This window comes from Herpailurus yagouaroundi, unplaced genomic scaffold (genome assembly GCF_014898765.1).
Source record: "Herpailurus yagouaroundi ecotype Mexico unplaced genomic scaffold, PumYag 141, whole genome shotgun sequence".
Lineage (NCBI taxonomy): Eukaryota > Metazoa > Chordata > Mammalia > Carnivora > Felidae > Herpailurus > Herpailurus yagouaroundi.
This window is the reverse complement of record NW_024412396.1, coordinates 61,630,334-61,761,559: the sequence shown is the minus strand read 5'-3', so window position 1 is coordinate 61,761,559 and position 131,226 is coordinate 61,630,334. Positions and strand designations below refer to the sequence as shown.

At 39.9% G+C, this 131,226-nt stretch overlaps 1 protein-coding gene, 1 non-coding gene and 1 pseudogene across 7 annotated transcripts; 2 read left to right on the top strand and 1 right to left on the bottom strand.

Annotated features, from left to right (window-relative positions):
* Positions 1-32,950: 32,950 nt before the first annotated feature.
* LOC121032560 (U6 spliceosomal RNA) lies at positions 32,951-33,057 on the top strand. Its single transcript, XR_005791370.1, has one exon. It is a non-coding gene; the product is annotated as a U6 spliceosomal RNA (small nuclear RNA).
* Positions 33,058-42,617: 9,560 nt separating this feature from the next.
* TTC8 (tetratricopeptide repeat domain 8) lies at positions 42,618-101,206 on the bottom strand. 6 transcript variants are annotated; one of them, XM_040477964.1, is made up of 15 exons: positions 101,038-101,205; positions 90,066-90,095; positions 84,609-84,729; positions 83,195-83,258; positions 82,928-83,087; positions 82,636-82,725; positions 80,478-80,522; positions 71,769-71,854; positions 67,498-67,585; positions 65,019-65,129; positions 51,018-51,157; positions 49,541-49,715; positions 49,037-49,159; positions 45,816-45,899; positions 42,618-43,240 (listed from the first exon to the last, which is right to left on the bottom strand). In XM_040477964.1, exons 1-15 carry the CDS (start codon positions 101,149-101,151, stop codon positions 43,124-43,126), a joined length of 1,548 nt encoding a protein of 515 aa, XP_040333898.1. In that variant the 5' UTR covers positions 101,152-101,205; the 3' UTR covers positions 42,618-43,123. The 6 variants fall into 6 exon arrangements, with proteins under 6 accessions (XP_040333898.1, XP_040333902.1, XP_040333900.1 ...); XM_040477968.1 differs by lacking the exon at positions 90,066-90,095 and adding an exon at positions 100,462-100,520 and having other exon boundaries at positions 101,038-101,148; XM_040477966.1 differs by lacking the exon at positions 82,636-82,725 and having other exon boundaries at positions 101,038-101,206.
* Positions 101,150-118,282, top strand: LOC121032403 (tripartite motif-containing protein 59-like; annotated as a pseudogene).
* The last annotated feature ends 12,944 nt before the right edge of the window (positions 118,283-131,226 follow it).

Below are 131,226 nucleotides of genomic sequence, written 5' to 3'. Positions count from 1 at the left end.
TATACATATACATATACATATACATATACATATACATATACATATACTTTTATACCCACATGCACATAATTACCAGAATTTTAAAATAAGCCTAGTTTGAACAATGGAAAGGAAATCAAAATAGTGAACTGGTTATCTGAGGGTGAAGTTAGGAAATGGTTTAGTATTAGTTTCCAGGATTTCACTCACTTTTTTTTCTGTGCAAAACCTACTAGGGTTGCCACCATGCCATGGGGGCAAGAAGGAATATGTTTCACACGCAGGTGATCCACTTGAATACCTCTTGGCACTTGCACCATTTTGACAGTAAGTACAGCAAGCCCAACCTGAGAGGGGCATGGTGACCTGGGGCAAAGATCCCTCAGGGATACAAATCTGGATCACACCACTAAGTAAGCCCTCTAGATCAGTAGAGGTGCTAGGTGAGGGTGCGAGGAAATGGATGCTAAAGGAGAGAGATGATGAGTATCAGTTGTGGTTCTAAGACCAGATACAGAGCAGGGGCTCTAGCTCATCTTACAAACCTTCCTCTTCTAATTTTCCTCCTGGGAAGAGACCCACTGGACCATGGAAGGAGCTGCTTCCAGAATGCATATGAAGAGTGGATCCAAATGAATAAAGGGTGGACTGTGATGATCACCTAGATCCCCTTTCAGGAAAGCCTTGTTCCCCAGCTGCTGGGAGTGCTGTTGTGACTGCCTTCAGCTGTCATCCCTTCATGGCAGAGAACTGACAGAACCAAATTTGTGATTTGGAAAGATTTCTCTGACAGCTGTTAAAGGGAATGCTCTAGATCCATGCATATCCACATGGAGAGAGATCCAAAACAAATCTTAAATGTCAAAATCAAGATGTAGAGAAATAGACAGTGTAACTATTTGGAACACCTACCAAGCAAAACCATATACTACTTGTGGATACATATGTATGTATATCAAGATATACAAAATGAACGCATATGTGTATATCAAAATATATATAATTAACACAGTAGATATATTTGCATTCATTTTGTAAACTTTCACATACATAAATATTTTGAATTAGTTAGCTTTTGCTGTGTAACAAATAACCTCAGTATATTGGTAGATTGCAATACCGAATGCTTATTTTTATTCACATTACATAAGGACTATAGGTTGGTCAGGGCTCTGCTCAACGCTGCCCAGCTCTGCTGGACTATGGTGGGTTTATGTTCTGCCTCCAGGGAGAACAACAGGATGAGGAGGCAACAAATTATTGTGGAAAAAAAAGTGATTCAATCTACCCTACACACCAAACTTATGATGGTAATTGCCTCTGAAGGAGCAGGAAGGGGAATACAAAGAGGAGTTAGTGAATAAAGGGGATGTTGTCTAGACTGTTACATAGTTTTATAAATGACTTGATGCAATATGACAATTCTGGATGATGGAAATATAGATAATTGTTTAAATATCCTTGGTATTTAGCTTTCTATTTTTGCGGACATGATGGATTGTTAAGGGGTGAGATTAAAGGTGGAGTTGGTAGGGGGTAGTTAGGAGGTAGAATTCCAGGTAAAATGATAAAGACCCAAATTATAACCCTAAGAATAGAAATGATGTAATAGAGTTATTTAAAAGCTAGAGCTGACCAGACTTGATGATCAACTACATGTGAAAAGTAAAAGAGACATAAGTGGAGCATGCCTACAGAGATGAATCCTGAGTGACCACAGGTGTCCCAGCTCGGGTGCCATTCTCTGTGCTGGGGAACAGAGGAGGAGCAAGCAGGTCATGGTGTGGGTGGATCGAGAGCAAGTGATGCCTGTCGTTTCAAGGCTTGGTTGATAACTGAATCTTACTATTTTCCTTTTACCCTGTTTGTTTACTTATTTGTTCCCTTGCTTTCTCTCTCACTGCTGGTTTGCAAACCAGGAAGGCATACACCTAGCTTTAGCTGTTATTATCTGTAACAAGGCTCTTCGCTTAAGGATGTGAGTTCTATAGAGATAGGGTTGGTGAGATAGTGTCAGGCTGATCAGGGACTGTGTTGCTCTGAAGAAAGAAAAGTACCACAATGAAAACTCCGTGACTGATCAACACAAACACTTTGTAGACTTCTTTTTTTTTTTTTTATGAAATTTATTGTCAAATTGGTTTCCATACAACACCCAGTGCTCATCCCACAAGGTGCCCTCCTCAATACCCATCACCCACCCTCTCCTCCCTCCCACCCCCCATCAACCCTCAGTTTGCTCTCAGTTCTCAACAGTCTCTTATACTTTGGCTCTCTCCCACTCTAACCTCTTTTTTTTTTTTTCCTTCCCCTCCCCCATGGGTTCCTGTTAAGTTTCTCAGGATCCACATAAGAGTGAAACCATATGGTATCTGTCTTTCTCTGTATGGCTTATTTCACTTAGCATCACACTCTCCAGTTCCATCCACGTTGCTACAAAAGGCCATATTTCATTTTTTCTCATTGCCACGTAGTATTCCATAGTGTATATAAACCACAATTTCTTTATCCATTCATCAGTTGATGGACATTTAGGCTCTTTCCATAATTTGGCTATTGTTGAGAGTGCTGCTATGAACATTGGGGTACAAGTGCCCCTATGCATCAGTACTCCTGTGTCCCTTGGATAAATTCCTAACAGTGCTATTGCTGGGTCATAGGGTAGGTCTATTTTTAATTTTCTGAGGAACCTCCACACTGCTTTCCAGAGCGGCTGCACCAATTTGCATTCCCACCAACAGTGCAAGAGGGTTCCCGTTTCTCCACATCCTCTCCAGCATCTAGAGTCTCCTGATTTGTTCATTTTGGCCACTCTGACTGGCGTGAGGTGATACCTGAGTGTGGTTTTGATTTGTATTTCCCTGATAAGGAGCGACGCTGAACATCTTTTCATGTGCCTGTTGGCCATCCGGATGTCTTCTTTAGAGAAGTGTCTATTCATGTTTTCTGCCCATTTCTTCACTGGGTTATTTGCTTTTTGGGTGTGGAGTTTGGTGAGCTCTTTATAGATTTTGGATACTAGCCCTTTGTCTGATATGTCATTTGCAAATATCTTTTCCCATTCCGTGGGTTGCCTTTTAGTTTTGTTGGTTGTTTCCTTTGCTGTGCAGAAGCTTTTTATCTTCATAAGGTCCCAGTAATTCACTTTTGCTTTTAATTCCCTTGCCTCTGGGGATGTGTCGAGTAAGAGATTGCTACGGCTGAGGTCAGAGAGGTCTTTTCCTGCTTTCTCCTCTAAGGTTTTGATGGTTTCCTGTCTCACATTCAGGTCCTTTATCCATTTTGAGTTTATTTTTGTGAATGGTGTGAGAAAGTGGTCTAGTTTCAATCTTCTGCATGTTGCTGTCCAGTTCTCCCAGCACCATTTGTTAAAGAGACTGTCTTTTTTCCATTGGATGTTCTTTCCTGCTTTGTCAAAGATGAGTTGGCCATACGTTTGTGGGTCTAGTTCTGGGGTTTCTATTCTATTCCATTGGTCTATGTGTCTGTTTTTGTGCCAATACCATGCTGTCTTGATGATGACAGCTTTGTAGTAGAGGCTAAAGTCTGGGATTGTGATGCCTCCTGCTTTGGTCTTCTTCTTCAAAATTACTTTGGCTATTCGGGGCCTTTTGTGGTTCCATATGAATTTTAGGATTGCTTGTTCTAGTTTCGAGAAGAATGCTGCTGCAATTTTGATTGGGATTGCATTGAATGTGTAGATAGCTTTGGGTAGTATTGACATTTTGACAATATTTATTCTTCCAATCCATGAGCAGGGAATGTCTTTCCATTTCTTTAAATCTTCTTCAATTACCTTCATAAGCTTTCTATAGTTTTCAGCATACAGATCCTTTACATCTTTGGTTAGATTTATTCCTAGGTATTTTATGCTTCTTGGTGCAGTTGTGAATGGGATCAGTTTCTTTATTTGTCTTTCTGTTGCTTCATTGTTAGTGTATAAGAATGCAACTGATTTCTGTACATTGATTTTGTATCCTGCAACTTTGCTGAATTCATGTATCAGTTCTAGCAGACTTTTGGTGGAGTCTATCGGATTTTCCATGTATAATATCATGTCATCTGCAAAAAGCGAAAGCTTGATTTCATCTTTGCCAATTTTGATGCCTTTGATTTCCTTTTGTTGTCTGATTGCTGATGCTAGAACTTCCAGCACTATGTTAAACAACAGCGGTGAGAGTGGGCATCCCTATCGTGTTCCTGATCTCAGGGAAAAAGCTCTCAGTTTTTCCCCGTTGAGGATGATGTTAGCTGTGGGCTTTTCATAAATGGCTTTTATGATCTTTAAGTATGTTCCTTCTATCCCGACTTTCTCAAGGGTTTTTATTAAGAAAGGGTGCTGGATTTTGTCAAAGGCCTTTTCTGCATCGATTGACAGGATCATATGGTTTTTCTCTTTTTTTTTTGTTAATGTGATGTATCACGTTGATTGATTTGCGAATGTTGAACCAGCCCTGCATCCCAGGAATGAATCCCACTTGATCATGGTGAATAATTCTTTTTATATGCCGTTGAATTCGATTTGCTAGTATCTTATTGAGAATTTTTGCATCCATATTCATCAGGGATATTGGCCTGTAGTTCTCTTTTTTTACTGGGTCTCTGTCTGGTTTAGGAATCAAAGTAATACTGGCTTCATAGAATGAGTCTGGAAGTTTTCCTTCCCTTTCTATTTCTTGGAATAGCTTGAGAAGGATAGGTATTATCTCTGCTTTAAACGTCTGGTAGAACTCCCCTGGGAAGCCATCTGGTCCTGGACTCTTATTTGTTGGGAGATTTTTGATAACCGATTCAATTTCTTCGCTGGTGATGGGTCTGTTCAAGCTTTCTATTTCCTCCTGATTGAGTTTTGGAAGAGTGTGGGTGTTCAGGAATTTGTCCATTTCTTCCAGGTTGTCCAATTTGTTGCCATATAATTTTTCATAGTATTCCCTGATAATTGTTTGTATCTCTGAGGGATTGGTTGTAATAATTCCATTTTCATTCATGATTTTATCTATTTGGGTCATCTCCCGTTTCTTTTTGAGAAGCCTGGCTAGAGGTTTGTCAATTTTGTTTATTTTTTCAAAAAACCAACTCTTGGTTTCGTTGATCTGCTCTACAGTTTTTTTAGATTCTATATTGTTTATTTCTGCTCTGATCTTTATTATTTCTCTTCTTCTGCTGGGTTTAAGCTGCCTTTGCTGTTCTGCTTCTATTTCCTTTAGGTGTGCTGTTAGATTTTGTATTTGGGATTTTTTTTTGTTTCTTGAGATAGGCCTGGATTGCAATGTATTTTCCTCTCAGGACTGCCTTCGCTGCGTCCCAAAGCGTTTGGATTGTTGTATTTTCATTTTCGTTTGTTTCCATATATTTTTTAATTTCTTCTCTAATTGCCTGGTTGACCCACTCATTCGTTAGTAGGGTGTTCTTTAACCTCCATGCTTTTGGGGGTTTTCCAGACTTTTTTCTGTGGTTGATTTCAAGCTTCATAGCATTGTGGTCTGAAAGTATGCATGGTATGATTTCAATTCTTGTAAACTTATGAAGGGCTGTTTTGTGACCCAGTATATGATCTATCTTGGAGAATGTTCCATGTGCACTCGAGAAGAAAGTATATTCTGTTGCTTTGGGATGCAGAGTTCTAAATATATCTGTCAAGTCCATCTGATCCAATGTCTCATTCAGGGCCCTTGTTTCTTTATTGACCGTGTGTCTAGATGATCTATCCATTTCTGTAAGTGGGGTGTTAAAGTCCCCTGCAATTACCACATTCTTATCAATAAGGTTGCTTATGTTTAGGAGTAATTGTTTTATATATTTGGGCGCTCCGGTATTCGGCGCATAGACATTTATAATTGTTAGCTCTTCCTGATGGATAGACCCTGTCACTATTATATAATGTCCTTCTTCATCTCTTGTTACAGCCTTTAATTTATTTTTTTTTAATTTTTTTTAACGTTTATTTATTTTTGAGACAGAGAGAGACAGAGCATGAGCGGGGGAGGGGCAGAGAGAGAGGGAGACACAGAATCGGAAGCAGGCTCCAGGCTCTGAGCCATCAGCCCAGAGCCCGACGCGGGGCTCGAACTCACGGACCGCGAGATCGTGACCTGGCTGCAGTCGGACGCTTAACCGACTGCGCCACCCAGGCGCCCCTACAGCCTTTAATTTAAAGTCTAGTTTGTCTGATATAAGTATGGCTACTCCAGCTTTCTTTTGGCTTCCAGTAGCATGATAAATAGTTCTCCATCCCCTCACTCTCAATCTAAAGGTGTCCTCAGGTCTAAAATGAGTCTCTTGTAGACAGCAAATAGATGGGTCTTGTTTTTTTATCCATTCTGATACCCTATGTCTTTTGGTTGGCGCATTTAATCCATTTACATTCAGTGTTATTATAGAAAGATATGGGTTTAGAGTCATTGTGATGTCTGTATGTTTTATGCTTGTAGTGATGTCTCTGGTACTTTGTCTCACAGGGTCCCCCTTAGGATCTCTTGGAGGGCTGGTTTAGTGGTGACAAATTCCTTCAGTTTTTGTTTGTTTGGGAAGACCTTTATCTCACCTTCTATTCTAAATGACAGACTTGCTGGATAAAGGATTCTCGGCTGCATATTTTTTCTGTCTAGCACACTGAAAATCTCGTGCCAACTCTTTCTGGCCTGCCAAGTTTCAAAAGAGAGATCAGTCACGAGTCTTATAGGTCTCCCTTTATATGTGAGGGCACGTTTACCCCTTGCTGCTTTCAGAATTTTCTCTTTATCCTTGTATTTTGCCAGTTTCACTATGATATGTCGTGCAGAAGATCGATTCAAGTTACGTCTGAAGGGAGTTCTCTGTGCCTCTTGGATTTCAATGCCTTTTTCCTTCCCCACTTCAGGGAAGTTCTCAGCTATGATTTCTTCAAGTACCCCTTCAGCACCTTTCCCTCTCTCTTCCTCCTCTGGGATACCAATGATGCGTATATTATTTCTTTTTCGTGTATCACTTAGTTCTCTAATTTTCCCCTCATACTCCTGGATTTTTTTATCTCTCTTTTTCTCAGCTTCCTCTTTTTCCATAACTTTATCTTCTAGTTCACCTATTCTCTCCTCTGCCTCTTCAATCCGAGCCGTGGTGGTTTCCATTTTGTTATGCATTTCGTTTAAAGCGTTTTTCAGCTCCTCGTGACTGTTCCTTAGTCCCTTGATCTCTGTAGCAAGAGATTCTCTGCTGTCAGCTATACTGTTTTCAAGCCCAGCGATTAATTTTATGACTATTATTCTAAATTCACTTTCTGTTATATTATTTAAATCCTTTTTGATCAGCTCATTAGCTGTTGTTATTTCCTGGAGATTCTTCTGAGGGGAATTCTTCCGCTTCGTCATTTTGGATAGTCCCTGGCGTGGTGAGGACCTGCAGGGCACTTCCCCTGTGCTGTGGTGTATAACTGGAGTTGGTGGGCGGAGCCGCAGTCAGACCTGATGTCTGCCCCCAGCCCACCGCTGGGGCCACAGTGGGACTGGTGTGTGCCTTCTCTTCCCCTCTCCTAGGGGCGGGATTCACTGTGGGGTGGGGTGGCCTGTCTGGGCTACTTGCACACTGCCAGGCTTGTGATGCTGGGGATCTGGCGTCTTAGCTGGGGTGGGTAGGCAAGGTGCACAGGGGCAGGAGGGGCAGGCTTAGCTTGCTTCTCCTTAGGTGATCCACTTCAGGCGGGGCCCTGTGGCAGCAGGAGGGAGTCAGATCCGCTGCCGGAGGTTTGGCTCCGCAGAAGCGCAGAGTTGGGTGTTTGCGCGGAGCGAGCAAGTTCCCTGGCAGGAACTGGTTCTCTTTGGGATTTTGGCTGGGGGATGGGCGGGGAAGATGGCGCTGGCGAGCGCCTTTGTTCCCCACCAAACTGAGCTCTGTCGTCCGGGGGCTCAGCAGCTTTCCTTCCCTTTGTCCTCCAGCCTTCCCGCTTTCTGAGCAGAGCTGTTAACTTATGACCTCCCAGACGCTAAATCGCGCTTGCTGTTGGAACACAGTCCGTCAAGCCCCTCCGCTTTTTGCAAGCCAGACTTGGGGGCTCTGCTTGGCCGGCGAGCTGCCCCTCCGCCCCGGCTCCCTCCCGCCAGTCCGTGGAGCGCGCACTGCCTCGCCGCCCTTCCTACCCTCTTCCGTGGGCCTCTCGTCTGCGCTTGGCTCTGGCGACTCCGTTCTGCTAATCCTCTGGTGGTTTTCTGGGTTATTTAGGCAGGTGTAGGTGGAATCTAAGTGATCAGCAGGACGCGCGGTGAGCCCAGCGTCCTCCTACGCCTCCATCTTCCCTCCACTTCTTAATGTTGCTTGGAGGACTCATTTACCATCATTCAATACCTTTATGTATTTATTTAATATGAACCTGGAGTGTCCCTCAGAGAGGCCTCCATGAGAGCCTGCTAGACAGCAAAACAAGCCTTCTAATTCAGAGCCTCAGTCCTTGTGACCTTTTGATTTGGGGTTCATATCTGAAACCACGGTTCATTTTTCTCTGTCATTTTACCTCACCTTCAGACATTCTGGAGGGAGCACCCTCGCCCTGAATTCCTGGGACTTCCCAGAAGAAATATTTAACCAAGCCAATCGATATTTAATCTCCAAATTGTTAAAAATCTCTGCAACCCTTTCACATGATGAAATGACAAAAGAAAAACAGAGCTGCATATGCATATAAATAGATCCTGGACAGCAAAATGACCTCCTTCTCTGGTTAAAAGCCAGACTGACATTACATCTAGCCATGTCTTAATTCCTCCTCACTCCATGTACTTGAGGAAGAGACTGGAACTAATAGCTAATTCCCTACCTGCCCCTCCAATTCTATCCCATTCCACAACCCATCTCCACTATCACTTATATCTGCAGCTCATGTTTCCAGCAGCAAAGTGCTGTGATCTTACTCCATCTAAGACAGTACTGGAAGAAACAGTGGTGATGAAATTGCCTGGAACTAGACTGTTCTACTGTGTGCAATAATAGAAAAAATGCTGGGCTTGCAGACAGTCTCTCTTTCCCTTTTGTGGTTTTGAGCAAATCACATAACCTTCCAGAGGCGTAATGACTTCATGTCTAAAATGGGAAGACTCATAACCACAATGTGGATTTTTTTATGAGGATCAGGTGAAATAAAGTCTGTGGAGGTGCTACTATTGCTTTAGAGCAGAGCTTCTCTGGCGTTGAAGTGTGTACAAATGCATGTGAATGGAATACAGATTCTGATTCTGTGGGTCAGAAGTAGAGCCTGAGATTTCTGAATTTCTCACAAGCTCCCAGGTACAGGCATGCCGTTTTACTGTACTTTGCTTTATTTACTTTGCTTTGCAGATACTAATGCCAGAGCTGCTTGTCCACAGATCATAACTTGAGTTATAAGCTCTTTGCTGTGCTGTCCATTATGGTAGCCACCAGTCATGTGAGGCCACTTAGATTTAAATTATTAAAATAAAATAAAATTAAATTAAACTTAAAATCCACTTCATTGATTGCAGTTGCCACATTTCAAGTGTTCAGTAGCCACCTGGGGCTAATGGCTACTGTATGAGACAGCACATATATAGACCATTTCCATCATTATAGAAAATTCTATTGGGCTGTGCTAGGTTAGAGCACTGTAGAGATGTTAGAGAGCCACTCTACAACACTCAAACTGTGTGTACTGAGCACCATTCATGGGAGCTCTATGCCCCATGGCATATTTCCTCATACCTTGCCACATGCCTTCTGGCAGCTCCTGAATTATATCATTTTCTAACAAACCAGTAATCCAGTGAGTAAATAGGTTTTCTAAGCTCTGGGAACCGCTCTAGCAAACTAATCAAACCCAAGGAGGGGATTGTGGGAACTTCTGGTTTATAATAGCCATTCTGTCAGAAATACAGGTGACAACCTGGGCTTGCAACTAACATTTGAAGTTGGAGCATGGGACAGTCTTTGGGACTAAGCCCTGAACCTATGCAACCTGATGCTATCTCTGGATAGATAGCATCAGGATTGAGTTCAATTGTAGGACACCCAGCTTGCATCTGGAGCATTTCTTGGAGGTGTGAGGACACCCTCCCATCCCATGATGGAATTGGGTTCCGAATCACCTTATGGCCCAACTTCCCCAGCCTTACATCCAGCTATGGCTTTTACTTCTCTGGGTCCTACCACAACTTTAATAAGAGTGAGAGATGAAGTCTGCCTGCTCTTGCATTGTTGACAATGAAACACTGACAATGAAACACTGCTGGAGCCTGCTCACCGTGACTCTCAGGAGCCAACAATACACATCTCTTCTCAATTTTTCATTCAGTGAATTCACATTGGAAGGCTTGGAAGTGGCCATGGTGGGAGTATTTATACCACAGCAATTGGCATAAACTATAAATCCTCTCCCCAACCCCCAGAGAGCCAATGATTAGACATTTATTAGCGTACCATCAGGTATAGGAATTGTGGGGAGAGGATGTGGTGCTCAACATAATTTAGAATTTATTTGGAGGACTCTGTTATTTTTCAACCCAGATGCTTCTTCCCCTCTGTTTTCTCCTATGAGGCCTGAAAGTTGTTTCATTTCTCAGAGCAGAGATTCCCTGGCAATATACAGGACAAGTGGCCACTTTGGCAATTCAAAGACACCATTCCATGGCTTAAGACAGAGTGGTCCCCAGCGTAAGAGAGACATCAGAGAGACAATGAGACATGAGCTAACACCGCCCCCCCCCACACACACACACCCCACACCTATTGGCAGGCTGCACCTGACACTCACTTCCTTTGGTGTGCTTCCTTCAGGTTGGTGATCAAACCAGCTGATTTCATTTTCCTCTGTGACTATTAAATTAAGAACCAAAGATGTGCAGAAGTGATAAAGGAAAAGTGGGCTTGCTTTTTGTATGTCACAACCATCCTTAGGGGGCTGTAACCACCATGGAAACACTCTGGAAGTTATGGAACACCAAGAACTAGGTGATAGGCACTTTTGCCCAGTGCTGGGGCTGCGGTGGGAAATTAAGTCCAATGATGAGAAAAATCATTTGGAGGACTTGAAAGAAGCTCCAAGTAAGGCAGCTCCTGGGCAAGCTTCTCTTAAGCTCCTCTTTTCTCTTTCTTGGGTCAGTGATTGTTGGTAAAGCCAGCTCTGCGGGACTGCAGTGGGCAGTGCCTCATAGGAAACTCCTACCTCCATCCCTGTTGTTTTTATTCTTCCCTTTTCTGTTTCTTTCGAAGGTTGACTCTGACACTCAGTGAAGCCTCTTTTGCTTTGGATCAAAGTCCTGGAAGCAGAGGGACAGAGAGTAGGAGACTCTTCAGTGATTTATCCTGTGGTTTCAGCAGGGGCTCAGACTCACCCACTCACACCAGCACTGGATGTTAGGTTCTTCCCTACCCCCCGCCACACCCTAATGTTTCAGCAGAGGGTAGCATCCATGATGACACTTCCTTGTCTCCTTGGCCTTCAGTTCACTCTCCTGCTCCTTTATTCCATTTGGATCAACTGTGGGCTCTTTCTCTCCTAATTATAGTCTACAAAGGCCGATTTTTCAATGAGTTGGCACCTAAAATGAGCCTGTACTTTTTCACACTGCAGTTTGGTTTTTAATAGCTTGATTAAGTAAGATAGCCAACTCAGGTGAATCAGCTTGCTTGGAAGGAGGTATTTAGGGCTACAGAAGAAAAAGTCTTTATAAGTGGCCCACTTAAAGGTAGATCCAGACGTAGCATGTCAATCAGAAATTCCAAGTTGGATATACAGAGTTCAAAATATGGAGCAGATATCCCACATGTGCCCCATGTGCAGTGGGGAGGGAGTGTTAGAATCCTGTTTGTATGAGGGGGTCTCACTCTCTTGAAAAAAAAAAAAAACTCTTCTGTGAACAAGAACAACAACAAAAACCTGGATCATAAGGTTGGTCCAGTAATCTGACCCCACTGATGGATGGAGGATGACTTAAATGTTGCTATTCCCTCACTTTCACCTCATTGGCACCCCCAACCCATTGGTCCTACCTCTCTTCCACTGTTCCTTACCTCCTATTGTCACTCTACCCCTTCTAGGCTTAATTCCAACAGTGCATCATCATCACTGCCTTGCCTCTGCCATTTTCTCTTTCTCCAATGTGCTTTTCTCACAAAAGCCTGCCCCTCTACATACTCTGCACCTGCACCCAAACCACTGACTGTGGCCAGAGAGAAGCCCATGGCCACGCTGTCTGTTCTCACACTCAAGTCCACATCAGTCCCCAGTGGGGCTCTTGCTGCCAGTTAGCAGTCCCATCTTGCGTTCACCTGAATAGTAACTTCGCACTTTCTCCTTTTTCCTCAAACCTCCAGTATCTCCTTGCTTCTCCTTACTCTCAGCTGACGACCCTGAATGGGAAATAAACATTTCCCAGAAACAATGGGAGCAATTAGAAGAGAAAGTCACATGCTCCCACAAACACACCTGTCCAGATGGCGGTGCCTGGGCCCTTATGCTCTGTCTTCCCTCTGGAAGTTACTGTGGTTGGAACTGTCTACACTTCATCTAAAGCCAAACCCTTCCCTGGAATGCTTCCCCTCTCACCTGCAGTGGTCTCTCTCCTCCCTGCCAGTCAGTGTACAGACATGAAATACAAGCAAAGCAAAACAAAATGTAGAAACAAAAACCACCCCTGACCTCCTATCTCCACTCCTAATACTCTCCCTCTCTTTCTCTCCTTTACATAAAAATACCTTGAAAAGGTTATTTACTCTTGCGGGCTCTCCTACCTCTCCTTCCCGTCTTTAGTGAATCCCCTCAGGTCAGACTTTCATCACTACCTGTTTGGTGAGAGAGCTGTAAATCCAATGGTCAGTTTCAGCTCTCCGGTTACTTCAGGAGAAGACTCATTTTTATGCCGCCGAGCACCTTCACTGCTGAGACACACTTCACTAGTTTCCACTGCTCACTCTCTTGTCTCCTTCTTACTCACTGGCAACTCCTCAGCCTCTTTTGCTGCATCTACATGGTGTTCCCATCCCCAGAGTTTGGAGGGTACAGTCACCAGACATCTTCTCATCTCTATTATGTATTTCCTAGGAAATCTCAACCTGATGGCTTTAAGTACCACCTATCCACTAACGACCCCCAAAGGTTCCAACCCAACTCTTGTACCCAGCTGTCTCCTCAACAGCTCCATTTGGATGACTGATAGAAATTTTGAGCTTAATTTCCACTCCTGATTTCTCCCCTCCATCAGGTGTCTCAATTGCTGAGACTAAAAAGCCATGGAAGCGTCTGTACCTCCTTTATTTCACTCACTCTTCTACATCCAATCCACCAGCAAATCCCTGGCAGCTCCACTTCCAAAAATATATCCAGAATCTGCTCACTCCTCCCACATTCCATGGCTACCGCCCTGATCCCAGCCACCACCATCTCTCACCTGATCGTTGCCCCCATCCTGTGATTCTCTTCTTGGCCTCTGACAACAAGGATGAGACTTTAACTCAGGATGTATTGTGTCATTCCTCTTCTCAGAACCTTCAGATCACCTTCTGTCTCTCTCAGATAAATCTAAAGTCTATACCATGGCCACCAAGGCCATGCAGAGTGTGCCCTGGAACCTCCCTGTCCTCACTTCATCCCACTCTCCCCCTTCTGCCTCAGTCAGCATGCACTGCTTTAACAAAATACCACAGACTATGCAGCTAAAACAACAGACATTTATCTTCTCATAGTTTTGGAGGCTACAAGTCCAACATCAAGCTCTCAGTAGGGTTGGTTCTGCTGAGGCCTCTTTCCTTGGCTTGCAAATGGTGCCTTCCCCCTGTGTCTTCACATGGTTGTCTCTCTGTACATGCACATGTCTGTGTCCAAATGTCCTCTTCTTACAAAGACACCTCTTCTTACAAAATCCTATTGGATCAGGGTCCACCCTATGCACCTAATTTAAACTTAACTGCTTGTTTGAAGTCTTTCTCTCCAAACACAGTTACATTCTGAGGTACTGGGAGATAGGACTTCAACATGGAGTAGGGGGTAGCATAACTCAGCCCGTAAAGTCCCTGTCATTCCACTCCAGCCACACTGGCATCCAGTTGTTTCTCCAATGTGCCAAGCCTTATCTCCCAGGTTTTTTGCTCTTCCCTTTATCTGAACATCCTTCACCTTTGCTCATTCCCTTGCTCATTCTATCTTCATGACATATGGCATAACCCTTAAAATTATAGGCTCTGGAGCCAGACTGTCTGTATGTGACTTTAAGTGAGGAACTCCATCTCTCTCTATCTCTATTTTCCCATCATGAAATGGAAATAATAATGGTACTTTCTTCATATAACTGAGATAAGCATAAATTAGATCCTATATCCAAAGCACTTAGAGCAGTGTCTGGCACATAAAAGATGCTTGAAATGTATTAGCCATTGGAGTTGTGACCGTGGTTGTCTAATACAGTTAAACCTTGGTTTGTGAACATAATTCATTGCAGAAACATGCTTATAATACAAATCATTTGTATATCAAAGTGAATTTCCCCATAAGAAATAATGGAAACTCAGATGATTCATTCCACAATTAATCTGGCCCCCTTATTTCTTCTTTATTCTTTAATATTGCATAAATTGTCAATGTAAATTTCTTATAAAATCTTGCAATTTCAGCCACTTGGGTACCTCGTTCATAATTCTTGATTTCCTTCTTAACTTCCACTGTAATCATCTCTTTACCACCTTTGTTTTCAACCTGTTTCTGCATGGGGACCATTGTATACACTTGCATGGATGTTGACTACAGTACAGTATTAATAAACTCTTGTCATATACTGTATTTCATGTACCTGGAAATAAGGCATCAGAGGACAGGGTCTAAATCTGCAGGCAGCCTGAACTAGAATGAAGCAAAGCATTCCTGAGCTTATTCTTATATTGAAAAGCAAAGGACTGTCCATAGATGCTTTGATGATGTGACCAAAAATACACTATTGCCAGTTGGGGGTACCTTCCAGACTTCTGAAAAATCACTGATTTCTGCCAAACACTGCAGCCTGAGACTGAGCATCTGAGCATGGGAGATGATCACCCACAATCCCACAGCACAAGAGACAGAGAGAGAGAGAGAAGGAGAAGAACCATTGGCTCAGTTGTGATCATGTGATGTTCAGTGTCACATACTACTCATATGCAAGACATCACTCATTTATCAAAATAAAACTTGGCGCACCTGGGTGGCTCAGTTGGTTATGCGACTTTGGCTCAGGTCATGATCTCACAATTCATGAGTTCAAGCCCCGCATCGGGCTCTATGCTGACAGCTCAGACCCTGGAGCCTGCTTCGAATTCTGTGTGTCCCTCTCTCTCTGCCCCTCCCCCACTCACACTCTGTGTGTGTCTCTCTCTCAAAAATGAATAAATGTCAAAAAAAATGATCAAGATAAAATTTATTAGAAGCATTTGTTCATCTTGCACAACACTTGCAGAACAAGTTACTCGCGATCCAAGGTGTTACTGTATTCTATTTGATGAACAGATATTGTGCCTGGAGCATCCCTGAGGACTGGCTGCTGGAGGGTCACTGAGATGATTGGATGCAGACAGAAACAGCATAAATAGCAACAGCCAGTATATAGAGAGCTGTCTCAGTTGACTTTGGCTGCTATCACAAAACCTCCACAGACCAGGTGGCTTACACAGCAAACATTTCTTTCTCATAGTTCTAGAGGCTGGGAAGTCCAAGATCAAGATACTGCAGATTCAGTGTCTGATGAGAGCCCCTTCCCTGGTTTGCAGACAGCTACTCTCTTGATGTGTCCTCTTATGGCTGAAAGAGAAAGAGAGAATCTCTCTGAAGGTCAATTTTATAAGGGCATTAATCTTGCTCATGAGGGCTCCATTCTTATGATCTAATCACCTCCAAAGGCCCCACCTCCTAACACCATCATATTGGGGATCAGGGATTAGATTTCAACATATGAATTTGTTGTGGGGCGGGGGGGAGTGGAGGTGGGGACACAAACATTCAGTCCATAGTAAAAGTAGAGGTCAAATGTCACTTTATCATGGAGGTCTTCCCTAACCACTGCTAAAATCAATGTCTGTGTCTCTCTGTCTCTCTGTCTCTCTTTCCCGCCCCCCCCCCCCCCCCCCCGCTTTGGGATACATGACATTCATTACCCCTGATATATTGTAAGATTGTTTATGATCTGCCTTTATTATCAACCTCCAACCTGACTTACAAGCTCCACAAGAGCCAGAACTTTGCTCTGGTTACGACTTTACCTCCAGAGCCTAGAATGGGACTGGCAATGCCAGGTCTCAACACACATTTGTTGACCAAAGGAATGGGTGTACTGTTCTGGGCCCCAGGCTCCCATCATACTGTTCTTAGAGAAAAATCAGCAATGAACTTAAAAAACGAAGAGTACCAAAAGGTCACTTTTCAAACAAAAATGGTGACATATGGTAGTGGGGTTACATGTGGCCATAAATTTGGGGCAATGAAAACAGCCATTTCCGGATGCGCCCTTTGGGTGCAAGGCCACTTCGGCAACATCCCCAGAGTGTGCTGCTGGAGCCAGCAGCAGGTGGCAGGGCTGGGTGGTGACCTGGCCCCGTGATGACGCGCAGACTTAGCAGATGGCGATAGCAGTGCCGTGCGAGGGCAGAGCCGTGAGTCAGACAGCCTCAGTAGCCGATACTGTCGTTCTCAGCTGGCATATCGCGGTGGCACTGACACCTCCTGTAGATGGTGGCAGTGGCACCCCGGGGTGACAGGTGCAACCATAATGGCAGAACCTGAGCTTTACGGGGTGCAGACCCTGTGGTAGCAGAACCAGCGGAAAAGCCACAGCAGCAGCAGCCTCAGAATTGGCCGGCAGCACAGAACCCCCGCCGGGGCTCCAGAGAAGACCAGGTTAGCGACACGTGGTACCCAAGAACGGTGTGGCCACCGGCCCTTAGAGACCCTCAGAAGACCCACAGGAAGACCAGGAGGGTGTCTCAGTGAGAGCTGAAGCCCCCATAATTGTGGAGGGGGCAGAGCCAGAGAAATACTGTCTGGTTTGGTGAAGGGGACAAACCGAGAAAACTTGGATTAAACATTACGCTGGGCATCATTTGTGGCCCTTACCCACACTCCCGACTTGGGACGCGGTCCCCAGCCAAGCAGAAAAATTCTGTTTAGGTGCTGCTGACAAGAAGCGCTGACCAAGGTCAGAAGGGAGGGGGAAAGCAGAGACCATTCTTCTTCTGCCCGGTTATCAGCTGTTAACCAGCGAGTGCAGAGACCACGGGCCCCTGCTGTGGCCGTGGCGTGTTTGCTTCCGCATTTTCTGGGCTCTGGATCACATCGCCCTTCCCTGCTTCCTACTCCCCCAGCCCTTCCAATAATTCTGTGACCTAAGTCCCGTGTTAAATTCCTCTCGGCCTAAAGACCTAGAGCAGTTTCCAGTTGGACGAGGGTCCAACTTTGGCTCCCGTCGCGATCTCGTGGTCCGTGAGTTCAAGTCCCGTGTTGGGCTCCATGCTGACAGCTCAGAGCCTGGAGCCTCCTTCAGATTCTGTGTCTCTCTCTCTGCCCCTCCCCCGCTCATACTGTGTTTCTCTCAAAAATAAATAAACATTAAAAAAAAAAAAAAGCGTAGTTTCTGCCTTCGGACTGATAACCCTGACTGATACCAACATGTACCTTGTGTTTGTCTGATGGTTTATGGTTTAAAAATAAATCTAATTCTACAACAGTTCTGTAAGGTGGAAAAGACAGGAATTTTAGTGGCCATTTTTTATACGGGGATAGAAAAAGAGAGTAGCAGGAGCCTCCCTGCTCGCTCTTTTCTTCTCAACAGCTGAGTGAGTAATTTTGGCCAATTTGCTTCCTCTTTCTATGTCTCGGTTCCTTCACCTATAACATGAAGGCTTGAGACCACAATCATTAGCCTTCAAACAGTTTCTCCTGCAACTCTAAGAAATATATTTTACATCACTGCCCAGTACTTACTTCTGCATGCATGTAAAAAAACTAAGAGTAGAGTTTCAAGGTGTCTGTGTGGCTCAGTTGAGCTCTTGATTTCAGCTCAGGTCATGATCCCAGAAGTGTGGGATCGAGCTCCATGTTGGGCTCCACGCTGAGAGTGGAGCCTGCTTAAGATTCTCTCTCTCTCCCTCCGCCCCTCTCCCCTACTCACATTCTCTCTCTCTAAAAAAAAGACTAGTTTCATGAAATAAGACCCCTGAGAAGCACAATGTACTCTGATGTCATTCTATTTTTCTGTTAATTCTTTTAAATGCTCTTGGTAGTTATTATGGACTGAATGTGTTCCCCCCCAATTCATATGTTGAAATCCTAACCCCCAGTGTGATGGTATTTGGAGGTGGGGTTTGGGGGTGGTGATTCTATCACATGCGTGGAGCTCTCATGAACAGGGTGAGTGCTTTTATAAAAAGATCCCCGTGAGTTCTCTCACTGCCTTTGCACTGTGTGAGGACACAACAGGAAGTGAGCAGTCTGCAACCCCATAGAAGAGCCTCACCAGAACCCCACTGTGCAGGCACCCTGATCTCAGACTTGCGGCCACCAGAAATAAATGTCTGTTGTTTAAGCCACCCAGGATTGGCTAATTTGTTCTAGCAGCCCCAACAGACTTCAGCAGTGACCTACGACTTACTACCTTGATTTCACAATCCAAGTACTTGGGCAAGTAACACCAGTTTCCTGAGTCTTTGTTTCCCACCTGAAAAGTAGGGAAATAACACCTCCTTTATAGGGTTATTGGTAGAATTAAGCAAGGACTGATTCTAGCTCAGGGTGTAGCCCAAGGTTGATGCTGGCTTTTATCCTTGGAACCCGATCAGCAGAACTAATCATACCTGGTACAATGATTACATTAAAAGCGAAGAACAGGCCATGAACACAGTCCAGGGGAGAAAAAAACCTGAGCTGTTTATAACACAAGAATACAAGCTCTGCCAAGTGGTTCAAAACCTCCCCTTCAGTTGCCAGGAATTCAACGTGGAAACACTCACCATGGCTTTATACATGCTCAGGGGTCTGCAGGCAAAGAGAAACAGCTCATGCTGGAAAAGGATGTAATACCATCAAGCAGCATGCCAGCATAAGCTAAGTGAGAGAGTAGCCTCATTCTGTGCCTTATCCCACTGGGGTACTTTAACAGTCAAAATGTCTTCACAAGTTTCATGTTGCCAAATACCCACCTTCCGTCTTAAAGCAATGCTATTTCCATAGTTTTGCTCTCCAAGAGGCAATGAGCAAATTGAATTTTTATAAACCAGCTATCATGCCCCCACTGGCTTAAATTATAACTTGCAGAGGTTTTGTTTTTAATTCCTGATTCATTTTCAACCCTAACACTTAAATGAAAGTCTCCCTGCCATCTGCAGCCTGCCTGCACCAGAGGTCTCAGTTGAGAAAAATAGAAGGCATACCGGCCGTTTTCACAGAAAGGGAATTTATTAAAAGATATGAGATTGCCTACAGAAATTCTTGGAGGGCTAGAGTCAGGCTAAGAGTCAATGAACATGGGAGCCCAGGCTGCAGGGCAGCTCAGACAAGGTCATGATGCAGATACTATGACTGCCACCTCTTACCCCAGGCGCTGGATGCCAGGCTCTCCCTCCTCCTCTCCCCAGCTTATTGAAAACTTGATTCCTTCACTGCCCTATCATCTGAGAATTGCATTCTGGGGAACAGCCGTTTCCTCACTGCTTTCTTCCGAATCAAAGTGTCACATGGGTGCATCTGATTGGAGAAGACAAGGTCATGTGTCTGTACCCTAGCTGCCAAAGGAAGGTCAGCTTCTACCTTGGTTAGTGGGGGGCGGGGGGGAGGATTTATATTTTGGGACATTCTCCCCCAAATGCTGGGGGACCATCATTTACTGCACACTATCTTTACACCATCCCTGTCAGTGTAAGCAAAGATTTTTGAAGTAGAATTATTTAGAGACTCAATAAGCTTCAACAATGAAACCAGTTTTGTGCTGTGTGGAAGTTTACGTGCATAGCGATTCTGTATTCAGAACCTACCTTTGAAGGATTTTATAATTTAGTTGAAAAAACAGACAACCAGGTTATAACCCAGGTTGGTAAATCATGGCAGAGTAGACCTTTAACCATTCAGGAGGACCATATCTGGAGACTTTGGGGTGTCTAAATTTGCAAATATGGATAATATGTTTGCTGAGAATCCTGTTTGAACATGTTTCCTGTGCGTATCCTCACTGCCTTTTCAATTTTCATTTATATTCTCTCTTAATTTAGTGCCATTTAAAAAAATTTTTTTTCAACGTTTTTTATTTATTTTTGGGACAGAGAGAGACAGAGCATGAACGGGGGAGGGGCAGAGAGGGAGGGAGACACAGAATCGGAAACAGGCTCCAGGCTCCGAGCCATTCAGCCCAGAGCCCGATGCGGGGCTCGAACTCACGGACCGCGAGATCGTGACCTGGCTGAAGTCGGACGCTTAACCGACTGTGCCACCCAGGCGCCCCAATTTAGTGCCATTTTAAAACAAAGCAACAGTTTGTCTCGTTTGCTAAAAATATATGCAACAATGGCCAGAGATCCACAAAGAAAGTTGAGATGAGACTGCTTTATGGACAGCTAGTGTTCTCAGTAGTAGCATCACTTAGGACTGAGACGTCGCTTAGGATTAAGCGTTAAGCAAAATTGGGCCTAAAGAATTAGTGAAAGAAGGTCAGTGAAGGTTCATCAGAGAAAGCAAAAATCCAAAACTTCTTTGATACTTAACACATGGTCTGATCCGGCTCTTACTCTCCGGGCTCATCTCTGTTATTCTCCCCTTCACTCACTGGACGTCGGCCCCCTGGCCGCCTCTCTGTTCGTCCAATGTAACAGGTTTTCTTGCCTCGGGGCCTTAGCACTCGCTCTTCCCTCTACGTGGGATGATCTTCTTCCCTGATCTTTGCACGCTAGTTCCTTCTCTCATTCAGGTCTCAGAAAAAACAGCACTTTCTCCAAGAAAGCCTTCTCTAAACACAAGGGTAAATAGCCACCCTGCCCCCAGCTCTCCACCACACGTTATTTCTTTAAGCATGCTTACTGTTATCAGCTGTTACCTCACTCACTTGTTTCCAATGAATTGTTGGGTCTCTTCTTCTGAAACATCGGATCCATGAGCAGGAATCCTGTCTGACGAGCTCACTCCCCCCAGGAGAGTATGTGACACACATTAGGGACTCAGTAATTATGGGCTAAATGAATGGTAAATCATTTAAGGGGAAATAAGGTAAATCTTTAAGGGTAAATAAGAGTTTGTAAAGAAGAAAGATATGGGCAGGCATTCTCGTCTGGGAGAACACAAAAGCATATGTAATTGGCACTGAGGAATAAAACAGCTTTAAACTGTATGGAACAGGCCGACTGTAGGCAGGCACAGGTGCGGAAAGCCTAGTGTACCGCATGCTCCATTGGGGAACTTATTCCTGCGGGGAGTGAGGGGCAATGGAAAGATTCCAACCAAAGGTGAAACTGTACTGAGATGGGAGCATGACGTGTGCACGCGAACTTGCAGAGATGAAGACAAGGGAAGGAGAGACACTTACCACCAGGCTAAAGACCTTGTGTTGGGTCTGCCACAGAAATTTTAAGCAAGCCAGGTTGTTATTGGGTTTGGCAAACACCATGTCAGATGGGGTGGATGAATCAGGGCAGGGAGAATGCATAGGAGCTTTATGGATCTCAGGCAACATGTCACTAGGGCCTAAACAAAGATGGTAAAATTAACAATGACTAATAAGGAGCCAAGAGACATTTTAAAGAATCAATAGAACTTGGCTATTGGGGTCAAAGAAAATGGTTGGGTTCCAGTGAGAGCCCTCTTTTAGACTGCAGACTGCAGACTCTGGGTTGTATCCTCATAGGGCAAGAAGAAAGCTTTGGAGCTCTGTGGGGTCCGTTTTATAAGGGCACTAATCTGATTCATGAGGGCCCCATTCTCATGACTCATTACCTCCCAAATATCCCATGTCCTAATACTATCACACTGGGATTCAACATATGAATTTGGAAGGAACACAAGCATCCGGTCCATCACAGTGGCCTTGGCCGTCCCTTTCCTCCCCTGTCCCCTGCCTGTCCTTCGAGGTTGATTCCCCAGCCATCTTGTCATTTCTGGACTCTGTCTCACATCTTCTGACTCACTCTCCACTCCACTCGAGTTAGCCATACTTGATTTCTGTGGTTCACAACCAGGAATCCTGACCGGCTCAGCACCTAATAAACCGAAGAGACTTACAAAAGGAGATCCAAAACAAAAACAAACAAACAAAACTTGAAGATTTTAAAGCAGTGAAAACAGATAAACTTTCTTCTGCGTATACAGTAGTTTCAACTACACTTTTTTTTTTAATGTTTATTTATTTATCTTGAGAGAGAGAGAGAGAGCATGAGTGGGGAGGGGCAGGGAGAGAGGGAGAGAGAATCCCAAGCACACTGTCAGCATAGAGCCCGGCTCGGTACTCAGTCCCATGAACCATGAGATCATGACCTGAGAGGAGATTAAGAGTCGGACACTTACCCGAATGTAACTACAGTTTAAATGGCTCCCAAGCAGAAACCGCTGCATTCAGAACGAATGTTAACAAAAAGCAGCTGAAATAATCACAAGATGCCAGCCGCTTCTGCTCCAACACCCCCGATATGGTTGTGTTTGAAACCAGAGCAACAATCTCCAAGTCTTGTGTAGAATGGATACCCATATATGCCCCGAAAACAGCTGAGATTTCGTTCAAAAGTCATCAGAGGCCCTCAGAGATAGAAGCGGGGCTGTTATATAGCAGTTCAGAAGAGACAGATTGCTACAGAACACAGAAGTAAAGTATTTTTTTTAAAGAAGTGCTTAATTGGTACAGCATGTGATAGGACACGTCCTCCCAGATTTAATGAAGTTTAGATCGTATGACTCAAATTGTGAGGTCATTTGCAAATCAAGTTACTAGATGGCTTTTTTTTTTTTTTTTTTTTTTTTAATGACTCATGTTACCAGGAACTGCTAGGGCACAAGTGATTGCCTGTCTTATCCCTGAAGGGTGTTCCGCTTGTCAGGAAGCAAAACTGCTGGAAAACCGATCACACGTTCTATATAAAATATGGCTTTGTGATGACCACCTCTAGCAGTGGGGGTAAAGGAGAAACTTAGAGGACATGATAAAAAAATAAAAATCCGGTGGAGGTGGAGGTGGAGGTGGAGGAGGGTCGTAACCCTAGAATCTGACCACTTCTCATTTGCCCAGCTCCCGTCTAGGCTTCTGCAGTGTTCTTACACAAGAACTGATGTTCTTATTTTCACTCTTTAGGGTCTATTCTTATCACAGCAGCCAGGGTTCCTTTTAAAACCTAAATCCAGATTATATTCCTAATCAGAATGTAGCAGTGATGCCCCACCTCACTCAGAAAAGCCCTTGCAGGGGCTTATGAGACCCTAATGATCTCTCAGAACACCCCTCCACACACGTATGCGCGGGCGCACACATGGATGCGCACACACACACACACACACACACACACACACACACACACACACCTCTGACCTTACCTTTGCTGCTCTCCCCCTCATACCCTGCAGCCATACTGGTCTGTTTGCAGCTCTCGAACAATACCAAACATGTTTCCGTCCTAAGGCCTTGGCTTGAGCTGTTCCGTCTGCCTGGAACACTCTTCCCTAAGATACCCACTTAGCTTATGCCCTCAACTTTCCTTATGTCTGTGCTCAAATGGCACCTCCACAAGTCTTACCCCATCCTCTCTCTAAAATTGCAACTCGCTACTTTCCCTCCAACCTCCTGGTCCCCCTGCTCTTGTTCTATTTTTCCCTAGCATGTATCTTCTCCTTTATTTGTTGTTACATTTGCTGACTGTTGTCTGTCTCCCCTGGGAGAGCATAAGCCCCATAATCACAAGGATTTTTTGTGTATTTTTTCTCCTACTGTGTCTCCATAGCCTAGAACAGTACTTAGCATTTAGTAGCCGTTCAATAAATAGTTATTGACTAAATGTCTCAAAGGAGAAATAGAGCCGGGCAGAAAATAGTCTTTCTGAGTTTCTAAAACTCTAAGCCCATGGTCAGGAGAAAGGATAGGGTGTAGACAAAATGCACGGGAGACCCTTGAAAGGGAGAGGTTCCTTCCTACTCAGATACTAGAAAATATTTGAGGGGACTGAAGGAAACTGATGAAAGCTGAGTTTGATGAGTTCTGCAGGACTGAGGACAGCCACGTGGACAGGAAGGAGGGAGGTCTCAGTGGCAACCTGTGTGTCTAGATGTTCCCTCCCCAAACCCGGTAGCCTGTAACCAACCCCTGTCCCCCACCTCCAACCCACACCTTCACACAACCCTGAGAAAGCATGGTGATCTCTAAAGACTGATGGGATTTTCACACTATCTCATTGGGATAAAGATAGAACTCATAACCGAGTTGAGTTACCTAAAAATAAAATTCTGTTTCCTTCATGCCAACGTTCCAACCTGCCTCATTTTATATCATGTCAAAACGATCACTAATATTTGAAGGAATGGAATGAATTTCAAAGACATTTTGGTCATGTGCCAGGCAGAGCCCAACTTTGTCCCCAGGAGTCTGGGACAGGCATTGTGTGTCCTCTGCTGACCTTGAGTGCACTTCTGCAGGAAAATTAGACGCATTAGGTGCTGCACACAGCTGAGTGATTGCCATGGCAACCAAAGGCCCATCACCTGAGCTTTAGTCAAACTGCTTTATCAGGAGGGAATTGCAGACCAGCTCAGAAAATGGAAGATGGAAAATTCATATTCTCTCTCATTTTCTCTTCTTTTCTCACGTTTTGGTACTGGAGTTCTAAACGTGGCCCATCCCGTCTCTTCCTAAAATTATTCTGAATGCCTTTTTATTTCCATCTCTGAGTTGTTGTCTGATTCATGGATCCTTGCACTTGATGAGGTGAGGGATTGGGATAGAATTAGCACACAGCATTTCCCTCAGGGGTCACCCTGCCATGTCGCACGTGGGCAAGGCTGGCAGAATGACGATATGTCCCTGAAGAGGCCACTCGGGAGCAAGCAAATCTCTGGTCTGTTGAAGGGGATCCACGACCCTGTCGTTCTGTTGTCTGGAGGCGACCATAACCAAGATAGAAGAGTTGTCATGTCAGGCTGTTTCTGGACGTGGAGCTGTGTTAATGAATAAGTGATGGCTTGCCCAGATCCTCATGGGTTTTATTTCTCTCTGATCTATCACTTAAAGTAGGAGACAGTAAACATGAAATCACAGGGAATACAGTTCAGGTGATGGGTCCCTAGGTTACTATGGTGATTACTCTGCTATGAATCAATGTCCTTTCTAAAAACAGTTCTAACGCCTTAATAAGCCTAAGCATCAACCACAGAACGTGTCTACGATGTTTATGCCTGGGACCCTTCCCCACAATCTGATTTAGTAGGGATGGATAGACGGCCTAGCAATTTGTGTTTTTAAAAAGGACACCCTTCCCAGGGCACCTGGGTGGCTCAGGCAGTTGAGCATCCGACTTCAGCTCAGGTCATGATCTCATGGTTTTGATTTCGAGTCCCACATCGGGCTTCCTGCTGTTAGCACAGAGCCTGCCTCGGATCCTCTGTACCCCCCTCTCTCTGCCCCTCCCCTGCTCACACTGTTACTCTCAAAACTGAACAAACATTAAAAATAAAGCCAAAAAAAAACCTTCCCCAGGAGATTCTCATTCAGACGGTCTTCACACAACATTGTAAGAAACACAGCACACTCAAAAGCCTTCCCCATGAGTAAGATTAAGCTGTATTAGTACAGGTTTGGCAACATGCTAATGAGTCTCAGCTGACTTTGGGGTAGGACAACATGGCTACAGTAGGGTCAGCTACTTAAGTATGTGTTCTTGAGCCACTTCCAAGCCCTCGATTTTCTTGTCCATATTTCCTTTATACAGGGGGTATCTGGTATCTGCTTATGAGTGAGCACCTGATACAAAATGACTAACCCCTGAATGTCAAACATACGCACAGACAGGCAAAGAAAAGTTAATTCCAGATTGGTTCATATGAAAATAGATATTACTATTTCAAAAACCTTATAATAATGATTTGGGCGAGAAGATTCCTATTCTCATATAGAAGGAAAGACCAATCTCCTAGTTTGATGTTAAGATTGCATTAAAAAATGGATTTTATATTTTCAAGTCTCCGTAGCTGTTGAGATAAGGAGTCATATAAGTTTTATGGAAACTTTTGTTACTTTACCTTAAGGGTATATACACACACACATTTTGGTGTGAAAGACATAAAATCATTACATATATGGTTATACTGGGCTGCAGAACAGTGGATGGAATTGAATTAATTGTTAGAATTTAATCAAACCTTTTGCTAATTATCCCTTGGAAAAGAGAAAACTTGTGGGTCAGTTATACCATGTGAGCAAAATTATGGGTTTCAAAAGGCAAAAAAAAAAGGAAAAAGAAAAAATTGGATCATGGAATTTTAGTTTGGAAAAGCCCTTAGAGATGCTGCATTCCTATTATTTACACTCACAGATTTTGATCGTGACACCTGGGCAAAATTCGCAGCACACCTGGGTTGTAGCATTGCATTAGAGCTTTATCATGCTGATGATAACTTCAAATAGGTTCGCTTGAATTCAAGTGTCTTTGTCATTTAGGTTTTAGTTGTTTGTTGTTTCTTCATTTTTCATTATTTGGATTTGACTTCTACAAGTATATTTCAAATTCTGTTTTGCTTTTTTGCTTGTTTTGTTTTGCTTTTGAGAATGGGGTCAGATGGAGGGAGTTGTTTGAAATAATGGAAAAACAAGCCGACACCAAGACTTTAGCAAAAAAAAAAAAAAAAAAAAAAAAAAACCACAATAATAATAAGGGATAATAAGGCTGTCTTAACTCTACTGTTGTAACAAAATACCATGCACTAGGTGGCTTAAAGAACAGACGTTTATTTACAGTTCTTGAGGTTGGGAAGTCCTAATTTAAGGTGCCAGCAGATTCCATTACTGGCGAGGTCCCTCCTCCTGGCTCACATAAGTATGCCTTATCACTGTGTGCTCACATGGTTGAGAGAGAGAGTGGTGGTCTTTTGCTCTTCTCATCCTCATGACCCCATCGAAACCTAGTCACCTCCCAGAGGCCCCACCTCCCAATACCATCATACTGGGTGGTTAGGGCTTCCACATATGAATTTGGTGGGGAGCACATTCGGTCCATAGCAATGGCCTTGCACAGAAAGCATTCAACATGGCTCAGAACACCTGGTCCCTCTGGCTGTGGTGGTGTTGAGCCAGGCCTTCAACATCCTGAGCAGTGTCCTCATCTGAGACATGAAGGGGAGGGACCAAACACTTTGCACAAGCTCTTCTGACTCCCAAATGCTATGACTTCATGAGAAACTAGTGCCTGGCTCCTGGTAATCACTCCAGAAACATGTCTGAATGAGTGATTACTTGGATTAGGTGCCCATAAAGAGAAAGAAATCCCCTCACCTCTACAAGCTTCCAGAGCCTGGATCAACCAGGCACACTTTTAAAGGCAAAAGACATTATCCAGCTGCGGAGCACATTGTTAAGGTTTATGTGCCAGGTTGTCTTAGAGGAAGATGTTTCAACTTTTTCCTTTTAGCAATTCTCTTTACATAAACTCAAAAGGCAACACATTTTCCGGAATATATGATAAAGTTTATGGTTTCTTTTTTCTAGGCTTTTCCACAAAGCCTAATGTAACCCTGGCTAAGGAATCATCTTAGGTTCGTAGATTTCAGGGGCATCTGCTCTGGACCCCATGTTGATTTCATCTGCCTTTTGGAATCTCCTACAAACTCTGACATTTCCCATTTAACTCTCAGCCCAATTCCTAGTTATTTTAGGTCAACATCCTATGCTTTGGTTAACTCAGCTTGAAGCAAAGCTATCTCAACTTCAGATGAGATTTTCCACACATTTTGAGGATTTAACCATAGGAAATATGCCTATACTTCATATTTGAGTTATACTGAAGAAGGGATACAATACAATACAATACAGCGCCTAGCATAGTAAGGGTTTGTTGAATAAATAACTGCCATCTAAATATTCATCCCAAGACAAACCTTTCCCCACTGTCCACGAATGTCCCTTCACCTGCCAGCCATTCCTGCCCCAGTTCACCACAAAGGCATGGGCCACTATTCACACAGATTCTGCCACATACATAATAGCCCTAATTCCTCCCAGCAGGCTTCTGTTACTGCCATGTGGACTTAACTGTAAACATGGCCCCTGGCTGCCTGTGTATTTTTCCTCTGAGTCAGAGCCCTTTATCAAGAACACAAAAAAGAGGGTGAGGAGGAGGTTCATTTTTCCAGGCCCTGTGGGGTGTGCAGCCGGTGACTTTCCAATTTGCAGAAGGGAACTTCAGTCTCTCTTTTATTAGTACACTTCCCCGTCATGACCTGCTGTGCCCAGAGCAGCATTCTACCCTCCATAACCTATCAAGATATTTGCTCTGAAGATTACCCGAAAATCCCCTTCCAAAGAAGGCTGGCCCCAACAAAGGTGATGGGAAATGACAGACTTCATTCGGAGAATTAGACCATTATACCCCATCTGCATCATCCTCTGTGGTGGGATGACTAGTGTCTTCCAAATATTCATGCCCACCCAAAACCTCAGAATACTGCCTATATAGAAAAGGGTCTTTTGCAGATGTAATTGGTTAAGACAAGGTCATGTTGTATTAAAGTGGGTCCTAAATCCAATTACTGATGTCCTTATAAGAAGAGGAGAGGACACGTACAGACCTGAAGGGAAGGAAACCACGTGACAGTAAAGGTGGAGTCTGGAGTGACACAACTACCAGCCAAGGAATGCCAAGGATTGCCTGCCTTTGAGGAAGACTTCAGAGGCAGCAGAGCCTTGCTGACAGCTTGATTTTGGATGTCTTCCTGCCCTGTGGGATCCCCCAAATGAAAGCATAATAAGATAAGACAACATGGTTCTAGATTTTGTGCCATGCCATTGTAGGTCAACAAAGGCTTGGACCTTTATGGGGGTTGGTGTGGATCGAGAGAAGGACGGAAAAGATGGCACACACTGGCTAACTGAGCTAGATGTTACCACGTTAAGACTGAAGGGTTTCAAATTACACAGGCGAAGTCTGGAAAACATTAGAGACTTAAATTGAGGATGCCTCTAAATATTAAGAATAACTACTAAAAAGACACAGATAGAACTTGTAAAACTCCCAAATCAGTAGAAAGAAGCTAAAGGGAATGTTATCTGACTCTCCTCTGGGACACCTCAATTCCTCTCTGCCTTTCAGTTCTAGTGCCATCACCATGTGAGAAAGCCAGACCAGTCCTGCCTGGCCAAGGAATTGGCTACTCTGCTCCCAATTGCAAGGAGGGGAGAGGCTGAGGGGATGGGAGGGGAGGGGAGGGGGATATGTTGTTTAAACCTGTCTGCAGATAGGGAGCAGATATGTCCAAGAGAGATCATGGGTCCTGCTGGAACCATAAAAATATGTCTATTCATGTAGTTGATCGATGCAGCTTACATGAGGCCCCGTGAGTATAAAGATGGTTTCTGTATTTTTTTTTAATTTTTTTTAACGTTTATTTATTTTTGAGACAGAGACAGAGCATGAACGGGGGAGGGTCAGAGAGAGGGAGACACAGAATCTGAAACAGGCTACAGGCTCTGAACTGTCAGCACAGAGTCCGACGTGGGGCTCGAACTCACAGACCGCAAGATCATGACCTGAGACGAAGTTGGCCGCTTAACTGACTGAGCCACCCAGGCACCCCTGTTTCTGTATTTTAAAGCAAATAGAAGATATTGATTTCCCAAATGGTATCTACATAGCAACTTTTAGGATCTTCAGATTAATTTGCAATTAAAAAAAAGAATATGATCCCCCCACCATATATACACCTACACACACACACACACACACACCAAGAAAACACTCCGCAGAACCCCAAAGGTGTAATGTGTGTGGCACCATGTGGGCAGAAATGGATGTGTGAACAAAGCCAGCACAGAAAGTGTCTCGAAACACTTATTCATCCTCCCACCCCCTTCCAAACACATTGTGTTGAGTTTACAGCTTTGAAAATGTAATTAACACTTTTATTCATGGGAGAGTAGGCCCTAAGAATTTTAACAGGATGTACTAGAAACAGATTCAGATCTCAATGAGCAATGGTTGACCTGAAGGATAAACCAAGTATACCCACCATTTTCTGGGCTCCTAGGAACCTGGATACCATCATGGGCTTAGGTCAACCTTTCTTTGAATCCTGCTGTCATTGTTGTCATATCCCTGTATCACATTTGAAAATTAAACTCCACCGAGTACAGCTCCAAGCATACCATGATGAAAGCCCAGAAAAACTATTTGAATAAATGGGATCTAAAGCTTTCTGTCTCTTTGCTGTGATAACTTCACCAGCCACACTCACGGTTTGGGGATCGGCAAGAGCAATGCCCCTGCCAAAGTGGCTGCTTTTATGGTATGAGCTTAGGTATGCCATGGAGCTCCTCTTGCCCTCAGATATCTCTCGGATAATTCTGCCATAATGCCTGAAATCCCATGTAAAATTACATGTATTTTACTTAGGAGGGAGAAACATATAAACCTCCAACATTAAAGAGAAATCTGACATCACCTTGAGGGAAGACAGAACTGGCAAGTATTGGTGAAGGGACACAAAGGTCTAGAATAGGAGATACTGCCAGGCAGGGCAGGGCAGGACCCCAAGACCTGACTGCTGGGAAAGGAGGCAAGGTGAGCCAGAGCGGGAGAGGAGGCACTAAACAAGGCAAACTTCATCCACTTAATTCTTCTCCCTAGAGCTGAGAAAATAGAAGGATGGTGTGGGTACTGCTGAGGAAACCACAGGCTAAATTATAGACCTTCATCCTGGAACAACTACTTTGTGTGAAGATGTGAGGGATATATTATTTTTGTATTAAAACAAATACAGATATGCTTTGGAGTTAGTTGCAAGATCCACATAGCTATTTTAAAGACAACAAACCAGAAGGCTCCACCTTCAAATGCCATGCTCACCATGGACTCTTGGGGTGACCTAGACTAGAACTTTCTCAGCTCTTGTCATCTTGCCTGCCCCTATGTCACTGTGCACCTGGAAAAGCTGCTTGCTGAAAATCTTCAAGGATATGAAACTAAGGAGCTTTGTCCTGGGAAATCAGTATCAAGACCTGAGAATCAGTACAGCCCTGAGAATACATGTTCTTTTCAATGGAAGTCGCTGAGAAATTTTTTTCTGATTGGAAATCCATTATAAAGGGGCATAAAACCAAAATAACCCCTCTATAAACCTGGCAGGTCAGAATGGAAGAGATGTAATGCCTCCTGTCTCTGTTGCAGCCATTTGGGATTTTTTTCTTGCTTCCTTTCCAACGAATGAACATCTTCCATGCTTACTCGGTGTAACGAAACTAAGACGTGCTCAACGCTGGCTGAGGCGACGACTTCCGGTCACAAGACTCCCTAGCCTGGGAAGTTTAAAATACTCAGCTTTGCCTTTCAGTTAGTGTCTACGCTATTAGCAGGCTGCATGGTTGGGAAAGTGGAAATGTATTGGTATAGTGGGGAGTAGAGGTATTTAAGTCCTCAAACTCTGTCTTATAAATGTGTGGCTATGGCAGGGGTGGGGGTGCATTATATGTCTGTGAACTTTGTGTTTCTCATCTGTAAGATAGAGATCCAAACTGCTGGACTGCTAGCCCCACAGGGTTGCTGAGAGTGTTAGAGAAGATCATGGAAGCACATTGTGACTCATAGAACTCATGGAACTATCAGGACACAGTCTGATGGGAGACCTCTCATTGCATGTGGACCATTTGTTGCATCACATCTTGATGTTTATCGCGTTCATGGAGAGCTGCCACCTTGTCTTCTACTTTTGCCACCTTATCTGTTCTTAACTGGCTGAAAGGAGACAGCACACCAAGAGGCTGAGATTCCCAGTTCTGCCTTTTACTATCGAGTGCCCTTGGACACAGTATGTAACACCCCTGAGGTTATCGCCAGGAAAATAGGAATCATGACTGTTAACTTGGGGAGTTGTAAAGATTGCAAGCAATGAACACTTAATACATAGTCATTACCTATCATTATGATGTCCTCTCTCCCCACCTCTGTTCACAAGTATTTCATGAGGGTCTCAAAAGGTAATCTGGATCCTTCAGTTTGAAGGCCTCTCTCTAGGGGCGCCTGGGTGGCGCAGTCGGTTGAGCGTCCGACTTCAGCCAGGTCACGATCTCGCGGTCCGTGAGTTTGAGCCCTGCGTCGGGCTCTGGGCTGATGGCTCAGAGCCTGGAGCCTGTTTCCGATTCTGTGTCTCCCTCTCTCTCTCTGCCCCTCCCCCGTTCATGCTCTGTCTCTCTCTGTCCCAAAAAAATAAATAAACGTTGAAGGCCTCTCTCTAAAGAAAGCTGGGACCCTTCCCATTGGAGCTTTACTGGACACCTCCCATTTGAGTGATAGTAATAGGTGGAATTTTTTTTAATTTTTTAAATGTTTGTTTGTTTTTGAGAGAGAGATAGAGTGAGCAGGGGAAGGGCAGAGACAGAGGGGGAGACTCAGAATCCCAAGCAGTCTCCAGGCTCCGAGCCATCAGCACAGAACCCAGTGTGGGGCTTGAACCCATGAACCATGAGATCATGACCTGAGCCAAAGTCAGAGGCTTAACTGACAGAGCCACCCAGCCACCCCTATGTGGATTCTTTAATAGCTACAGGTCTATTTGGATTATCTATTCTTGAAGGTGCTTCAATAGTTTGTGTCTTTTTTTTTTTTTTTTTTGAGGGAGGGAGGGAGGGGGGGAAAGAAGAGAATCTTAAGCAGGCTCTATGCTCAGTGTGTAGCCAGAGGCGAGGCTTGATCTTATGACTGTGAGATCATGACCTGAGCTGAAATAGGGAACCAGATACTTAACCAACTGAGCCACCCAGATGCCCCAATAGTTTGTGTCTTTTGAGGAATTTAAAGGTAAAGGTGCTCTTAGAAACCACCTGGCGTGCTGGCTTCGGCAGCACATATACTAAAATTGGAACGATACAGAGAAGATTAGCATGGCCACTGTGCAAGGATGACACACAAATCTGTGAAGCATTCCATATTAGAAAGAAAGAAAGAAAGAAAGAAAGAAAGAAAGAAACCAACCACCTGGAAAATTGGTTCTCAAACTTTAGATACATCAGGCTACCCACAGCCTCCCCCTAGACTCTAATTCTAATGTTGTAACAAATATTATAATGGAAAAAACTGTCACCTGGGTAAGTATCACTGTTTTTATTTCCCCCAAATTCCTGTTTCATGAAATACAAAATATCACATAACTAGTAGCCCTGCGTTGTTTTTTTTTTTTTTTAAGACAGCAATCTTCTTAAAACTGTTTGTTGCAAGCCATGATTAGTGAAGCACCATCTGTGACAGTCAGTGTTCTTTTCATGAGTTGGGACTATCTAGGCAAATTTTTATGCATTTGAGTGCAAATGGGAAAGAGAAAAGGGTGAAACCAAGCAGAGATGTGGCATATACTATCTGATCAGATGCATGTACTGTGCAGTTGGGAAATTTTTATTATTATCTAATGTAAATATATTCATTTTCACACCCTTCCTAGAAAACTTAATTTAAAATCTCTGTCTTTATCTTCTCCAACTGATCCTCAACATTGCCTCCAGATCAATTCTTACAAAACACCTGCCTCCTCTTCAACCTGAACTCAGGTAAAGCTTGAACTCCTTAACTAGGGAATCAAAACCTTCTATATTCTGGCACAAGAACAGACACTCGGATCAATGGAATAGAGTAGAGAACCCAGAAATGGACCCACAAACATATGGCCAACTAATCTTTGACAAAGCAGGAAAGAATATCCAATGGAATAAAGACAGTCTCTTCAGCAAGTGGTGCTGGGAAAACTGGACAGCGACATGCAGAAGAATGAACCTGGACCACTTTCTTCACCGTACACAAAAATAAACTCAAAATGGATGAAAGACCTAAATGTAAGACAGGAAGCCATCAAAACCCTCAAGGAGAAAGCAGACAAAAACCTCTTTGATCTTGCCCACAGCAACTTCTTACTCAACACGTCTCTGGAGGCAAGGAAAACAAAAGCAAAAATGAACTACTGGGACCTCATCAAAATAAAAAGCTTCTGCACAGCGAAGGAAACAATGAGCAAAACTAAAAGGCAACCGACAGAATGGGAGAAGACATTTGCAAAGGACATATCAGATAAAGGGTTAGTATCCAAAATCTATAAAGAACTTACCAAACACAACACCCAAAAAACAAATAATCCAGTGAAGAAATGGGCGAAAGACATGAATAGACACTTCTCCAAAGAAGACATCCAGATGGCCAACCGACACATGAAAAAATGCTCAACATCACTCATCATCAGGGAAATACAAATCAAAACCACAATGAGATGCCACCTTACACCTGTCAGAATGGCTAACATTAACAACTCAGGCAACAACAGATGTTGGCAAGGATGTGGAGAGAGAGGATCTCTTTTGCATTGTTGGTGGGAATGCAAGCTGGTGCAGCCACTCTGGAAAACAGGATGGAGGTTCCTCAAAAAACTAAAAATAGAACTACCCTATGACCCAGCAATTGCACTACTAAGCATTTATCCATGGGATACAGGTGTACTATTTCGAAGGGACACATGCACCCCCATGTTTATAGGAGCACTATCAACAATAGCCAAAGCATGGAAAGAGCCCAAATGTCCATCGATGGATGAATGGATAAAGAAAATATACAATGGAATATTACTCAGCAATCAAAAAGAATGAAATCTTGCCATTTGCAACTATGTGGATGGAACTGGAGGGTATTATGCTAAGTGAAATTAGTCAGAGAAAGACAAAAATCATATGACTTCACTCATATGAGGACTTTAAGAGATAAAACAGATGAACATAAGGGAAGGCAGACAAAAATAATATAAAAACAGGGAGGGGGACAAAACAGAAGAGACTCATTAATATGGAGAAAAAACTGAGGGTTGCTGGAGTGGTTGTGGGAGGGGCGGATGGGCTAAATGGGTAAGGGGCATTAAGGAATCTACTCCTGAAATCATTGTTTCACTAGATGCTAACTAATTTGGATGCAAATTTTAAAAAATAATAAAAATAAAAATAAAATAAAATAAAGTAAAATAAAATAAAATTCTATGTTAAAAATTAAAAAAAAAAAACCTTCTATGTTCCATTTCTTTCTGTGCCTCCAAATTTTGTTCTCCTTCCCAGCCTACTCCTGCTGCTACTGCCCAACTCCCATTCAGACAAATTTATATTCTAGCGCCCCCCAAATATGTTCACCCACTAGCATTCCCTGGCCTCTCCCTAGCCCCTCTCTCCTTTGACTGCTCACAGTACTACTCCGCCTGACATTAATATAGTATGGTGTATCTTTTCTTATACTTGTAACCTACTCATGTCTTCACATTTTAATGTGTGGTTTTTCCAGAGAGTAGGTTTTGTGATTTGGCAGGTAGATTGTCCAATCTGAAAATCTCTGCCTTTTAGCTGAGAAAATTGCGTTTAATTTAGACCATGCTATGGACCAAATTGTGCCCTCCCAAATTTAACCCCTGACAAGACTACCTTCCAGATAGGGCTTCAAGGAGGTAATTAAAGTTAAATGAGCTTTTAAGGGTGGGACATTAATTCAATACAGCCGGTACCCTTGGAAAACGAGAAAGACGCACCAGAACTCTCTTTCTCTCTGCCACGTGAGGACACAGCAAGAGGGCAGCCACTCACAAGTCAGGAGGAAAGCTCTCACCAGGAAGGGAATTGGCTGGCTCCTTGATCTTGGACTTCCCAGGCTCCAGAACGGTAAGAAAATAAATTTCTGTTGTTTAAGCCACCCGGTCTGTGGTGGGCTTGTCATGACAGCCATTTACATTTAATACAATTATTGATACGGTTAACTTTAAATCTACCATACTGTTTGTTTATAGTTTGTGCGTCTCTTCTCTGTTCCCTTTCTTCTCTTTTCTGCTTTCCTTTGTTCTCTGCATGGTACAAGCACACTGTTGTGGGATTTCAGAGGCAGGGGACAATTAGGGCGCACTGCCTGAGGGAGCTGGATCTGAAGGCGTCCTAAGCCTTGGACACACAGCTGAGGTTAGGAGCGTTCAAGGCTGAGAGAAAACCACACCTCAAAACCTTAACGCACTAAATATGTTGAAAACTAATAATTATGTTTGGCTGAAGTACAGGTGGCATAAAGGGAAGGCATGAAAAGTGCAGAATTCAAAGTAGGTTTGAACCTGATGCCAGGGGGATGCAAATAGTTGAGAGAGTTCAATTTATAACAAACTATTTGCCTTTAAGTTCTATGTATATTTCTTGAAATTTTTGAAAATTAGTAACTTGCATAGAGATTCCTCAACCAACACATAACCGTGAAAGCCTTTTCATCGGAAGAAAATGCGCTTCTCTAATTTTTCCTTTATTTACTCTGCCAATGCCACCCAAAAGTCTTACTTGCACCTGGGTTTTACCTACACCTGTTTTCCTCAGAAAAGAGAAAGTGTAAGTCAAAATACAATATAGTAGGTAGCTCTTAGATATAAAACTAGCAAGAATAACTAAGTAATTCCTATAGGAAAAATTTACAAGTGTGTTTGATCTGCTAGGATAGGCTTTTAACATGCAAAAGGTCATCATTTCATGATATGAAACATTAAAACTTCCATTAATTTTTTAAAAAATTTTGATATAAATGACATAGAACATGTTAGTTTCAGACGTACAATATGATGATCTGATATATGTGTATATTGCAAAATGATCACCGCAATAAGGAGTTAACATCACCTCACATAGTAACAATTTTTTTTCAATGATGAGGACTTTTAAGATCCACTCTCTTATTCACTCTCAAATATACAACACAGCATTATTAACTGTAGTCACCATGCTGTACATTATATCCCCAGGACTTATTTTATAATTGGAAGTTTGTACCTTTTGTTCATGTTTACCCATTTTGCCCACCTTCCATCCCCATTTCTGGTAAACACCCCCAGACTGATTTTTTTTTTTTTAATCTATCGGTTCAGGGTTTTTTTAGAGGGAGGGGTAAGATTCCACATATAAATGATACCATATGGTATTTGTCTTTCTCTGACTTATTTCACTTAGCACAATTCACTCAAGGCTCATCTGTGTTGTTGCAAATAGCAGGATTTCCTTCTTTCTTAAAGCTGAGTAATGTTCCATTGTATACATAGCCCACATTTTCTTTATCCATTCAGTGGACACTTAACATTGCTTCCATATTTTGGCTATTATAAATAATGCTGCAGTGAACATGGGGATACAGATCCCTTTTTGAGTTGTTATTTTTGCTTCCTTCAGTCAAATACCCAGAACTGGAACTACTGGATCATAGGACCACTCTGTTTTTAATTCTTTTAACAACCTCCATACCATTTTCCATAGGGGCTTCACCAATGTACACTCCCACCATCAGTGCACAAGGGTTCCCTTTTCTCCACATTCTCACCAACGCTTATTTCTTGTAAGTTGATAATAGCCATTCTAACAGGTATGGGGTGATATCTTACTGTGCTTTTGATTTGCATTTCCATGATGGTTAGTGATGTTGAACACCTTTTCACGTACCTGTTGGCCATCTGTGTGTCTTCCGTGCAAAAATGTCTATTCAGATCCTTTGCCCGTTTTTTAATAAGATTTTTTTTTGCCATTGTGTTGTATGAATTCTTTATATATTTTGGATATTAACCCCTTATTAGATATATGATTCTCAAATATTTTCTCCTGTTCGATATGTTGCCTTTTCATTTTGTTGATGGTTTTCTTTGCCGTGCAGAAGCCTTTTGGTTTGATGTAGTCCAACTGGTTTATTTTTGCTTTCGTTGCCTATGCTTTTGGTGTCCAATCCAAAAATTTGCAAAAACCAACGTCAAGGAGCTTACCGTCGGTTTCCTTCTAGGAGTTTTATGGCTTCAGATATTACATTCAAGTACTTACTTTGTTTGGACTTGATTTTGGTGCAGGGGTTTGATAGTGGTCCAGTTTCATTCATGCATGTGACTGTCCAGTTTTCCTAACCCCATTTATTGAAGAGACTGTCTTTTCCCATTGCACATAGTTGGCCCCTTTGTCCTAAATTGATCATATATGTGTGGGTTATTTCTAGGCTCCTTATCCTTTTCCATTGATCTGTATATATGTTTTTATGCCAACACCACACACTGTTTTGATTATAGCTTTGTAATATAGTTTGCAATCAGGATGTGTGATACCTCCAGTTTTGTTATTCTTTCTCAAGATTGATTTAGCTTTTTGATATTTTTTTGTAGTTCCATACAAATTTTAGGATTGTGAAAAACGTTTCAATATCTATTTCTGTGAAAAATGTCATTGAACATTTGATAGGGATTGAAAATGAATTTGTAGATTGCTTTGGATAGTATGGGCATTTTAACAGTATTCCAATTCATGAGTATAATATCTTTCCATTTACTTATGTCTCTTGGGTTTTTTGTGAATATCTTATAGTTTTCTTATAGTTCCAGTGTACAGGTCTTTTAAAATTGATTATAGTTGGGGCATCTGGGTGGCTCAGTCGGTGAAGCGTCCTACTTCAACTCAGGTCATGATATCATGATTTGTGAGTTCGAGCCCCACATTGGGCTCTGTGCTGACAGTTCAGAGCCTGGAGCCTGTTTCCAGTGTCTCCCCCACTTGCACACACTCTCTCTCTCTCTCTCTTTCTCTCAAAAATAAATATTAAAAAAAAATTGATTATAGTGATGGCCGTTCAACTGTAATCATATTAAAAATCACCAAATGGTACATTTTAAAAGAGAGAATTGTATAGTATATAAATAATATGAATAAAAAGCTGTTATGTTAAAAAAACAAACAACTCTGGATTTGCTAAATGGGAGTAATTAGTGACCTCAATGGAAGGGCTCCCAGTAGTGGCTGGATTTGAAGCCAGACTGAAGAGGGTCAAAGAATAAATGAGATGAGGAAGTAAGCAACAAACATCACCTGCCCTTTCATGATGTTATGACAAAGGAGCTAGGGTTGTGCTAGAAAGGAAGAGACTTAAAGGGACCATGATTTTAAAGACAGAGAGAGACAGGGCGCCTGGGTAGTTCAGTGGGTTGAGTGTTCGACTTTTTATTTTGGTTTGAGTCATGATCTCACAGTTCGTGAATTCAAACCCCACATCAAGCTCTGCACTGAGGGTGAGGAGAGTGCTTGGGATTCTCTCTGCCCCTCTCCCATTCACACTCTTTCTCTCAAAATAAATAAACTTTAAATTTTTGAAAATTAATTTATTTATTTGAGAAAAACAGAGTGAGTGGGGGAGGGTCATATAGCAGGAGAGACAGAATCCCAAACAGGCCCTGCATTGTAAGTGTGCAGCCCAACGCGGGGCTCAAACTCACGAACCACAAGATCATGACATGAGCTGAGACCAAGAGTCAGGTGGTTAACTGACTGACTCACCCAGGCACCCCTAAAATAAACAAACTTTAAGAGAAGGAGAGAAAAAAATTCTATACAGAAAGAAATTGAAGCTATCAGATCAGAGCAAGTGAGAGGCAGTGGCCGTGACCATTATAAAGTGCTGGAGCCCATAGAAACTTGAGTTTCAAACACTGGAAAAGGGTCCACTTTATTTAAATACAAAAAAAAAAAAAATTTCTTCCTAAATCTGTCTAGGTTTGGCTTTTCCTTCCCTAGGATAACATGGTTGCTGTCTCCAGAAGTTTCTGTCATTTACGTTTCACCAGCAAACTACTCCTTACTAGTCAGGATGCAAGGAGGGGAAAGGATCACAGTGCAGGAAATATTATAGTCCCTAAGGATTATAATTTAACTTTTATTAATCCCTGTTCTTTCATCTCAAGAATTTGGCTTTAATATCAAGGACATAAAATCACAGCATCTCTCAAAAATGTTGCTTCTAGTCAGCCAAACATAGGACTAATGCCACGTATATGAAAAGATGTACAACTGTTTTCACATTGCTAAATAAAACTTTCCCCCTAATATCTGAGCCTAGGTAACTACTTTGGAACTCTGGAACACATCCATGGACGATTCCAATTTATATGTTCCCTAGAACTTAAAACTATCCAGTAATGGCCTTTAACAAAATTCAATTTCTGGATTCTTTTCCAATGTTGAGTCCTACACAGAAGTTTGGAAAGCTTGTTGTTTTTCTGAATGCTTAAACTCAATCCCAGTTGAAAGCTCTTGATAGAAATCCCTCATGTTGGGGCGCCTGGGTGGCGCAGTCGGTTAAGCGTCCGACTTCAGCCAGGTCACGATCTCGCGGTCCGTGAGTTCGAGCCCCGCGTCAGGCTCTGGGCTGATGGCTCAGAGCCTGGAGCCTGTTTCCGATTCTGTGTCTCCCTCTCTCTCTGCCCCTCCCCTGTTCATGCTCTGTCTCTCTCTGTCCCCAAAATAAATAAACGTTGAAAAAAAAAATTAAAAAAAAAAAAGAAATCCCTCATGTTAATAAAAGAGTTAGTGGTGGAAACCACATTAAAGATGTAGTGATATGCTATCTTTATTAATTTTCTCATCTCGAGGCATAAAGTATGTTGGGTGCTCCGATGCTGGGACATGCTATTCGGAAATGTAACAGAACAATGAGTAGGTTAGGATGTGACATATTTGGGAAGGAACTTCCAACCTCAGCAATTATTGTGCAGGCAATGGTCTTGCCAGATCCTATCTTCATCAGTGGGAAGCTGAAGTTAACTTTGGTCAGACAATTTGTAAATGGACTGAACACCTTTTTAGCCAGGGTAGAAGACAACTGTTAGCCTTCCTTCTTATAGAGATGTTGGCACAGGTGCCTAGGTGGCTCAGTCGGTTAAGTGTCCGACTTTGGCTCAGGTCATGATCTTGTGCCTAGTGAGTTCAAGCCCCCGCATCGAGCTCTGTACTGGACAGCTCAGAGGCTAGAGCCTGCTTCAGATTCTGTGTCTCCCTCTCTCTGCCCCTATCCTGCTCACTCATGCTCTCTCTCCCTCTCTCTCTCTCAAAAATAAATAAACATTAAAAATCATGTTGGCACAGAAGCCAGTTATGCAGTCCAGAAGTAATTTTTGTTGCGAAGATATATGTAGCTCTTGACGCACAGTGTTCTCTTATGCCATCATTCTGCCTGGAGCCATCCTGACTCATTCTTTGCATTGGTGTTCACATCGAACTAACATAAATTCAAGACAAAAATATCTTCATATTACCTTAGGAATACTGACTCATTTATTTTTTGCTGTTAATATTAGCTTATTACCCAATTTTACTAATGCATATGTCATTCATTTTAAACAGTAGTAGCTTTAGGGGCACCTGGGTGGCTTAGTTGGTTGAGCATCTGACTCTTGATCTTGGCTCAGGTCATGACCTCATGGTTTGTGAGTTCGAGCCCCGTGTTGGGCTCTGTGCTGATGGTGTGGAGCCTGGTTGGGATTCTGTCTCTCCCTCTCCTACCCCTCCCTCACTCACACTTGCACGCATGCTATCTCTCTTAAAATAAATAAACTTAAAAAGCAGTAGTAGCTTTATTTATAGAAGAAACACTAGGTGATTTCATATAAGGGGTAAGAGCACATCCTCAAGGGCCACGCTGCCTGCATTTGAATCCCAGCTCTGCCGCTTGTTAGCTTTATAACCCTGAGCATGTTAACTTCTCTGTGCTTCATTTTTCTGATAAGTAAAATGAGAGTAACGGCACCTTCTAGGACTACAGTGGGAAGGAAAGGATTAATCCACATCAAGTACTTAGAGTAGGGCTGGGTGCATACAACATCCAAGGTAAATGCAAGCCTTTGCGATTACTTTTATTTTCGATTAACTAAGAAAATGACTCACGTTATAAGATTTCAGCCTAGATATTGAATACAGTATTAAGACATGTGATCGTGCTTGAGGAAATTCTCATGAGCTAAGAAACAAGCGCTAGCATATATCCTGGGGAGCCAAGAAGAGTAAAAGCACAAGAGTGAAATCTTGGATTCTAGTCATGGCCATGCCACCAGCCCACTGGGCTTTGCTTCCTTCATCTGGGCCGCCATGATTCATCTACGTCTTCTCTAAAACTCCTCCCAGCCTCTCATACTCCATAATGCCTCCAATTCACATCTTTTTGTTCTGTCAGCTAAGCAATCCTACTCCTACAAATCTGAACAGAAACAAATAGGTATCTGTAAGTTAGTTTTCACGGAATTAAGACCTTTTTGAAAAATCACATGGATGGGTCCCAAAGTCCAAACTACGAATTTGGGTGGCTTTGTTCCTTTGACACATTTCCTTGTGTGAACACGTTAATGAGAATTCCACTAAATGTAGGAGAGACAAGTTCAAGAGCCTTTGCAGGATTTTGCAATACGTGGTCCAGTGATCTGGCCTAACCCTCTCGGGGCTGACCACCCATGGGACTCCGGGCCTGTGACTCCATTTCTAACCCTGATACTCTTCTATTGAAAGTGTGATATCCCATAAATAGCTTCTGAGGAAAATACAAAATTGGTGGTACATCATTTCAAGTAAAATTAAAATAATGACTTGATTTTTAAGATTACTGGACTTCAGAAAAAACTTGTTTTTTTCTGAGATAACTAAAATAAAAAATCATGGAAAATGACAGAATGATGGTGTTTTACACACTGATTTATTTGAAAGCATAATACATAAAATGTATACTGTCTTACAAAGCATTTGATAAAGAGTTTTAAATACAATTTTAAGCTCTAAGTAAACTCTCTAACTGGAATATATATACACATTTTTAGCCATAAAAGTGAATTTTTATGGCAGGTTTCAGACCTCTAAAGCTACATGCTAGCTAATGGCCAGGTCAGGGACATTAAAAATGTGCATTAATAAAAATTTGAGGAAATTCATGAAAATGTTTCGGAAACATTATAAACAAACACGTACCATACAATGTGGGAGAAGTTTTCACGATCTACTTACAAATAGCACATCCTGTCTTAGAAAGTTGTTATTATAAAGTGTTCATTACGCATTCTTGTGCAAACTCCCTTATGCCATCTTACTAATATCAAGCATGGCGTGTATATCCTATACATACAAGCACACTACTTTTTCCCTTGTGCAATGCCCCATCGTAAGAATATACTTGGTCTCAGGGACAATCAGAGCATAGCAAAATGCTGCTTTAACTGTTTAATTAAATGTTGGGTATCCACATGATCTGGAAATGCTGCTTCAGATTTCTGAGCAGCAACATAGCTTCTCTGGAGATCTCCAATCTGTAAGAAATACCAGAATAAGACCAGAAAAAAATGAGTAAGAAAGTCGAAAAAAGATGTACTATCTGTACACTGTAGAAAATCAAAGGGGTCTTAAGGGTAAATCGCTCGATTATGCTCTTTGATTCTAGAATCCTTTCACCTAGATTACAATTCAGTCTTGTAACATGGGAGAAATATAAAATAACCAATCATATAAATTCTGCTCCATTACAGCGGTCTAGTTATGAATTCATAAGCCTGTGTTTTCGTTTCCTATCACAGACAGTGTTATAAAAATAAAATAACATTTGCATACTACAACACCCAGCTCTATATAGTTTCAGAATGTCTTAGGACAACGATTTGTAATGTGCCACAAAGACAAATTTTGGCTAGGGCATTATCTTCTTTTTTTTAAGTTTATTTATTTTCAGAGAGAGAGAGAGAGACCGTGTGAGCAGGGGAGGGGCAGAGCAAGAAGGAGAGAGAATCCTAAGCAGGCCCCCACACCATCAGCGCAGAGCCTGACCAGGGGCTGCAGGAACTCACAAACTGTGACATCACGACCTGAGCTGAAATCAAGAGTTGGATGCTCACCTGACTGAGCTACCCAGGCGCCCCTCGGGCAGAATCTTTTAGACAGAAAATTCAAGCAAAAACTGTTATATATAAGATACAATAATGGGCACCAGGGTGGCTCAGTCAGTTAGGTGTGAGACTCTTGATTCCACTTAGCTCGTGATCTCAACAGTTCCTGGGTCGGAGCTCCGCCCTGGTCTCTGCACTGATGGCACGGAGCCTGCTTGGGATTCTCTCTCTCTCCTTTTCTCCCTGCCCCTCACCCATGTGCACCTGCATTCTCTCTCTTTCTCTCTCTCTCTCTCTCTCTCTCTCTCTCTCTCTCTCTCTCAAAATAAATAAGCCTTAAAAAAAGATACAATAACATGCTCAGGGAGGTTTTAAAGGGTGCCAGTGATGTGGGGGTTTTAGAAGTTTTTAAGTAATCAGTTGTCTCTGATTTTCAATACACTTTTGTGTTAAAGTCCAGTCCCAAAGAAAAGCACACACAGTATCTGGATCCATCCGAATAGACCTAGATGCATGCATGCGTTTATAAAAAAGTGAGAATTTTTTAGTGTGTGCACACACAAACCTAGATAATTCAAATCTGGCAGGTTTTTTTTTTTTTGAAACATATAACGCATATTAAAAACATGAGTTTCTTTTTTTAAAAAATCATAGCATTTCTTTTTAATATACCATTTTCTCTTACAGAAAGTATAGCCTTCTGTGTAAAGAAATCTCTCATTTGAGTTATAGATTATTAAAGTGTGATATGGAAAAGGAAGGTATCAACCCTTTGTGGTTTAACTAAGTGGCAGCACAGTGCAGTGGAGAACACATGGGCATCGTTGGGGTCTGGATACAAATTCTGAACCTGCCATGGCCATGTGACTCCAGGGGAGTCTTTTAAGCTCAAGCAGCCCTGGGTTCCATTAGAATGTAAGCTGCATGAAGTAGACGTTTTGTTTTATTCACTAACATCCTGTGCCTACAACAGTGCCTGATACATAGTAGAAGTTCAGTAAATGAACCAACAGTTGTATAAAAACACGAGTCAGGAAGGTGAGGGAAATGTACGCGGCAGGGTTGTTGGGAGAACTCGAGATGGTGTATAGGAGCACCTGGAACAGGGGCTAGCACTTACGAGCACTCAAAAATGACGACTTCTATGGGGCGCCTGGGTGGCTCAGTCGGTTAAGCATCTGACTCTGGATCTCGGCTCAGGTCTTGATCTCACGGTTCGTAAGTTCAAGCACAGAGCATGCTCAGGATTCTCTCTTTCCCTCTCTCTCTCTCTCTGCCCCTCCCTCCCTCTCAAAATAAATAAACTTAAAAAAATAATGTTTAAGAAAATGACAACTTCTTTCCAAGCAGAAATGCAAGTTAGGATAGCTTGATGTTCGTGCTTAAAAAATGACATTTTTATAATGTCTTCTGGTCTATAAAGAGTCTTTACACAGCAAATATTTTTAGCCATTTCCTTACCCTTGAAACTCACCTTTCTTCCATGTTAAAAAGAAAGATTTCCAAGTAAAACTTATCAGATACTTTTTATCTGTTTTTCCTCTTGTTATTGGAAACAGCGCTCCTTTTAGCTCTTGGTTATTAACTGACTTGTAACACAGTATTAACAGTTGTATTTTCCCCACATTGTTCACCCATATCCCTAATTTTATAGCAATAATGACAGACAGGATTTCTTTGCAATAAAAGCCAATTACTAAATCCTTCCTCAACCAGGCGTTACTTAATGAGTATTTTTTCATGACTAAATATCATATTTTAAAAATAAAATAATTCTGTAATCTAGAACAGATCATCTATAATGCAATCTACAATATTAAGTTTAGTCCATATCCAGTGATAAATTTCTTTACAGTGTATCAAACTATCCCTTCAAGTGAAAGACATGTGTATATAATGTTTAAAAAAATCGCTTCTTTCAAAACGTTAGAATTTCCTTATCTGTATTTTAAAAACCAAGAAAAAGAAACAGATCAGATGAGGAATTGATAAAGAAAGAAAATACCTTATCAGAGACCGTTGCAAAATTAAAATGTGGCTCGTACATATGGGGTGCTAAGGATGAGGCAGTTTGTAACAGTGCTCTTGCCTGTATTTAAAAAAAGAAAAAAAGGAAAGAAAAGAAAACCAAGGATATATGAACATCTATCAGCACTATATTTGTAATTATGGGTTTTTTTGTTTTTGGTAAAAGAGTTTTGTTTGGTTTTGTTTTTGGTAAAAGAGTCTTTTATCCAAGACAGGACCTTAATAAACATGATCCTGTGATAAATACAGATGACACGCCTCATGAAACACAACTTACCGAAATACAATACTTATATCTTGCCAAAATTATATTAATAATAAAATTGCTTCAAAATATGAAGAAAATTAAGAGTAGTTATAAAGTCAAGAATCATTGTTCTTGTAAAGTTTATATTTTAATACGACAAACAAATCAAAATACAATCTTCTCAATGCAAAAAAAAGGCTTATTCTAGTTTTATTGCTGTTGATTGATTTCTTAGGCTTCTAATGACTCGTTCTCTGATGCTGCAAAAAACAATTAAAAAAAAATAGTAAATTTCTAAGCCCCAAGTTCTGTGCTGGAGAATGGTGATGAGCATTTAATACACTGTTGACCTCACAATAACAAGTGAGTGCAACTGAAAATGACAAGCTCTCTGTCATCTCATGTACTCAAGAAGCAAAATTCGCATCATTTTTCATCCCCTACAGGCTCAAACGATCATGCATTGCAGGGACCACTGATAGACAAGAGATGCTCACACATTCATTGTTAGGACCACAGACTCCCCCTTCCACACTGCTGAATATCCCTCCAACGTGTAACTAAACCCAAAACCTCCATCCATGACCTGTGGACAAATTGTGCATCTTTTTTTTTTTAATGCAAAGTAACATATGGGATGGTAGATATTGATTTGTTTGTTTTATGATTAGCTATTTTTCTTTCAATTGATGTATAATTTTTAATAATAAAATAGGGGTTAGCAGCATGAAATCTTTCACCAAAACATTTCAAATTGGTTGAATACTAGAGAAACTGTAATAAGTAGGAAACAAAGATCACTGACATGGGGACAGAGAAAAATCACAAAAGCACTTGCTTCATATGGAGATAGGTCAAGTTCCATGGCAGAATAAGTTCCCATTTGGAGTACAGTTGACCCTGGAACAACACGGGTTTGAACTGCATGGGTCCACTTGCATGTGGATTTTTCCAATACATACAGGACAGTACTATTAATGTGTGTTCTCTCCCTTATGATTTTCTGAATAACATTTTCTTTTCTCTAGCTTACTCTACTGTAGACTACATGTAACATACAAAATATATGTACATATAACACACAAGATAACATATAGTACATATAACATACAAGACAATGTGTTGATGGACTGTGTACGTTCTTGGTAAGGCTTCTAGTCAACAGTGGGTTCTTAGTTAAGTTTTGGGGGAAGGTCAAAAGTAAAACTTGAATTTTCAACTACATGAAGGGGTCAGCACCCCTAATCCTGTGTTGTTCAAGAGTCATCTGTAGTTAGTTTTTGTTTATAAAATACAAATCTGTCTTATTCGGGGGGAACTGATGACATAAAGGTAATGTCCAAGGATGTTTATTTCCTTGTTTTGTTACAAGTTTATCGCTGTGCTTAGGAGACCAGGTTAGAGGTTAACATTCCTGCCATGGTGTTCGCTATGTCACTTACCTCCTGGAGTCCCTGTTTCTTCATCTCTAAAGTTCGGAATGCAATACTTATCTATCCTCGATTGTCACTAATACTGTATAAGTGTATTTAGCTGTTTAAACTTCTTTTTTATGATAAAGTGATTTTTTAAGCATCTGCCCTGTGCTCAATACTACGCTACCAAGCCAAGTGCTTTACGTGCATAATCGGCGAATCCTCCCCAAACACCTGCAGGTTCTGTTATTAACGCCATTTTATATACTGTTCATTCATTTCACAAATACTGGCCCAGCACCTACCACCTGCCAGACACTGTTTTTGATGCTGAACATCTGGCAGCTGGAAGAGAAACAAGGTCCCTATTTTCATGTGGCTGCCATGCCACATTACATCTACATATGAACATATTTGATAAAATAAGTACTGCGAAGGAAAAAATAGGAGATGTGACAGTGGCGGAGGGCTCCTTTCAATCGATGTTTGAAATGACCTTTGAAGGGAGGTGGCAATTAAGCTAAGACTCAAATGACAAAAAGAAGAAAAAGTCGCCGCAGGATCTGAAAGAAGAACATTCCAAAGGCCGTAAAGTAAGAACAGGCACAGCGTATGTGCAGAGCAGACTTCTGGATGTGTCCAGAAGTCTGAGAGTTGGCAGGAAGGGAGAAGTAACAAAACGTGTGGTCTGACAGAGAGCCAGAGGCCAGATGATGCGGGCCCTGTAGGCCAAGGTTTGAATCCATATTTCATTCCAAGCAAAAAGGAAAGCATTTGGAGGATGCTGAGCAAAGTAGTAGAAAATCATTGTTTTATTTGATTTTTTTTTTTTAAGTAGGCTTCATGCCCAGTGCAGAGCCCCACAAGGGGCTTGAGCTCACAACCCTGAGATCAAGACCTGAGCTGACATCAAAAGTCGGATGCTTAACTGACTGAGCCACCCAGGTGCCCCCAAATCTTTCTTGTTTAAAAACAAAAATCCCTTCAGCCATCGTGAGGAGGATGTGTTATAGGGTACAATTACTTGCTGATGCAAGCAGAGACCAAAAGAGCAGCTAGGAGACTCCTGTAGTCGAGTTCAGGCAGGAGAGGAGTACAGTTTGGAGAAGGGTGGCAGTGGTGGAGAAAAGTGGCCACATCTGGGATGTGACCTGGAGAAAGAACTGACAGGGTTTGCCAGACATGATGGGGTGAGGTGGCAGGAACTGAGCGCTTTCAAGGTTGGCTCTTAGGATTTTGGTTTGAGCACCCAGCTGGTGGATGGGGGACTGCGAATTGTGTCACAGTTCACTAAGACAGGGAAGGCTTGGGGCGATGCAGGTTTGTCCTGACAAAACCAAAGGTTAAGAAAAAACCAGAAGGGTTAAGTAACTTGTCCAAGGTCACATCACTAATGTGACAGAGCTGGGATTCAAATCCAGGCCAGTGAGCCTCTAGAGCTCATTTTTATAAACTATAGCATGTAAAGATAGCTACCCCTGACGATGTTTCTGTGGAGAAACTGGATTAGCCACTGAGCCAGTGTAGTTCACTGACCTGCTCCACGTGGCCCTTCCGCATCTCCAGCACGGCCAGGTTGTTGTAGGCCTCAGCGTGGTTATTGTTGTTGACCAGAGCGAGCCTGAAGCACTGATGGGCCAAATTCGTATCTCCGATGCCCTTGAAAAGAAAAGCATACCCGTTGGGAGGAGCACTGGGTGTTGTATGGAAACCAATTTGACAATAAATTTCATATAAAAAAAAAAAAGGAAGAAAAAAAAGCTTGTATTCGCACCCGCGGATCCACAGGCTTCCTCCCTTCTTTCCTCACGTGAGTCTTTGCTGCTACCAAGCAACAGTACCGATCATAATCAAGTGTGAATTGTAGGTAAGAGGATTTCACTTGAGAAAATAAAATGAGTTCTGGTGACCCTTAGAAATCGCTACATTGCTACACAAGCCCATAACCAAACCTGGATTGATGGTATCTGAAAATGTCTTCAAACTAATTTATGGCTACCTTTTCTACACCGGAAATAATATGAGAGAGAAAAAACCTACCACAGCCACATGTCCCAAGTTGTACCAGACATCAGCTGCCTCTTCTTCGTTTTCAGCCAGAGCAAGGGCACGTTCAAATGAGGTCAGAGTCATATCATACTGCTGGGCATAGAAGCAGCAGAGTCCCAGATTGTTAAAAAGCTGGCAGTTATAGACACCCATCTGCAGGAGCCGCCTTTTTGAAAAAGAGCATATATTGGTGTCAGACCAATTTGATAAATATTAAGACCTATTTTTTTTTACAAAGTTAGAAATGAATGTTTTATAATTTTTAACATGCCCAAGGAATAGAAATAGAAAGCACTATAGTAAATGAAAAAACATTCCACAAATACAAAAGTGTGTCTTTTTTAATGGTACTAGTCACGGGAAATATGTCCAGAGGACAAAGTCTGAAGCAACATACATGAGTTTTTTCCTCCAAAAGCTCTGTTAAAGAACCAAAATACAAAAGAGTGACCTGAAGGAAAACCCAAAGCATTTTGCTTCATAAAGTTTTGGTGACAATTAGTTAAACCCCTAATACCTCTAATCTAATTTAAGAGCTGTGTTTAGGATTTACCCCCAAGTTTTCAGCTGAATTTAATCTTGGTTTTGGTTATCTGTACTTCGTCATTTAGCTGTGTCTAGGGACCTTCTGATGAGCTTCCATCGAGGAAGACAAGACCATCAGTGAATCCCTACATTATTCACTTAGCTTTCATGCTAGTGCTCAAAAAACCCATTTGCTTCTATGCATCATTAATCCCAAAGGACAATGGACAATAGAGTTCAAATAAGCCAAGGAAAATCCACCCCAGATGCCCTGAGGAAAATCCATGACCCATTTGGGGGATGGAGGTGTAGAGTCAGCTGCATATGCCTAAGGCAGCATTCATTTTATATTTTATGCTTCTAACATATATTTGGAAAGAACTCTCGTCAGCTGCCAGTTATCTCCTGGTATATTACCTAGGGGTGGAAGAGAAAATCAAAATTTAAAAATTAATCTCAGAAACCATCTGTAGGATGAAATAAGGATGTTCTCAAAAGAGAACCAGAGATAAGAACATATTTAGATTTTGCAAAATCATTTGGACAAGAGTTGGCAACACTTCACAGAAGAGGGGAACCTGTTTCAGGTCCTCATCAGAGCTCAGAAGCTGGCATCCACTGCTCTTTGCAAATCTTGTCACTATTTCAGCTTCGGGGCCTTTATATTGTATGTGGTGGGATTAATGGAAGCAGTGGGTGGCTGATTCATACAATGCTATGGTGTTAAAAACTCAATTATCCAGGTATGTTTCTGCAAGATGCCAATATCTGAGCATGTTCAAATTATTAGATGTCCCTTTAATGCTCATCAAACATCTGGGTGCTTGAACTTTTAGTCTCCTATAGATGTGGTCTATGCATTACCTGTCTACATTTTCATTCCATTATAGTTTCACCAGTATTTCACAGGAAAGGAGTTCTACAAAAAGACTGTAAAGCACACCTGTAAAACCGGAGAGCTATTTCTGGTTGATCAGAGTAAAAGTGGTTGCTTCCAATGCATGCAATGGCTTCCACATGAGTATTGTCCTGTTTCAAAACTTCTTTGTAGTATTCAGCTGCTGATGAAATATTGTTCATTTCCTATTCTCCATCAAGAAGAAGAGTGATACTTTATTGCTGAGAAAAAAAAATTTTTTTTTTCTGGCTGATTTATTTTACTTGATTCAACAAATACTGAGAGCCTATTATGTGCCAGACTCTGTTCTAGGCCCTGAGGACACAATGCAAACAAAAAGATAAAGTTGCTATCCTCAAGGTTACAGTGGGTAGGAAGAGAAGCAAATGAACAAATAGGTAATATAATGTCAGGCAAGTCTAACGGATGTGAATAGAGGCGAAGAGAGAGGGAAGGAAGGATGGAACCAAGAAGCAACATGGTTGTATTTACATTTTTAAAGAATAACTTGGTGGCTACACACAGGAGACACAAAAGGGGAGAAGAGTGGTAGCAGAGAGACCGGGAGTCCCCCTGATAATCATAAATCAATGCATTTAATGTTATTACTGTCTTAGCTCTCAAATCCACCTTCAAGGCCAGTGCAGGCTCCACAGCCCTCATGGAGATATCCCTAAGGCCCTCACTTCACATAACACTTTCCGCCTCTCAATTTATATGACACTCATTGTGGGAACCTCTCACTCATTCTTATCAGATGACAACTCCTATCTTTTGTTAGATTTTAATCATAACATATTTTATTGTGAGAAGCAAGGACCACACAATGCTTTCTTATTACACAGAATTTTTTTTAACCTCTGTGGACCTCAGTATGGTTTTTTATTTCAGGACTTTATTATTTTTAGAGCAGTGTCAGGTTCACAGCACAGCTGAGGGGGCGGTACAGAGATTAAATGAATTTTGTTATTCAGTATCAAAAAATGACATCCATTATCACCAATATCATCAATATTTAGCAATATGAAACCAGTTTTGACCTTGTGGACCCTCTGACAGGGTCTTGGGGATCCCTGGGAATCCCTGGGCCACACTTTCAGAAATATTGATATTAAAATATTTGAGGCCTTTCTTCCCACTCCTACTCACTCATTCCCAGAAGGCAAACTCAGCATGCTTGTCTCAGCCCCTTCTGGACCTCTTCGGAAGCCAACCTGCCTGTCACATGCCCCCCTGTTCTTCCCTGCCAGGTGGAGGGGGCTCTCCCAGGGACAGAAGTTCTGCAGGTTGCACAGTCATGTCTAGGTGGATAAGGCTGTCTAACTCAGAGACTATCAAGTCCTTTTGGTCACACATCTAAAGCCACATGCTCCAATTCTGCTGTTATCAGTAATAAAGTTAATGGTTTATCTTCCATTTTTCTGAATCTTGTATCTATCACTTGGAGTGATGAAGGGGGGTGATATTGATTAGTTCCATAAAACCCCAGTAAAACATTTCTGAGTTGATCCAAACTCATTCTGGATGTATATCTGTTCCCATACTTTATATTTGAAATTCTTATTAAAAGTCCTGCCAGGATTTAGTTCTTTAAGAGGTGTTTTCATTCATTGTTTGTAGCTAAAAAAATAACTAAATTTTTTTTTTCAAAACACAAGGCTGTTGATATATTCATTAGTTGTGAGTCATTCTCTCCTGTATTTTACACTGCTTTTACGTGCAGCTATTCCAAATATCCTTTAATATTTTAGGAATATAAGAACCCGTTGAAAAGCATGAATAACAAAGACTTTCATTAGAAGTGTATTTTCTACTTTTTGGTAAAACAAAAGCCTTGTAAGACTTGAAAGAACACATGACATTGAAAGCACCTCACTCCTCACCCCCGCACACACACCAAATCCTTCCTTCCTATAGACTGAATGTTTCTGTCCCCCCTAAATTCATATTCATATTCTCCAAGGTGATAGTATTTGGAATAGAGTCTTTGGGAGGTATTTAGATCATAAGGCTGAAGCCCTTAAAGAAGAGACATCAAAGAGATGATCTCTCTCCCCACCATGTAAGAATGTTTGTCTATAGAAGGAGTCTATAGAAAGAAGGAGTTTGTCTATAGAACAGGAAAAGAGCCCTCCCCAGGAAATGAATTGGCCAGCACCTTGATCTTAGACTTTCCAGCCTCCAGAATGTGAGAAATAAATTTATGTTCTTTAAGCCACCCAGTTTATGGTATTTTGTTACAACAGCCTGAGCAGATTAAGATGCTATCCTTCCAAAGAAGAATCTCCACAACTAGGCAGCAACCTGACCACTGAATTTAATGGCCCCATGAGACATGGGCCCCATGAACATGACTTTTCTGGTTTCTGGGGTAACAACATCCCACAGTGCAGGGCTTCAGTGTTAGAGCTGCCAAAGTTGGTGTATCAGTCTGCTTGGGCTGCTATGACAAAATACCATACACTAGGTGGCTTAATCAACAGAAATTTATTTTCCCACAGATTTGGAGGCTATAAGTCCAAGATCAAGATGCCAGTATGGCAGGAATCTAGTGAGGACTCTCTTACTGGCTTATAGAGGGTCACCTTCTCACTGTGTCCTCATATGACAGAGAGGAAGGGAGACAGAACTAGCACCAGCACACTCTGGTGTCTCTTCATTCAAGGGCATTAATCCTACCATCAGAGCCCCACCCTCACAACCACCTCTAAACCTAATTATCTCAAAAGGCCTCAACTCTGCCATCACACTGGGGGTTAGAGCTTCAACATAGTAATTTGGGAGGGACACAATTCAGTCCAATGCAAAAAGACTCCAGCCTGAATGGATAATTGTTTCAAGACTTTCAGTTCTCTAAAATTAGTCCTATAAAATTATTTGGGAGTGTTTGTACACTTGATTGATGGGCACATAATTAATTTATGTAATCTTGAGGAGTTTTAGACTGAAACTATTTTTTTTGGCAGTCTCATATGTAGTCAAATGTGTTATTGTAAAATGTGTGTTTATGCTAAATAAATGTAAACATTGCAAAAAGTTGTAAAAGTCCCCTCCCCAAATCCAGTCACAGAGGTTCTGTGAATAGTTTCTTGAGTATTTTTCAAGAAATTCTGTTCATATATGTGCACACATATATATATGTGGGAGCAGCCAAATATATAAATCAATCACAAACATAAAGAAACTCATTGATAGTAATACCATTATGGTAGGAGACCTCAACACCCCACTCACAGCAATGGACAGATCATCTAATCAAAATATCAACAAGGAGGGGTGCCTGGGTGGCTCAGTCAGTTGAGCGTCTGACTTCAGCTCAGGTCATGATCTCACAGTCCGTGAGTTCGAGCTCTGCATCGGGCCCTGTGCTGACAGCTCAGAGCCTGGAGCCTGCTTTGGATTGTGTGTCTCCCTCTCTCTCTGCCCCTCCCCCCGCTCATGCTCTCTCTCACTCTCAAAAATGAATAAATGTTAAAAAAATTTTTTTTTTAAATCAACAAGGAAACAATGGCTTTGAATGACACACTGGACCAGATGGACTTAACAGATATATTCAGAACATTTCATCCTAAAGCAGCAGAATATACATTCTTCTCCAGTGCACATGGAACATTCTCCAGAATAGACCATATACTGGGACACAAATCAGCCCTAAGTAAGCACAAAATGATCAAGATCATACCATGCATATTTGCAGACTACAACGCTATGAAACTCGAAATCAACCACAAGAAAAAATTTGGAAAGGTAACAAATACTTGGAGACTGAAGAACATCCTACTACAGAATGAATGGGCTAACCAAGAAGTTAAAGAGGAAATTAAAAAGTATATGGAAGCCAATGAAAATGATAACACCACAACCCAAAACCTCTGGGACGCAGTAAAGGCAGTCATAAGAGGAAAGTATATAGCAATCCAGGCCTTCCTAAAGAAGGAAGAGAGATACACAACCTAACCTTATGCCTTAAAGAGCTGGAAAAAGAACAGCAAATAAAACCCAACACCAGCAGAAGACAGGAAATAATAAAGATTAGAGCAGAAATTAATGCTATCGAAACCAAAAAAACAGTAGAACAGATCAATGAAACCAGAAGCTGGTTCTTTGAAAGAATTAACAAAATTGATAAACCATTAGCCAGTTTGATCAAAAAGAAAAAGGAAAGGACCCAAATAAATAAAACCAAGAATAAAAGAGGAGAGATCACAACCAACACAGCAGAAATAAAAACAAAAACAAGAGAATATTATGAGCAATTATATGCCAATAAAATGGGCAATCTGTAAGAAATGGACAAATTCCTAAAAACATATACACTACCAAAATTGAAACAGGAAGAAATAGAAAATTTGAACAGACCCATAACCAGTAAGAAATCGAATTAGTAATCAAAAATCTCCCCAAAAAACAGACTCCAGGGCCAGATGGCTTTCCAGGGGAATTCTACCAAACATTTAAGGAAGAGTTAACACCTTTTCTCTTGAAGATGTTCCAAAAATAGAAACGGAAGGAAAACTTCCAAACTCTTTCTATGAAGCCAGCATTACCTTGATTCCAAAACCAGACAGAGACCCCACTAAAAAGGAGAACTATAGACCAATATCCCTGATGAACATGGATGCAAAAATCCTCAACAAGATATTAGCCAAGTGGATTCAACAATACATTAAAAAAATTATTCACCACGACCAAGTGGGATTTATACCTGGGATGCAGGGCTGGTTCAATATCCACAAAACAATTAACATGATTCATCACATCAATAAAAGAAAGGACAAGAACCATAAGATCCTCTTAATAGATGCAGAGAAAGAATTTGACAAAATACAGCATCCTTTCCTGATAAAAACCCTCAAGAAAGTAGGGGTAGAAGGAGACTACCTCGAGATCATAAAAGCCATATGTGAATGACCCAATGCTAATATCATCCTCAATGGGGAAAAACTGAAAGTTTTCCCCCTAAGATCAGGAACAAGACAGGGATGTCCACTCTCCCCACTGTTATTCCACATAGTATTGGAAATCTTAGCCTCTGCAGTCAGACAACACAAAGAAACAAAAGGCATCCAAATCGGCCAGGAGGAAGTCTAACTTTCACTCTTCGCAGCTGACATGATACTCTATATGGAAAACCCAAAAGATTCCACCAAAAAACTGCTAGAATTGATTCATAAATCCAGCAAAGTTGCAGGATATAAAATCAATGCACAGAAATCGGTTGCATTGCTATACACCAACAATGAAGCAACAGAAAGAGAAATCAAGGAATTGATCCCATTTACAGTTGCACAAAAAAAAAAAACCATAAAATACCTAGGAATAAATCTAACCAAAGAGGTGAAAAATCTACATACTGAAAATGATAGAAAGCTTATGAAAGAAATTGAAGACACACAAAAAAATGGAAAAAGATTCCATGCTCCTGGATAGGAAGAACAAATATTGTTAAAATGTCAATACTATCCAAAGCAATCTACATATTCAATGCAATCCCTATCAAAATAACACCAGCATCTTCACAGAGCTAGAACAAACAATCCTAAAATTTGTATGGAACCAGAAAAGACCCTGAGTAGCCAAAGCAATCTTGAAAAAGAAAACCAAAGCAGGAGGCATCCCAATACCAGACTTCAAGCTATACTACAAAGCCGTCATCATCAAGACAGTATGGTACTGGCACAAAAACAGACACTCAGATCAATGGAATAGAATAGAGAACCCAGAAATGGACCCACAAACGTATGGCCAACTAATCTTTGACAGAGCAGGAAAGAATATCCAATGGAATAAAGACAGTCTCTTTAGCAAGTAGTGCTGGGAAAACTGGACAGCGACATGCAGAAGAATGAACCTGGACCACTTTCTTACACCATACACAAAAACTCAAAATGGATGAAAGTCCTCAATGTAAGACAGGAAGCCATCAAAATCCTCAAGGAGAAAGCAGGCAAAAACCTCTCTGATCTTGGCCACAGCAACTTCTTATTCAACACGTCTCCAGAGGCAAGGGAAACAAAAGCAAAAACGAACTACTGGGACCTCATCAAACTAAAAAGCTTCTGTACAGCGAAGGAAACAATCAGCAAAACTAAAAGGCAACCGACAGAATGGGAGAAGATATTTGCAAAAGACATATCAGATAAAGGGTTAGTATCCAAAATCTATAAAGAACTTATCAAACTCAACACCCAAAAAACAAATAATCCAGTGAAGAAATGGGCAAAAGACATGAACAGACACTTCTCCAAAGAAGACATCCAGATGGCCAACCGACACATGAAAAAATGCTCAACATCACTCATGATCCGGGAAACACAAATCAAAACCACAATGAGATACCACCTTACACCTGTCAGAATGGCTAACATTAACAATTCAGGCAACAATAGATGTTGGCGAGGATGCAGAGAAAGAAGATCTCTTTTGCATTGTTGGTGGGAATGCAAGCTGGTGCAGCCACTCTGGAAAACAGGATGGAGGTTCCTCAAAAAACTAAAAATAGAACTACCCTATGACCCAGCAATTGCACTACTAGGCATTTATCCACGGGATACAGGTGTGCTGTTTCGAAGGGGGACATGCACCCCCATGTTTATAGCAGCACTATCAACAATAGCCAAAGTATGGAAAGAACCCAAATGTCCATCGACGGATGAATGGATAAAGAAGATGTGGTTGGTGTATACACACACACACACACACACACACACACACACACACACACAATGGAGGATTACTCAGTAATCAAAAACAATGAAATCTTGCCATTTGCAACTATGTGGATGGAACAGGAGGGTATTATGCTAAGTGAAATTAGTCCATCAGAGAAACACAAAAATCATATGACTTCACTCATATGAGGACTTTAAGAGACAAAACAGATGAACATAAGAGAAGGGAAACAAAAATATAAAAACAGGGAGGGGAACAAAACAGAAGAGACTCATAAATATGGAGAACAAACTAGGATTACTGGAGGGGTTGTGGGAGGGGGAATGGGCTAAATGGGTAAGGGGCACTAAGGAAATCTCCTGAAATCAGTGTTGCACTATATGCTAACTAGTTGGGATGCAAATTAAAAAAAAATAATAATTAAATTAAAAAATTCTGTTCATATATGTGCACACATACACACATGCATTTTTTACCCATAAACAGAATCATTCTACACATTCTGATACATGGTTCATTGTTTTCACTCAGTGTCTTGACTCTTTCCATATCAATACAAAGGGCTCTACCCTATTATTTTTTCATTTTTGCACAGTTTTCCACCAAGACATAGACCACAATTTATTTAACCAGCCCCTTTTTGATGAAGTATTAGTTTGTTTCAATTTTTTTTTTGCCAAAAAAAAAAAAAAACCACTCTAAAACCATCCTTGTACATATCTTTCTGAACTTGTATGAAAAGCCTTAAGGAAAATTCCTACAAGTGAAATTTCTGGGCCAAGGAACATACACACTGGAAATTTCATCAGTACTCGTGAACTGCCTCCAAATGGATTGTGACAATGCACACTCCCAGCATCAGTGTTCATGTGTGGGATTCGTTCCTCCACAACCTTGACAACCCTACATGCCATGGAACTTCTCCATCTTTGTCAACCTGAGTAAGGGGAAAAAGGCATCTCATTTTTGTTTTAGTTGTTTTTTCTTTAATTATGACTGAGGTGAGGCATTTAGTACACCACATATTTATATTTCTTTTCCTGTGAACTGCCAATTCATGTCTTCTGCCTGTTTTCCTATCCTATCTTGTGCTATGTGGGGCTTGGGTGGAAAACTGCCCTCCTGGATACAAGAGAGCTGAGGGCAGAGATGTGGCTCTGAGGGATCTGTGGGGATCCCTGAGCACTGACTCGGCTTTCTCCTTTCAGTTTTGACCAGTCTGCTGATGGGACTTAAGTTCAAAACCAGGAAGGCCCCATGTTTATAAATATTTCCTTCAGAGGAAAAGTACAGATGATTTAAGTTCTTCCCAGATGGGTGTTACAAAGCCCCAGTATGAAAGATGGTGGTGTGGCCAAAACGTAGCAGGAATGGGCTGTTGTCTCATCTCTAGGGTGACTTTATTTGCATGGAAAGCATCAGCAGCCACTATACAGGCAAGTAGGAAAATGAGGGCCTATGCAACAGCCACACCATGATTTTGACCAACAACTGCTCTAAGAAAATACCTCCTTTCCATAGGGGCTTACGATCTTGACTAAATGCGAACCTGTAAGTCTGTATGCATGCACATTTGTGTGTGTATGTGTGTGCACAGATATGTGTCTAATTCTCCCACCAATCTGCCACCACCTGAAATTCAGCAATTTTTAAGCAACATACAGACTGAGGAAACTTAAAAAAGTAGTCTTCTGTCTGTCTCATGTATGACAAATATTTTCCCTGTTGGGTATTTTTACACTTTTTTTTGTTTGGTTGGTTTTATTTCTCTTTTCGTTTTTATAGAATCTTTAACTATATAGAAAACTTATTTAACTATCTAGAGAATTTAACTTTTATGTTCTCAAATATTAATCTTTTCTATTATGGCTTTCAGTTTTCTATCATGCTTAGAAAGGTCTTCCCATTCCAAGTCTATACAACTAATTCATCTGTGTCTTTTTGTTCTGAAACTTTCATGATTTTATTTATTTATTTTTAAGTTTATTTATTTTGAGAGACAGCGTGAGTAGGGGAGAGGTAGAGAGAGATAATCCCGAGCAGGCTCCACACCATCAGCACAGAGCCTGACGCAGGGCTCAGACTCACAAACCATGAGATCATAACTTGAGCCGAAATCAAGAGTTGGACTCTCAAATGACTGAGCCACCCAGGTGCCCCTGGAACTTTCATGGTTTTAAATCTTTGAGTCATCTGGCAGTAATAGATTCTTTTAGTATAATCATTATTCACTATTCATCCAGCTCTATTTTTTCAATAATCCGATAATCCAACTGATTCAATAAGCAATCTTTATAATATTATAAATTTTCATATGTATGAACATACATAGACTCTATTTTGCTCCTTTAATCTATTCCTGCATCAGAATTGTTTAAATTACAGTAACTCTAGGATAACTTTTGTTAATGTAGATTTTTTTTTAAATTTTTTAACATTTATTCATTTTTGAGAGACAGAGACAGAGTGCAAGTGGCGTTGGGGCAGAGATAGAGGGAGACACTGAATCCTAAGCAGGCTCCAGGCTCTGACCTGTCAGCACAGAGCCCAACTCAGGTTCGAATTCAGGAACTGTAACATCATGACCTGAGCCGAAGTCAGATGCTTAACTGACTGAGCCAGCCAGGCGCCCCTTATTAATGTAGATTTAAAAAAATATTTTCAAATATGTAAATGTCACTTCAAGTCTATGAATAACCATGGTATCATTTAAGTGACGTTTATCGGGGTTGTTTTGGAACTAATTTATAAAATACGAACTACAATTAGATTTTAGTTATTTAAAATAAAGTCGCTAATAACTTGAGGTGAGTGTTGCAGTGGTTCTCAAACTCCGTTTCTACATCAGAAACACTCAGTGAGCTCAAACATACAAATGCCTGAGTCCCACCTTCCAGGGCATCTGATTCAGGAGGCAGAAGGTGGGCCATCCTGCTCAATCTCTCCTAAAGTCAGTTTTTCAACACAGTAAACCTCAAAAACCACTAGAATAATATTTGCTAGGGTAACATTTCTAATTTCAAACATCTTTAACAAAGAACAGTTCAAATTAGAGACCTGCCTGTTAAGTGGATAAACAGAATTCCTTGAGAATAATTAAAACCACAGCCAAATAAATTTAGCAAGAATACATTATTTTAAACAAGTTTTCTGTACAAAATAAGCAATGAACAATAAACACGTTCATTTTAAAATAGGAAACACTGGAAAGACACAGGATCAAAATGAAAGAGATAAAAAAGAACATGATGGAAGAGGATCCCTCCAGAGAAAAGCCTGATGTACATACAAAAATCCCTAAGGTGTATGTAACGTAGGCTGCAGTGCTAAGGAACAAACTTTACTTATTTAACTCTGAATCTACAGTCACATAAAGAGAAAAAGAATACAATGGAAATCTGTCTTTATATGGTAAACTTTGGCACCAGGGAAATTAACTGTTAGATTCCAGGGGAAATACTGCATCTGACTATTTTAAGTTTGCGCATAGTCTCTGATCATGCTTCCTGCGGATGACAGATCGTCCCCACGATTTGGATGCTTTCTTCTCCACTTCGAGTGCCAACTCCAATTCCACTTTCCTCCCCAAACTTTTTTCCTGTACACTTAGGAAAGGATATGGCCCTCCAACTCCTGGCTGGACCCAGAGCTGGAAAGGATGAAGGGAGCTAATTAAAGGGTCTATTCTCTGTCCCAGCCATAGCAACAGTGACTATAACAGAGGCTCGGAAGGAATTCTTTCAACCAGCAAACACAAGTCAAAGATTCCATAGTATGTCTAGCTGTTTCTGCCAGCACCTCCTGCCTAAGAAGGACAGAAGGACTGAAATATGCAGAAGGCAGATCTTAAAGGTCAGAGAGCTCCGACTGTATTGAGGCAGTCCCCACTATGCGTGAATACCACTGCTCTCAAAAATTGATTCTCTTATTTCTTGAGCTTCTTGGTCAAAAGTTCATGTTCAACTTAGGGTTACACAAGTAAAGATACAGAGATACTAATACAGTACTTCATTTTTATTGAATCACCAAAGCCACCTACTTACGTGTTTATCAAATTTACATCTCAAAGGGGAAACAATATTTTGAGACAATTTAAAAATAAAATTTGTGGGGTGCCTGGGTGACAGTTGGTTAAAGTGTCCAACTTCAGTTCAGGTCATGATTGCACAGTTTGTGAGTTCGAGCTCAGCGTCAGACTCTGTGCTGAGAGCTCAGAGCCTGGAGCCTGCTTTGGATACTGTGTCTCCCTCTGTCTCTGCCCCTCCCTTGGCTCTGTTTCTCAAAAATAAACATTGAAAAAAAATTTTTTTAATAAAATTGTTTTTCATTTTATTTTTTTAAATGTTCATTTATTTATTTTGAAAGAGTGTGGGGGAGGGGCAGAGAGAGGAGAGCCAAGAGAATCCCAAGCAGGCTCCGCACTATCAGCCCAGAACCTGATGTGGGGCTTGATCTCAAGAACCATGAGATCATGACCTAAGCCGAAATCAAGAGTCAGACGCTTAACTGACTAGGCCACCCAGATGCCCCAGGATATTTGTTTTTAATTTTAAAAGTAATGCATGTTCATGACAGAACATCTGGAAAATACAAAAAGTATGAAAAAGACAATAAAAATGATTCACATACTACTACTCAGATACAGCAACTATTAATACCTTCCACTCTTTTCCTAACAAAATAATTTTAAAATATTGTCCCAGCATTTCAAGTCATTTAAGAGAGAACAGAGATGCTTCTTGTCAGCATTGTACTGGAAGTCCTAAACAGTAAAAAAATTTTTAAGTGGCAAAATAATTGATGCGAAGAGATGAAACTGTGTTTGCAGATGATGACTATTTTATTTATTTAGGAAGTCTAAGAGAATCTATGGGTAAGGTATTAAAATTTAAAAAAGGTATTATGCCTGTTTTCTAATATCAAATCAACTTTAAAAAATTAATGTATTCCTACTCACCAGAAATAGTCAAATAGAAAATAACAACAACAACAAAAAAAGGATTCCATCCACAGTTATACTTAGAAATAGATCTATGCAGGAAAGAGCATAATGGGTCTGAAACTGCTATTCTTAGAAAGGCCTGCTTGTTATAAAGAACTTAATCAAACTCAACACCCAAAAAACAAATAATCCAGTGAAGAAATGGGCAAAAGACATGAACAGACACTTCTCCAAAGAAGATATCCAGATGGCAAACAGGCACATGGAAAAAATGCTCAACATCATTCATCATCAGAGAAATACAAATCAAAACCACAATGAGATACCACTTCACACCTGTCAAAATGGCTAACATTAACAACTCAGGCAACAACAGATGTTGGCAAGGATGCAGAGAAAGAGGAACCCTTTCACACTGCTGGTGGGAATGTAAACTGGTGCAGCTACTCTGGAAAACAGTACGGAGGTTCTTCAAAAAATTAAAAATGGAACTTCCTTATGACCCAGCAACTGCACAACTAGGTATTTACCCAAGGGATACAGGTATGCTGTTTCAAAGGAGCACATGCACCCCAATGTTTACAGTAGCACTATCGACAATAGTCAAAGTATGGAAAGAGCCCAAATGTGGTGTGTATACACACACACACACACACACACACACACACACACACACAATGGAGGATTACTCAGTAATCAAAAAGAATGAAATCTTGCCATTTGCAACTATGTGGATGAAACTAGAGGGTATTATGCTAAGCAAAATTAATCAGAGAAAGACAACTATCATATGACTTCACTCATATGAGGACTTTAAGATACCAAACAGATGAACATAAGGGAAGGGAAGCAAAAATAATATAAAAACAGGGAGGGGGACAAACATAAAAGACTCTTAAATATAGAGAATAAGCAGAGGGTTGCTGGAGGGATTGGGAGGGGAGATGGTCTAAATGGGTAAGGAGCATTAAGGAATCTACTCCTGAAATCATTGTTGCACCATATGCTAACTAACTTGGATGTAAATTAAACAATTAAAAAAAAAAAAAGGCCTGCTTATAAGGTTGGCCCTTGGCTGGCATCTGAGAACTTGGAGGGTTTCTTATACTGATATAAAACTTCCCTCAAATGATAAGAGGGGCTCACACACCTAAACTATCTGTGTAAACAATGTGGTGCATAAATCTGATGTGGTATGTGAATACCTGCTTTATTTCTTGGAGTCTTGGATTTTGGTACATGGTGGGCAGAAGGTGCCCATATGACCAACCCCCAGTAATAACATTGAGTATCAAGTCTCTGATAGACAATGCTTCATACATGTTGTCACAACTTGTTGCTAGAAGAATTAAATGTGTCCTGTGTGACTCCACTGGTGGAAGACTCCTAGTAACTTGTGTGCCTGATTTCCTCTGAACTTTGACCTGTGTGCCTTTTCCTTTTACTGAGTTTGCTTCATAGCCTTTTGGTATAATAAGTCTTAGCTGTGAGTGCCACTGAATGCTGAATCCTGAGTCCTTCTAATAAAGCACTGAACCTCAGGGTGGTTTTGGGAACCACCAAAATAACATCTTCCTGGAGAGAATTACAAAATATTCACTGAAGCACAAAACAAGATCTAAATAAATGGAGAATTATACCATGATGGAGAGTGGGAAGAAAGGCAGCCCACCCACCCCATCATTCATATATTCAATGAAATTCCAATCAGTATGCCTGCAGGAGTTATTTTGATTATTGGTGGTTCTCAATAAGTCAATCCTAAAATCAATATGGAAAAACAAAGGATCAAAAATAACCATCTGTGAAGAAGAACAGGTGGTAGAATTTGTCCAACTTGGTAGAGGAATTATTGTAAAGCTACAGTAATTAGGCAACAGGAAGGTATCTCAGTGGGGCTTTCCATGGAATCTGACAACATGATTCCAAAATTTGTAAGAATAAGCAAAAGTCCAAAATGGACAAAACATTCCTGATAAAGATGAACACAGAGCTGTGCCAAATGGTATTTGAGGCTTCAATACATAGGTGGTATAATATTGGTACAAGGATAGACAAACAGACCAACAGAATAGAATAGACAGCCCCCGAAACATACCTACCATGTATAGAAAAAAAGTTGATAATTTGACATTACAGACTTTGGAGAAGGATCAAAAGATGTGCTGGACAAAAAGCTATCTATAGGGGGAAACTCATTTAAACCCCTACCTCCTACCACACTTTATAGTCTTTTGTATGTTTTAAATACTTCATAATAAAAACTGAGTTGACTAAACACATACACTAAAACTCTCTGACTCTGTTAGTAAACCACAGGCCAGTGATCATAATTTTATAAACTGTTCTCCTTCCTAGGACCCCAAGGGCCTATGAGCTTCTTAAGTAGCGTTTAACTTCAATTTTACACCAACTTTTTGAATAAGCCTTACCTCATAGATCCTGGCAATTCCACAAAGTAGGGTTACTTCTCCTGGAAACTTATCTAAGCCTTGTTTGAAAAGATTTAAAGCCGTCACTGGCTGATCCAATGAGACGTAAACCTAAAACCAAGATACATTTCAATAAAAGTACTCGCACTTAAAATAACAGTATTTGTTACGACAAGTTTATAATTACTGCTTAGTGACACATGATCTCCTACATGTTACAGTAAGAAGTTAATTTCCAATAGTGATGTTACAGTTTTACCTTCACGTGTCGTATCTGAAGCATTTATTCATTTATCCCTTCAACAAATGCTCATTGTGGGCTTGTATTGCCACAGAGACTGAGCAGTAACTCAGCAAGAAAGGAACAAGGGAAAATCTGTTTAGGATAGGACAGATACAAGTATGTCTATAAGCGGGCACTAAGGAACCAAATTCGAGACTGAAGTTGAAGACGAAGAAAGAGGAAGGACCCAAGGAACAACAAAGTCTGCAAGAGAGCAGCAGCAGAGACTCTGTGGAGAAGCTGGTTTTCAAAAGGGGTCTTCAGAAATAGAGGACGAACAGACTTGTGAAGAATGGCGTCAGGGAGTTGAGAAAGTCATCACTTGATGGCTTCCACTTAATTAGCAATTAGAACAGTAGCGTGGATAAACCACACACTTCATAGAAATTTCTAAAGTAGAGAATTATAGTTTTAGGGATGGAAACATAAGATTATGACATTTTTTCTTCATGATCTTGGATCCTCTGTTTCTTTCCAAATTGTGTTTTGAAGAAGGTCTTCATGGGAAAACCGTGTATAGTGTCTAATGCTTACATATGAGATTAAAAAGAGAGGTATGGATGAAAAATTTTCAATATTTACTTCATACACTACTGAACTGCTTTTTTAAATAAAATAAATAATTTAATATACTAAGTAATACAAATGTTTGATAATTTTTTAAATTAACAATCTAATATTTGCAGGAATAATACTGTTCCTAAATCAGATTGATGTTTATTACCTAGCAATTACTCTTTTATATATTAAAGAAAATAAGAAAATTTTACTTTTATACAGTCATGAAGGCAACAAGAGATTTAAGCAAATCAATTTATGGAAAAATATGTCACACCATGTACGTAACGATAGTTAAAAAGCATATTTTTTTAACCACCCGGCAAGTGATCATCAGTTAAGAAAATGACAAATAGCGTGACCTAAGTTTTCATTTCAAGGTGTCAGAAAAGTTTAAAAGTCTACTGTGATGCTTAGAAGCTTCCTTAAGAATTTTAATATGTAATGTACCGAAGGTGGACTTAGTTTCAAATATCTCTGAAAACTACAGTAAATGTATCAAGATTATTTGGCACCGTAAGATTATATGATGTAACTTTCGTTGTGTCCTTTTAGTACACAAATTCTTAAAACCGTATTTAGGAAGTAGTTCTTCCTTTTATATCTCTTCTTTTCAACCTCCTTTACCACACTTTTTCATTTTAAAGTGTTTTTTGTTTTTGTTCTGTTTTGCTTTGTTTTGAGAGAGCAGGGGAGGGGCAGAGAGAGGGGAGGACAGAGGATCTGAGGCAGGCTCTGCACTGACAGCAGAGAGAGCCAGATACAGGGCTCGAACCCACAATCTATGAGATAGAACATGACCTGAGCCGAAGGCAGACGCTTCACCAACTGAGCCACCCAGGAGCCCCGGCAGTTTTTAATTTTAAAAAAATTCTTCAAGATACAGTTAAGATGATGTCCTAACTGCCACTTCATCAAATGTTTCTAGAAGCCCTGGTGAGGGGCCGAGACGTAACTTTTCTCCCAGGACTGAAAATTCTAAGTGGCCCTTCACCTCTTTTGTGGCTGTGGGGGGCAGCAGGGGACAGTGAGTAGGAAGACCTGCGTTTCAGTGCTGGCTCTAAACAGCCAAGTGACCCTGAAAACCCTACTGGAGCTTCTTTAAGTCTCCGTGGCCATAAAAGTACAATGGAAATGTGAAACCTACCTTGAAGGGTTGCTATGAGGCTTACATTAAACTGTGTGTGGAACAGACCTGATATAATACCTTGTACTGAATAGGTGTTGAATAAAGGGGAAATCTTTGTTGTTATGGCCAAGCCAGGAAATGAAGGACCTACGTAAAAACAGTCCCTGTTCTCTACCGTGTGCTGAGGTGGGAGTCCGGCAGGTTGTAGCAACTACGGCCTCTCTGGGGCCTGTTACCCATGAGGGTGGTAACAAGCCTACGGCAGCTTCTTCTACTCTGATGGGCAATCTTTCAAAGGGGTTTTCTTATTTTTCATGGCAATCAATTTCTTCTGAGACCGTTAGCCTCCATATGTTCTCACTTTTCCACTTGCTATAAAGAAAAATATGTCTGAGCACATTAACTTGCCAAATATTCCTGAAGAAACTGGCAACTCTCCGTGTATACTGGCCAGAATTTGAACCTTTATTTTGAGAAGACAGATTTCACTCCGGCTTAAGAATACTTACTTTTGCCAAGTAGAGAAATGTATCTACCATTTCCTGCTGCTTCAGGGCTGATTTAAACTGTTTTTCTGCTTCACGATACATTCCTAACCTAAGAACAGTCATTTAAAAAATTAGACATTCAACTTAAAAATACTCTAGCACTTATTCACACACTGAGGATATGAATAGAGACAAGTTACATTTCTATCTCGAAGAGTAAGTGTGTACTAAAGAAGGTAATGTCAAACACACATATAAATTAATATTCGCATTATGTTTATACAGTTTAGCAAAAAGTTGCCTATTTCCCATGTTCACGGCCCGTGCAACCCTCAAACGGTGTGTAGAAAGTCTGTCTGGGCAGCAGGGCTAACAGCTGCCAGTGAGCCAGGTCATACCAGTTTACCACCCAAAGAGCTTATGATCAGCTGGACATATGGCAAGTGACCTGAATAAATGCTTAAGGTCTCCATTTTATTAGAAGAACTTGATGGCATTTCTATGAAAATATTACCTGCTCTGGGACAAAGGCCCATTTTTAAAGCCATTCTTAAACAGTTTTGATGTAAGTAGTAATTGTTACTTGAGGGAAACAGGTATACCATGTTGTGATTCTAGAAACATTTTCTTCTCCTTTTTTATCTTCGTATCCAATACAGATTGTCCTAGTCTACAAATCTGAGATCTGTTCCTTGCCTCACTGTAGCCGTCCTGATATCAGCCCAGGGAACGTTCTATTACCACTAACTCAATCGTGGAAGCATACTTGGGCCTGTCCTAGATCTGTCGGGCTTTCTCATAACTACTCATTGCTCGCCAGCCAAGAGCTACTTGGGCACCTTACGATGCTTTTACTTTGTGAAAGTTGGAACAGTACACAGTATGTTCCCTCAGTCTACTTCCGTTCATAGTGAATGAAACAGCTGTATCCTAACAGCTGTTGGAAGATATAAGATTAATGGGGTTAAAAGCAACCTCCCCCCCCAAACACTGCCCTAAAATTAGAGAGAATGTGTTAAATGGCAGAAGCCCCCACATAACTTTTACAAGAGTATTCATAAAATGTTACCAAAGAACTCTAAAGTTCTGAAAAACGGCATAGCTCTCTACAGAGCTTCGACTGAACATTCAAGTCTCAAGCATATGGCTGAAGTTCAGCCACTGAATTCTGTGAACACTTAATTATCCACGAGAGTCTGGATATTTTTATCTAATATGATGTCTCTTCCCAAAAATGATTTAAAAGGGATTACAATGTAATCCTATAAAACACATGCAAAACAAGAATGAGAAAACAGATTTTTTTCAAACAATGGTGATGGAAAGATAAACAAGTTAAAAAACAAAAAAGCAATCAGAGCCATTTAACTTCCCTGGAAACCAAAGAAAGGAAGGATGGATCATACATATTTTTTTATTACCACACCCTCAAGAGAGAACTTCTAGTACTATCAAAAAGGAATAACCACATGGGTTCTTGTGCAAAGGAAATTAACTGGGCCATGTATAAAGAAAGTCTAGGAATAATGACAATATCAGTCAGGTTCAGGAACACCGGCCAATATCAGAGAGTCAAAGTCCAGGGATAACCCACCAACTGCTAAGCTTTTCTCTCCAATTTAATTCAATAAATACTGTCAAGCACCAACTGCATGCACATTTCATAACACAAAAATGAAGATCGCAACAATGTCCTAAAGGCACAAATAAGCATGAAACAAAACGTTCACAAATAAATGGAATCCTATTATGGCCAATAAGAGAAAAAAAAAGTGTTTTGAGAGCACAGAGGAGGAGTGAACCAAGATAGTTTCAGGGAGGAAGAGACAGGCAAGCCTTTGAAGGCTAGAGAGGGTGGGATGGGGGTTGGGTAACATCTCTGCTGGAAACAAACTAAACTGTCAGCACAGGCACACAGCACAGTGCACAGCATGGTAGGGGAATGCTGAGTTGTCTAGGGAGGTAGGTAGGGTGCAACTGGAAGGAAGGACACAATAAGTAATGGGGGAAGAGAGAGAGATGGGCAAGTGTGTGGACTGGACAAGATCAGGCGTGCCACATTTAAAATCCAGAGTTCATCCTCCAGGTGGTGGAGATTAACCAGAGAATCCAACCAGAGCTGTTTTTTTCACAACACTGTTCTGACGGTCGTTTCTAAGAAGGGCTGATGGAGCAAGAAAATGGGGGCAGAGAATCCAGATTAGAAGCCAATGGAACAATTCAAACAAAACGAAAAGCCAGAATTCAGGCACTGGTATGAGAATGGGTAGTAAGGGAACAGCTGTGAGAGCTACTTGTAGACAGAGAATTGGCAGAATTTACTGATCAGAGCAAAATTTGGGGCTACATCCTCTGGTAATCCACCCTTGACCTCTCCAGTCCAATTTGGGAGCTCTTTTTCTGGGCTTGCTTCTATCATGGTGGAAGCTAGGCTTATAATTGTTTACTGTCCTCTCTTCCCTCCCCTTTCTGCCCTCCCTCCCCTAATCCCCTATGATTTTTTAAAATCATTTATTCTGTTTATGTTTGAGAGAGCGAGAGAGCGAGTGTGCGTAGGGGAGGGGCAGAGAGAGAAAGAGACACAGAATCCAAAGTAGGCTCCAGGCTCCGAGCTGTCAGCACAGAGCCCAATGCAGGGTTCGAACCCACGGAATGCAAGATCGTGCCCTGAGCCAAAGTCGGATGCTCAATTGACTGAGGCACCCAGGTGCCCCGACTATAAACCATTTAAAGGAAAGATTGTCTAATAAATATTGGTAACCCTTGTACCTGGCAGAGTAGCAGCTCATTACATAGCTTAGTGAGTGAATGCAGGAGTGCTGAGCACAACAAAGATGAGAGGCTATTAAAGGACAGAGAAGAACTCTAATATGGCAAGGTACACTCATTTAAATGCCATCTTACACGGACGGCAGAAGGAGTCCAAATTGTGCTTGTCTTTAATTATTAAAGATTTCTTAAGCTTTTGTTTAGAAGCTCAGGATTTCAAGCTTGCCTTCAGAAATTATACTCATAAAAATTTAATGGTATAATGCTACAAAATTACCTTTTAGTAGAAAATACTTCCTCAATCTAGGGCAGAGAAAACACATAAGTTCTATGTAAAAATACCTAAGTGGAAAGTAGTCTTAATTTCAACCGAAAAAGAATAAGCATTCTTTTTATTCCATTTATATATTTCCTTTTCCTCACAGTGTTGGACTGATAAGTTCATCTGAAGGATGCTCAGAGTAACCGGTCTACCTGGTTTTGAATAATGAAAGACATATTTATCTTTATAAAATACAATTGCCCGTTCGTCTCTATTTTTCAAATGCTTCAAATGCACTTCAATTCTAGGCAACAAGTTTTAGATCATTTACTAGTTGCTGTACAGTATTCATAAAACTAATTACAACTTTTCTGACCTCGCAGTTAATTTGCTTAAAAACGTGTTTAAACATTAAGTGAATTAATGGAAGATTATTCAGATCCTAGAGAAACACCACGGAATTGTGCAAATAGTAAGAGAACTGGCCTCAGAAAACTGAGCTCTAATTCTTGTCCTGCCACTTACTAGCTGTGTGAATCTGGACAAGTTACTTTTTCTAAGGCTCAATTTTTCCCATCTGGACAAAGGGCTAATAATTGCAACCACCTCCAGGTGCTGTGAGGTTTAAGGTAAAGTAACAAATGGACAAGCTATCTCCCAACTGTAAAGCACACTACAGATGTGAGGCATTGGGGGAAATAAAAAGACTTGAGAGCAAGAGGAGAAGAATGGGAATCAACAGCCTCAGCTCTAACTGCTCCGTTACTGACTGGTCTCGTACTAACTAGTTCCTGATGCAAATCACAGGCTCTCTCTGGCCTCAGCCTCCTCATTTAAAAAGTGCTGTTGCATCTGATGGTCTCAGTTTCCCTGGCCGGCACTACAATTTTACTATTCTAAATTTTTTTTTAATGTTTGTTTATTTTTGAGAGAGAGAGAGACCCAATGCAAGCAGGGGAAGGGCAGAGAGAGAGGGAGATGCAGAATCCGAAGCAGGTTCCAGGCTCTGAGCTGTCAACATAGAGCCCAACACGGGGCTTGAACTCACGAGCCGTGAGATCATGACCTGAGCCGAAGTCGGAGGCTCAAACGACTGAGCCACCCAGGCGCCCCTACAATTTTATTATTCTAAAGGTATCAGGTCTTGGTGTTACCATGTGATTGTTCAGGAAGTGCTTTCTCAAGTAAGTCAAAGGCCCAGTTCTTATTTCTTCCTGAGGAAATCTACCCAGAAAAATAATGATCAGAGTTGAGATTTTACCTGTAGTAACACTTTCCAATCTGCACTTTCCACCACCAGTCCTTGTACTGAGAGTACTCTGTGGAGAGGGCAGCCAAGTCCAAAGCCTTTGAAAACAACTCATTTTAGATTAGGATTTTCTTTTCTAACAATAAACAGAAACAATAAATAATGAAATGAAGCGTGTAATTAGCATCAATCAAAACATGCATTAGAAATCAGACAGAAACTCAAGTTGTTCATGTTTCCAGATGGCTCCACCAATTTTCCCTAAATAATCAGTTCCAGACCAGAGGGCTGACAGCAGATGAATAGTAAAAACTGATCAAAGAAAAGCAGATGGACAATATGTTAGAATACAATGCTAATATACAAGGCTTAAAACGGATATTTAAAAATCCCCCAAGTTGTACCCTCCCCCCACCCTTTATCTACCATCCAATGATCCCTGTAAAGTCAGTGGTGGTCAAGTCTTTGGTGTGTCAGCCAGGTCCAACTTCAGGCCCCACTTTACAGACAGATGTAGAGAAATAGAAAAAGGTCAAGTAAGCAGACAGAAGAAGGCCTGGAAAACAGGATCGTGAAGAAGAGTCAAAGGACAAGGGCACTTGGGTATCTGCTGTCTTCAGCCACCATTGTTCCATCATCCTGACCTCGCCTCACGTCCAGTGATGCTGAGGGTCAGACCTGCCTTTGCTGCAGACTGAAAAAGATCTGAGTTGCTTGCATATTTTACATGGGTTTATCCCTCTCTCTCCAACATCTTCTAGTTTGTTCCTTCCAGTGTTTATAGATGACTAAATAGGAATTCAGATTTTATACAGAAGTAGAAACCATTTGGACAAAAAGGAAAGCAAATCAATCTTTCCACAAATTTGAAGCTCATGTAAAGATCTAGTGAATAAAAACTCAAGTTATTAGTTAAAAGAGAATTCTCACATTTTATGATACGAGTCTTTCTCTCAAGATTGGAAAACTCTTACTCTTTAGCCAGTGTTAGTATAATCATTATATCCCACAGTTAAAGTATCTCTCAGATTTTCAGTTCTGTGATCTCAGAATATATCCCATATTATTGTCCATGTCTTAATGTGAACTCATTGCTGAAATGCAAGCCGGATGAGTTCCTTTGATGTCCCACCACAGAATTAATAACTTTTCCTTGTGTTTCCTCATCTTCCCTTACTCCAGGGGAGACTTCTAAAGATGCAAACTCTTTATAAAGGAACAGTGTCACCATGCTGAGGTTCTAATGCACCTGAAAATCAAAACCTCTATTTGAAAGCTATGTGAATTAAAAACAAGCCACATGCTACTCTCGTATGCTTATTTTTCTTTTTTCCTCCAAGCCAGAAATAAAAGTGGAAGCAAAAAATGGGGAAAAATTATAACTTCAGTTAGATTATCTCCCAAAATACTTGAAAAACATATTCTCAATCAACTCAATTTGGGACTGCATTGTAAATATCTGAACATGTTAATTTTAACTTAATCTTTATAAAGAACTTTTCCAGCAGATAGACCATATACACTCTCTTGTTTAATATAAAAGACCTTCTATTTTTTCAGAAAAATATGTCTTTCTCAATTTGCTACATATTCTAATTTCCCAAGGTTAGATTTAGTGCTTGTTACAGGCTGCTGATTTTGTTTATGGTCCTAAAACAAGTCTTCCTATGTAAGACCTCTGTGTTTGTTCTCAACCGATTAAGGAAATTAATATGACTTGTTGATATGGAATAAAAATGTAAAAAATATACATTTTAATGATCATTCCTCAAATGAACACTGAGGCTGCACTAGACAAAACTATTTGTGACTATTTCGAATGGGCTTTAAGTTCCCTGAGAACAGGCACCCCTTCTTACACATCTCTGTGGTTCTGATATGTTGCTATGCTGTTAAGAGGCACTCAAGGATGATGTGTTGATTGAATTAATTCTATTCCTTATTTCTGACTTATACTGAAAATAACTTAAGAGCCAAACAAAATTCATAGTAGTAAGATTTATAATTTAAAAGAAACTAACATTTTAAAATGTTAAAGTGATGACAGATCTTTATTTCTTTAAAGTCTTTCTCAATTTTTCAAAATAAATGACTATGGAACATTTAAGAATCTTTGAAAAATCAATCTAATATCAAGATATTCATAAAGGCCTAGAATGTCATATAAAAGCCATAAGTTTATAAAAGTCCACAGGAGAGGGGACCTTGGCAGATCTAGGCTACATAATGTTTGTGAATACAACCAACCAAGCATCACAGTGTATTTCTTTTTTTTTTTTTTTAATGTTTATTTATTTTGAGAGAGAGAGAGAGAGAGAGAGAGAGAGTAGGGTACAGGGAGAGAGGGAGGATCCCAAGCAGGTTCTGCACTGTCAGCACAGAGGCAGGGCTTGATCCCACAACCGTGAGATCATGACCTGAGACAAAATCCAGAGTTGGACACTTAACTAAGCCCCCCAAGGCGTCCCATCCACTGTATTTCTAAGTGACAGTGCTCCAACCATTAATATTTTTAAAAACCAGTCATCCTTTAGCTATTGTTATAGTTGTAACAACTTCAGGATGATGAAATTAAAGAGCATATGGAAATAAAGATTCCAGAATCAACCCACATGCCACTTTAATTTTGCCAATACTGCCAATATAACCCCAAAAGGCACAAGCGAGGAGGGAAGGGAGTTATTAAGAACTCAGAGGCAGAAATACGGTTTTCTATAAGTCAGCTTTACTTCTTCTTATCATTTAGCTATTACTTCATAACATTCTCTATATTTACCTCCAGTATCCTCCATATTTGTCTGCAGATAAACACAGAATCAACCACCCACATGGCACTTAAGTTTTGTCAACACTGCCCCCACAAATGGAAAAAGCATTAAGAATGGAAAGACACAAATATAGTTTTCCATGGGAAGATCAATTTCATTCTTTCTTAAGTACCACTTCACATTATCCTCATTTGTCTATTGTATGTTCGTGTTTGTGTGAAATGGTTTATTTAAAAAGAAATCTGGAGGCCACCCAAAGTAACCAGTATAAAAGCACCTCTGATTTCTTAAGAATGTTAAAAAAAAAAAATCCTCTTTTCTTTTTCCAGATAATCTCATAAAACAGAGTTTGTGGAAAAAAGGCATGAAAATGCATGCTTTCTGCTCATTACCTAAATCCTTCTTCCTTTCAGAAAATAACATTTGTGATAAAAATCTAAAATGACATCTTAATGGGACAATCTGATCCATAGCAGAACTATAATGCAATGAGTCCATAACAGAGTAAGAAAACAGAAATGGGGCATCTGTCCTGCTCGATCCTCCTCACATCCGTCACAGTACCCAATAATTATTTGTTTCAAGAATAACCCAGTCGAGAAATAAACCAATCAATAAATTCATGAATAAAAAGGAAAACAGAGGAACCAACAATTTGTGCTTTTCGCAAAATAAAAACAAAAATTTCTTAATTTCATGTTCTATAAAATGTATGTATTGAGGGTAAGCAGATGAAAACAACAAGCAGGATATAATTAATTACAAATATTTTATTTTATGACTGCCCCTAATTTATAGCTAAACTTATAAATGAAAAGTTGCTATAACATTATTGAAAATTTTGGAAAAAATTGGATAAAGTTTTGGTAAAACTGGATACTTTCCATTACTGCCACAAGGTATAGTTTTTCAATTTACTGTCGTACTCTTTTCAATTTACCGTTGGCACCATGGAGGCATTTAACAAATATCTGTAGAATTAACACACCTTAGTTCTATAATACTTTTATTTCCTTTTTTTTTCTTTTTGGTAAAACCTTCTAGCATATGTTATAGTATATATTTAGACTAATAACTATTTAACATACGTACTAAATGTTATATTCTGTGGGCTTAACGTTATAAACACTTTTCTGTTTCTGCCCGAGTTTTGTAATTATGATTTTTTTAATGGCTGCATAAAACGCTAGGATGCAGTGTAGTGTAACTTAGGTTGTTAATCCAGATTGCTTAGTTACTACGGCTAATGCTACAATGAACATCTGCAAATAGAGCACGTGTGAAATTTCTTAAGTTAAAATTACAAAAAAAAAAAAAAAGTTAAAATTACATACACAATAGGAATATGTTATCTTATTCTGTTTTATATTACCATACTCTTTTCCAAATTATTGTACCATTTAAAATATCATCTATATCAGGGTAACAATTTACTCCACTCTTTCCCAGAATTTTTTTTTTCAAATTTCAGAAATGTGAAATTGAAAGTCCAAATTCTTTAAGTTACTTTTTTGTGTTAGAAAGTGCATCTCTAGTGTGCTTGTTTACTGACATTTTCTCTAATGTCAATTTTCTGTCACTGGATCATTTCCATTTCCACAAAAAATTTCCTAACAAATTTAGATAAGCTTTTTCCTATTTAACAAACACTAACATTTTAAAATCATGCTTATGTACATATTTCATCCTTCTGTTGTCCTTTTACATTTGTTTGGTTTTGTTTCTGTTCACTGTGCAGAGATATATGTAAGTCAGTATATGAATATATACTGAGATATATATGAATCAGATATATATGAATCCATAAGTCTCTATTGTTTGCTAGTTTAAATTATTTTTCATTCTTCACTAGTCAAATGTCTAAAAGAAAGTCTTTAAACAAATTTTCTCAACAGTGTTGTTTAATGAAGCATAAGGATCTGTTTCCAAAAAAAGTAAAAAATTGTGCTCAATGTTGCTTGTTTCTAGAGTATTGAGTCTTTCGCTGTTCTTAAGAATAAAAATACAGGGGCACCTGGGTGGCTCAGTCGGTTAAGCGTTCAGCTTCTGCTCAGGTCATAACCTCCCAGCTCGTGGGTTCAAGCCCCACATCGGGCTCTGGGCTGACAGCCCAGAGCCTGGAGCCTGCTTCGGATTCTGAGTATTCCTCTCTCTCTGCCCATCCCTGGTTTGTGCTCTTTAACTTTCTCAAAAACAAATATTTTTTTAAAAAAATTTTTTTTAAAAATAAAAATATAAAATTTGTAAGTGGGGACTCCAGCTCTCAACAGTAGTTTGTATCACTTCCTTGCTACTGAGATCTATTTGAGAGTCATTTTTGCTGTGCTTTTTCTCTTAATTTATGGACTTCCTTCATTGAGCTAGGAGACACACACCCTCCTATTTGTTTATCAAGCTCTGGTCCTCAAATCCTGTTCATGCTCCCAGCTCTATTTGCCTACACTAGGAGGCCTAGCATTCCAGCCTTCGATTTTTAATTTTTTAAATGTTTATTTATTTTTGAGAGAGAGACACACACACAGCATGAGCAGGGGACAGAGAGGAGGAGACACAGAATCCAAAGCAGGCTCTAGGCTCTGAGCTGTCAGCACAGAGCCCGACACAGGGCTCGGACTCACAAAGCACGAGATCATGACCTGAGCCAATGTCAGATGCTTAACCGACTGAGCCACCCAGGTGCCCCCCCCAGCCTTCTATTAATCATCGCCTTTCAAGCTACATTCTTCAGCAGTAGTCCCCAATCCTGGCTGAAAACTAGCATTGCCTGTGGAGCTTTTACAAACAACAGATTGACCAGACATACTCGTGGGGATTCTGATTCAGGAAGTCTAGCAGGGATCCAGAAATCCATGACATTAAAATTCACCAGGTGAGCAGTGCCTGGGTGGGTCAGCTGGTTAAGCGTCTGACTTCAGCTCAGGTCACGACCTTGTGGTCCATGAGTTTAAGTCCCACATCAGGCTCTGTGCTGACTGCTCAGAGCCTGGAGCTTGCTTCTGATTCTGTGCCTCCGTTTCTTTTCTGCCCCTTCCCTACTCACACTCTGTCTCTCTCTCTCAAAAATAAATAAATGTTAAAAAAATCATTTTTAATAAGTAAAATAAATGAAATTCACCAAGTGATTCAGAAACAGCTGGATTTAGGAACTACTTAAGAGCCCTAGGATTTGAGGGGCAGGAGCTCAGAGAGTGGAGGAGTAAGGAGGTGGCCCAGTGGGTGTATTCTTGGTCTGTTACTTCTGCTTGAACTCCTGCAGCCCTGCTTTTTGTCTGTTTTCTACAGCAGGGTCTGGATAAGGTTTTGTTTGAAGAAAAAGGTTTGTGCTGTTTAAATAAAAAATTTGAAAGTCGCTGCTCTGTTTAAGATCAAATGTTTTTAATCAATGAATATGAAGAACTGTGAAAGCATTCTATATAATACATCATATGTAAAGGTTAAAGTCTGTTAGAATCTTTAGAGTCTTTAAGATCCTTAGGATCTTTAGAAGAGAAGCTCAGTGCAGAGAATAAATCCTATTTTATTTCACTGTGGCTCCTATTCCTCAACGCCATTATATCAATGCCAAGATGTAGAATGACATCCTTGAGATGAATGTATTGATAAAGCCGTCATCCCTGTGATCTCCAAACAGCATACGATCTGTCTTTCTGAACCCATGGTCTACAACTCCTCCCCTCACAGACCTCACTACAGCCACCCTTGCCTCCTTCCTGCTCCTCGAACAACCCACGCATGCTCCCACTCAGGGTTTTTGCGGTTATTCTGACTTACATATTCTTCCTACACAGAACTGCACGGTCTGCCCCCCACCATCAGGTCTCCGATTAAGTGTGTTTTCAGAGTGGATTTCACTGACCACCTCCCACCCCATCCAAAATGGCATCTTCCCCCATGTCACTGTATTCGCTTCCCTGTTCTTTCACTTCTGTAGTACTTACTATCCCATGACATGTTACGTGTTTCTAAATGTGCTAATTATCTCTATTCCTTGCACAACCAGAATATAACCTCCAAAAGGGCAGAGATTTTTGTCTGCTTGCTTCACTCTGTAATCTCAGGGCTAGATCAGGGCCTGGCACACCACGGTGGCTCAGAAATTTGGGGATGAAAGAACAAAGGTCTCTTCAATAAATAAATCCTCCAAAAGTCAAGATACAGCTTTATGTTATATAGAGATTGACTCATTTATGAATAGGAACGGTGTTTGGAGGTTTCTTTATAATGACGGTATAACTCTATGATTTTACATGTCATACTGTGACTCTGACCAGCTTTACATGAAGTGAAAAAGGCGTGTACTGACTTATTTACAGAAATGTGCATGATTTCTGCTCCAACCTTAGCTTCCTCTTTTCCCTACGTGGCCACGTCCACTAGCACTCATCACAGACAACTTCTACATTCTGTGTATTGGGCCTAGGCTCTCACCTACATTTAGTACCACATCTTCCAGTACATGCAAGTATCTGCACTTGGATAGCCTGTCATAGTTTCAAACTACAATGCCTTCAAGTGCATTACCCAGCTTCCTTAGAAACTGACTTCCTTCCCTAATTATCCCATTTCTGTTAGTAAAACAATCATTCTTCTTGTAGCATCTTTAGGAGACAGATTTGACATGTTTCTTTCCTCTGTCCTCCACATCAAATCTATCATCAAGTTCTGCCACTGCTTTCTTTAAAAATGTCTCTCTGATGCTCCCACTTCTTACTATCTGGCCTATTTATTTCTCACCCCATATCTTGCTCGTGTTTTTAACCCTTTCTTTACGTTTATCTCCCCTCCTTCCCAAAAATCTGACTTACTTTGTGGATCTTCACTAATATCACCCTTTTGAATTTTTTTTTCCCTTTGCTACCTGGTGACAGTTTCACAGCTTAGCAAGTACCTCTTTAATTGCCTCATTATGCCAATTTTATTTTCTCAGCTGGACTGCATGCCTGATAGAGTCAGGAAAAAATATATTTTTATTAGTTTTCCTAGTATATGGCATTGTGGTTGACACACAGAAAACACAACTGAGGAAAACGTTTTTATTTCCCTGAATATTTAACATATGCATATAAAGCTTTTTCCCTACACTAATAAGAAAATGAGGGAAAGTACTATCATTAGACACTTCAGAATTAACTACGTTCAATTTGACAAAATTTGTGAAGTTACTGGTCATTTGCATATTAGCATGTAAAAAGTGAGGGGGCGCCTGGGTGCCTCATTCAGTTAAGTGTCTGACTTCAGCTTAGGTCATGATCTCATGGTTCATGAGCCCCACATTGAGCTCTGTGCTGACAGCTTGGACCATGGAGCCTGCTTCGGATTCTCTGTCTTCCTCTCTCTCAGCCCCTTCCCTGCTCATGCTCTGTTTCTCTTAAAATAAATAAACGTTAAAAAAAAAAAACAAAAAACTTTTTATAAATGAAGAAGTCCTATGCATATAACCTTAAAATCTGTTAAGAGACTACAAAGATGTTTAAGTATTTTTGAAGCTGGGTGATGGGTGATACTGGCTCATTATATTATTCTCTGCACTTGTGTGTTTGAATTTTTCTATCATAAAATGTTAAAGGAGGGATAAGGGGCGTGCTACAAAAAAACAGAAATACACATATTAATAAACCTATAATTCACTATATGGACTACAGAAAAAAATGGATCAATAATGCTATTAGTATAAAAAATAAACTGTAGCAAAAGCACATTATACAATATTCTCAACTATCTATATCTTGCTTTTTAGTGGAAATCTATGTAGTCTATGGACCAGGCACAGTTCTTACCTCTTCTATATTTATACAACTTTTCCTATTGAAAATAACAGTGGATTTGAAAGTATTAGTAATGCTCCAATTTTTAATAATTCCGTCTGTTTATAAGGTCAGAAATAGAACATTTCAGAATTGAAATCCCCAAAGTCAGAAAAATTACAATAAAAGAGCATGAATTCAAAACTTACAGTCTTAACATCATTTTCATGATGAAAGATATATTCAAACAAAGCCTATGAAGAAAAAAAAAAGCCAAAAATACATTAGATTTTATTTTACCAAAAGCACTCTATTGGTATATCTGATACGGATATACTCAGACCATTTTGACAGCAGCTGGGTTGAACCAAAATAACAGGTACACTAAACGTGCCTTCATAAGTAAAGGGTCTATCCATCATTTGTTATAATCAGCATTTTAAAATACAGTGATTTATACTTGATTCTTGTTTTTACAAACTGGAAAACTGAAATAACTGAACAAGGTTTTTCGTATTATATGCACTATTTTACTACAAAGAGAGATGAAAAGACCAACTCTGAGATTATCCTAAAACAGATTCAGCCCATTTTTTTATACACTCTGCACATGTTATACAGTCATTATGATAATGATAATGACACTTTAGACATGGGAAAAATCCGGAAATTCCTTTTGAAACAAAGTAGATCTTAGGCGTAAAGTGGGATGTGTACATGACTCTAATGTGCAGCTAGGTCTGAGAACCATTATTTTAATACTTCTCCCATCTCATCTGGATAAATAAGCATTGACCAAATTACCTCTTAGTGGTATCATGTTTGTCCATAAAACCATCAATGTACCCTTGCAAAGAGGTTAGCGTATCAAGGTTATTAACAAAGAAGACTTAAGAGGCAACCAAAGGAAGAAAAAAGAAATCAGGACAAGGCCCTTCTTTTAAAAACTATACCTGACCCTCCATTCGCTCGGTGATAAAGAAGAAAAGTTAAGAGTACAGCTTGTGCTCCCGTTGCTATGAAAGGAGTAGAGACTCAAGCAATCAATGCTAGAAATGAGTCTTGATGAGTAAAGGCAAATTGGAAACCAAAGACAGAAAAAAACCCTGGCATTACTTCTATAAAAAAGCACAAAATCTGATTCAGTTTAAATCTAGTAACAGACCAGGTCTGTCCTGGAAGCATCATAGTTTGAGGGAGATGCCTCCATGGGCTACACTCCCTGAATAGAAAACAGCAATGGTACCAACCAGCCATCCAGCCACCTCAAATAAATGGCCGAAAAGGGCAGGGGAACTGGATACTCCATATGAGTTGCTGTTAATACTTCACTCTCGTGAAGGTAAGGGAAATACACATAGCTTTACAATTTTGCTAAATGAAGTTGACAGGATTGCTGTCAACTGAGAAATTAAAACATCACGGGCATTATTATAGGCTAATTCCCTATCAACTGACATTTCTTTTTCAGCTTTTAATTTCAAGTCTGTATGGCTCATGTCCATTCTTATATAACCTCGTGTTTGACATTTAGTAAATATGTTAAATGCCATTAGAATTCAGATTCAGAATGAGCTCAGCACTGATGCATAGAATTCACAGACATTACAGCTAAAAGCTTGAGCTAGGGTTAGACCAGTTTCAGCAACAGCTAAGTGCTCATGTTTCTGAATTATTCCAAGCTCAACTTCAAGTTTATTTTTACACTAGAAAGGTCACGGGCCCCACCTTTCCCTCTCAGTCTCTCTTTTTCTCACTCTCACACATACACACACTTACTTTCACTCTCCCTTTCTCCCTAACATAAAGGAGCATCTAATCTTTGAGTAGTTAGAATTAGTAAGGTAATTCTCAATGAGGATCACTCAAGCCAGACAATGGCTTATGGAGATGCTTGCTTAATTAGTAATTAAACGAACATATTTTTTTCATCTTCTTTTTGACAGTCGTAAAATTCTACAAGGATAGAAAATTATTTTTCTGAGAATAGTCCAAGAGGGAAAACACACACACACACACAGACACACACACACACACACACACACACACACACACACACACACACAGATGACCTTCTAAATTTCATTCCATGAAGATGATGCTGCTTGTCTGCTTTGTTATCAATTACTATTTTTTGTTATAAGTGACTACAATTTCCTATGCAATGGTATTGTATACTTTATTTCTGATTGACTTTCCTTAACTCAAAAGACTAAGAGGAATTTTAAACAGTAATTAAACATTTCCATTTCAAGCAAGATATGGCCTTTCCTTCACAAAAGAAATTTTTTTTATTTCCTACAATGTTATCAGGATAACATATCTAACATTACTACTTCATAACATAAAATCATTTTAAGTACATACCTTTGCCAGTTTAGGTTTCTGGGCATATTTTGTTAAATTCAGTCTAGATAAATTTATAAAAGGTCCATCAGGACTTGTAAGCATGGAAGCCTATGGGGAAAAATGACAGAACAAGAAATCTGAAACTCCCTCTGGAAATATAAATTGAGTGTAATGAGCATAAGTAAAAAGAACCACCTTCAAAAAATCTGCCATGTGACTTTCCACTATAACAACAGCAAAAAAAAAAGATATAACGTAACACCAAGCTACTCTGGTAATACAAAGATAGGGTAAAGCTGACAGAAGTTACCGATCCCAGCCTGACAAATCTTCCAGTTGTGCTGGTGACTGGGCGAGCTGTGTAGGCAGTTCTGGGTGTTCTGATGGCCTGTTCCATAGTGCCAGGCCTTCCGCTCTGTGTGCTGGGTCTAAGGAAACCTGTAATGGGCCTTCCAGCTTGAGTGATTGGCCTGTGAAGAGTGTACATTGTGAAAATCCCAAGAAGATCAATAAGGGAAGATTCTCATACAATCTGGTCAGTATTTAATGGCAGAAGGTATGAAACAGAAGTACATACCTGATGGCTGGACTAGGCCCTCCTGTCTGATTAGTTCCAGGCAGTTTCAAGGATGTTCCCGGGCCTATGACATGAGATGGCAAATTCAATTTATAGATTAGTTATTAATCTGTAAAAACTGTCAGCTGTTGTAATTTTCAGAAATGTGCCGGCCTGGTGAAAAAGACGTTAATGACAGGAAATATATTAGGGAAAGGTGTTTGAGACTGATATTTATTAAAACTCATGGTATTTTATGTTCTTACATTTAATCTTCACACTAAGTCTGTAAGGTAGGCTGTATTCATCCATTTAGCAAAAGCTTAGAGGGTTTAGTAAACAGGTCAACCTATTAATAGAGGTGGGTTTCAAACTCAAGGCTGGCAGACTCCAGAGCACCCAAAGACGGTTCTATGCTCATAGTGTATTTCTGATACAAACTTCTCCCAACAAAAGATCATGTACCCACAATATATAGAATTTAGACATTTTAACTCCAAAAGAACAAAATGATGGGGGGAAAAAGGAATTTTAGCATGAACCATATGTATTTTTTTTCCTCAATTTCCATTTGAAGCTTTAAAACAGTTATTATCTTGGGGCACCTGGGTGGCTCAATCAGTGAAGTGTCCGACTTCAGCTCAGGTCACGATCTCGCAGTTTGTGGGTTTGGGCCCCAAATCGGGCTGTGTGCTAACAGCTTAGAGCTTGGAACCTGCTTCAGACTCTGTCTCCCTCTCTCTCAGCCCCTCCCCTACTTGCATTTTGTCTCTCTCTCTCTCTCTCAAAAATGAACATTAAAAAATATTTTTAATTTATTATTTTTCAAAACATAAAAATGACTGACAACAGTTATAACTAATAAATACCAGCAAGACCACCATACATTACGGTAATCACTAAATACCATTTGCTCCAACACATCTGCAAGCTGGGGGCTGGGCCTCTGCGGCAATCCCAGTGGGCATTCACAGGCCAGTGTATTACCCCATCACCTCATATCATGCATTAGAGCAAATCACCTTCAATTATTACAGTGAAGTAATGTTGTCCAAAGATCCTTTTTTTTTTTTTAATCCTTTTAGAAGACTTGAGTTGTTTGGATGCTTCCTGTGTTTCGACTCTCGGATAAACAATTTTCTGTTATATTAGATAACCAGTTCAGCTAGAATCCATTTTAAATATAAAATCTGTTTAAATGCATAATATAGCTTGTATTGAAAAATTGTTTTATACAGCAATCCCACATCTTAAGTTTAAGATAGGGTAATTGAATTGTGGAAGGAAAGTCTTTGTACTATATGACAGGATAGAGACCATTAACCTGAAGCAGTGTTTTTTTCATGTATATAATGTCTTGTGTTTATTTTATACACATGTAGTATTCTTCCTCCTAATGGCATTTCATTTACTTAAGTGAAAAACCAATACTTACGTGGAACCTGAGCAATAGCATTTTCATCCAGCATCATTTCTGCAATTCCTTCCTGATCCACGTCAATTTCATCTACATATACCATTTCAGTGAGTGCCCGTGCCTTCAAAATCCAAGCTGCCTATAAACATGGATAAAATAAAGCACACATTAAGTAGTATTAGAAGTACTGCCTAGCCTATAGAAGATTTATTATCGTCTAAATTTTATTAGGCATGTTTACCGTTTAATACATTATGCTAATTTAAAGAGCTATTTCAAGAAACTAATACAAGGCAAGGTCATTACTAATCAAGAAATGCCCATTAGATCAATTACCTAGTAGTCTTCTAACATGCCTTTTTGTAAGTAAAAGAAGAACTTCAGAGAAAATTTTACTGGAATAATAATTCAAAAATCAATCAAGAAAGCTCTGACCACAGTGCTCTTTCTGCTTTCCTCCTTCAGGACCAAAGTCCCTCATGAAGACCTCCCTGATGGTTTAGTTCTAAACCTACTTTCCTCTTGTCTTTCTCACAGAGCATTCTCTTTACACTTCCATCAAATGTACTCACATATTCGAGAAACACTGTAATCATCAGGCATAGGTTAGCTCCCTTCCCCAAAACACAAGCCTTTTTACCTTGTTCAGTTCTGAATTTTCCATAACACCTATGGTTTTTGCACATAATAGGTATTCCAAAAATGTTGAATTGAACTAAGAGCAATTTCTCCCAATTCCCAAGAAGCTAATCAACACAGTCTTGGCTGCTTTGTGATCTAGCCAGTAGAAAACCTGCTAGAAAGTGGTTGGGGGGGGCGGGGGGGCGAGGAATGGAAAAGGTAATTAAGGAATCTGGAAAATATCAACTTCACTCTACCTTGAGAAATTAGATGTCAAGGTGTGCACCATTAAATATCTTGCTCAACATTTAAAACAGCTTTATCAGAAATGTTTACCTTTCTGCTTCACTACAGAACAGAAGCAGAGAACAAGAAAGCCCGGTGTCCTTGAGCAGCAGCACAGACCTGATACTCTATAGTGCAGAGGAAGCAGCAGGGAGGGAAGTTTGGTGGGAGGCAGGGTAGGGCTCACCATACTAAGGAACCGGCTGTGAAGCCGGCTGAAGGAAGAACAGACTGAGAGAGGAACAGACGAGAGCTACAGAGAAAGTCCTCGCGTAAAGAACCCAAGATGCATTCAATCAGTCGGTCCATACCTATGGAGCACTTCCTAGTTACATAGCATTGGGCTAGGTTCTGAAGAGGAAGCATGAGAAGATTAAAACTTGGATCCTAATTTCCCTGAACACATCACCTACTGAATTAATTGACAAGGCAAAGTAGGGCATAATAGGTGGCAGGTGTGTGGTATAGACAATAGTTTTATAGGAATTAAAAAGTAGAGATCCTTTTGTGGGCTAAAATAACTGGAATGCATGCATTAGACAAAAGTTCTTAAGGAAAAGGAAATTCTTCATGCTTTCACTTTAATGGTAATAAAAAAGGCTGCCTTCATAGCCGTACGTTCCTAAAATGAAATTATATTTGGTTAGATGACTGGGTTTTTTTAGCTTCTACTTTCCTGGGTGAGATTTACTGGATTCAGATAACTTAAAATGTTTCAACTGTGTGGATTTAACACAATTGAATAAGCAGAATATGGAATCAAAGAATTCATTGGTTAAATAAATAAATAGATAGATAGATAGATAGATAGATAGATAGATAGATAAATTCCAGTTGTAACTGCATCTAACTGTAAGAGCCACTAAAGTGTGGAAACAATTGGAGGTTTTCATTCATCAAAGATCAGGAAGGTCGGCAGATCTTTATAACTCTGCTCAGGGGCCAGGGAAGTCATCTCTGGCTTCAACTCATGGTTTAATTTAACTTCAAAGATGGAAATAAGTAATTCTGATTTTTCTTGAGTCTCCACAGCTCATACTGCCCTGCAAGGATCTGACAGCTTTCATTTCTCAAAAGGGCATTCCTTGCTCAGCATGCTGATGGACAGGAAGGATTGCAGCATTTTCTTTGAAACAGTAAAGCAGGATATGGGTGCCACCGGTTCACTCCCATATTACTAGGGAGCACCTATGGCATGCCAGGTCCTGGGGACAGAGAGAAGTAAGCCACGGCTCCACTAGCTTACACAAATTTCGGTGTTGTAGGGAAAGCGCAGTGATAAAAGTCTGGAGCATGCTACGGGAGTACAGAGAGAGGCACCCAGCTGCCTGGGAGTAGAGGAAGGGTAGGAGAAAAGAGTTTGCTAGTGGCAAAGACGGGAAAGCATGTATTAGGCCAAGAGAAAGGGACAAGGGCAGGCTAGCTTGAGGGCTCAAGGCATGCTTGGTAACTCCAAAACAGTTGAGTACGGTTGAAGAATCAGGTTCAGCTGAGGCAGCAGTCAGAGAAGAAGCTAGAGAAAAAAGGCAAAGGGCAGTGGAGGGACCCTGTATGCTCCAGTGAGGTGTAGGGACTTTTATCCTGATGATGAGCTAATGAAACTTTAAAACTCCAACTGGGAATCCTAGTTAAATCGACCTTCTAAAAGTCAACTTTTTATTATTATCGTATCACCTATATGGCTGGGTATTAACTATCCCTGCACATATCTTTTTAATAATTAGCATGTACATACCGTTATCTCATAGTTAACTCCATCATTCTTCCTGACATCCAGCCTCCTACTAACTTCTCAGATATTACGGAGGTGCAAATTTTTTTAATATGAGGCTAAGTAAAAGAAAAGAAAGTAAATCTACTTTTCCCTCACCACCAAATGAATAAATGCTTCAGAAGCCAAATAGGAATATCTTTTTTAAAAGGTTATTCTATAAGATTTCACTTTTTCAAAAAGGTAAATGGATCTATATTTCAGTTTCTAAAATTTAATTCTTCAGAAGTAGAAATCATGGTGGGAATCTTTTATATTTAAAGATCTATAATAAAATCTACTTAAACTATTATTTAATTTTAAATTTCATCATTTTTTGAGAATATTAATCTTCCTGACTTTCCTCTTGTCCTAACACAAATGACCTTGAAAATCACATATCGCTGCTTGCTTAAACATCAGATTGTATTCAAAGAACTGCTCTTGGCAATGTGAACAATTCTTGAGATTTTAATGAAAACAGCAGATGGGGCTTTGGCTTTAAAAAATTTTTTTTTAATTTTATTTTGGAAACAAGCCAAGTATGTTTTACAGCCCTAAAATCCTGTTTAAGTTTTTCAAAAAGTTCAAAACTAATCAGTGATTACATTAAAATGCATAACAAAGCACAATGGGATGATCCCAAACTGGTCCTTGAATCTAAAAAAAAAATACAAATTGGTTTTATTAAATATGTTTAAGTTGTTACTACATGACAGGGTCATGCAGTTTATGTAAATATATTTGAATGCCTATATATTGGAAAGTACTGTGAAATCAACAAAAATCACAGAAGTGCAGGAACTTTTTTAAAGGGAAAAGCATGTGAGTCAGTTATATTGTTCTTTATCTGTAAAACATAATCCCATCTCATTCACCTACTGAGGTAGTCTACAGGACATTATTCTTGAGGCAATGATAGAAAGGAAAGGAAAATAATGCCTTACTTGTACTACCTTTGGTGAGGTTGATTCAATTTTAGTTATGAAAATAAACACACGAAAAGTGAAAAAGTCTACTGACTGAGCAAAACATGTTGAAATTGTCTCATTCCTTTTAATACAGAATTGGAGGCCAAGAGTTTAAGACATAAAAGAAACAATTTTGCTAGATTATTAGTAGAATAAAGCTACCAAGGAACAGTCTGTCTAACCTGAGCGAGCCATCATAAGAATCGGTATAACATCTGACACTCTGCCTACTCTACGAAAATGAAAACTTAGCACAAAATATTGAATTGTTATTGTAAAGCCTCGTTTATTTTGAAGTTGTGCAAAAGAGGAAGGCAAAATGTATGAATAATGAGCTCAAAAGAATCCCATCAGCCTTGTTCCCTTTTTATTCTTTGAGATCACTATCCAGATAGTGATAGATAATGAAGTCTACAGTAACAGAACAAAAAAGTAATACTAAATACAGGTCCTTCATGAAGTCCCTGCATGGTTTGAAACTTTCAAATGCCATTTACAGTTTTAAAACCATAACAACAATGTCAATTATTGACATTTTAATTTGATTTTAACAAAACCAGGGCACCTGGGTGGCTTAGTTGGTTAAGCATTCGACTTCAGCTCAGGTCATGATCTCACAGTTTGTGAGTTCGAGTCCCGCATCGGGCTCTGTGCTGACAGCTTGGAGCCTGGAGCCTGTTTCAGCTTCTGTGTCTCCCTCTCTCTGCGCCTCCCCTGCCTTCTCTCTCTCTCTCTCTCTCTCTCTCTCTCTCTCTCTCTCAAAAATAAATAAATGTTAATTTTAACAAAACCTTCCAAAATCACTGAAAAGAAAAAGCACATTACTTACTCTATTTATAATTTAGGTCCTTCTCAAACGAGTTGTGCATATATTACGCAAAAAATAGTTTAGTGCCATCTATCAATTTGGAAATCAAAATTATGAACACTGCAGACAAATTCCTTTAAAATCCTTTTCAAGAACAGAGTGCTTCATTTTAACCTATTTACGGTGCTTGCTTGATAATACTACACAGGCCTCCATCACAGTACTTTGTATTCTGCTCTCTTGGAAAAGGTCGAATGATTACTCATAGGAACCACATATGAGGTTCAAATTGTTTATTTACTGAAAACCACTGTTAGCATTCTCTCTCATGTGGCAGGGCCAACACCTGGCAATATTTAGGGTGATTTATAGCACTCTCATCCGTTCTTATTCCCAGACTTACTGGAAACTCCCTTGTGTTAACAGCTTCACTGGCCCACGTGTCCCCCTAACCACACTTCCTCTCCTTGGGCTCTCTCCAGACTCATTCACTGCATCCTCTCCAGTTAGCAGGTCTCTCTGGCCACCTCCCAACTCCAACCAAGATAGTTTGGTAGACAAGGCTATCTGGCCAGTGTCTCCTCCTGTCTTCTTCACGGTGGCAGGCACCTCGCTCTAAAATCGAGCCCTTCCCAGGCAGGGTGAGCCTACTCTTTACTCAAGATATACCATCCTGTCCATCACAATCTTTTCAGACATTTGGGGCTCTGCTGACTTCTTGGCCCCATTCCTAAGCTCCTGGTTTCCCTTGCTTCCTTCTCTATTTTTCTCATCTTTCTGGTCAACATTGGTCATTTCAAGTCTTAAGACTATAAGACTACTCACCCATAGACACAAAAATATTGGAAATAGAATACTCTACATAAAAAAAAATACTCTACAAAAAAAATATTGGAAATAGAATACTCTACAGAATGGTAGAGAAGGCTGATTTTATAAAAGCATTAATAGATATGCAGCAGGTTTTCTAATCTATAGGAACGAGTAAGCAACAGGAATTATTGTATTCTCTAAACTAACAGTTGCAGCTAACCCTTTACCTGAGTCACTGGCAATTCAGGATCCGGTTCCTGGAAAGCATTAAGAAGGTAGTAAACATTTTTAGGAAATACAGTTTCTAAAATAAAAAGTCTTAGTGATGAATTAAGTATTTGTAGACGGACTCAAACTCATTGAATAAAAATCCGAATATCAACTTTAATCTTTCTCCACAAGTACTCAAGAGTTCTGCATATACTAATACTAATATTGGTATTAGTGTGTAACTAATATACACTGAAGAGTGCTGAATTTGCTATGATCAGAAAATTCTAATTACTCGAACCTCATTTAAAGCACAGAGAAGTTATCTTAACTACTTGTTTAATGAAGACACAAAATCTCAGAAATTAAAAACAATTTTACAGCTATACCAAGGAAACACTTCCTTATATTCATGGTGGTTAAAGCATTCAGACTTTAATCACTTGGGGAGGAGGAGGAAAATCCACAACATACTATAAATCTTTCTACTCCACATAAATGGGATTAGCAGCTGAAGATATAAAAAAGTAATTCCAACTGTAATGTGCTCCGAGAAATGTGTATGAATAGACTATGTCATATATATTAGTGTCAGGTGCTAACAAACTCAGGGTTTTTTCCTGTCCAAATTAAATAGAAATCCACTGGGGAAAAGTCAGACTTGTAACAAATTTATTTATGAAATAATCTATACTTCTATATCTACAGTTAGCAATCTGTGCTGAACACTTAACTGGCAGCATGTTTTATTAGGGAAGCTACTAAGAAAAAAGGGAAAGGGGAAAAAAAAATCCTTCCTAGCCTTGCTTTCTACAGCTCTAAAACCCAAGGAGAATACTCAAAATATTTTTTAAAGAATATATTATGTGTGCAAGCAATGTTGAAGCCATCTGGTCACCATGCAAGGATAAGCAATTTCTATAGCACGATACACGGTAGGAACACGAGAAGCAAAGACGAAGCTAGGCTACAAAAGCAAAGGCCCTGGAGGGTGGGATTTAGAGAATATTCGGCAAGCAGCTGAACCGAACACAAAACAGCAACTAAGAATACATGGCAGTTGGAGGTTTTCAATTCCAGTGTGCATCAGGAAGATCTGGAAAAGCACAGATTGCCTAGAACCCACAGTCCATAATTAAAGAAACACACCGACACAGGCAATGAGATGACAGAGGAGTAACCCTTTCTATTCCTTCTTCTGTTTATTTGTATACATGTCTGTATGACCCATTATCTCACTTGAGTCTCATAACAACCACCGGAGGGAGGCAGGTAAGCGTTATCCATTTGACAGATAAGGAAACAAATTCAGAGATGTCATGTAATTTGCTCAAGGTCACACAAAGAAGCCAGGCTCTTCCTTGCCAGTGCATCTAGGAGATTAAAACATGAGTTCAAGATAATAAGGCAGGATTGAAGCATCAAGTGTAGGAGAGATAGAAGATAAGTTCCACACAGGGAAAAAAGTTTACCCATGGTGACTGCAGACAATACTTGAAAAGGAAAACAAAACACACAAGGGCTGGAAGCCTCTAATAGGAAGGAAAAGCTAGAGGCCTGTCATTCTGCCAAGGACAGGAAGATGCTTCCCAAAGTCAAACGGCAGCTCAGCCTCAGTGTTCTGATCACTGAGGAAGGCCTTCATGCTCTATCTGGTTCTTCTGCCCCACAGGAACACATCTGTGATTTGCCACACCACTCAGGTGAAGTGAGAAGGTCAGAGAAGATGGGCAAGTATAAAGACAGGTGAGGTTGTGCAGATGGAAGATGGAGACAAGGCCCAAACAGGAAGTGAGGCCGAGATCACGATCACGTTAGTTCCACAAGCTTCCCCAGACATTCCTGCACCCTGCTAGGTGCTGAAAACATTCTGTGGGGAATGCACATAATTAAATAAATGCCAATACAATATATGAAATGCTATATTCAAGTTATAGGCCAGTTATAGACGACTTAGATGGAGAGGAGAAAAACAATAAGGGAGATAAGAAGGGTGTCAGAGAAAAAGAAAGATATTATTCCGGAAATTACTGAGTGCCAGTGATCTATGAACTATATTCATCATCATTTTTTTTAATGTTTATTTAGAGAGAGCTTGAGCAGGGGAGGAGTAGAAAGAGAGGGAGAGAGAGAATCCCAAGTAGGCTCTGCACTGTCAGCACAGACCCTGACGCAGGGCTTGAACTGGCAAACAGAGAGATCATGACCTGAGCTGAAATCGAGAGTCGGATGCTTAACCGACTGAGCCACCCAGATGCCCCTGTTCAGCATCATTTTATCAATTTCACTGAACACTTTCCTCACAGACACTTTCCAGATTACCAACAATCTTTTCAGAAAAAGATCAATGCCAGAATCCTACATGTAAATATCTCTAGCTATACAAAGACAATAGCAGCTAACATTTTTGATCACTTACCATACATTAATGAGCTTAACCCTCACAACAACCCTTTGAGGTAGGTGTATTATCATCCCCGTTTTACAGAGGAGAAAACTCTGAAGTCAAAGTGTACAGGCAGTATTTGAACCCGGACACTCTGCATCGAGAGCCTGCACTTTGCTGAGTATGTGAGATCATAGCAAGGCATGAAAATAGACTGCTGTAGGGTGTGCCAGACCAAGGCTGCATATGACTGGCCTGGAGATCCATCAGGAGTAGCAGGATTAAGAAGGAAGAGTTGGGATGTTTTAATTTAGAGATAGGGCAAAACTTTTTTTTTTTTTTTTTTTTTTTTAAAGCGCTGAGACTTTCACCTTTGGGTCTCTCAACTATAGTCTGTTATTTAAATTAATCCAACCAAATAGGGAACCGCAAGTTAGGTTCATTTGGTCTAGCAAATCATTTCCATGGGTATTGACAGAGTTGAGTACAAAGTAGTTGGGTACAAAATACCCTGGAGTCAGAAGGGCTGGGCTTGATCCTCAGGGAGCCACGTAGCTACGTGACCTTGAACGAGTCACAGGACCTCTATAACCTAGTGCTCCTCTCGAACCTAGTGCTCCTCTCGAATTGGAGCAAATAGTGTCTACTTCATAGCATAGTTTTAAAAATAAACCTTTGGGGGGGTGCCTGGGTGGCTCAGTCAGTTAAGTGTCTGACTTCGACTCAGGTCATGATCTCATGGCTCATGAGTTTGAGCCCTGTGTCGGGCTCTGTGCTGACAGCTAGGAGCCTGGAGCCTGCTTCGGATTCTGTGTGTGTGTGTGTCTCTCTCTCTCTCCTTCTCTTTCTCTGCCCCTCCCCCACTAGTGCTCTGTCTCTCTCTCTCAAAAATAAATAAACTTTAAAAAATAAATAAATAAACCTTGTATTTTTAAGAATATTTCATAGTTTTGAGGCCTTCCCCATATGCTATCATAATTAGTGAAGTGTAAGGTGGTAGCACTTTCAATAAATATCAGTTGCACAATTTCTTTATAAAACCATTTCTATAATGAACAGAAAAGCACCACACTCTCTATTACTTCCCTTTCCCAAACCCAGAACTAACTCCCACTTGTGTCTCATCAAATTAAAACTACCTTTTGACTCTCCTTCAAAGCAAGTGAGTAAGGGGACAGAGTGGAGTGACACAGCCTGGAACCAACAAATGCTCATTAGCATCAACTTCAATTCACATCAGTTTACTTCCTTCCTTCCTCCCCAGGGTAAGGCTTACTCTTAGGTCGTTGCTATTACTTCAGGGTATCAAATCTCTAGATAATTCTGAATGCGACTTCTTAATTGCCACCATTACTTACTCTGGCTCGTGAGTCTGACCCAGCTTGGCCCTGAAACTTCTGAGACATTATTCAGAAGTTAGCAGTCACATGAAGGAAAACAATGAAAGAGAACACAGAAATTGATGGATATCAGAAGGTTTAGGGAGAATCCAAGGACCAACCAAGCAGCCAAGTAGGAATGTAATCTGCAATTCAGCAGGAATACAAATTCATAAAATGAACTCCATATAGAATCAAAAGATTAAGTCTGGCTTAGTCTCCATGGCCCCAAAGAGGAACTAAATTAGATAATCACACAGAAAGGTTTGTTTGTTTGTTTGCTTGTTTTGCTTAGAGCACCAGATCATTGTCTCAATCAACTAATAACACAGAGCTCACTAGGGACCCCTGGTTCCATGTCTTTCCCTTAAGCCAGTGGCTTTCAGCCTTTTCTCCATCTTCAAATCATTTACAATAATAACCCCTTCCTCTCTGTAACATATCTCATTATAAGTAGAGACTGGGGAGGAGAATGTGAATTCTTCCTGTTCTGATATATAGCCCCCGTTCCCACTCCCAGAATCACTGATTTTCATAACTTGAAAATCTATCAGAAATCTACTCCATTAATGAAAGCATATCGTCTTAAAAACCTCACTGCCTGAAAAACCTGCACGTTTTATTAACTGTTTAATTATAGTGGAGCTAAAAAAAAATTGGGGCTGGTTTTAAAGCCATGTATCTGACATATGGAACACAAGGAACAGTAATCAGATTAAGCAACTAATCGGGATGATGGACATGAGCTGTAAAAGCAAACATTCCCTCTAGGTCACATTGCCCTGTGGAAGACCATTTTGCCTTTCTCCCTTTTGTATCTCACAACTTATAACCACTTTTTCAATCGTGATTCAAAGAACACTTTGAAAAAAGACAATGTCTCTCGATGAACTTCTTGTTCGTGCTGTATTTTATCAAACAGGGAAGCTACAATAAATTAACCAGTTATCTTTCTTTCTCTATATTCTCAAGAGATCAGAATCTTAAATGTCCTTCATGGTTAGACACCCTGCCCTTTTAAGTCTCACTATTCTGAATCTGGGAAAAACAGTTTACAATCCATCTTCTTCAAGAACCTTTCCACATTACCAAATACCATATTATTACAGTCAACAACCTATCCTTAAGTCTCTTTGTGTCCAAATAAAAATGTATGACTCTAAAGAAACATGCTATTTCATTGTATATCATACCTCTCTGGCCAACCTGACTGCCCTGACTTTGGCAAGAATCAAAATTAAATAAAATCCAGATGTCCTAATGGAAAGTACAAAGCACAACCTAAGTATTTTTGATGATACTATACCAAAATTGTATCTCTTACAGGAGAAATAAATGTAGAAGACATAGTCTCAGAGGTGTACTTATCCCAAAAGGTTGATATATCAGAACCAAAAGAGGTTTTTTGGGAAGCTCTATGGACCAACTTAAAGAAAGATTAACAAATAACAAATCACTTTAGAGAGGCTCTCCTCACCTGGCACAAAAATAAGCAAAACCAAAAGTGAAAAACAACATCTAAAACAAAAGCTATTTGGGGCATCTGGGTGGCTCAGTAGGTCAAGCTTCTGACTTAGGCTCCGGCCATGATCTAGCCGTTAGTGAGTCAAGCCCCGTGTCAGGCTCTGTGCTGACAGCTCAGAGCCTGGAGCCTGCTTCGGATTCTGTGTCTCCCTCTCTCTCTGCCCCTCCCCCACTCACATTCAGTGTCTCTCTCTCTCAAAAATAAATAAACGTTATAAAAAAATTTTTTAAGCTATTTTTGTTTTAGGGGCAGGAAAAAAAAAAGCAAAAATGAATCCATTTACCCTCAGAAAAAAATATTTTAATTTCCTTGCTCTTCCATGTGTCCAGGAGCTGCTTCAGAGTCATTCATTTGTACTAAAATCAGTTTGGTGGCACAGGAATGGTAATCGGAAGTTGTGGGGGAAAAGTACTCTAAAATGTTGAAGCCTCAAAAAATTCATAAAGGTTAAAGGAGGATGTGAAGATAAACCATCTGACTGCAGAGCTGAGGACCATCTGCTTCTGCTCTGATCACATTTCTGTTAGCTTTTCATAGATTGGTAGTCTCTCCGTCAATTACCTTCCTCCACTGAAACAAAGACAGCATCACAAGAAATCCCAATAACAAAATTACTATCAGAAATGCCTTCCTGGGGGCGCCTGGGTGGCCCAGTGGTTTGGGCTTGATTTTGGCTCAGGTCATGATCTTACGGTTCATGGGATCAAGCCCCAAGTTGGGCTCTGTGCTGACAGTGCAGAGCCTGCTTGGGATTCTCTCTCTCCCTCCCTCTCAGCCCCTCCCCTGCTCTCGCTCTCTCTCTCAAAATAAATCAACTTTAAAAAATAAAGGGAAGGGGCACCTGGGTGGCTTAATTGGTTAAGCATCCAACTTCGGCTCAGGTCATGGTCTCACGGTTTGTGGGTTTGAGCCCCGTGTCGGGCTCTGCGCTGACAGCTCAGAGCCTGGAGCCTGCTTCAGATTCTGTGTCTCCCTCTCTCTGACTCTCTCCTGCTCATGCTCTGTCTCTCTGTCTCTCTCTCTCTCTCTCTCTCTCTCTCTCTCTCAAGAATAAATAAATATTTTTTTAAAAATTAAAAAAATAAAGGGAAGAATATTTCATTGTTCATTTTTAACATCTAACAGATAAAGAATAAATAAATATGAAGAAATACATTTTTCTCATATCTCTTCCCAATTTGTTAAAATCAATTAAAAGCTTTTAATTCTGAAAGAATTCAATGTATATATTTCCGATAAACTGCATAAAGAAATCTCAGTGGGAAAAAGGAAAAAAGAAAGGAAGGAAGGAAGGAAGGAAGGAAGGAAGGAAGGAAGGAAGGAAGACTCTCCTGGAGGAATCCAGGAAGAATTTCCTTAATTGATTAAAAAAAAAAAAAAAAAAACTGGCCCTCATATCAAGAAATGAATTAAGAATGTCCATAATGCAATTACATTTATTTGAAAAGGTAAATATATGTTTAGGAACCTATGGGGCTGAGAATTAAGGATGGGAGTGGAGGGACACAAAGGTCAACTCTCATGTAGTGTTGGTAGGAATGTAAGTTGGTGCAGCCACTGTGGAAAACAGCATAGAGGTTCCTCAAAAAATTAAAAATAGAAATACCATATGATCCAGTAATTCCACTACCAGGTCTTTACCCAGAGAAAATGAAAATACTAATTTGAAAAGACAGATGCACTGCTGTATTTACTGCAGCATTATTTACAATACCCATGATATGGAAGCAACCATATAGATAGGTGAATGGAAAAGGAAGATATGGGATATATGTACAATGGAATATTATGCAGCCATAAAAATTAGATCTTGCCATTTGCAACAACATGGATGGATCTTAGAGGGTATTATGCTAAGTGAAATAAGTCAGACAGGAAAAGACAAATACCATATCATTTCAGTTATATGTGGAATCTAAAAGACAAAACAAAAAGCAGAAACAGACCCAAATATAGAGAATAAACTGATGGTTGCCAGAGGGGAGGGTTGGAGATGGATGGGCAAAATGGGCAAAGGGGAGCCAGAGATACAGGCTTCCAGTTATGAAATGAATAAGTCATGGGAATAAAAGGTACAGCATAGGGTTTATGATCAGTGATACTGTAATAGCATGGTATGGTGACGGATGGCAGCTACACTTGGGGTGACCACAGCATAGTACAGAGAAGTTGAATCACTATGTTGTACACCTGAAACTAAGGTAACATGGTGGCAACTATATTCAAATTTTAAAAATTAAAAATTACCTAATTAAAAAGGAAAAGCACACAGTGAAAAAACAGTGTTTAAAGGCTGAGTCAAAAAATAACTAACACATAAGTGAACCCTATAAACTTTTCAGCAGCCCTATCCAGCTATCAAAAGCCCGGTTTGGTGGGGTGGCTGGGGGGCTCAGTTGGTTAAAAGCTTCGGACTCTTGATTTTGGCTTGGGTCATGATCTCACGGTTCCTGAGTTCGTGGAGCCTGCTTGGGATTCTCTCTCTTCCTCTCTCTGCCTCTTCCCTGCTCATGCTCTCTCAAGATAAATAAATAAAACTTAAAAATTTTTAAAGCCCAGTTTGATAAGGTAATATCAAGTTAAACTTCTATTCCCAATGAAATACTGCTCATTGTTCTGCCAATATATATATATATATAGTTCCTACTTAAATAAACTACCTCAGCAAAACAAATAAAAAGGATTAGAAAGGAAAGGAGTATCATAAATTTCTTCTAGATCTGGTACTCATTCTCCTAAGCCTACTCTGATATTTACATCAAACCCATTAACAACCCCTGCTCATAACAAGAAAATAGTAATAAAGCATAACATTTTTTAATGTTTATGTCAGTAGACATTAATTATGTATCACATTATGGACGATTATTTCAAATCCATAGCAAATAGGACAATAGAATAGGACAGGACCTAACAAAATCGACTACCCTAATGATCTTAACCATGTCAAATGGTTAACCAATGACAACAGAAGTATTTCCCAGTATAAACCTGTGTCTTTTTTTTCTTCATTATCATTATCAAAATCACGGTTCTACCAAACATGCCTTGTAATAAGTCTTTAATCTTTCAAGAGGGTCAATAAGGCCTAATGACAGCTGTACAAGAAACCAAGTAAAAAGACACAAGCCCTTACCTTATTTAGCTGCTAATTCAGGAGACTGCAAAGCCCTAAATCTGTTTATCTTACTCTTCCTAGATAAAAAGGAGCAAGGTCCCTCTATGGCCCCATCTTCACCATTAATGAAAACACTTCTGCTTTGACCATGCACTTTCCAAAATGGCATCTCTCCAAAATAACAAGGGAGAAATCTATCTCTCTGTCTCCCCCATCCGCCCCCCACCCCGAAGGCACCAGGGATCAAGTAAGTTTCAGAATACTGTTCTTTATCAAAATTAGATAGGTCACCTTCCTTCAGGACTTTCTAAAGCCTTTAATCCACAAGTATGTTAAAATTCTTTACCATTTAGCTAACATCTTGAAAAAGGCACAGTAGATGGGAAAATGTACTGGGAAAAGTTGAGAAACACACAGCTTTGAAATATTAGGCTACATCAGGGCCAAAGAGGGAGCACAGTATGGACAGTAAATGGATTTATCAGCTTTGTAACTTTGGACAAATTACTTAACCCTGTGCCCCAGTGCACTTAATCTATAAAACGGGTGAAACAGTACCAATTTCCTAAGAGGGATGAGGATTAAATGAGATGACTTCTAAAACCCTCCGAACCAAGCCTGACATAGAGTAAATACTCAATAAATGTTAGCTACTATTTTTGTTACCTATTTTGCAAGGTTATTCTAAGCATAGACATACCCATAATTTACACAACTTAGTAAGCAGTAAGCACTCAACAAAGGTCATTTGGCTGAACACACATAAAATCCTGCTCACAGTGCCTAGCACAAACTAAATCTGAATTCACAGGCACAGTACTGTACTGACTGTGCTATGATTATATGTTATTAAGAGTATAGGATCTTAACCATTAATAAAAGCACTGCTCCTTTGCTTATAACATTTCACCATGAGACTACATCTCCCTAGTACGGTAACAATGAAGATACCCGACCCTTGCCCACTGCCAAAAGAGTAACAGAGGTCAAATAAGTTTCAGAACTATTGTATTGCCAAAATTACATTTCTTTTCTTCAGAACCCAGAGGCTTTAGTATGAATCTTGAATCTTCAACTAGGAAATATACTGTTCCCAGATGAATTCACTAAGCAGCTCTTGGGCAACAGCTCTGTGGAACACAGAATGGAAACTACCCTAAATTAATGGAAAAACAGAAACAGCATGTAAAGCTGTTGCAAACCATTGTGCCTAGAGCAGTGCCCGGTACATCGTAGGGTTTTAACAGACTTTTGTTGTACAAAACGAAAAGGGGTCAATGTACTGTAACAGTTCCCAGACATAGTTGATTGTGGAATCTGGAACCTTGTTTTTTGTTTGTTTGTTTGTTTGTTTGTTTGTTTTGAGGACCACCTGTAGGACTAACTGTGCCAAGAAACACGCTTGGAAAAATGCTTCCCTGTGGAAACACAGTCCTATTAATGAACACGAACTAACCCAAAAGAATCGAGCTTAGCATTCTCACTAACATGGATTGTTACAGGAGAGATGTTCTACCTATCTGAAAGTCTGTATGTTCACCTCAACAGGTTATCTGTCATCCACTTGCTCACATGCAACAAGGCAGAGCCTAATAACAGTATTCACACATAGGTCTTCACTTATGTAACTCCCCTCAATTCTCCTTTTTTTTTCCCCCTAATATCTCCAAGGCAACACTACTAAAGGAAAAGCTGGGAAACCAGCTTTTACTAGAAGCACTGACAAACTGCCACAGCTCTGCTCTTCTTCTCCCTTTTTCTCCAGGAACTACCTGCCACCTGTGTTGTTCCTCTCACACACAGTATATGGCCATCCTCATTCTCTTGATTTAATCTCTCACTTCATTTAAGAGAACGAAACTAAACTAGCACTGTAGTTTATTTAAGGTCTTTGAATCAATGCCATCATTCCTTCTTTCAGGGAAACTCTTTTCCCATCCCTCCCTCCTAATAGTAAATGTATCTCTTCCCCTCCTAGATTCTCATTTCTCTAACTTTGCATTACCTGCCTCAAATTGCACTCATGTCCGAGAATCAAAGCCTCCTTCACTCCTGGGCAACCATCTTCACATGAAGTGGGAGGATCACAACGTTTGATCCAAATAACAACAACAACAACAACAACAACAACAACAACAATAAGGCAACTGTTTCAACAAGAGGTGAGAAGTTACAGATCTTTATACATAATTGTTTTAGAAATTAATAACGCACACGCAGAGAACTTAAGAGCCCATCCATATGAAAGTAAAAACGAATCATCAAAGTTCTGCACCAAAGTGAAATTCGGGACTTTTAAGTGTTCCTTTAAGGGACGCGTAAAGGAAAGGGGCTGCTTAAGTTTGAGGAGGGGGCGGTTCTGGCACAGCACTTGGGGGTTCCGTGGGGACGCGGGGACGCCGCCGGCGGGGAGGTGCCGGTCACGGCTCTAGGGGATCTCGCGCCAGATGCCTGTGCTGACCACACGATCAACTTCGCCCCGGGCCTTTCACCCCGGAGCCCCCACGGGGCGGCCCCGGGACCCCCCAGGGCCCTCTGCCTCTCGCCGGGATCCACGGGGCTGACGGGGTCCGGCCGGTACCTGGTCATAAGGGGACTTCTCCAGCATCTGCGTGCATAGATCGGCGCAGAGCTGGAACTTCCTGCGCCTAAAATAGCTCCAGGCCAGGAGCAGCGGCTCCATCTCCGAGCCCATGGCGGCCGAGGGCGGCCCGCTAAGGACCGGGGCCGGGGCCTGGGAGGGCGGGGTCGAGGAGCAAGAGGCGTCCAGCTCTGCCCGGCAACGCGCGGAGGCAGGGGCCTAGCCTGAGAGGTGCCCGCATCGCGCCTGAGAACAGGAAAAAGAAAACCCACCACGAGTCGAACTCAGCTACGAGGCTTGTCAAACCTTGGCTGCAGAAAGTGTATACTTTTAAAAGATACATATTTCATTAACCTCGAGAAGAAGGCACCATGGCTAAATTAAGAGGTAGTGACTTAGACACCTCCGACTGGGGTCCTCCACCCTCCCAAAGGAGGACCGGTTGCCTAGCAGCGAAACGCTCTGCTTCCTCTGCTAGTCTGAGAAAAATCCCAGGTGTTGACCCTACAACGGGTGTCCTACTCTTCCTTGCACGCTTTCCTGCCCCTATCATTTATCCTTCCAATTCTAGAAACACAAACATGAGACCAGTTTCTTCAATACCATACTGCCCACCAGAACCCAAGGATTCTAAAAGCCCTCAACAAATCTCAGTGTTCGAATAGAAAGGGGTATTGGATACTGCTTAGTCCTATCGAGGCATTTTACAGATGAAAAACTGAGATCGGCTCAGAGAAGAGAAATTATTCACCCAAAGTCGCATGAAGTTAGGGAGCGGGACTGTAATCTGGGCTACAGATTAGGCTGTTACAGATAGGCTGTTAATGCCGCTATTATACAATGCATAAGGATTCTGGATTACAAATTGGTGACTTTTTTACAAACAAAATAACACAAAATTTTAAAAAGGAGCTTTTTGAAATGCCATCTCCAACCGCTTGCTGTTTGTCAAATGCTTACTTGTGCGGAATGATTTCTTTAGGCACAATTCTGACTTCTCTCTAGAGATTTACACAGATGTGAAAAAAGAAGTGTGACTGGGCTAAATCTAGGTAGACTTCGTTAGGAAGGGTATCTTTTTTCCTTGCCTCTTTCCTACCACAGTGGGAGAGGCAAGAGAGGAAAAATAACTTAATACTGAAGAACTTTCTGGTCAGGTCTAAATCTCCTTTTACAGATAAGAAACAACAACTCTTAGCAAAAATAAATCACTCACAGTTTTCTCAAACCACTAGGGTACCATAATGCAGACATTATATTTAATCCCAATATTTATATATTTCATAAATATCAAAATAAAACTACCTTTCTAACCTGACTAATGGGTTGGGAGTAGTTTTCTTCTTACTAAGCAGTATTTCTTGTATTTCTTGAATTTTTGCTTTTCAGAAGCAAATAGTAATCAGGGTTTTTTTCTTTTTTAAAAAATGTTTATTTATTTTGAGAATGAGAGAGAGAGCATGAGTGAGGAAGGGACAGAGAGAGACAGGGAGAGAGAGAATTCCAAGCAAGCTTTGTACTGTCAGAGCAGAGCCCTATGCGGGGCTCAATCCCACTAACCATGAGATCATGACCAGAGCCAAAATCAAGAGTCAGATGCTCAACCAACTGAGCCATCCAGGTGCCCCTATCCAGGTTTTGATTATTACAGTTATGTTTATTGTAATTAGTCCATTTTTGTTTCCCTCAAAGTGCTTCTAGAAATGTATTCTGTCCTAAGACAATAGCCTGTTGTTTCTGAGAGTCAGGTTGTAGGACTCTACACATGCTGGCAATTGCAATTGGGCTCAATATTTCTTTTCTTTTTTTTTTTTTTTTCAACGTGTATTTATTTTTGGGACAGAGAGAGACAGAGCATGAACAGGGGAGGGGCAGAGAGAGAGGGAGACACAGAATCAGAAACAGGCTCCAGGCTCCGAGCCATCAGCCCAGAGCCTGACGCGGGGCTCGAACTCACGGACCGCGAGATCGTGACCTGGCTGAAGTCGGACGCTTAACCGACTCCGCCACCCAGGCGCCCCAAGGGCTCAATATTTCAAAAGACTTTTTGTTTTCTGATACAATGTTGCTATGTAAGTGAGTCTCAACTCCAGCTCCATATTAGACAGATTTTTAAATAAAATTTTTATTTTAAAACAGATTTAGATTTATGAAAAAGTTGTAAAGAGAGTACAGAGAGTTCCCATATACGCCTCACCCACTTTCTCCTATTGTTAACATTTTATGTTAGTACAGTACATATGTCACAATGAAGGAACCAATATTGACACGTTGCTATTAACTCCATGGTATATATGGATTTCAATAATTTTCCCCTGATATCCTTTTTCCATTCTAGGATCCCACTTTGGATACCTTATTACACTGAATTAGTAATGTAAGGGTTAAATTGTAGTGTTAGGGCTAACCTGTAGCCTTGAGAAATAACAGCTTTGTTTTAACACTGTAGGTTAAGAGATACCAGCCTTATCCTATCAATCAAGGGAACAAAAGTTCAAGGAAAATCAACTGGATTAGTGTTTGATTGGATTGGGGCAAAGGCAACTGTTTCCACCCCCATCTGGAAACTATTTCTTTGTTCTGTTCCCAGGTGATGATAAGACGATGTGGTGGACTATAAGAACTCTGTACACCGGCTGTTCGGGGCTGCACTCTGGTCGAGAGTGTCAGTCCTGATCGGTCTGCCTTGCCTCTTATTGCAATAAACTTTGTTGTGACTGTCACTGGTGCCCATAGCATTCTGTTTCAGGAGTCGTGTGGATGCAACAGTATGTCTCCTTTCTCTGGTCTGTGGCAGTTTCTCAGGCTTTCCATATTTATGATGACCTTGACAGTTTTGAAGAGTACTAGTCAAGTATTTTGTAGAATATCTGGAAAACTTTTAAAAATACAGATACTCAAATTCCATCCTTCAAGATTCTGATTTAAATAGCTTGATGTAGAGCTAAAACATCAGTGTTTTTTTTTCTTTTTAAGTTTCTTGGTTAATTCTACTAGGCAGCCAGGGTTGAACAACTATCATGTTGAATTCCACATGGTCTTGCATATATTGAGATTATTGCCAACTTTCTAGACAAGAACAAGATTTTTATAAGTGGTAAAAATAAAGAGACATAAATATATAAGTATGGGACAAAAAAGAGGCATTAAAAATATTTTAGGACCATAATAATTCATATTAGCTTCTTTCAGAAGGCTGTTAATTTTTTTTTTTTTCCTTTTAGAAAAGTCAAATGGAGGGGCGCCTGGGTGGCTCACTCAGTTAAAGTGTCCGACTACGACTCAGGTCATGATGTCTCAGTTTGCGAGTTTGAGCCCCACGTCAGACTCTGTGTAGACAGCTCAGAGCCTAGAGCCTGCTTTGGATTCTGTGTCTCCCCCTCTCTCTGCCCCTCCCTGCTTGCACTCTCTCTCTCTCTCTCTCAAAAACAAATAAACATTAAAAAATTTAAAAAAAGAAAAGTCAAACGGCTGTGGAAAATTGTAGAATACTTAGCAAATTGCAGGATGTGAAGCACGTCTAAATGTAGCATAAACTGAGCCTTTAAAAGATCATAAATTGTGTAAATTTTTAATTGTGTAAATATGTTAATTGATTATGTGAATGTGTAGATAGACTTTATTACATTTTTTATAATTTCTAATCCATAATGCAGAAACCATTTTTTAATGTTTACTTATTTATTTTTGAGAGAGAAAGATGGAGAGAACGCGTGCACAAGTGGAGGAAGGGCAGAGAGAGAGAGGGAGACACAGAATCCGAAGTAGCTCTGGGCTCTGAGCTTTGAGCACAGAGCCCGACTCAGGGCTCAAACCCACAAACCTGTGAGATCATGACCTGAGCTGAAGTCAGACACTTAACTGACTAAAGCCATCCAGGCACTCCAGAAACCACTTTTTTAAATGGCACGCTAGTAACAGGAAGAATAGTAAATGTAATAGCTCCTAGTGAAAAGGGTAGATAGGACTTACTAGGCCATTTTCAAACTGAGGAAAATGAAGCACAGAGAAACAACTTAATCCCTTTGAAAGAAAGGGTCAGTTTCACAATCAGAGCTAGATCTCAGTTCCTGGATCTAGCAACTACATATCCCTTTAGGTTAATTCTGTTTAAAGTCAAATACTATAGATATGTAGCTTTAATTGTCAAAAGTTAACTTTTCTTAAATGTTACATTGGTATTATTCAGGCCATTTAAGGTTAACCCAAAAGAAAAGCAGTTAAACTGGGATCTTCTCTTAGTCAACAAGTATTTGTGTAGGCCCTATGCTTGGTGATAAGAACAGCAGAGAGGAACAAGAGAGGTCTCCAGTCACAAAGATACTTAGAATAGAGAGTAGTTAGGGGAAAGAGCACTGAATTTGAGGTCAGACTTACTGGCTGTGTTTTCTCAGGCAAATTAGGAATCAATATAGGATGGTAGTTAAGAAGTCGGCTCTGGTGCTACATTTCCTATATTTGAACCCCTGACCCTCCCATGCACTAAATGTGGGGATCGTGGGCAAGTGGCTTAATAGTCCCATGCCTCAGATATGTGCTTCATCCATAATGTAAATGTTCTTTAAGAATTTTTGTTTCTGCATTAAAGGACTAGAAAAACACACATGATGGATGAAACTCATAAGAAATGTTAACTATAGATAGTAAGTATGTCATAGACCTATAGGACATGCTAAACATAGAATAGACATTTATGTGTTAAACACATTAAGAGAATGAAAAAAATGAGTGTTACTTGTAGATAGAAAGAGATGGAAAGCAAAATAAGCCTTAAATACTCATAAAGCATGGATCAGCTTTATCTACCTCAAATTGGCCACCCATTGGTATCATCCATTCTAGCCCACTTGCCCTCTGCTTAAAATACATACCATTGCTCATAAGGTTATCACAGAGCTATAACTGTAGCTGTGTATATTTGCCTCTTCTTCTCTCCAATAGAGCAAACATCTGGCACCACAGATCTTCCATCTCTAAACTTTCTTGCCTGCCCTTGACTCTGGTCCTTGTAACAACACCATCTGTGATAAAGAAAGGTGATGTAAAGAGAGTCAGGACACAGGAACTTTGAGCAAACCACAGGCCATGAGGTCCTTTCACCTATTTGCACTAAATTTCTTAACCTATTCAATCCCATTCCCTTTGCTTCTCACTGTACATTTTAAGTTGATTTAACAAACTAGCCATTTTGGTCTATGAGCCTTTCAATTTCAGGACTTCCAGGAGAAGCCCACTAGTTAGTGTACTTAGAAGCCACCATAGCATTTCCCCACTACATATAAAATGGGAATGAGGATGATGACTACGAGAACAATGATGATGACGGAATGACTATCTTATGGGATGGTTGTAGAGATCAAGCCAATTTCATTTAGGCAAGGCATAATTACATTGTCTATTCAAAAAACACAGAAGCACATTGGGATGGAAACCAACAATGTATGCAACCAGGGATTGCCTCAATTTTCAGTCAGACATTTATTACATCCTAGAGAAAGAGTATTTTGAGACAATACCAAAGAAACTGGAAGTCATTTTTTTTACCCATTCTTGAGAAAGTGCTTAATAAATATCTATTGATATTTTAGCAAAAAATTATTTTGAATACATAGTATGAGATGTCAGGAATACAGAGTGAATAATGGAGGTGAACAAACAAGTGCAATAGAAGGAGGTGGGAGCAATGATAAACCCAGGAAGGGACAAGAGTACGAGTGAAGGCACAGGGCTGGGTGATTTTACATCTTCTCCATGGTTGGTAAAGAGCTTTGTGGTCAGCAGCTCAGGGAAAGCTTCACAACATGAAATCATGTGATCAGGAAAGAAGATGTGGAAGGAAAGAAGCAAAGGTGGGTTCAAGCCAGATCATCAAGAGTATGGAACATCACATAGTGGAATTTGCACATCCAATGAAAAACCACCAGGGAAATTTTACCAGAGAATAAGAACAACTTGGCTGATTTAGAGTGAAGGTAGGAAGATCACTTAGGATACTCCTGTCATAGTTAAGGTACGACATGCTGGAAGTAATGGGCATGGACGCAAGAGGCAAACAAATGTCGAAGAAATAAAATCAGACACTGATTGGATATGTGGAGGGCATTTGGCTAAGGAAAGAGAGAAAACTAGTCTAGTTCTCAGGTTTCCAAGTCGTGAGTGTACCTATGGATAGGGGGGCCAGTCACCAAGATCAGAATGAAGGAGAAGGAATGGAGTGAGAAAAAATGAGAGTAGTTCAGTCTGGGGCATAATGATTTCATTGCCTCTGGGACAGCAGGATGGAGATTTTCTGTTGGTTACTGGAAACAGATGCACAGAAGAGGCCATGAAAACAGTTCAGTGATGGAGATAAAATTTGAGACTCACATAATTATATATCTGTTCATCAAAAGCAATGGAGAGAATGAGATTACCCCCATGGAGAGTTTGTGGAATGAGAAAAGAAAAGAACCAAAGCAGAACCATGCAGATTTACTAACATTAAGAGACAGGTAATGAAAAGAGGAGAGATAAAACATACCAAGAAGGAATGCTCAGACATGTAAGAAACCCGATCTAAGAAGACCAGATGAGTGTGGGATCGTGAAGCCAAACTATAGACAGAATTTCAAAAAAGAAGAAGCAGTTCAACCATGTTAAATTCTGAAAACATACGATGAAAACTAAAATAAAAAATAAAAATAAAAAAATAAAAATACCAGGTTTGGCCATAAGTCACCCATCTACAATATTTGTCTCCATTTGACTACAGTGGAGTCAAGAGAGAACAGGCAAAGAAATCTGCGTGTTATTAGTTGAGGTGAGAATCAGACCTAACAAATAGACACACGAATAGAAGTTATTCTTTCAAGGAACAGTCACTCAAGCAAATGATTTAAAAATATTTGCAAAGCCACATGCATGTGTTTGAATTAACAGAAGTTTTATACTTTATGGTGGTTCACCATATAATAGATGCTGTGTTCAATTTTTTAAAGCTATAGGGCTCTGGGGCGCCTGGGTGGCTCAGTCAGTTAAGTGTCCAACTTCAGCTCAGGTCATGATCTCATGGTTTGTGAGTTAGAGCCACACATCAGGCTTTCTGCTTTCAGCCAGAGCCCGCTTCAGATCCTCTGTCCCCCTTCTCTCTCTCTCTGCCCCTCCCCTGCTCTCTCACTCTCTCTCTCAAAAATAAACTTAAAAAAAAAAAAAAAAGCTATAGGGTTCTACTACTGACAATTGCATAAACCACTGATTCTGGGGTAGAAACTTTTCTCTAAAGTGGATGTGATTTGAGGTAACATGTTTTTAGTCTTTTTGCTCAGGAAGAAGTGGTACTTTTATACTCCTGGACTCTACTGAAAAGGTGAACTCATTATTAGTACTAGTATGGGACTTATTCTACTATTTAAGCTTTTTTTTTTTTAAAGCCATTGAATGAATAATTCCCAGGAATATACAAGCAAATGCCATTCAATATTAAAGTAGGAGTCACTAACAGATTTATCTATTTACCAGTATAACAATGGCTACCATTTATTGAGCTCTTATTCTGGGTGGATTGGGCACAATATTAGGTTCTACACATGCTCTTAAGTCTCCTCACTAACTCTGCAAGCTTGGTTCTATTATTGTCCCCATTCTACAGAAGAAGAACTAAGACTTGAACTTAGTTGTTTGCTCAGTTATCCAGTGAGTCTGTGCACAACGAGGATTTGAATTTATGTGGAGTCAAGATCCTACACCCTTCACCGGATGAGCAACTTGTATTTTTTCAAAAGTACAAGATGCTCTAGTCACACTGAATTTCTCCCTATTCCCTCTACACTTGATGTACTTGAAGCATTCTGTGCCTTTGCACATAGCTGCAGTGTCTTATCTCCATCCCCCATGCCTTTTGTCTGGTTGGCATAGATCCAAGCCAACTTTCAACCCTATTTTGAACTCTACTGATTCTCCAAAGACCTATCTGCAAGATGCTCTCAGTACCCCTCTTATAAAACTTCTTATGCTACACTATAATATCTGTCTCCTTGTAGACTTTAATGTTATTCATCCCTTTCCCAGAAGCCTAGCCTACAGTGCACGCATGGCATAGACATTTCATAGATTCTTGGTGAATGAATGGCCGAATGAAGTTCAATAACTACTATACCAAATTCAAAACTGATGGTTATATTTTGAAATAAATAATTTAATCTTTGACTATGCATTGTGGCATCTATCTAAAGGCTTAGGGAACCAGTTTAACCATGCCAAAACTTAGTGTCAAATAACTTGTTTTCATTAAAATACCAAAGCCTTTGGAGATCAGTCTATGTTAATAGAGTCTACCTAAAGCAATTTGAAATTTCTTTTCAAAAAGAATTAAAAAGGGATAATCCTTAAAGGGAATAAAAGTCTGATTTTGTAAAGACTGATTTTTGGTTTTTATTTTCTAAAATGATCCATTTAAAGATCTTATACATTTTTAAAGATGGCTTAAATATTATACAAGTTATCAGAAAGTTCACTTGCTTTAAGCTAGTGGATATTTTTTCTAATACTTTTCTGCAATTCCAATATTACTAGGTAAATGTTTCTTAAGATCTCAAATAAGCCTTTTTTTTTTTTTTTTAGATAATTTTTTGGACACTTCACGTATCTTCTTGATACAATCAATCCTCTTGATAATTAGTTATTCACCAAGCATTTATTGAATGCCTACCGGTGCCAGGCACTTTCTAAGCTATAGGTACAGTGATTATTAGAGCAAAGACTCTCTCCTCTCATGGATGGGGAGAAGAGATTACGACTATTGGTAAACTAGTAATATACCTACCTTAAACCACAACCAACGTCATACTCAACAATATACCCTTAGAAGCATTCCCAGTACAATCTGGAATAAGCGATGCTAGCACTACTGCTATTTAATACTGTTCAGAAAATTATAGCAATGCAATAAACAGAGTAAGAAGTTTGGCTATCAGAAAGGAAGAGCCAAGATATTATTGTTTGTCAGTTGTAGATAATTGTCTTTCTAGGAAACTTTGTTATTTGGAAAGTTCTTATTTTTTTAATGTTTATTTCATATCCCATAACTTCTTGGACCCTCTGATTCAATGATTTGAAATGTTACCTTCATTATATGCTAAATTCAAGTATAGAATGAATATTGTTTCTGGGTTGTGTGTTCAGGGTCATTGACATGAAGGTCAATATTTTTTGAAAGTATAACACTTTTAATTTCTGTAGCTCTATTTACAAATCTTTACATTTTTTTCAAGTCCTTGAGTTTATGTGAGCCTTTATTCATAGATAAACTATTTTCAGTTATGAAGTTAGTCACAATCCAATATTACTGGCATTTTAAGTATGTGAATAATGATTTTTCCTAATCTACTGGGAAATATTCTCTTAATACTCTGCTCCTACTATAGTAAACTCCAAATCAAAAAAGCTCTATAAAACTAGTGACTTCCTTGAAAATAAAGAAAATGCTTCTCAATTTCTGCACATGAGCTACACTACATTAACCCCAAATTACTGACCATCTACCAAAATCTATTTTCTTCTTGTGGCTCTTGAATGAAGCTATTACCTGTTATTTTGACAAAGGTCTTAAGAAAGTGAAAATACAATTATTAAATATTCCCTTTTATTCTAAATTTGCTTGTTTCAGTCTGAATTTCACACGCAATTACACATCTGCTCAGGTGAGCCATCTAGGTGTTCTTAGAAATATTTATCAAGTCCCTTTGATTCATATCACATACGACAGCCTAAACGATTTTAAACCAAGCACATAAAGAGAGGCTGATTACATTCAATTGCTTTTTCCATCAAGCTTCTTGTACTCTGAAAATCAGATTCTAAAGTCTGAGAATGAATTAATTTTCAACAATTGAAGTAGGCTTAGAACTCTGTTGGTATAAATTCTATTTATGTGACAGACAACCACTTCTGCCTCCATCTTGTCCTCATGCAGTTGAACATGATATGAAAGAGCACCTTATTTCCAGTCATTGGTAAGGGGTCATACAGATTCTTTAAAAATCACTTAAAAAAGGAAAATAAACCCAGGTGCTCCTGGATGGCTCAGTTGATTAAGCTTCCAACTGAAGCTCAGGTCGTGATCTTGTGGTTCGTGAGTTGGAGCCCCACATCGGGCTCCCTGCTGTCAGCATAGAGCCTACTTCCGTTCCACTGTCCCCCACTCTCTCTCTGCCCCTTCCCTGCTTGTTCTCTCTTTCTCTCTGAAAACAAATAAACTTAAAAAAAAAAAAAAGAAAAGAAAAAGAGACCTAGATTCTTTTCACTAAAAAAAAAAATGACAAAGATCAAAGCAAAATCTACCTATCCTATGACATTTATACATAGAGAATCCTAGTACAAATATTTAAAATATAAAATATAAACACAGTAAATTGGTGCAGCCACTATGGAAAACAGTATGGAGTTTCCTCAAAAAATTAAAAATAGAAATACCATGTAATCCAGTAATTCCACTACTGGATATTTACCTAAAGAAAATAAAAACACTGATATGAAAAGATATGTACACCCCTATGTTTACTGCAGCATTATTTATAATAGCCAATATATGGAAGCACCCTAAGTGTCCATCTATAGATGAATGGATAAAGAAAATGTGGTGAATATATTTAGATATATATAATGGAATATCACTCAGCCTTAAAAAAAAAAAAGAATATCTTGCCATTTACAATAGGATAGACTTAGAAGGTATTATACCAAATGAAATAACTAAGAGAAAGACAAATACCTTATGATTTCACTTATATGTGGAATCTAAAAAAACAAAACGAGCAAATAAATAAACAAAAGCTCTAAACAAATAGACTCTAAATACGGAGAACAAACTGATGGCTGCCAGAGGGGAGGGAGTAGGGGAATGTGTAAAATTGGTGAAGGGGAGTGGGAGATACAGGCTTCTAGTTAATGAATGAATAAGTCAGAGGGATGAAAAGTACAGCATAGGAAATAAAGTCAACGATATTGTAACAGTGTTGTGTGGGGACAGATGGTAACTAATCTTGTAAGCATATAGCATAACATAAAGAGATGTCAAATCACTATGTGGTACAGTTGAAACCAGTGCGACATTGTCTGTCAACTATACTTCAATAAACTTCACAACTTAAAAATACAAAATAGAAGAACAGATTAAAAAAAAATTTTTTTAACGTTTATTTATTTTTGAGAGCCAGAGGGACAGAGTGCAAGCTGGGGAGGGGCAGAGAGAGAGGGGGACACAGAATCCAAAGCAGGCTCCAGGCTTTGAGCTGTCAGCATGGAGCCCGATGTGGGACTTGAACCCACAAACTGTGAGATCATGACCCAAGCCAAAGTCAGACACTTAACCGACTGAGCCACCCAGGCACCCCAAAAGAACAGATTTTTTTTTAAATGCAGTATACACTGTATTATTACATCTCTGCTTTCTACTCTGACCAGCCCCAAGGACATTATATACATATATGAAAGGAGGGCAAAGAGTGAGAAAGTGTCTTTGATGTGGCTAGAACGCTGCTCATTTTTTAAAAATTAAGTTCTGGAATGTTCTACCACCACCATCCAAACTCCCCAGCAAGACCTAAAAGTCCTACAGCTCCTGGCTATTTCTCTGACCACATCTCATCCCCTTATCGACTCGCTTACTCCACTCATGTGACACTGGCCCCCTTGCTGGTCTTTGACTGGGCTTAGCGGGGCAATGTTGCACTCAGTGTTTGTAGACAGCCACATTCTTCCCCCAGATAACCTCTCAGTCACTTAATGAAGGGGTCCTTCACTCTGTCAATTCATGAAGGTCCCCACCGACGTGTCACTTCATTAAAGAGGTCCTCCCTACAAACCAGCCCCATCTCATTTCCCTGCCACTTTTTTCTCCATAGTACCTGACATCCCTTGGCATATTTCATAAGTATGCACATATACATTATCATCTATGTCTCTGCCCTCTCTTCTGCAGAATGCAAGCACCAAGAGTTGATACTTTGCTCTATTCTCAGTGCCTAAGGTAATGCTTGGCATATAATATGTCCTCAAAAAATATTTGCTGAATAAATTGCTTTCTCTCCAATAATATTAGGCTAAATAATACAAGTTGTGGGTCACTATTTAGGTTTAAAGATCCAATTATTAATTAGCACGTTGATAAATATTAGCACTTGACAGTATGAATTATTTAATTGAACATAATGTCTATACCTTCTCATAAAACCACATAGAAAATTGTCAAATCAAGAACCTCTGCAACTCTATCTCATTCTATTCATAATCTCTGGCCTTAGCCCTCTCTTTGCTGTTAGGGTCAATAGCAGAGTAGTCCCCTCACGGTATTCATTACTAGACAAATTTAGCAGAGAAATGAAGAGTCATCTACCCAGCAGACTGCCTACCCTCACTTACATCCTGAGTGCCCATCCCTGAACCCCCACTGGCCCTTTTTTTGCAAACAATTTTTTTAATGGTTATTTATTTTTGAGAGTGTGAACAGGGGAGTGGGAAAGAGAGAGGGAGACACAGAATCTGGAGCAGGTTCCAGCCCCTGAGCTGTCAGCCCAGAGCCTTGATGCGGAGCTGGAACTCACCAACTGCAAGATCATGACCTGAGCCGAAGTCAGATACTTAATCAACAGAGCCACCCAGGAGGCCCTATAGGAAGTTTGAACCCCTACTGACCCTTGAGAAGAAGAGAATGGCTAGAGGTGCATGGAGGGACATATTTTGTCTTCTTGTGAAAGTATCATATTTATGCCTACTGGCATTCCCCTTCCTTCCCTCAATATCCTAAAAAATTATCCACTTCACTCCGGAAGTTCTAAAGTTCTAAGCATTTGTAGGGTGGTGAATTACATTACATGACTCCTTTTCCTTCCGGATATTATGGCAGATTATATTATTATCCCCACTTATTCACTCCTCCCTTGCAAGAAGATTTAACATCCTCACCCATTGTTGCCATGTGATTCAACACTGAGTTGGCCCCCATTGACATTGGACCTGGTCACGTGACTTGCTGTGACCAATGGGTCATGGGCATAAAAAGTATACTACCTGCTCTAAAACTTTAAGAGCCTTTCCGTGGTTGGCTTTGCTCTTTTCCCTCTGCTCCTTCAGCCTGAGACCTAGAATGAGAAGAGATGTAAAGCAAAGTATAGCCAGGCCACATCACTGTAGCTGACCCACAACTACCCTGACCCACAATGTGAACAGGAAAGAAATGTTGGTTATTGTAAACCACTGAGATGCTTGGATCATTTGTTATTGCAGCAAAGCTAATATCTTCATACTCTTCTTTTTTCTCCCATGATTAGAATTCAAATATCCATTTCTACAAAATTAACAAGATGTGAAGAAGTTCCACATGAAGAACACTACTAATTTTACTGAAGGGCAGATGAAAAGAAAAATAAACAAATAAAAAAATACCATGTTCCTAGATAGGTAGATTACACAGTGAAAAGTTTCAGTTCTCTTCAAATTAACCTATAAATTCGGGGTGTTTTCAACAACTAGAATGGTTGAATCTGACATTCATCAGGAAGAACAGTCCCCCCCAAAAAATTTTTGAGAAATAATAATAATGACCGTCTTGCCCTACAAGATATTAAAAAACGTACACGGATGCTATAGTAATCAAAATAAGATGGTACTAGAACAGGTTCACAAGTAGATGGATGGAATAGAATAGAAAAGCCAGAAATGGCTACATATATGTGATGATTTAACAGATGATAAACATGGTAGTTCCTCCCAACACTACCCAACCTGTTCTTTCTGAAATCATTCCAATCTCAGAAAATGGTACATCCATCTTTCCAGTTGCCTAGACCAAAAGCCTTACATATATGCTTATCTTCTCTTTCTTAAACACACACATCCAAATTCATTAGCCAAACCTGTTAGTTCTACCTCAAAAATAGATCTAGAATCTACCTCTACTAAACCGCTTTGCCCCAACTATCCTTATCTCTTGTATCAATTACTGCTTTAGGCTCTTGGGACCTTTGACACTACTCAACACAGCAGCCAAAGTGACTCTTTCAAAATATCCTAAATTAGATCATGTCACTTCTTTCCTTAAACCCCCTCCAGTGTTGGCCATCTCACCTGGATTTGAAAGCCAAAGTTCTTAATGCTAACTCGTAAGTCCCTAAACGATCTGCCCCCTCTTCCACCCCATTAGACTTATCTAATCGATAAGACTGATCGATTAGACTTATCTAATCGATAATCGATTAGACTGATCTTATCGAATGCCGCCTTACATTAGCTTATTATACCGGAGTCACTCGAGCTTCTATGCTAATCCTTAAGTGGATCAAACATGGTGCCATAACAGGTTATTTGCACTTACTCTTTTCTCTACCAAGAATGCTCTTTTCCTAGATATCCACGTGAATTGCTTCATCCCCTCCTTCATGTTCTACATCTAATGCTATCTTATTAGAGTGATCATCCCTGACCACCAAAATTAGTCACATAACTTTCCCAGTGCAAAATGAAAATGCAAGGTTTTTCATTTTCGGAATTTCAAGACAACAGAGCATTATAATATTGAACATTTGGAAAGGTTCAAAGCTAACATGTATTTTTCTATCACTTATCAACTTGTACATTAAGCCACTAATTTTATTAGGAAGGAAGACAACTAATTTTTATTTACATAAAATATAAACACAACATAAATCTAGTTTTGTTTCTGTTACATACAGTAAGACACTCTCTATGATCATGTGTCAATCTCTTATAATTTGTCTACACAGTATTTCACAGGATATGAAGGAATGATCATAAGAAAAATTAATGGTGCTCAAAAATTGTATCAGATGATGTCAATGATTTAACAGTACACTTACTAAGCTTTTCTTAAAGGTATATTATGTTCAAAGGCTATAAACCCCTCAATTTATGATTATTGAGTTGAGAACCATCCTGTTTTCTTCCAAGCACAGAATGTTTTATTTCTGTCACTTTTTCTGAAATCAGTACTTAACCCATCTCATTTTTTGTTTGTTTGTTATTATTTTTCCAGAAGGCCCATCTCATGATAATGTGTAACTAACTTGGACTCGCGTTGTATGGCACAGGTTTTCATGTAGATGTATTACCAGTGTGTGTGTGACATTGTTTGAAACAACCTTTACTCTTCACGTCTGAGAACAACCACCACAACAACATAATAATAAGCATTTTCTAAAACCTTTTTGAGATGCTGGACTTCTTTTTGATCTTCCAGTTCAAGTTCACTTATTGTCTAACAAACAAATCAATCAATGCCATTGAATTATTTCAATTAAATCCCTTTTTTTTTTCATTTAATTCCTGTTTTGAGAAGGATTATTAATTAGCCAAATGATTCCTTTTCTGGGGAGTGTTCCACAACTCTTTGGCGAAATGAGCATATTACATATGTGCCTTCTTAATTGACTACTTAACTACTTAACTTACTTAACTACTTAACTACTTCTGCAGCAAAGTTAGAATGTTAACACTGCTTTTCTTACGTATAAAGTTTATCATCTAATTTCAAAATGTTAAGAGCTTTCCCCATTCTGTCTAGTCTAGTCATCCACTCCAGTCTCTGCTTATGTTTCTACTTTTCAGCTAAAGTTCTAAGTTATTGTTCAAATTTGTTTTGAAGTTTTAATTTTAAATTTTTTCCCCAGTCCTGATCAAAAGAAAGGAAGAAATAACTCAGATAACTCACTGAATAATGACTTAAATGGGCCTATTTCTCTTGTGGTCTTCCAAGAGTCCTGTCACTATGTCAACCCCATTAGAATGTGGATCAACATAAATTATAAGGTATTCATAAAGTTCCCTCTCCATAATTAGATTTTTACTCACAGGACTGGGTTTATCTGATATTTAAAAATTAACAGGAAAGGATAAAAAAAATCAACAACAAAGTTAATCTTCAGGAAAGGATGTGTTCTAAGATGTGCCAATGTTCAGTAGAGCTGTTTCAATCCTGTGGAGGAACTCTGTCTCTTCCTCCCCGTGAATACTAATAAAAGAATCTGAACAAGTTGGAGAAGATAAAGTATATTCAGTCGCTAAGCCAGAAGATCAACAAAGTAGGAAAGGCACAATTTTGAGGATGAGTTAACATGTCCCATTTGTTAACAGTATTTTTGAAGACCCTTGTGTACTCATGCTCTCATACATTTTGTAGAAATTGCTTGGAAAACATTCTTCAGGCATCTGGGAGCATTTTTATATGGAGACCTTTACGAATTCCACTCAAGTGCCCCAATTGCAGAAGTATTATTGAAATTCCTCTAACTGGTATTGAATCTTTACCTGTTAATTTTGCATTAAGGGCTATTATGGAAAAGTACCAGCAAGAAGTCCGTCCAGATATCGTTACCTGTCCCGAACTTTACAGACAATATTAAATGTTTACCATCTCCTAGATAAAAAATTAGTTCGTGGTCATTGCCTTACCAGAGGTTAACGTCATGGTCATCCCATAGATGATCTTCAAGGTGCCTATCTGAAAGAAAAGGATACACCCCAAAAACTGCTTGAACAGTTAACTGACACACACTGGACAGATCTTACTCATCTTATCCAAAAACTGGAAGAACAGAAATCTCATTCAGAGAAGATGGTCCAAAGTGATAAGGAAGTTGTTCTCCAGTATTTTAAGGAGTTAGTGATACATTAGAACAGAAAAAAATTTTTTTTCTTCCTGCTCTGGGTAAAGTTAGCAATCTGATTAATCAAGAATACACTCCACAAATTGAAAGAATGAAAGAAATATGAGAGCAGCAGCTTGAATTGATGACACTGACAACATCTTTACAGGAAGAGTCTCCACTGAAATTTCTTGAAAAAGTTGATATCCGCCAACACGTACAGATTTTGAAACAAAGACCACTTCCTGATGTTCACCCTGTTGAAATTTATCCTCGATGAGCCAAATATTGAAAGAAGATTGGAGCAGAACAGAAATTGGACAAATTAAGAAACTTCTCATTCCTGAAATGAAAATTTCTTCAAAGAGGGTGCCATGTTCCTGGCCTGATAAAGATGAAAAATAAGTCGAAGTTTTTAAGATTTTAAACATTGTGTAGTTACATTAATTTTAGTGATACTGATGTTGATCCTCTTTTTTAACCAACACATAATAACCTGAAGTCTATCTTTTTACCAAAGTTTATCTAACAATTTGCATGATTTAAAGAATATGCTATGTCACACTTTATATTTGCTGAAGGAATTCATGTGGAAAATAGTTTCTCATTGAAAATTCAAACCTGAATTGTTTAAATAGGCTTATTCTGTACAGCAGAGACTAACAACCATTGCTAAAGGGAGAAATAGGGTAGCATGGATAAATAGCAAACTAAACTATCAGAGTTGCAACAAATACAAATACACAGAAATGTTAAACCATCCATACTTCTCTTAGATGAAAATGTGTCAGAGCTAGAAATGATACAGAATGGGTCTAAACTAGAATAATTATCTAGTAACTACTTAATTTAATACATTATCCCATTTTATTTGATTGAGGCTGACTTTATCCCTGTGACCTTGAAACACTTCTGTACGGATACTGTCTTTCAGCATTATGCCGCAGTGGTTGGTTACTGTTGCAGTTCTTTATGTATACATAGCTTTTAGGTTAAAAGATGGCAAAATTGTTAAAGTGTATATATATATACCTTTATTTTGATGTGGCCCGAAGCCTCTAAATGGGCAAAACAAGGAGGGTGAGTAGAGGTTTTAATTCTAACAGCAGTCTAAAAGTAATAAGGGATTGCATACATTAAGGATATTTCTGATCAAACATACATGATACATTAATGTATTTTAGATAAACATTGCATTAAATCTATCAACATTCATTCCTAACAAGTTATTGATTTTGGAAATGTGTTAGGGAACAATGACCTTTTCAAATAATGATCTTACTTTATGGTTTGTGTAAATTTGACTTTTGGTTAGTGCTTTATTTAGTCTTGCCAGTCAAATCTATTTTTGGATAAAAACTCTGAAAACACGTTACTAGCATAATATATTGTTGATATATTCCATCCTCATTTGATTTAGGTGGCACCATGTTAACTATATTTGTCTTAAAAATGGTCTTAAGTTCTCTGCCATTTGCTTATGTGAATATCAAAGTACCAATGATTTAATCTTTTCTTCAATTTTGCTTAAATGGGAGTCTGTGTAGCTATTAAGTCAAATCCCTTTGATTAGTTCCCTTATTGTTAACAGGGACTGGAATTGTGCTTGTGGTAGGACTGTTGGCTCTTCTGTCCATGGAACCATAAGTATAAGGTTATTTGCTTTCCAGAAATTCCAAATTGGCTGTTGCTCTTGGATCCATTCCCTAGGAGCCCTACCTAGCTCAAAGACTTTCAGGCCCTATTAGGGAATGCTCCTGGTCCTAGATTACATATAAAATATAATGAATTAATACGGCTATAGTTCTAAAATACTCCTAATTTTTAATTAAAAAAATTTTTTTAGTGTTTATTTTTTTGAGAGAGACAGAGCATGAGCAGGCTTCAGGCTCTGAGCTGTCAGCATAGAGCTTGACATGGGGCTTGAACTCTCTAGCTATGAGATCATGACCTGAGCTGAAGTCAGATGCTCAACTGACTGAACCACCCAGGTGCCCCTATTGAGAATAAATCTTAACACAAAGATGGCTGGCTGTATTAAATCAAATTTATGATCAGAATCAGAATTATCTAGCACAATTAACAGTCGTGTGGGCAAAGAATATTTGGAAGGTATTAATGGTGGTGGAGGGGAGAGACATATTGAGGTATTGAAATAAACACAGCATAATAACTTTAGGCTGAAGTTGCATTAAATTTTAGTCACAACATAAAAATGCCATGTACTTTTTGAGCACGTGCATTAGTAAGCACTGAAATTTGTTAGCTGTTGTGGGTCAAGCACCTACTGAAGTAGGTATTAACTTCTACTTTTTACAGATAAAGAAACATACCCTAAAGTAATTTGCCCAAGGTCAAAAAGCCAGCATATGGGAGAACCCGTGTATTATTTTGAGTTCTTACTCTCATGCTATCAAAACTTTAAGCCAATAGTTTTATTTTTATTAAATTAAAGCTTCTAATTTATGTCTAAGAATCATTTATAACTAAAAATTGAAGCATATACCTATGAACATTTTAGGTTTGACATAAACATTTTGTAACTTGCCCATTCTTAGTAGACAAAAACTATTTATAAATTTTATATAGTATGCATGAACATAGTCCAGAATACAAATAACTGATTCTTATACATGCTCCTTCTGTTTGGTAATTCTCACCAGGAGTATGAAATTGTAAAATTTAAAGCATATAATCTTGATATATTCCTAAGTTTTATACACAACAAAATATTTTAAGAAACTTATTTTGCTACAAAAAAGAGATGTGCTAATGTTCAAAATGCTTCATTGTGAACTTTAAAAAAAAAAGCAATTTCAGTATATAATAAACTAGTTGACTGTCCTTTGAACAAAGCCAATTATTCTAAAGAAAGATTTTTATCGTAAGCATTCATGGAAAATTCTCTATAGACTTTAATGAACATCGTGAACAAACTAAAGATACTGTCATATGCATTTTTGTCAGAGATCAAAATAACATATTCTAAATCAGTAGTTTATAACCTTTTTATTACCCCTCAAACATCTCTCATGAACAGCATGCCTTGAAAAATTATGTGAACCAAACTGCAAATATTAATTATCAACTTATTTTTCAACCCTTCTGAATCAAAGCTTTATATTATAATTTTCTGATTAGTTCCCCACAAGACAGTAATTAATTGCAACTTTATAGTGGAGAAACCTGGTAGGCACCAACTTAACCAAGTGACCAAAGCTGATATAACCAATAACAGAACAAATAGAAATCATCTGCCTCTGGATATGATGTACTAAGATGGACAGACACTGTTTTTATTACTGCTAAAAATGTATAATGTGATCTAGTAATGAGGAAACATCAGACAAACCCAACTGAGGAGCATTCAACAAAATAATCTGCATTCTTCAAAATGTCAAAATGTTGGAAGATAAAAAAGACCCAGAAACTTTTCCAGATTAAAAGAGACATGGAAATAAAAATGCAACATGTGAATAGGATCCTGGATCCTATTGAAAAATTTTTAAATTTTTCCTATAAAGGACATTAATTGGACAATGGGCAAAATTCGAATAACGTTTATAGATTAAATAACAGTAATGTATCAATGTTAATTTGCTCCTGCACCACCCTCTGTTTTTAGTAATCTCTGCAGGATTATAACAGAACAGGGTCTCTCTCTATGTTCTTGCCCTTGCCTCAGCCGACCACTGATGCTTGTCACTCATAAACTTGTGGTGGGAAATAGGGGAGATGTTCCTGGTCCTTTTTGTCCAGCCTCTTGGGCTTCGTCAGGCCTGTGAGTCTGGCCTGGCAATTAGACTTTTTTAGTACTCCTGCCCTCTCCCCAGGACAGTCAAATGCTACCTTGTATCTGTGATCTTGTTTGGGGGAGTTTTCTGTTCCCAGCCCAGCAGTATCAGACCTCTGCTTTGTGTTGGTATTTATACCGTATTCCTGGACCCAAGTGGATTTCCTGCACCTCCCCGAGAGCTGATAGATTTTGTAACTACCCCTCCCCTATCAGCAGTGGATCTTTGTCTGAGGCCCATGGTCCAGGTTAGTGGGCAGAGTTGTCTAACAGCAGCCAACCATCTATCAGGCCTGGGTGCCTGTACCACAAAGGGGGCCACTGTCCATTTTCGTGCTCTCCCCCTGCTCTGATTTCTTCCTCATGAAAGCCCTCAAGGAGTTTATAGCTGCTAGGGGAGTCCAACATTAATGAATTGTGCAAGTAGGTATAAAATTACAATTTTGATAAGTCTTTAAAAAACTTTTTTAACATTTATTTTTGAGAGAGAGACACACACACACAGAGTGGGCACACGGGAGGCGCAGAGGGAGAGGGAGACACAGAATCCAAAGCAGGCTCCAGGCTCTGAGCTGTCAGCACAGAGCCAGACGCGGGGCCCGAACTCATGAGCAGTGAGATCATGACCTGAGCTGAAGTCAGATGCTTAACCGACCGAGCCACCCAGGTGCCCATGACTTTGATAAGTATTATCAGAGTATTATAACTGGTGTTATAAGAGTGTATAAGAAGAGGAGTGGTGTCTTCAGGCTATTCAGGAACTGACTCAGGAATGACTACAGAGTACCAGTCAACCAGATGAAGGGCCTAGAGGAAGATCAGCATATAGAAAAGCCCTGGGCAAGGTAACATGACTTGTTCTAGGAAACAAAAGAAAACAAGAAGTCTAGGGTGGCAGGAGGACCAAGAGAGTGGGAGAGGGTGTGAAATGAAGGTGGAGAAATAGGAACCAAGCCCTACTGGGCTTCCTGGCCTAGTTAAGGATTTGGTCTGGATTTTAAAACAGTAGGAAGCCTCTGGAGAATTTCAAGTTCGTGTTGGTGGTGGTAGGGGGAGTAATTTTAATGAAATTTACAAAAACTAATATTTAAGCAACATATAGTTCAGATTCTACAATGTTTGTATTCTGCATATTGAAGCCTTTGAGTTCTTGAAGATAAACCAGAATGTACTAGAAGGAACCACAAATAAGAGAGTAAATAAGATTCGAACTACTCAGTGATAGGCCAGTATTTTGTGTTTGGTTATAGAATGGGCACTGGAAAGTGACCTCTCTACACTGTATTAGATGGAGGTTAAGTTGTAATTCGAAAGAAATTTTACATTAGCTTATTTAGTCACATTTAATTACGTGGCCTTATATCGTGAAATAAATTACCAACAAATCTATATTCAGAAACATTTAGTATAGTTTTATTTTTATATATATATATATATTTTTTCAACGTTTATTTATTTTTGGGACAGAGAGAGACAGAGCATGAACAGGGGAGGGGCAGAGAGAGAGGGAGACACAGAATCGGAAGCAGGCTCCAGGCTCTGAGCCATCAGCCCAGAGCCCGACGCGGGGCTCGAACTCACGGACCGCGAGATCGTGACCTGGCTGAAGTCGGACGCTTAACCGACTGCGCCACCCAGGCGCCCCTAGTATAGTTTTAAAGTAAGGTATAGTTTTAAAGGGCTACATAATATGTAAATCAAATATTTATTGAATCGCATAGGGTGCATAGAACAAAATAATGTAAAATGTAAACATACTGTTAGAGATAGTGTTTTATTTGCTGATTAAAGTACTTTCCTGCTATAGGAAACTCTGTGGCTTTGAAATATATGTGGTATTTTACTCCTGTCTTTTACACATCCTGGCTTTATCTCCTTTTAGCTCCAATTATCATATCTCTTTTTTCTGGAACTGTACTATCTACAACCAGACTGTGGCTGCCTCACCAGGAAATGTCCTCCTATATCAAAATCAGCTTCAGGCTAATCTTTTCATAAATACTTGGCAGCTAAGTTTATTTTTTTGCACAGCCTATAGTAAATCTACTTTTGTTTCTTATCTTTCTTACATCTCTTCTTAAAAATAGAGTAGGTGGGGCACCTGGGTGGCTCAGTCAGTTGAGCATCAGACTTTGGCTCAGGTCATGATCCCATGGTCCATGAGTTCGAGCCCCACATCCGGCTTTGTGCTGACAGCTCAGAGCCTGGAGCCTGCTTCGGATTCTGTGTCTCCCTCTCTCTGACCCTCCTCTGTTCATGCTCTGTCTCTCTCTGTCTCAAAAATAAATAAGCATTTAAAAATAAAAATAAAAAAATAGAGTAGGTGTTAATGATCAGTAGAATTCAATAAAGTCTCTTTTGATAAGAGCGTGATTACTCTATGATTATTTTGTAATTTTTAGGTACGGTATTTGATCTATTAAAATGTATATAGGGGCACCTGGGTGGCTCAGTCAGTTAAGCATCTGACTTCGGCTCAGGTCATGGTCTCATGGTTTGTGGGTTTGAGCCCTGCATCGGGCTTTGTGCTGACAGCTCAGAGCCTGGAGCCTGCTTCAGATTCTGTGTCTCCCTCTCTCACTATCCCTCTCCTGCTCACATTGTCTCTCTCTCTCTCTCTCTCTCTCTCTCTCTCTCTCTCTCTCAAAAATAAAACATTAAAAAATGTATATATATATTTATATATAATTCACTTATTAACATACCTTTTCACTCATTTTTAAAGGTACTTATGTCTTTATCTTGTTTTCTTCTTTGGAACATAAATTTTTCAAAGCACAGACTGTGGGTTCATTTTCCTTGATTGCTCCTCCATAGTACCATAGTGATTCACACATGGGTGCTCCATTTATGTTTCACCATGATTATGGCAGTGGTTCTTAACCTTTTTCTTCCTGTGGCATGCTTTTGAACAATGGAAGTTTTGGTGATCTATTTGAAGGCATTACAAACATGAAGTGCCTTGAAACAAGTCAACAATAATGAGAGCAATCAGTACTACTGTACATAATAATATCTTTCAGTATTTGTGCAAGCATCTATGGCCTTGATGGTGTTCTATTAAAAGTTCATTGAGCAAAATGGTCTCACGTTTTCTTTATCAGATTGATGTTAAGATGTGCATCTTACTTCCTAATCGTAGCTAGTTATACAACTGCTGTGCTGAGGACCACAGGACACTTGGCATGTAACTATGCCGTCCAAATCTTTGCACTAAGAGACTTGACAAACTCCAGCATGGCTTTAATAGCTTAAGACCATGATTGTAGAATTACTCATCCCCCTTAAAACGCCTGCCCGAGAAAGCTCAATGCTGCCAGCAGTTTTTACTGTTTGTTCAGCCAACACCTGGTAATAGGGCCATGTTCTCCCTCTTAGAGCAGTTACTTTAGAAAGCTTGCAATTATATGTCCATTCTCTGCCCTTTGAGATGTAAATCTACCACCCCAAATTATTTCCTCAAGGACTGGAGAGTTGTCTCTTTGAAATGCAAGCATTCTGGGAGACAACTCTCACCCTCAGTCCCTGCATCTGCATAAATAAACAATTTCCTAAAATTCAATATGATAAATACTAAATGGAGGAAAGGGACTAACTTTGGTGCCTGCCTTGCTTCAACTTGTACTGATACCTCCTGTCATAAAGGTAGAAGTTTAATGGGGCACCTGGGTGTTCAGTCGGGTTAAGTGTCCGACTTTGGCTCAGGTCGTGATCTCATAGTCTATGAGTTTGAGCCCTGCATCAGGCTCTGTGCTGACAGCTCAGAGCCTGGAGCCTCCTTTGGATTCTGTGTCTCCCTTTTTCTCTGACCCTCTCCTGCTCATGCTGTGCCTCTCTCTCTCTCTCTCTCTCTCTCTCTCTCTCTCTCTCTCTTTCATATAAGTAAATGTTAAAAAAAAATTTTTTTTAAGATAGAAATTTATTTCTTCTCCAAATAAGCTCTAATTGACAAAGCCAGGTGTCCTAGTCATATGGACTAATGCCTCTTAACACCTTGCCATTCCTTTTCCTTAGCACACACAGACTTTTTAAAAATCGCTATCCTGGGGCACCTGGGTGGCTCAGTCGGTTAAGCGTCCCACTTCGTCTCAGGTCATGATCTCATGAGTTCAAGCCCCACGTCTGGCTCTCTGCTGTCATCACAGGGCCCATTTTGGATCTTCTTTCACTCTCTTTCTGCCCCTCCCCACTCATTCTCTCTCTCTCTCTCTCTCTCTCTCTCTCTCTCTCTCAAATAAATAAACATTTAAAAAAATCTCTATCCTTTTATTTCAGGGAAATTGGGTTCAGTATACACTGAACCCTCTTCCCTATTGCAATAATATTATTGAATAAAATCTGTCCTCACTGCTTTAACTAGTGTCCAGTTTGTCTTTGACAATAATGTATTGCATAACCTGCTTAAGTCAGTGTTCGCAATTGCTGCAGAAATATATTTTATGTGTTGATCATGGTTTGGTAGCACTTGCACTCAGGAAGTAAGCACTTGGCTGCTGCCAGGTGGATCTATGTTAGGAGACAATGTTCCATGGTTCTCCTGTGCTTTTGCATATCTTGTTTGCAGAGGCACTGACTGCCTTTGTCCCAGACTAGCTTCTCAAGGATGTCTGTGTGGTAAACAACCTTGGAAGATAAAGACAGCATCTCTGTCTCTGGCGCAAAGGGTAGGCTTATTTATTGCCCAGTATAGTAAAGATCACATCTCCCTTGTGGACAAGGGTTAAAGAGGCTTATTGCCCATTATAATAGACTTAGGATCTCTGACCTTGGTTGAAATTCCTCTCCTTAATGCAACTCATTGTGTGTGCAATTACTATTGGGCCCTCTTTGTGATACTCTGTGGGAATTGGGGCTCTCTGAGCCCATGGCCCAGAGATCACAGAAGAAGCTGGGTGATGCAACATGGAAGTGTGGGCATACCCACCATGAGGTAAGCCTCAACCAGTGGGAGAGGAGGGGGCTGGACAAATAAATGACCCCTCTTTCCTCTTTCTTCTTTTCTCTCCATTTTCTAAATCCTGATTTAAAAAATCTTTTTCAATATTCTATTACAGGAAATTTCCAATGTTACCAAAATTTATTTGAAAACCTAATTTTCAATGGTTTATAATATTTTTCATATGGGCTGAATCTTTTTACTTAAAGTTTTCCCTATGGTTGGACAGTTAGGTTTCTTTAATTTTATTGTTCTAAATTATGCCATAGTAAATATTTTGGTGCACGAATCTTGATCTGCATTATTATTATTATTATTATTATTATTATTATTATGCTATGACCGTTAGCTAGGTGAGAAATTAGTGAGTCAAAGGATAAGGACATTTCAGGTCTTAAGATGTCTAAGTTGCTTCTAGAAAAATTTCTTGACATGGGAGTGGCCTGATCAGATCCATGATTTTTACAGATAACTCAGGTTGCAGAATCTAGGGAATGGATAATTAGAATTTGAACTGAACTATGGCAATGGATATTGAGAGGGTGTGGATATAGCGATGGGAATGGAGTTTAGAAATATTTCTAAAATAGAGTAGAAAGGAGTTGGTAACTGGGTATGGAAGATGAGAAACAGCAAGGAACTAAAGACAAGTGCCTAGCTTTCCAGCTCACCTAACTGGAGGAAAACCAATGTTGTTAAAACAGAAAAAGAAGATGGCGGAGGGAGATGGGGGCTGGGTGGCTCAATTAATTGAGCATCTGACTCTTGTTTTCTGCTTAGGTCATGATCTCACAGTTTGTGAGATCAAGCCTTGCATCGGGCTCTGCGCTGACAGCACAGAACCTGCTTGGGATTCTCTCTCTGTCCCCCTCTCTCTCTGCCCATGCCCTGCCTTCTCTCTCTCTCTCAGGAAAAAATAAACATTAAAAAAAAGAAGATGGCAAGGTGCGTACAAGTGTAGAAGACACTTTGGTTGGAGACTTCTTTTACTTGAATTATATACCAGTTTTTAGAGGCTTTAGGTGAAATCTAGCCAAGTATTTGAAATATGGTTGCTGAAGGACAAAATCTGTTGCTTTGGCATCTGGGCCTATCTGTAGAATTGTTTTAGAGGAGGGTATTTGGGTGGCAATCTGTTAGAAAAAGTTTTGTCTCAGAGATGCATTTATTTACCAGACACCTGTTATTTTTCAAAAATTTAGATTGCATGTGTATTTAGTTACGTAAGCGGACGTTGGGTAATACTAAAGCAACAAGTCAACCCTGGGTAGCCACTGCTGGCTTCCATTCCTTCTTATTCTGGTAATAATGACTTCAATTTTCTTTGGGAACATTAAGCCTCTCCCATTCTCCCCTCCTATGGTTTTAGCACACTTGCCACTACTCTATGGATCCAGGCGTTGGGCACGTAACTAAACTCAGCCAATCGGAGCCAATGGGGCTGACATCTAGGAGTTTCCAGGGGAACTGAAAAAAAAAAAAAGCTCTTTCCATAGGGACTGCTAAGGGAATATGTTGTAGAATTGGAGCTGTTGGCAGCTATTTTGCTTGTCTGGTAATGGAGTCAACCCAAAGGAAAACAGAACGGATGACCTGGGCTCCAAACATGTCACTTGAGCCCTAAGATCCAAATGCATTGATGCCAGTTACAGTTTCAGTCCTATGTGGCGTTAAAATTCCTTTTCTTAAGCCATTTTGAGTGGGTTTCTGTCATATACAGCCACAGAAGTGCTGACAAATATGGTATAGGGGATCAGAAGAAGGTTCCAGTTTTCAAAAGTTTCAACAATTCAAGATAAAACTAAGAAGAATCCTATTGTGACTACACAAGTGTTCTCTTTTATATATAGTGGCTGAAACGTATGGAATGTCTACTGTAGTGCCAGGCACTGTGTTAGGCTCTATACATACAGGTTAATTATGGGTTAATTAAAGGTTAATTATACAGGTTAATTAAAGGTATAGTTACAGAAATATATTTATGTACAGCTTATTAAAATATGAAAATAATTCATAAATGGGCTGAATTAGCTAGTGACGATTAACATAAATTTTGACTTCTGTATTTTGTATATTTTGCCTTATATTTCTTTTGTAAACCCGAGGGTAGTTCAAATCATTAGCCAGCAAGTAATTTGTTGTTTACTTTAATTTTAGAAATATTTCAAATATTTGGAATATAAAGCTCCATACTAAGAACTCAAGTTTCGTGACATAGATTACCAAAGGGCATGGGAGCTTTTATTTAAAATGTTTAATAAATGTCCACTTGTTGATGTATAGAGTTTTGGGGGTCTTTCTCTTGCATCCTTATTTGTAGTACCTTCAAAAGTTACTGATGGTGTGGCATCTTATCTAGTAATACAAGCTTGATTGAGCTTTATGATGTGATATTAGTGAAAACAGATTATATAAAGTTGTAGGAGTAAGAACTAATCAGGTTTGGGTTTTTTCATGTAATATCCCTGAAGGTTTCTTTCTTTCTTTTTTTTTTTTTTAAGCCATCTTTGTGCCTCAACTGTCTCTTTTGGTCTTCAGTTGTCAGTTGAGGATGCTTTAATTAAGAATGTTTTTGTGGGGCGCCTGGGTGGTGCCGTCGGTTAAGCGTCCGACTTCAGCCAGGTCACGATCTCGCGGTCCGTGAGTTCGAGCCCCGCGTCCGGCTCTGGGCTGATGGCTCAGAGCCTGGAACCTGTGTCTCCCTCTCTCTCTGCCCCTCCCCCGTTCATGCTCTGTCTCTCTCTGTCCCAAAAAAAATAAATGTTGAAAAAAAAAAAAAGAATGTTTTTGCTTCACACTCCACCCTTGGGTCATTAAAAATTGTTACAGAAAATATGATAATGGAAAAATAAATTATTTAAATCTGTTATTAATATGAGTATTTAAATATGTAACACGGGATCCATAAGACATTGTATTGAAAAATCTGAATCAGAACAAAGTACTTCTTATCCTTCACCATGCTGCATCTCATAAAAATTACATAGAACTAGCAATTGATGTACCACAAATATAGAGCGAGAAAATATTTCGTCTTTTCTAAGTTCACTGCTTAAATTTAGATAATCAGCAAGTTTTTCTTTTTCTCAACAGGGGTTTTCAGGGAACTCACTAGTGAGTTAGCAAACATATTCCTAAGAAAAAGACAAAAACCAAAAAACAAATACAGGTGATAAAGAGAAATTGCATGTGCCTTTGTCCAGAGAACCTCATAGAGGACTTTTTATGGCTTCAGAGCCACTTCTCAGGCCTGAGTTCTCTTTTCTTTCCAGCAGGTGCTCAATCTGAATTCCTCTTCTCTTTCTGCTGAGATTGTTGTTATCTGAGTCAAAAACAAGCTGTGAAGTGAGGCTCATTTCCCCCCAGGCTTGCTCACCACCCCCTTTGAATTTTTGGTTGCTCCTGGAAATTAGGACAAGCGCCCATTTCATTACAAAAGTTTTATAGCTAATCACTCTGAGAATAACAAAAATAACAAGCTTGAGGACTTCTGAAAGCTCAGAAACTTTATGAAGTCCTTACAGTGTTTCTTTCCTGCATCACACTCCCTCACTACCCTATACATATCGTGAAATACAGGGGATTTGATTTTTACTTCCAACCTTTCTGGGGGAGTTCACAAATCTGCTCAACCTTCAGAATTTACTTTTCATGAACTTTATGTAAATGCCTTGCTCTGAGATGGTGTTTCCCTGCCTGTATACTAGAAGTCACAACCAAAAGGTGGAAAGGTATCTCTTGTCTCAAGTTGGTAATTTGCATCTTTGAAGAAGCGGAGGAAGCAGGTAACATCCATTCCAAGGTACAGGTACCCTATAGGAAACACCTTTGTGTAGACACATTTCTTGAAAGGATACTAGTTTATTATAGTTCTTGTCAGATTTTCAAGTTTTGGTATTTCCCCGGGAAACCGAAACTGATTTTTTTAGACATAGAGGACTCATATTAGTATGAGTATTTTTTGTTATAAACCTTGTGGCTATCGTCCTGCACTTAAAACCTTTAAAAGTATGGATTTCAAATTATTTTTACAAGTATTGTAATCCTGTGAGGGGGGGGGCACTTAGAAAACTGAGTAGGAGAGGAACTGACATAGTGAGGAATTCATTGCTTCCAGTGTTTTTGTTTCAGTCACATTCTCCATTATCACAATACTCAAGACATCTTACTTCACCATTGCTACAATGCAAGAAATATCAACAGTTTATCGGTATCGGAACTAAAAAATAAATTCAGGTACCATAGCTATTTAATTAAGAAATCGGACCTAGTGTGTCATTTTATGATCTACATCAGTTTTAAGGTCACCTGCACAAATAAGAAAATGTACACTTAGAAAGTCAGGTTTTATCTCCAATGTCTGGTATAGTGAGCAGCATGAAGCAATAAGAAACAAACAACACGCGCGCGCGCGTACACGCGCTAAGTACCAGGGAAAAAATGAGATTAGCATCCTGGGGTTGATTCTCCCAGGCAAAGACCTAGCCCAGACAGGGCCTTTCGAGACAGGCGCTTCCCCTACTCCCAGTAGTAGGAGGCGGAGGGTCGCCAACGGTCCGAGCGGGGTCTGGGCAGCTTCGCAAGGGCTCAGCGCGTGAAGGAGGCTGGGGAAACTCGGGTGCTAGTCGCTGGGGAAGAGCGACCCGGCTGAGGTCCCCCGGAGCTAGCGGGGCCCTTACGGTCTCCAGTTGAGAAGGGCGGGGCGAAACGGGCGCGGGCGGCGACGACGGCGGCGGCGGGGGGCGGGGCCGCGCGAGGCCGCGCCGCCGCTTTTCTCAGCTGGAGACCGTAAGGGCCCCGCTAGCTCCGGGGGACCTCAGCCGGGT

Bases quoted from the DNA above. Each gene is read 5' to 3' on its own strand.
- TTC8 (XM_040477964.1), bottom strand. From the start codon at position 101,151: ATGGGCTCGGAGATGGAGCCGCTGCTCCTGGCCTGGAGCTATTTTAGG. The intron at 83,259-84,608 runs GTAAGTATTGGT...CTCATGTCATAG, and splicing joins TGCTATTGCTCAGGTTCCAC to GCCCGGGAACATCCTTGAAA. The intron at 65,130-67,497 runs GTAAGTATTCTT...TCTTGGTTTTAG, and splicing joins CATTTCTCTACTTGGCAAAA to GTTTACGTCTCATTGGATCA.